The 138,637-nt window shown below is 47.1% G+C and overlaps 10 protein-coding genes and 4 pseudogenes across 16 annotated transcripts in view; 6 read left to right on the plus strand and 8 right to left on the minus strand.

Annotated features, from left to right (window-relative positions):
• Positions 1–7,424: 7,424 nt before the first annotated feature.
• Positions 7,425–13,669, plus strand: Slc46a1 (solute carrier family 46, member 1). Its single transcript, NM_026740.2, has 5 exons — positions 7,425–7,729; positions 8,075–8,927; positions 10,349–10,432; positions 12,419–12,575; positions 13,095–13,669. Exons 1-5 carry the CDS (start codon positions 7,502–7,504, stop codon positions 13,150–13,152), a joined length of 1,380 nt encoding a protein of 459 aa, NP_081016.2. The 5' UTR covers positions 7,425–7,501; the 3' UTR covers positions 13,153–13,669.
• Sarm1 (sterile alpha and HEAT/Armadillo motif containing 1) lies at positions 11,997–39,540 on the minus strand. 3 transcript variants are annotated; one of them, XR_001780001.2, is made up of 9 exons: positions 38,713–39,540; positions 32,291–32,909; positions 29,640–29,852; positions 29,288–29,379; positions 28,947–29,182; positions 25,158–25,414; positions 24,881–25,070; positions 16,931–17,052; positions 11,997–16,756 (listed from the first exon to the last, which is right to left on the minus strand). XR_001780001.2 is itself a non-coding variant. In NM_172795.3 (9 exons), the coding sequence occupies exons 1-9, from the start codon at positions 39,180–39,182 to the stop codon at positions 16,627–16,629; spliced, it is 2,175 nt and encodes a 724-aa protein (NP_766383.2). In that variant the 5' UTR covers positions 39,183–39,478; the 3' UTR covers positions 14,054–16,626. The 3 variants fall into 3 exon arrangements, 2 of the variants coding, with proteins under 2 accessions (NP_766383.2, NP_001161993.1); NM_172795.3 differs by having other exon boundaries at positions 14,054–16,756; positions 25,158–25,260; positions 38,713–39,478; NM_001168521.1 differs by having other exon boundaries at positions 14,054–16,756; positions 25,158–25,380; positions 38,713–39,478.
• A 1,303-nt stretch (positions 39,541–40,843) lies between these two features.
• Positions 40,844–44,049, plus strand: Vtn (vitronectin). Its single transcript, NM_011707.2, has 8 exons — positions 40,844–41,137; positions 41,227–41,346; positions 41,425–41,766; positions 41,846–41,985; positions 42,153–42,309; positions 42,419–42,571; positions 43,298–43,648; positions 43,862–44,049. Exons 1-8 carry the CDS (start codon positions 41,074–41,076, stop codon positions 43,969–43,971), a joined length of 1,437 nt encoding a protein of 478 aa, NP_035837.1. The 5' UTR covers positions 40,844–41,073; the 3' UTR covers positions 43,972–44,049.
• A 1,187-nt stretch (positions 44,050–45,236) lies between these two features.
• Positions 45,237–46,805, plus strand: Sebox (SEBOX homeobox). The gene is made up of 3 exons (NM_008759.2): positions 45,237–45,301; positions 45,463–45,623; positions 45,747–46,805. The coding sequence occupies exons 1-3, from the start codon at positions 45,274–45,276 to the stop codon at positions 46,128–46,130; spliced, it is 573 nt and encodes a 190-aa protein (NP_032785.1). The 5' UTR covers positions 45,237–45,273; the 3' UTR covers positions 46,131–46,805.
• A 1,973-nt stretch (positions 46,806–48,778) lies between these two features.
• On the minus strand, positions 48,779–53,892 carry Tmem199 (transmembrane protein 199). Its single transcript, NM_199199.3, has 6 exons — positions 53,621–53,892; positions 52,072–52,145; positions 51,449–51,538; positions 50,377–50,419; positions 50,043–50,155; positions 48,779–49,529 (listed from the first exon to the last, which is right to left on the minus strand). The coding sequence occupies exons 1-6, from the start codon at positions 53,829–53,831 to the stop codon at positions 49,434–49,436; spliced, it is 627 nt and encodes a 208-aa protein (NP_954669.2). The 5' UTR covers positions 53,832–53,892; the 3' UTR covers positions 48,779–49,433.
• A 127-nt stretch (positions 53,893–54,019) lies between these two features.
• Positions 54,020–64,460, plus strand: Poldip2 (polymerase (DNA-directed), delta interacting protein 2). The gene is made up of 11 exons (NM_026389.3): positions 54,020–54,196; positions 55,644–55,725; positions 56,812–56,909; positions 58,543–58,639; positions 59,277–59,352; positions 59,549–59,656; positions 59,797–59,933; positions 60,677–60,703; positions 60,904–61,029; positions 62,876–62,955; positions 63,518–64,460. Exons 1-11 carry the CDS (start codon positions 54,036–54,038, stop codon positions 63,630–63,632), a joined length of 1,107 nt encoding a protein of 368 aa, NP_080665.1. The 5' UTR covers positions 54,020–54,035; the 3' UTR covers positions 63,633–64,460.
• A 113-nt stretch (positions 64,461–64,573) lies between these two features.
• Positions 64,574–77,994, minus strand: Tnfaip1 (tumor necrosis factor, alpha-induced protein 1 (endothelial)). Of its 4 annotated transcripts, none has more exons than NM_001159392.1 (7): positions 77,810–77,984; positions 71,752–72,071; positions 70,794–70,963; positions 70,114–70,203; positions 69,975–70,027; positions 69,250–69,445; positions 64,574–67,265 (listed from the first exon to the last, which is right to left on the minus strand). In NM_001159392.1, exons 2-7 carry the CDS (start codon positions 71,954–71,956, stop codon positions 67,029–67,031), a joined length of 951 nt encoding a protein of 316 aa, NP_001152864.1. In that variant the 5' UTR covers positions 71,957–72,071; positions 77,810–77,984; the 3' UTR covers positions 64,574–67,028. The 4 variants fall into 4 exon arrangements, with proteins under 4 accessions (NP_001152864.1, NP_033421.3, XP_030101779.1 ...); NM_009395.4 differs by having other exon boundaries at positions 77,797–77,984; XM_030245919.1 differs by having other exon boundaries at positions 64,629–67,265; positions 70,794–71,034; positions 77,810–77,994.
• Positions 77,995–78,084: 90 nt separating this feature from the next.
• Ift20 (intraflagellar transport 20) lies at positions 78,085–83,456 on the plus strand. Its single transcript, NM_018854.5, has 6 exons — positions 78,085–78,300; positions 80,234–80,462; positions 80,558–80,686; positions 81,684–81,769; positions 82,619–82,722; positions 83,085–83,456. Exons 3-6 carry the CDS (start codon positions 80,560–80,562, stop codon positions 83,164–83,166), a joined length of 399 nt encoding a protein of 132 aa, NP_061342.1. The 5' UTR covers positions 78,085–78,300; positions 80,234–80,462; positions 80,558–80,559; the 3' UTR covers positions 83,167–83,456.
• Positions 83,457–83,540: 84 nt separating this feature from the next.
• Tmem97 (transmembrane protein 97) lies at positions 83,541–92,459 on the minus strand. Its single transcript, NM_133706.2, has 3 exons — positions 92,252–92,459; positions 85,210–85,354; positions 83,541–84,520 (listed from the first exon to the last, which is right to left on the minus strand). Exons 1-3 carry the CDS (start codon positions 92,375–92,377, stop codon positions 84,261–84,263), a joined length of 531 nt encoding a protein of 176 aa, NP_598467.1. The 5' UTR covers positions 92,378–92,459; the 3' UTR covers positions 83,541–84,260.
• Positions 103,035–103,324, minus strand: D11Bhm181e (DNA segment, Chr 11, Boehm 181, expressed; annotated as a pseudogene).
• Positions 103,369–103,459, minus strand: Gm22947 (annotated as a pseudogene).
• A 5,432-nt stretch (positions 103,460–108,891) lies between these two features.
• Nlk (nemo like kinase) overlaps positions 108,892–138,637 on the minus strand; it is a 130,428-nt gene continuing 100,682 nt past the window's right edge. Inside the window, exons 4-11 of one of the 2 annotated variants that reach the window (XR_001779914.1) lie at positions 132,607–132,713; positions 131,029–131,114; positions 128,593–128,802; positions 125,047–125,148; positions 116,565–116,651; positions 113,957–114,175; positions 113,195–113,288; positions 108,892–110,699 (exon numbers count right to left, since the gene is read on the minus strand). Coding sequence is in view for 1 of the 2 variants with exons in the window: in NM_008702.3 (NP_032728.3) it covers positions 110,645–110,699; positions 113,195–113,288; positions 113,957–114,155; positions 116,565–116,651; positions 125,047–125,148; positions 128,593–128,802; positions 131,029–131,114; positions 132,607–132,713 (940 nt within the window). In the remaining variant the exon portion in view is untranslated. The remainder of the gene's footprint in view (positions 110,700–113,194; positions 113,289–113,956; positions 114,176–116,564; positions 116,652–125,046; positions 125,149–128,592; positions 128,803–131,028; positions 131,115–132,606; positions 132,714–138,637) is intronic. The other variant, NM_008702.3, reaches the window with a different exon arrangement.
• Positions 117,961–119,076, plus strand: Gm17235 (predicted gene 17235; annotated as a pseudogene).
• Gm11196 (predicted gene 11196) lies at positions 126,867–127,332 on the minus strand (annotated as a pseudogene).

The following is a 138,637-nucleotide window of genomic DNA, read 5'->3' on the forward strand; positions in this document are numbered from 1 at the left end:
TCTGACTTCACAACAGTCTTTGAAGTTGTAAGCAGTTAATCACCCTTGCAGGAGGTTCCACCCCAGAACTTTTGTTACGTCACAGTATTGCAGAAGTACACACAGGGCAAGGACTAGTTTGTCTGGAAGTATGTCCCAAAAGTAGGTCGCACTCAAAGCCTGAATGGGATCTAAATAGGCCAACAAGGTACAATGTATATTTTTTAAAATATATTTATTTAATATGCATGAGTACACTGTCGCTGTCTTAAGACACACCAGAATTGGGCATCAGATTCCATTACAGATGGTTGGGAGCCACCATGTAGTTGCTGGGAATTGAACTCAGGACCTCTGGAAAAAGTCAGTGCTCTTAACTGCTGAGCCCTCTTTCCATCCTGGACTGTGTATTCTTGGTAGAGAGTCTGTAGTTTGGTTTGGTTTGGATGAGAAGACAGGGGTGGGTGGTGGTGGGGGGGGGTGGGGTGTTAAGGGGAGGCAAGGGGGAGATGTTATCGGATGGTACAGTCTAACTCGGTGGTTCTCAACGTTCCTAATTCCTCATGTTGCGGTGACTCCCAACCATAAAATTATTTTCGTTTCTATTTCATAACTGTGAGGTTGCTACTGTTACGAAACTGTTTTCTGATGGTCTTAGGTGACCCCAGAGAAAGGGCGGGTCAACCCTAAGGGGTCGCGCCCCACGGGTTGAGAATCACAGGGAGGAACCCCGTCGCTGAGGAGGTGGAGGTTCTGAGTGTGTATAGCCTCGTCCCACTTCCAGTACTCTCTCTTCTTCATGTTTGTAGTTGATGATGTAATCCCTCAGCTTCCGGATCCTGCATCTTTGCCACGTGCCGCCATGCCTGCCTGCCACGATGGACTCCTAATCCAATGTAACCTTAAGGCAAAATAAACTCTTCCATATGTTGCTTTTGGTCCAGGTACACCATCACAATAACGGAAAGGTAACCACCGCAGGGTGAGCTCACAGCACTGAGCAGGCATGGCAGGGGCCTTTCCCCCTCGTTCATCAAGTGACAGCTGTGTTTTGAGGAATACTCAAGGTCCCCACCCATGTCACAAGTCCCTCAGCACTGCTAGGCGCCACAGTAGGTTCACAGTGATATTCCCAGAATTCACTTCCGCCAGCTAAGGCAGGACAGGAAACATCAGACTTTCAAAAGTTTGGTCTTTTACAAGATAAAATTGTATTTATATCAGAAAAAAAAAAAGGAAAATCTTTTAAAACACAGAAAGTAATCTAATCAGGTGGTGGTAGTGCAAGCTTTTAATCCCAGCACTCAGAAGGCAGAGGCAGGCAGACCTCTGAGTTCAAGGCCAGCCTGGTTTACAGAGTGAGTTCAGGACAGCCAGGGCTACACAGAGGAACCCTTTTAAAGATTTATTTATTTATTTTATGTATATGAGTACACTGTAGCTGAACAGATGGTTGTGAGCCTTCATGTGGTTGTTGGAAATTGAATTTTTAGGACCTCTGCTCGCTCCAGTCAATCCCACTCGCTCCAGTCAATCCCACTCGCTCCAGTCAAATCCACTTGCTCAGTCCCTGCTCAATCCATCCCAAAGATATATTGTTATACATAAGTACACTGTAGCTGTCTTCAGATGCACCAGAAGAGGGCGTCAGATCTCATTACGGGTGGTTGTGAGCCACCATGTGGTTGCTGGGATTTGAACTCAGGACCTTTGGAAGAGCAGTCAGTGCTCTTAACAGCTGAACCATCTCACCAGCCCCTTCCTTCTTTTATCTTAAGACTTATTATTTATTTTATATATATGAGTACACTTCAAACACACCAGAAGAGGACATCAGATCCCATTACAGATGGTTGTGAGCCACCGTGTGGTTGCTGGGAATTGAACTCAGGTCTTCCGGAAGAACAGTTGTTGCTCTTAACCACTGAGCCATCTCTCCAGCCCCTGAAGAATTTCTTTCACTAGTTTCTTTGTTACCATCTGTATAGTCTCCTGCTTAGCTGGGAAAGTCTCAGTCCATCCTGAAGAGGTATCTATAAATATTAGCAAATATTTGTATTCCTGGTTTTACCTCCCTGAAGCCTATTTCCTGATAAACTGACCCTAGAGACTGATGGCGACTGGGTGACTTTTCTCCCTTTCATCCTTTATAGAGTATGAAACTCCCGACACCAGATGGGACTCACCCCTTTTAAAGTTATGTTTGGTTCACCTACTGACAGAAGTTATCACAGAGGCAGAGGATTGCTAGTTATTACACGATTCTGAGGGTGTCCAATGGTTACACAGACATGCTTGAGTTAAACTTCCTGCTTTCCATGAAGCAGGTCCACCTCCGGAGCTCCACCAACCTTAGCTCGGAGATTGGGTCCTAGTCAAGAGACACTGCCAGGGTCACCAAAGCCTTTCTGAAAGGGTCCCTGTGCTACAGAGTTACAGCATGGATCCACTGCACATCTGTTTGCAGTTGAAGAAGACCCTGGCCAGCAGGAAGAGAATTCAGCCCCAAGACTCCCTTCTGTCTCCCACCGATGGGTCCCTACCCATGCCCCAGAGACGCCACAAAGACATAGCCCTGTTAACTATTTTCATGAAGCTTCAGGAAGTCCCATGAATTCCAGTCACCAGAGAAATGGTTGTGTGTGTGGGGGGTGTGTGTGTATGAGATGCAAAAGCTTTTAAAAATTCAGACTCCACTATAGAGAGCCTGACCGAAGTTTGAACTCAGGTAAACTAACAGACCAGTACCTAGCATTAGTTTCCAAGTTACGCCCCCCTCAACAAAACATTTTTTGAGCCTAGATCCAGTCTCTAGGCTCATCCCCCAACAAGACCAGCGTCTCCAGGTTACACCCCAACAAGACCAGCGTCTCCAGGTTACACCCCCAACAAGACCAGGGTCTCCAGGTTACACCCCCCAACAAGACCAGGGTCTCCAGGTTACACCCCAACAAGACCAGGGTCTCCAGGTTACACCCCCCAACAAGACCAGGGTCTCCAGGTTACACCCCAACAAGACCAGGGTCTCCAGGTTACACCCCCAACAAGACCAGGGTCTCCAGGTTACACCCCCAACAAGACCAGGGTCTCCAGGTTACACCCCCAACAAGACCAGGGTCTCCAGGTTACACCCCCAACAAGACCAGGGTCTCCAGGTTACACCCCCAACAAGACCAGCGTCTCCAGGTTATTACCCCAGCAGATCTCTATTACAAGCCCACCCCCTGCCTAATGACCATCAATGCAGAGGGAACTAGAAATTAAGTTTATGATATGACTCCCAGCACCAGCCAATTAGCTCTCCAATTAGATGCTTAAACACATGCCCCCCCCACACACATACTGCTTGTAGCTTTCTATAAAGCCTTGCCCCAATAGACATTCAGTGTGTGTGTGTGTGTGTGTGTGTGTGTGTGTGTTATGTGGTGCTGTGTTCACATGCTGGGGTAGAACTTGTGTGTATGTGATCCAGGGTGCTGGGCAGTAACCTCTCAGGATGAGCTAGTCTTTATCCAATTACTGGATTGGGAGAAATACTTTTTTGTTCTGTTTTTTGTTTTTAGTTTTGTTTTTTTCTAGACAGGGTTTCTCTGTGTAGCCTTGACTGTCCTAGAACTCGCTCCGTAGATCAGGCTGGCCTCCAACTCAGAAAGCCCCCTGCCTCTGCATCCCAAGTACTAGGATTAAAGGCATGTGCCACCACCACCTGGCTAAAATATTTTTAATGATTTAAAAAAATTCATGTGTATTATGTGTATGTTTTGTCTGCCTGTATTTTTGTGTACCACGTGTGTGCAGTGCCAAAAGAGGCCAGAAGGGGGCAGTAGTCCCATGGGAAACTGATGTTAGTGATGGTTGTGAGTCACCATGCTGGAACTGGGAATTGAATGTAGGACCTGCAGAAGAGCAGCCAGTGCTCTTATCTGCAGAGCCATCTCTCCAGCCCTCAGAGGGAGGAACCTTAAGACTGCATTCATATATAGTTAAACACTTATCCTTCATCACACTTTAAAAACATTGCTTAGATTTGATTTTTGTGTTAGAGTATTTCCCTGTGTTTATGATTATGTAGCATGTGCATGTCTGGTGCCCTCAGAGGGCAAAACAGAGTGTCAGATCCCTGGAACTAAAGTTCCAGACAGCTGTGAGCTGCCATGTGGGTGATGGGAACCATACCTGGGTCATTTGCAAGAACAAAAAGTGCTCTTAGTTGCTAAGACAACTCTCCAGACGCCTTCATCACACTTTATTAGGAACATTTTGTGGGGCTGGGCACTTAGCTCAGTGATAATAAGGTGATTTCCTGACAAGTGCAAGGTCCCCAGTACAAAGTGCTGGGGTGGGGGGTGATGTACAGGGAAGGACATTTTTACAATGTTATGCTGTGTGCCATTTAACTATAGCTTCGAATTCTAACGGAGTCAACATGCATTTCCCCTGCCCTACCCCCGTGATCACGTCCTCCTTGCTCTGCAGATTGGAAAGGCAGGATCATTTTATTCCCCCCCCACCCCGCCCCTGACTTCCAAGTGGGTGACTGGATGACAGGTGACTTCATGTATAGATTCCAAGTATAGATTCTTGGACTCTGCCCTCCCCGCACTGTAGCTCCACACTGACAGGCCTCCACATGGCCCAGGGCTCCAGCTGGGGGAGCCCTTTCTTCTAGATGACCTGATTATAACTAAGTCTTTAGAGCATCTATTGTGTGTGTGAGGTACCATTCTGGTAGCTGGGAAACCATACTGAAGGATCCAAATTCCTTTAACTCTAGGAAAGGGAGACAGCCAACAATAAACAGAAACAAGAAAGTCCTAACAATCCCATGGTGAGGGTGTTACAGGAGAAGGGGGAAAGAGTGACTGCCATAAATCATTGGGTCAGGTGACATTTTTAGCAGAGGTGGGGCAGCCAGTGGCATGGACATCTGGAAGAACAGCATTCCAGGTAGAAGAAATGGTATGTGCAAAGAGGAGTAAGATTGACGGGTTGTTGGAAGGGGACTGAGGAGGCCAGAGAGGCCAGAGTGGAGGGAGAACAGAGTGAGGTGGGAGGACTAGGGGGAGGGTGAAGGAGGCCCAGGTACCGGTGGTTTGCAGGGTGACTTGACTTTCACTAGTAAAATGGAAACCACTGGATGGGCTGAGCAGAGGGCAACGACCCCAGCAGAGCCGAGTTCCAGGAAGCATTCAAGGAATATTGACCATCCCTCACAGAAGGAGGGAGTGGGAAGGACTTCTAGGCGTGACTGAGATTCCAGGCGCTCCCTCCCTCTGTTCCTGCAGTAGGATGCCCCTGGGGGTGCAGGAGATCACAAAGGTTTGGAGGCTAACCCTAAGGGGAACTCTAGCTATGCAGCTATAGGATGGTCATCGTCCACGCTGGGGTGACCCTTTCTGGTGATTGTCTCCATGCTCCAATAAACTTGCGTGTCTACCAAGCCGGAATCGTTATTTTGGTCTATCGTTAGCAAGCATAAACATTGGTTCACATCCTCCAGGAAAAGTGAAGTTATCAAGGAGTCAGAAGAGGCCCCTAGTTATCAGACACACAGACTGAGTCACACCCTGACTAGCTCTCAGCTGACAGACCTTGGCCTCTCCTGACCTCAGCTCCTCTCTAGGAAGTATTTACAAGGTTTTAGCTGTCTCCCTCCCTGAGCTGATCCCACTTGTAAAAGCTCTGTATGGGCGGGGTTAGAGGGGAGTGGTGGGATGCGGATGTAAAGAGGTCTGAATGTGTAACACAGAATCATCTATCTCTAGAAGCCCATGAGAAGGGTAGGCTCCAGTGCCTATTTGGCATCCACCTATTCTGAGCCTTAGACTCTTGCAGGCTCAAGGAAGAGGAGCGTCACTGTGTCTTCTCAAGTGCAGGCAGAAATGGAACTACTACTCCCCACCCCAAGAATCGGACCTGTGGGTCACACACTGGGTCCTGTTAGTTCTTGGGAACTTTGCTGGCTCTGCTCCTGGTCCCCACATGAGCATGAGACGCCTCTATTCCTACCCTCAAACCCTCTGCCATGGTCGGATTCTACACTATTTACATCCTGCTCTTTCTCTCTCCCCACCAATCTAGAAGCTGTGGTGCCTGGTGGGGGGCTTCATCTGTTTGCTTCAGTGTTGTGTTCAGATCTCCACGGCACCAAGTAAGGGCACTCCTTTTTCACAGGCAATAAAACAGAAGCCCAGACAGACAGACAGACAGACAGACAGACAGGAAGTCTGAGCTGCTCAGCAACAGTGCAGATGTCTGTTCTCCAGCTCAGTTCCTACAACAGGGGCACTGAAGAGCACAGGCCCACACCCAGGGGCCTCCAGTCTCAGGCTCCTCTTGTCTCTACTCCACCCTCTAAGAGAACTGCAGAATCAGATCCCAGTCCTTGATGTGACACTAGCTCCAGGAAAGGCTCCTAGGACAGGAACAGGGGCAAGGGACAACCTATTAGTCATTAATGATAGCCAACAGCGATTAGGTCTAATAGCAACAGCATCCAGAAGCCTGAGGCAGGGGAATCTCTATGAGTCTGAGGTTAGCCTGGTCTGAAAGTATGTATATAAAATAATACTTTCAGTGTACCAAATCTCATTGTCATTTTCCAATACTTCCTCTCTCTCTCTCTCTCTCTCTCTCTCTCTCTCTCTTTTCTTTTTTCTTTTGGTTTCTTCGAGACAGGGTTTCTCTGTGTAGCCCTGACTGTCCTGGAACTCACTTTGTAAACCAGGCTGGCCTCGAACTCAGAAATCTGCCTGCTTCTGCCTTCCAATTGCTGGGATTAAAGGCATGCATCACCATGCTCGGCATTCTTTCTTTCTTGGTTTGTTTGTTTGTTTGTTTGTTTTGGACAGAACATCAAGCCTTGGTTAGCCTAGTATTGCTTAGACCAAACTGGCCTCACCTCTGGTGTGCTGGGATTAAAAGCACATGCCACTAGGTCCTGCCTTCACTAAGATTTTCTTCCAAGTGAAGGCAAGGTCAACGGATCAGTGGCAGAGCACAAGTACTCCAGTGTGGCCCACCAGGCTCTGGCTGTTCTTACACAGATGCACATGTGCCGAGAGGCAGATGCCACGCAGCTGGCATATCCAGTCTTGTGCGCTAATCCTGCGTGCCTTTCGACCTTACTTCCACATCTCTGGATTCGGATCATTAAGTGACTAATCTATAAGGTTGCCACGAGATAATATATTCAGAATTCCTGGCCCCAGAACAAAGTTACGTTGTCAATAAATGTTAGTTATTGATATAGTGATTATTCTTTTGAGTGTTCCGACGCCCAGGAAGGAGGGCTGCAGCACGGTAGTATCTTTGCGTTGCCTGAAGTGAGGACACACCACAGGGATTGTTTGGACGACACCCAGCCCAGAGTTCAGCGGACCAAAGCTTTTGAGACTGTCTCACGCTCCGCCCCTCTAGACTTTTAACAGAAGCACCCGAAGCCGGCGCAGGCGCAGACAGCACAGACTGGTCCAGGCCTCCCGCAGCTGGTTCCGAGGTGCTAGCCCCTCCGTGTTTGCGCATGGAGGGGCGCGTGAGCTCCGTGGGCTCGCCCCACAGTTTCCTCAACGCTCCCGTGCTTTTCCGCGGCCCCGTGGAGCCCCTAGTCTTCCTGGCCAACTTTGCCCTGGTTCTGCAGGGACCGCTCACCACACAGTACCTTTGGCACCGGTTCAGCACGGAGCTCGGCTACAATGGCACCCGCCACCGGGAGAACTGTGGGAACCAAAGCGCGGATCCCCTCATGAAGGTAGCAGGGACCAGAGCAGCTGTGAATACGGAGCGCGGCACGGGGCGGGGCCTGTGGAAGACGGGGTCCCCGAGGGGACGGGACACACGTGGCGTGGTGGGCGGGTCAGACCAAAGGGGGCCTGCCCTGGCTGGCTGCCTTGTGCTGGAGGTGTACCTAGAGAAAGCCTGGCTTGGAAAGTTATCTAGTGTAGCGACGGAGGGAATGCTTCTCCAGGGCCTGTTTTTACAAGTTGAAGGAACATTCCAAGAGGCTTAGGGCTCTAAAGCAAGGCTATAGCTCCCAGGATGGTGATGGTAGCTAACCAAAGTGAGGTCCTGCGCACTAGTGATTGTGTCTTTACAGGAAGTGGAGACCCTGACATCTCACTGGACCCTCTACATGAACGTGGGAGGCTTCCTGGTGGGACTCTTCTGGTCCACCCTGCTGGGAGCCTGGAGTGACCGCGTGGGTCGCCGCCCATTGCTGGTGCTGGCCTCTCTTGGTCTGCTGCTCCAGGCCGTGGTGTCCATCTTTGTGGTGCAGCTAGAACTGCACGTCGGGTTCTTCGTGCTTGGCCGAGCTCTTTGTGCCCTTCTGGGAGACTTCAACGGCCTCCTTGCTGCTAGCTTTGCCTCTGTGGCAGATGTTAGCTCTAACCACAGTCGCACCTTCCGGATGGCTCTGCTGGAAGCATGCATTGGTGTGGCCGGGACCCTGGCAAGCCTTCTCGGGGGTCACTGGCTCCGGGCCCAGGGTTATGCCAACCCCTTCTGGCTGGCTTTGGCCCTGCTGATTGTCATGGCTCTATACGCAGCATTTTGTTTTGGTGAGACGGTGAAGGAGCCAAAGTCCACCAGGCTTTTCACGCTCCGCCATCATCGATCCATTGCCCGGCTATATGTGGTTCCAGCCCCAGAAAAGTCCAGGATGCATCTAGCCCTGTACTCTTTGGCCATATTCGTGGTGGTTACTGTGCATTTTGGGGCTCAAGATATCCTGACACTCTATGAGCTGAGCGCACCCCTCTGCTGGGACTCCAAGCTGATTGGCTATGGCTCAGCAGCCCAGCACCTACCCTACCTCACCAGCCTGCTGGGCCTAAGGCTTCTGCAATTCTGCCTGGCTGACACCTGGGTGGCTGAGATTGGCCTGGCTTTCAACATCCTGGGAATGGTGGTCTTTGCGTTTGCTACCATTACACCCCTCATGTTCACAGGTAAAGTGAAAATGGGGCCGTTCACTCATTGCCCCCCAAATGTGGTTCAAGCCTGTGGCTTTGGATCCAGAGTTATATTCTCTGCCTGTGTTCTAAGAGGATAGACACCCGAGAAACCACAGAAAAATACCATCTCTGATATACAGAAAATACAGAGCTTTAGTGGCCAAAGTAATTAATGTACATTATAGCTCATAAGCTAATTGCTTCACCCCTTGGCCTCCCAAAGTCCATGCCATTAATGTCTTGATCTTTGGCTCTCGGATAAGAACCACGAGTTAATGAGAATGTTCTGCCTTCTTTTGGGCTTGTTAAAAAAGCTAAAATTCCTGCTGCCCCGGCTTCCCTCCCTCTTCCTTCCCTACCCCTTCCCCTTGTTGCTGCCCCGCTTCTGACTCTCCTGAGAAGAGAGGAAGCTGGCAAGAGAATGAAAAAGTTAACTCCCTAAAAAAGATATGTGTATTCTGCTAGAGTCCGGAACTGCACTGTGTGCAGAGTCAGCTGTTTGATGATAGCAACTGCGTTAACTCAGCTAACTCGGTAGTGACACCAAAGGGACCGGGGACCATTTGCCAAGGCCACAGAACCTCAGAAGTGCTAAGATGAAAGATGCTGCATCACAGAGTCTCAGCAGAATCACAAACATTGCGAGCCTATAGGTAGCTAGACACCAGGGCAAAGGAACTCAAATGCTGTACCCTCAACATGCATCCCTCCTTGGCCCATTTGGTCCTTCCCCAAAGTGGCTGAAGCAAATTGCCACAGGCTGGGTAGCTTAAACAAGAGAGTTATTCTCTCGGTGTTAGAGGTCAGTATCAGTGTCACTGAAGTCAGAATGTCACAGGGCAGGAGCACAAGGAGGGAAGCTGTTTCTCATCTCCTTGAGCCTCTGCTGTGGCAGACTTCCTCTGTTCCTGGTCACGTCTTTATCAGCCTGTTAAAACGGAGAGCTTACATCAAGGTCCTTCCTGGTTAAACCTGTAAAGACTCATTTCCCATGGAAGACAGTTCATAGGCTTAGGGCCTGTCTTTCAGGCTGTGTATTCTACCTCTCACTCTGTAGAATCACCCTCCAGTACAGGCCTGTGGTCTTCCACTTACAAACTAGGAGACAGAGTGTGACCTCAGACAAGGTTTCACACACACAGCAAGCAGTGGTAACCCAACTCCAAAGCGCAGGTTCATTTTCTGGGACCTGCCATCTCCCTTCTAGAGCCAAGTAGGCACTAGAGGTGACAACGCCGTTGGTGGGGCTTAGACAAAGCAAAGTGGGGTGTAGCTCTCATTCAAAAGATTGGGCAGAAAGCTTCTGCCTTTTCCTCCTGGGTCCAACATCTGTCCCTCCTGGGTTGTATGTAGGCGCTCTGCTGATGTCAGGACACCCCTCCTTGATGGCTGTTTCGTGGCCCATGTTTCTGCAGGGTACGGATTGCTCTTCCTGTCATTGGTCACGACGCCTGTCATCCGGGCCAAGCTTTCCAAGCTGGTGAGCGAGTCGGAGCAGGGTGAGTGTCAGGATCAGTTTGTATCTGGTCCCTCGTGCCCAGTGTCACCTGAACAGGCACATGGACAGTTGTGGTCAAGGATGGCCTGCCTTCTGTCCTCACCTGGAGGAGTAAGTAACGAAAGCAGATGCACTTCTGTTGCTCAGAGCTGGCTGGAGACAGATGCTGTGGATTTTTGTCTCTAGACCTCTTCTTTCCCATCTGGAAAATGGGTGCGATGACACCAGAGTTTCCTACTTCTCTGGGGTCACACACAGAACATAGGCCCAGAGGGAACGAAACAATGTGCCTTAGGTTTTGTGGTCCCCAGTTGACAGGTGAAGAAACAGAAGCTTAGAGGGTTAAACTGAGTTCTTCAAGGTTGCTCAGTAAATAATGGCCCTGGATGGATGCATGCACAAGTGTGCACATGTGTTCACATATATGTAGGTGTGGAGAGTGACTTCAGGGTCTTGAGGAGCACAGAGTCATTGGGTAGTGATGCTTAGTGGGTCTCCTGTCCCCACCTTCTAAGCTTTTCTGTGAGTTCAGGGCATCATAACTGTGGACCTCCTGGTAGCCTGGCAACCACTGGCCCAGCTCTATAGTGCCCCAACCCCCACACCACACCCCTCTGCCCACCTCCCATTTCATTGTGTTTTTAAGAGCACTTGGCCTTGTAGCTGGGTTTCAGCCCCTGGCTCTGTTCTGGACCTGTTTCTTCACCTGTGACAAGAAATTCTTGTTCCACAGGACACTGGCAGGCCCTTCCAGTCTGACAATTGAGTCTCTGTTTCTGTCGGGTTGTTGCTCATTTTGCAAAAGCTGGGTCACAATACTGAGTTCTGGCACAGGCTTGGGTGTCTGCTAAAATGCCTTATTCACTCATTCAATACACTTTTCTTTGTTTTGGTTTATTTTGAAACAGGGTCTTGCTAAGTAGCCCAGGCTGGTCTTGAACACAAAATCTTGCCTCAGCTTCCCAAGAACTGGGATTACAGATGAGTTCCACTGCGTGTGCAGGCAGTGGACTTGTTTCACTCAACACACATCACTGTACCCTATGTGGGGAATCAGCACCCCTCATTAACCAGCCCCCTGTAGGGAGCCACCTGAGACAGGTGCTCTCCATATTACAGTTTCTGGCCATCCGTGCAATAGCTATCGTCCTTTCACAGGAGGGCCAGTGACCCTGAAAGATAAGCTCCAGAGTGAGCACACAGCTATGAGTGTTGGACCTCAGGAATAAATAACGTTTCCAAAGTGGAGATGCCGAGCAAGCTTTCGTTAGACACCACCATGTATAGAATGGGCAAAAGCACTTGCCACCAGCCTGGTGACCTAAGTTCCGTATCAAGGGACCACATGAAAGAAGAGAATCAGCTCCTGAAAGTTGTCCTCAGACCACCACACACGTGACACACACCCATGAATGAGTGTAATAAAACCTTTTTTTAAAGAACTCATCATGGTGGCACATCCTTGTAATCTTAGCACTCAAGAGGCTGAGGCAGGAGGATTGCAAGTTCAAGGGCAAATTGGAGCCACGTAGGGAGACCGTTACTCAAAACAAAACCAACCAGGCTGCAGAGAGATGGCTCAGCCTTTAATAGCACAAGCTACTCTTCCAGAGGACCTGGGCTCGATTCTTAGCAGCACTCATGTGGTGACTCATGACCATCTGTAATTCCATTTTGGGGGGGATCTGATACCCTCTTCTAGCTTCCAAGGGCACCAGGCATGCAAGTGGCACGGAGACATACATGCAGGCAAAACACACACATGCAAGTAATTTTAACAGTTAACAGCCATGTATTTAATAGCTCTTCTGCCAGGCACTTCCCGTGGATGGCCTCATTGAGCTTTTACTTCAACACTGAGATTAGGAGGCTCAGGTGAGGGAGGAGAGAGTTGGGGAGCCACCCCAGGCCGTCCAGCTGTGAGGTGGAGCTGCCCTCATTGGACCCTGGGTCTTTCCAGCTCTCAGGTGTATTTGTTCACTTGCAGGTGCTCTGTTCTCTGCTGTGGCCTGTGTGAATAGCTTGGCCATGTTGATGGCCTCCGGCATCTTCAACTCCATCTACCCGGCCACTCTGAACTTCATGAAGGGCTTCCCCTTCCTCCTGGGAGCTGGCCTCCTCTTCATTCCAGCCATTCTGATTGGGTAATGGAGGGCTCTGACCTTGCCTGCTCATCATGGAATCTGATTTTTCTAGAAGTTTCCTGTCTCTCCCACTCCTAACTGGAAAAGGAGGCCTTGTCCTTTAGGTATTCTGCCCCAGGGCTGACCCTACCCCAATGCAGATGGTTGCCTGCTTTTTCAGGAACCATCTCCAGAGAGAGGTAGAGGGACACATGGGGAGGAGTCAAGCCAACCTGACAAGGCTGTGTCCTCTCTCTCTCTCTCTCTGGCTCTCTCTCTCTCGTCCCCTCATCCTGCCCCATCCCCATGTGGCAGACAGGACCACAGTGGCAGAACTGTGGTCACAGAAAGCCCAGAGAACTTCCTTGTGGCTGAGCCCCAGGCTAGCTGACCCACTGAAGTCTTTAGAGCTCTTCTCTAGAGCCATCTGTCTATGGACAATAGACCTGGAGCTGTCTTCCCACAGTCCTGTGTCACCTCTCCAGACTGGGTTGGGGGCTCCCCATGTCATCTCTGAACCTTCTCTCTGCTCTCTCACAGGGTACTGGAAAAGGTTAATCCACACCCGGAGTTCCAGCAGTTTCCTCAGAGCCCCTGATCTGCCCGAAGCCATGAGGAGCAATGGACCCACACTGACGATGTATGCCTAAAGCCCAGCACACCAGCCACCTCGGAATCCGTCCTTGACCACAGTCTATCCACCCTTGACCTCAGCCTTGGCAGTACTCACTCTGGAAAGGGAGTTCAAGCCAGTTATGAGCAACACCTACTCTCTGACTGAGCCAATCTCTGCTAGATACAGAATCTAATCAGGAGAGGTCCACTTTAGGGCAGGCTGCAAGGAGCCATTTGTGGCAAGGGTTTCTTCCCCCCCCCCCCATGCTATTCATCACTCAGAACCTTCTAGAGTGAAGGAGATGGCATTTCAGGGACCAAGCGTGAGACCGACCTCTCCTTCTAGCCCATGGTACTAGGTCTCTGCTGTGTTCAGTGGCTTCCAGGCGATGAAGCTCTGTCTATGGTTGGGAAGCCGTCCTTGACCACAGTCTACCCACCCTTGACCTCAGCCTTGGCAATTGTCACAGTAAATTGTTTGAATCAGTCTGAAAAGTTTACTGGGCTTTGGGGCTTTCTGTCTTCATGCTCTCTGCCTATTTGGCACCATTGCCTTCTGGGCTGGACTCCCCTAGTTGCCTACCGGGTTGGTGCTGGGTATGTCTCATTCTCCAGGCTCCAGCTGGTTTCTTCCTAAGCTGCTGAGGAGTGAAGGGCTTGTGAGGCTTCATCAGGCCCATGGAGACACTTGGACCCAAGCTCTGGCTGCCCCTTGCTGATGGTCAGATCATTCATTCCCTGGCTGGCTTCATGGCTACACCAGCCCCAGAAGGATCGCCTTTGGTTGCTATTTGGCCCACCCACATAGCTCAGTGTTGAGACACTGAGACCATCATTCCTACTTCTGGGAAATGTGTGTGTGTGTGTGTGTGTGTGTGTGTGTGTGTGTGTGTGTGTGTGTATGTGTGGCGTGTTGGAAAGACCTGGGCTCAAAACTGAAAGGTAGAATCTTATCTAATGGGAAGCCACTGTCTTTGATGAAGCTATCTCTTCCTGCCCAAACTGCAAGCTAGTTTCCCAGCTGGAAACCATGCAGGTGAAAGAGATACATCCCAGGGAAAACTAAGGCCCACTGAACTGCACCAGGGCCCATCTGGCTTCCACACTTCTGCTTCACTGTCCCTCTGGAAATAGAAAAGTCTAAGCAAGAAGAGGCTTTCCACTAACCCCACTGCCCTGAGGCTGTGAGGAGGGAAAGGCTTCACTCTGGCAGCATGTGACCTTGAGCAAATCTAGAGAAAACTGGATCAGCACTCCCCCACATCTGTCTGCAAGGACCTAACTGGATGCGTTAGGAAGCACAGCTGTTGGATGCTCTGAGATCCCTCCAGCTCCATACATCCCAGGATGAGATGCTCAGTGAAGGATGAACAAACTGGCTGGATCTTTAGCCTCTTAATGTTCCTAAGCAGTTCGTAGCTCCCTAGAGACGGTGGGTGTTGAAGAGTAGGGATCTCCCTGACTAGGCCCCAATCTGGGGGCAGCAGCTATAGCTCAGCTAGGAAGAAACCCTGAACCCACAGACCATGCGAGTGTGGGCTGCTTGAAGGGCTACTGAAGAGCCTGTCTCAAGATCAGTGTGGTCAGCCATGCTTAGCAGAAGTTGAGGCCCTCTGTCACCACACAGTGTACTGTCTAGCTAGAGGAGGCTTGACACTTTTGCTATCCTGGCTGGGACATAAGGCTGTGCTCTGGTTCCCCAAGAAGACAGTAGGGGACAGATCAACAGAAGGCCAGACAGTGGAGGTAGTAGTGACTTGTGCCCCAAACAAGGAAAACCAGAAATTTCTTAAGTACTGCCCACAGGGACCACTGGAGAGTATGGGACTGAAGACAGACATTTCCTTAGGGTGAACTCATACACTGTATTGTCATTGAATTTGTCATCAAGGATACCATTCCATCTGCCTCACCTCAGAATAGGATGCGGGGGTTGTTCCTGGTGACAAAACTGCAAATAGTCACAGCCAGAGGCCAGCCATGACCCATGGAAGATGGACGGTAGGAGGAAAGTGTCCCCAGGCCTGGAGAGAAAGCCCTTTGGCTCTCTGATAATGTGGGCCGTGGGCAAGTAACCTGGCTAGCCTCAGGAGAGGTGTGACCCCATGGCCTCCAGAAGACGACAGCAGGGTGGTGCCAGCTCTCTGAGCTTGAGCCTGGGTAATGGCAAGAGCCAGCTTTCTTGCCTTTCTTGTCCAGTGGAGGGAGGGACATGGGACATTCTATATGCCCTTAGCTCCACCTTTTAGTCAAGACCCACCCTGCACTGCTCAGTTCTTTGTGGCCAGGGAGAGGCAGCTACCAAGCATGGGCCACAGCCTCTTGGATGAGTCTCAGGAGAACAGATCTGGGTACCAGGACTAAGGCAAGATCCTGAGGCTGCCACCAATAACTTGGGGACCTGATCCCATCACTCAGCCACTCAGCTCTGTAAAACTGGAGAGAGGAAAAGGCTGTTGTGATGATCAGGGACCAGGGTGGGGGTGTTTGGAATGGCTGGATTAGTGAGGGCTCTCTTTCATCAGCTCTCCTGGGAATCTGAAAAATGCAGAGGCCCAGGTGCTTCCCAGGTGGCCTGCTCTGAATTTTGATGAGATTCCCAATGGATTTGACACACTTCGGTGGGAGAAACTGCCCCAGGAATTAGCCCTTGCCTGTGGATGGCTTGCCTTTTTCCCATGGTGCAGGTTCTGCTCGGGCTACTGGTGGTGTTGGGGCTTCCCTGAGCAGGTGGGTGACAAGCTCTGTGTGGGTGAGGAGCTGGGGAAGTCAGATGGAGCAGGCTAGGTAAGAGCCTTAGGCACGCACAAAGGTTTGGGCTAGAGTGAGCTCTTATGGTCTCCTTGCATAAGCAAAGCACCCCTTCTTGCACCAGGAGGAGCAACAAGGCCAGGCAGAGGTCCAGTTCAGCCACACCCTGACTCCCAATATGCCAAAGGAGGCTGCCTAAAGGAAGTCTAGAAGGGGTACCAGGTAGTTACAGAGCAAGGCCATGAGGCAGGAGGAAGCCAGGTGAGCCCGGGTCCAGGCACAATGTGAGTAGATAGCCTTGGGGGATTCTCAGCCCCAGCTTCCTCCTGAGCACAGGTTTGGGGATCCAGGCGTTGTATTGACCCTTATGGGAGGCTGGCAACCTCACCTTACTCAAGCTGGCTGCTCTCAGGTCAGGAGATGGGGAAATGTTCTTCCCCTGTCTTGGATGTCCAGAACTAAGCAGGGACATGGTTCTGCATGGGAGCTGGGTCCTGATGGCAGGGCCTGACACAGGAGTGTCCTCTCATCTAACCTGTGCCTGGCATCTCTGGATTAGAAGTGGGCCACAGAGTGGCAGCCGGGAAAGCCATTGCCTGAGAACAGTCTGGTTTGCCTCAGTCAGGGTGGCATCTAGAGGAGCTATTCCTTTAAGGGCAGGGAACTAAATCAGGAGTCACAGTAGGGCACGGGAACTGGGGACAGGTTAAGGCAGACCCATTGGCGTAGCTCCCTCCAAACTGGTATCCGATCCGGCAGAGGAGTCCTGAGAGGGGCGGCCCTGTAGGAAGCGGATGATCTTCTCGATGGTGGCCTCCTGGTACTCATGGGACCATCTGTGCACACAGAGTACAAAATGGGTCAGAGGGTGGGTAGAGGTCTTGTGGGCCAGGGCCATTTGCTTCACCCAGGTGCCGCTGGTGGTCTGGGTCACACACACACACACACACACACACACACCACTTCCTCCTTAGCTTTCCCTTTTTCTTTTTTAAGAGCAGGGGGCTTACTTGATGCCGTTGAAGGTGAGTACAGCCTGCATATCCTCAGGCAGCGCCTGAGGCTCAGGCCACTCAAAGCCATCAATGATGGGCACAATGTTCTTGCCACAGCTTAAAGCAGTCACAATCTCCTGGAGAAAGAAGAAAGAGAAACCGTTTGTGTTTCATCTTGAATGAGCCCTGCAAAGGCCCATGCCTTGGATGTTCTATCCTCAGTGAGCTTGGGAAGTGGTGGAGACTTCAGGAAGTGGGAACTAAGTGGATAAAGGAAGTAATGTGGGGGTGGGGTGGGGTGGAGGTGGAAAGAGGAACAGCAGAGCCTTCCCTTGCCTACTCTGTGCCTCTTGCCCACTGTGAGTGGTCTGCTTCACAGCAGGACTCAACAGGGCAACGGGCCAGTGGCCATGGACCAAAAAGCTCAGAAACCACGGGCCAACACAAATCTTCCTCCATATTGATGTTCTTGGGTGTTCTGTCACATGGTGGGTATCTGATTAACACAAGACCCCACCCCCACTTCCATCCCACACGGCGGCCCTGGGACCAGGCAGGTACGAGAGGACCCTTAGCCTGAGACTGAGTTGGGGCAAGACACTGGTTTGAGGATTTACCCTGACTTCTCTCAGCTTTCACACTATAGAAACCTTTAAGCCGGGCGTGGTGGCGCACGCCTTTAATCCCAGCACTCAGGAGGCAGAGGCAGGCAGATTTCTGAGTTCGAGGCCAGCCTGGTCTACAAAGTGAGTTCCAGGACAGCCAGGGCTATACAGAGAAACCCTGTCTCGAAAAACCAAAAAAAAAAAAAAAAAGAAACCTTTAGTCTCTATCCTAGGACAGGCAGGTCTGAGTGCCTAAAACTACTGGAGTCCCCCTGAGTGAGCTTTTACTATTGCAATGATCCTAGCCAGAGGTTGGACAGGGAGAGGTGGCCCAGAGAATTTCTCATAGGCGTTGGGCACCAGACAGTCCAACCACAGTCCGAGGATTAGGACTTTGGAGGCCCATCTACTTTTTAGGAGGGGCTGCAGAATGAGTTCCGTCCCAGTGGTCACAATTTCATCAGTCGCGCCATCTAAAGCCATCTAAAGCCTCCACAAGGTCCCTCAGCAGCAAGGTCTAAGGAGCTCCCAGGGTGGTACATGGACCAGAGAGGCAGAGCCCAGGGAAGTGATGCCCAGAGAGCATCAAAACTCTACCACTGTGCCTCTCCTCTTTACATCATTTCAGAGATAGATTTGTGTGTTTGCTTGTCTGTCTGTCTGTCTAGTGTTAGAGGTGGGGAAGGGAGACAGCCAGAAAAGTGAAGCTGCTCAAACCATTTGGAGCCCAGAAAATCCTGAGCCCAAGATGTTGAACACTGTGATACTTACACTGTTGGGTTTTTTGTTTGTTTGTTTGTTTGTTTTTTGGGTTTTTTGGTTTTATTGAGACAGGGTTTCTAGATCAGGCTAGCCTCGAACTCAAAAATCCACCTGCCTCTGCCTCCCAAGTGCTGGGATTAAAGGCGTGCGCCACCACCGCCCGGTGAGTTTTTGGTTTTGCTTTGAATTTGGCTGTGAGGAGTTCTTCCCTCTTAGAGAAGGAATGTAACTTGTATCTTATTTTACAGGAGCCCTCAGGTGAGGGCTCTAGGAGACGTTGGATGTTTTCAAAGAGATTGGACTTTTAAGTTTTGATTTTTTTTTTAAGCAGAGGGGTTTTAAAAGTTGGAATGTGTTTTGTATTGTCATGTTGATATTAATAAGATCTTGAAGATAAACGAGAAAAGCTATGGTTTAATAGTGATGTGGTACTATATCAAGTTGTCAAGTGGTAAGTAGTCCCAGTTAGTTTTGGTTTGTTTGTTTTTAACTTGACACAAGTTAGAGTCACTTGGGAAAAGGAACCATAACTAAGAAAATGTGTCGGTCAGATTGGCTGTGGGCAAGTCTGCCGGGCATTTTCTTGACTAATGATTGATCTGAAAGGCTCAGACCACTGGAGGCAGTGCCACCTTGGGCAGGTGGTCCTGGGTGGTACCGGACTGCAGGCAGAGCAAGCCAGTAAGCAGCATCCTGCCATGGTCTCTGTTCCATCCCTGCATCGGTTTCCCCTGATGTGGACCTGTAAGCAAGTAAGCCCTTCCCTTCCCAAATTGCACCTGGGCATAGGACATAGGTCCCAGCACCAGACAGGAAACAATGACAGATGCCACCACCACCCCTGTTAATACAAGGTCTCTGCTATAGTTAGGATTTCTGTTGCTGTGAAGAGACACCATGACCATAGCAACTCTTATATTAAAACGAACATTTGGTTGGGGCTTGCTTACAGGTTTAGGATTTTAGTCCATTATCATTTTGGTGGGAAGCATGGAGGTGTGCAAGCAGACATGGTACTAGAGAAGGAGCTGAGAGTTCTACAACCAGACCAGCCAGCAGCAGGAGACTGTGTGCTACATTGGGCAAATGAGACATGAAAGCCTGCCCCCACAGTGACACACTTCCTCCAACAATGCCACACCTGCCACTCCCCATGGGCAAAGCATTCAAACACACAAGTCTATGGGGACAATTCCTATTCAAACTATCACAGCCTCTCCCTGGCCTGGAGGTCACCAGTACACTAGGCTGGCCAATGAGCCTCGGGGACCATTGTGTGAAAAATCTGACTTCTCATTTCTGGATTTGACATGTCTCTTAGAATAAAGTTCTATGTCCTTGCCGGGCGTGGTGGCGCATGCCTTTAATCCCAATCCCAGCACTGGGGAGGCAGAGGCAGGCGGATTTCTGAGTTTGAGGCCAGCCTGGTCTACAAACTAAGTTCCAGGACAGCCAGGGCTATACAGAGACACCCTGTCTCGAAAAACAAACAAACAAAAAAAAGTTCTATGTCCTTAACGTGGCTCACAGGCCCTGTCCTCTTAGTCAGAGCTTGGGCTCCCATGGGCTCTGCTGCTCATGAAACAGTTACAAACAAAGCCCTGCTCATAGTCAGAGCTTTCTTTTGTTTGTTTGTTTTGTTTTTGTTGTTGTTTTTTTCGAGACAGGGTTTCTCTGTGTAGCCCTAGCTGTCCTGGAACTCACTCTGTAGACCAGGCTGGCCTTGAACTCAGAAATCCGCCTGCCTCTGCCTCCCCAGTGCTGGGATTAAAGGTGTGTGCCACCACACCTGGCTATAGTCAGACCTTCTTAAACACTGACTGGACAGATGAATGAATGCAGCAATACACACAGCAGTCGGGGGCTGCATTATGAAATAAAAAGATCCAGGTTCGCAATGGTTATGAGTTCTTAATTTTGATTGTTGGCTTTATTGGGTTAAAAAACACTCAGAGGGCCAGTAAAATGTCTCAGCTGGTAAAGGTGTGCTTGCCACAGAGCTTGTCACCCTGATTTCAGTTCTTTTCACAGTGGAAAGAAAGAAGTGACTCTACAGAGACACAGAGACACACACAAGGACACACACACAGACACACAGAGACACAGACACACACACACACACACAGATAAACAGACTAACCTAGGCCATCGGGGAGGTACATACTCTTGGGTATGTCTGAGGATGTTTGCAGTGGGAAGGAGTTGAAGAGGGACAAACTGCCCTGAATGTGGCTGGCACCAGCCCATGGGCTGGGGTCCTAGACTAAATATAAGGGCCGGGGGAGAAGAAAGCCAGTTGAATGGCAGTCTCCCTACTCCTCCTCATCCAGCGATGAGCGCTAGCCCCTTCCTCCTGCTGCTGACAGGAGCTCATGAGTCACAGTAAACCTTTCCTCCCTCAAGTTTCTTTTTGTTCAGTATTTGGTTACAGCCTTGGGAAAGGTAAGGAATATGCGGAATCTCTGACACAGGCTCTGTGACCCAAGACAAAAATAATGGGCTTTCAAAGTCTGTTTTCTAATGTGTAGAACAGGGTTAATGACAGTTGATGACCTTACTGGGTTGTTGTGTGGAATAATGGCTACATTCCACAGCCAGTGATTAGAGTGGGATCTAGCACTTAAAAACTGGGTATATTTAAGGAGCAGTTTAGTGGGGTGTGGGTGGCTCAGGACTGTAACTTAGAACAAGAGAAGACTAAGGCGAGGAAGATTGTGATTAGGGGCTAGCCTGGGCTATGCACAGCTATACCTCATCTCCAACAAACAAACAAACAAATAAATTTAAAAATGAAACAATGGGCTCCTTCACTGTAAAGTGCAGAGTGCCACGCTGCCCCACAGGCTATTCTTCTGGGGACGCCACTCACTGGGAATGTTGACAGGGTAAGCACTTACTGAATGGATTTTGCCTTCCAAGGGGGACCTCAGGGATGGGACTTTTTAAAGTGCAGTTCACTTGTGGGTTTGTATATTGATTAGACATTAAACGTGGCTTCCAGGAAGGGAGTATGAAAACCAGAGACAATTAGGCACTGCAAACAACCAAAAAGGATGACGAGTTTTCGGGACAAACTCCAAGGAGCAAGCCATACCTACCACTTGCCTGAATGCTCTTCCTCAGCAGGCCCAGTGCTGGAGCCTGGGAAGAGAATGTATTCATTCACCCAGCCTGGCCTCCTGGAGCCTTGTCATCGTACAAGAAGTAATGCCAAAGAGCAGGAGGTGTTTCTTCCCAAGTCCCTCAAGCATGCAGCCCCAGAGGGCTCCAGATGAAGCCTTCAGAGTCCAAGCCCCTCCCCGGCTGTGTCATCCAAGCCGTGCTGCCTTTGCCCGGCTCCTGAGAGAGTCCTGGCCCTGCCACTTATTGAGTGGGGGGGAGTTTTGGGTATTTGTTCCACCCAGAGTTACCCAGAGACAATGCAGTTGGTCACTATGCAGACATACAGCTCGGTCAATAAACAGATAAAGTCATGGTGCAACTCAGTGATAGGAAGCTTGGCTACTAAACCAACCCAGCAGATGCATAGCAGAATCACACATACTCTGTTTACTCATTGGCTCCATTATTCCACTAACTCTTCTAAAGTCTCTTTTGTTCTATGCACAGTGTTAGGCTCCAGGGATATGGCACAAGCACAGCAGGCCTGAACTGGCCGGACACTCATAGACAATTCCCATCACCCCAGAAGGTTGCCTGTCACCTACTCAGCATCTTCAGTCACACTCCTGGAAGACATCTTCCTGGTCCCACGTGTCCTCCAGGAACCAGACTCCAGATTCAGCAACTTTTCCATAGCCTCTAGGGCTCAGCCCTCTTTCCCATGGCCAGTCTGGACGGCACTCCGCGTTTATTCTCACACACACTGCCCTAGCACCTCCCCTTGTATGGTGGCTAAAATTGATTTTCAACTTGACTGGATCTGGTGTTACCTAGGAGACAAGCCTCTGGGCACATCTGTGAGGGACTACCTAGATGACGTTAACCCTATGCCTATGATGAGGGATCATCCTGGTGGGTGTCTTAGTTAGGGTTTTACTGCTATGAACAGACACCATGACCAAGACAACCCTTATAAAGACAACATTTAATCGGGGCTGGCTTACAGCTTCAGAGGTTCAGTCCATTATCATCAAGGTGGGAGCATGGCAGCATCCAGGCAGGCATGATGCAGGCAGAGCTGAGAGTTTCACATCTTCATCTGAAGGCTGCTAGCAGAATACTGGCTTCCAGGCAGCTAGGACTAGGGCTTTAAAGCCCACACCCACAGTGACACACCTACTCCAACAAGGCCACACCTCCAAATAGTGCCACTCCCTGGGCCAAGCATACACAAACCATCGCAGTGGGTTCACTGAGGCAGGAAGATTCATCCTAAAAGTGGGTGGCACCATTCCCTAAGCTTCAATCCCAGACTGCTCAGAAAGGAGGAGGCTAGCCAAAAAGCAGAATTCAACATGCTTTGCCTCCTGACTGCAGATGGAATGTGACAGCTGCCTCAAGCTCCTACTGCCGTGCCTCCCAGCTATGATGGAGCGTGATACTCACCTGCAGGCTAAAATGCACCCTGTTGTCATTGACTCACTTCTGTCAGGATCTTATCACAGCAACAAGCCAAGAAACTATCATATCTAAAATGGACTCTCTGCCTCCTAGAGTGTTGTGTGCAGGTTTTACCTCACCTATATAACATTTTTTTCAAACATTCGTGTGTGTGTGTGTGTGTGTGTGTGTGTGGTATTGTGCACTGTGTATTTAGATGCTGATTGCTATGCACAGTGATCTGGCTGCAGTCCTGATGTTGACATTGCCAGGATATTTGGAGCATCTCCTATCTCAAAGATGTGAAAACATTACTTTTGATTGGTTAATAAAGAGCTCATTCAGTCTATGGCTGAGCAGAAGAGAATAGGGTGGGGCTTCCAGTCCCAGTGAGGGATGGCAGGGATCCCAGGCAAAAAGAGAGAGGAGAAGAAAAGAGATTGACCAGGGGGAGAAGGAGCAGGAGGATTGGCCATAAGGTCTCAATGAGAGAGCAGCCATGAGGACCCACATGAACCAGAGTAAGTCAGGGCAGGACTCAGATGCAGGTAAAGGACCAAGTGGCTGGGATGTAGCCAGGCATAGCGGGTTAGAATAGATGAGTCCAGCGTAACCCCTGCAGCTTCTTAATAAGTTTATTAGGTCTCTGTTTATTTGGGAGCTAAAATGGGCTAGAGCAGGCAAAGAAACACCCTGTCATTACTTGGGGGGGGGGAACCCAAGAATTACATTTATCTGTGTGTGTGTGTGTGTGTGTATACATGTGCACACATGCAGTAGCACATGTATGGAGGTCTGAAGGCCAATGTACAAAAGTCAGTTCTCTCCTTCCACCATGTAAGATCCAGGACTCAAACTTGTATTGCCAGGCTTGACAGCCATCGCCTTCACCTGCTGAGCCAGCTCTTGTGACTGCCCTCCTCCCTTAGACTCTCTGTACTCAGGCTGAGCCAGCTCTTGTGACTGCCCTCCTCCCTTAGACGCTCTGTACTCAGGCTCCATAGTGCTCACCCAGCAAGTGCGATCCAGGTGAACGTGGAATAATTAGCTCTCCACAGGGAGTCGAAGCAACCAACCAAACCACACAAACAAAACCCTCCCAGCCCCACTTTGTCACGCTTGCCCATTTCTTTGGGGTAAATACTACCACCATGGCCAGTTTCAAGCCACCATCATGACGCCCCTGGATGCGAAGTTCTCTCCATTATCTCTCAGGTCGGCTGAATCCCTAACCCTCTCTCCATTCTGTCACGGAACATGATAGAGGTCCCGGGAAAGAGCACGGGCTTTAAAGTCAGATTTCAAACCCCAGCCTGTCTGATCCCCACACAACAAGCATGCTGCCCCTCTGACCTTCAGCCTAAACTCAGGTCATCATGTCTGTGACATCTTTTTTTTTTTTAAAAAAAACTGTATGTATATGTGTGTGTATGGATATTTGTGGGTACCTTCAGAGGACAGAGGGGGTGTTGGATCCCCTAGAGAGGAAGTTATAGGAGGCTGTGCACAGCCTGATGTAGGTGCTTGAACTCCAGTCTTCTGTAAGAGCAGCATGTGCTTTTTAACCACCAAGCCATCTCTCCAGCCCCTAACTAGCATTCTTAAATTTCTCAAGGTTTGCCTCCTCCATGAAGCCTACCCTGATTATCTCAGCCCTGGCTTAGTGTTTACATTAGTCATTGTGGACATAATTTTACATTAGGGTTTTTTTTTCAGTTTTTTAATTTTGATTTATTGAGACAGGGTCTCACTGTAAAGCCCAGGCTGGCTTCAAACTCACAGACATCCATCTCTGCCTCCCAAGTGCTGAGATCAAACGTGTGCACCACCACTGGCCTGGCTCAAGTGTTCTTTTTCCATGCATTTTTATCCCTCCCTGACATCACTGTACAACCTTATAAATGGATAAGACAGGTCAGTCATTCCTGCTTTGTAGATGAGAAAACCAAACTGGGATTGATCACGGCCGGGTGTGCAGACTACAAGGGACGCGGGAAAGCCTCGAGCTTTCCACCCCAGGCCATGTTTCAGCACAGAGGCCCGGGCCAGCACCTACCTTGTGCACCCAGTCCTTGCAGTCATGGTCCTGCATGCACTTATCCAGCGCCCCAGCAGACAGCACCAGGACAAAATTGCGAGCCGCTATGACGCTTTGGATAAGCTTGTCCTCGAATTTGCCGGCTTCCAGCTTCTCCACGTCGATGAAGACGCTGAAGCCGTGAAGCTGCAGGTGCACCTTCAGGAGGCTGCGGGGTGGGGGTGGGGGAAGAGGGTCAACACTTTGGCGGCCTGGCCCCAAACCCCAGCCACCAAACCCGCGTGCCCCTTCTCACCTGGCCAGCTGGGACCCTGAGTTCCTCCGGTAACTGATAAAGACATCTGGGGTGTCCCCACTGAGCTTGCCTCCAGTACAGGGCAGCGGGGAATGTAGCATTTCTGGAGCCAAGGAAAGAGACATGGAGGTGAGGGTGGCTCTTCCCCACTGCTTATCACGGGGTCCATCATCGTGGAGACTTGGTCTCCTCAAGCTTCTCAGGCCAGTCTGGGCAAAGTGACCTGATTCGGAAAAGTTGTCATCTCTCAGCAAGCCCTGGGCAGGAAGGATCTGAGCTTTAGGGACACTGACGCGAATCTCTAGCTGTACCTTCCTTCTGAACTGCAAACTGCCTTAGCCAGTTGCCCACAAACACTCCAAACTGAGCCTACGTTAAGCCCCTCCCCCTGGTCCTTCTTCCTCTGTCCTACTGGAAACCCAGGCTTCTGCCTCAGTTCCTGCCTAACATTTTAGTTGGTAAATGCCGGTAAATGCCGGTACTCCTCAATTTATAGTAGTGTCCTGAGATACCCACAGTGACTGTAAACTCCTGCACGGGAAGGTGTATTGACTCCACCTCCTAGATGTCCTAGCTTAGCCTAGCCTACCTTACAGGGTTCCCAGAGCAGCTACCTTAGTCTGCAGCTAAGCAAAAACATCCAATACAAAGCCTGCTTCACAAAACTCTAGTTTTCTGATCTCTGTGATGAAAGTGAACGTGTAGCTGTGCTTCACATCACCATGAAGGGGGAAAGCTGCAGACTAGGCACAGCGGCATGTCATCCCAGCACTGGGAAGTGGGGGCAGAAAGTTCACAAGTTCAAGGCTAGTCTCAGCTCTAAAGCAAGTTTAAGACCAGACTAAACCACACAAGACCCTGTGTCACACACACACACACACACACACACACACACACACACACACACACACAGCTAAGTGAATGTAATGAAGTAGGATAACAAACTGCATGGCGAGGGAACTCAGCTCAGTGGGGCACGCTTGCTTCTCATGTGCAATATGACACACATACACACAAAAAAGGCAACAGAGCATGGAGAATGTAAAGTGTGCATGGTGGTCCTGCCTGCAACCCTAGCCCTGCAGAAGGGAGGAGGCTGGAGAAAGGGGATCTCCAGAGCCAATGGCCACCCAGCTTAGCCAGGTAAACTCTGAATTCAGTGAGACCCTGTCTCAAAACAAACAAACAAACAAACAAAACCATGTGGTTGTGTTGGCCCACACTGCAATGCAGCACTGGGAGACAGGCAAGGTCTCTGTGAGTTTGAGGCCAGCCTTGATCTGTTTAGTGAGTTTCAGGCCAGCGGGGCTATGTAGTGAGACCCTGTCTCAAAACAAAGAAACAAACAAATAAATAAAAACCCAGTGCCAAGCAATAGAGGAAGAGGACACCCCAACATTGGCCTTTGGACTCCACATGCATGAACACACATGCAGACATACAAAGGAAATACACACATAAAATAACAAAATGAAAACAAAGAAAACAAAATAGAAAAAAAGACCTAAAATAACAAAATGAAATAGTAGGCTGTGGTGGTGCACACCTTTGAACCCAGCAATCAGGAGGCAGAGGCAGGAGGATCTCTGAGTTCGAGGTCAGCCTGGTCTACAGAAGGAGTTCCAGGACAGCCAGGACTACATAGGAAAACCCTGTCTTGGAAACCCACAATTAATTAATTAATTAATTAATTAATTAAAATGTAAAAAAATAGAACAAAACAAAAATAAGGATTTCATGGTTCTTTATTTTCCAGAGTAGCAATTATTTTTGCCTTAGAACCTTATTTTTCAAAAAGAAAGAAATCATAGCCGGATGAGATGGCACACACACCATTAGTCTCAGCTCTTGAGAGGCAGAGGCAAGTGGATCTCTGAAGTTCAAGGGCAGCCTGCTCAAAGCTACACAGAGAGATTCTGTCTCAAAAGTGAATGAACACAAAGCAAAGAAAGAACAACAACAGAAGGGGTCCTGTAGCTACAGAAGCTGCAGCTTTCCTTAAAGCAGGAAGACAGTCCCTGGCGCCATGGAGGTGCGGAGTATGTTCTGGCCTAGTGGATGGATAAAATGAAGTGGACTCATCTTCTAATAATACCCACAATTAACACCCACACACTTTTGTTTGTCTAGGATGCAGAAAAAGAAAAATAGGCTCAAATCCCAGTTGTCGTTTAATGGCTTTTATAACCTCGGGAGATGTATTCAGATCCTTTCGTTTTCATTTTATTATCTCTAAAATTAAACCTAGGATGGAAACGTTCGGTCTTTTCAAAACTCTGCCAGGTTTAAATCCTAGCACTCAGGAGGTAGACAGAGGCAGGTGGATCTCTGTGAGTTCAAGGCCAGCCTGGTCTACAAATAGGACCAGGACAGACACAGAGGATCCCTGTCTTAAAACAACAACAAAAACAAAAACAACCAAAAAACCAGCCAAACTGGGGGTGGGGGGGGGCAGGGAGGAGATCTTACATTTATATATGAATACATGGGGTGAGGTGCCACACAGTGCCTGGGAAGGTCAGAGGGCACCTTGTGTGTCTTCTCTCCTATGACATGGGTCATGGAGCCTGACCTCAGGCCATCAGGCTTGCCCACAAAGCCTTTGCCCACTGAGACATCTCATCAGCGCCAAGAGCCTTGTTTTATTCTTTAAAAAGTTATTAAAGTTAATTTAAAATACTGAACTCCCACAACATAGAATAGTAATAAAATAATTGGGTTATCTGCTTTGTTTTGGTTTTTGAGACAGGATCAATTTATATAGCCCTGGATAGCCTTGTACCCATACGTATATCAAGTTCACCTTGAAGTTTTCAGCAATTCTCCTGCCTCCACCTCCCAGGTGCTGGGGTTACAGGTGCACACCTCACACTCAGTGCTGAGATTATATGTGAAAAGCTTACTACAAGGTCTTGAGAAATGACTCAGAAGGTAAGAATACTGGCTGCTCTTCTAGAGGACCCAGATCCAGTGCCAAGCATTCACATGGTGACTCACAACCATTTGTAATTCCAGTTCTAGGGGCTCTGATGCCCTCTTCTGGTTTCTATAGGCAGCAGAAGCTCATGAGGTATACATACATACATACATACATACATATATACATACATACACATGCTCATGCACACAAATTTAAAAAATCAATCTTAGCTGGGCAGTGGTGGCACACGTGATAGCCTGGGATATATGGTTACTGACCCCTAAGTGCTAAAGAGTAAATTATCCAGTGAAAATGAGTCAGGGAGAAAAAGGAGCAGCCACTGCCCTAGGTTCTGCTGGGACAGACCACCAGAACTCAGACATTGTAAGCTGTTGGATTCTAGGATAATTCTAGAATTCTTGCCCCCTTACCCCCACCTCAAACAACAAATGCTCCATCAATAGTACCCATGTATTATCCTTCCTGTCCTTGCTAAAGCTGCCCCTGCCTGCCCTTCCTGTTCTCCCTGTCCTCACACATCCCTCAAAGCCTGGACAACCCCTCCTCTCCAAGTCTGAACCTGGGCGACCAAGACAGGCAGTGATTCCTCTGGGCTACACTCGGGTCCTGGGAATGCTTCCTACTGTGGCCATCTGCCGATTGTATACCTCCTTACTCCTGTTCTGGTACCCATCTCCAGCGGAGGACTCCTTATGGACAAAAGGAAGCAAACTCGTCTTTACATCCTCGCAGCCCAGTCTAACCCAGTCAGATGCTCCTTGTCAGGGGAGGCTCTGCATCTCCAGCGTGCTCCTCCCCTCCCTTTCAGGATTGGAACTGGAGTGGGTTTCCCAGGTGTGCTCACTTACCTCTGGCTGCAGAGAGGATGCGCGTGCGGTGCACTCCCAGGCGGATGCCACAGTCCTCCAGGAGCTGCTGCTCTGACACGCGGTGCAGCAGGGAGCGGTCCAGACCGCAGCTGACCAGGCCATAGGTGTACTGGCGGAAGCGAGGATCCAGGCTGCCCAGCCAGTCCGCTAGGTTGCTGCGGTCGCAAGTAGCGTAGCTGGCGAAGGTCTTGAGCTCTGTGAGCTCCCTAAAGAACCTGCCCAGGAGATAAAAGTCGATGCAGTTCTGATGCTAAGGGTGCTAAGGATGAACAGGGCCAAGATAAGACCCAGTTGGATTAGACTGGCTGGGGCCTCCTTACCTCTTGCGGGTGATGCTTGATTTCATGCCTAGGTCTGTCTGGAGTTCTTCATCTGTGAGTCTTAGAAGCAGGTCACCATCTACCTGCTGCTCCTGGGGGAGGGGTAGGTATGAGGAAGGCTCTCCCCATGACCCCAAGATATAAGGGGAAGGAACAGGAGGTTGTAGTGAAGACTGATGGGACCCCGAAGGTGGCTGAATGGGTTTCCCACCCCTAAAAGGCCACCTTGACTCAGCTGGCGTGAGGCCTATAGGGCACCAGGACGCCTGTGCTCGGGACACCCGCAGAGGCCACGCGACCCTCGGGGATGCGCCCTTTCTGTGTAGGGGGAGGTGGCTGCCCGCAGCTCTACCCGAAAGTTCTCGCAGTACTGGGAGAAGCCGATCTGCTGTAGCCAGGTCTGGACCTCAGCTTCCTTCCAGCTGGCCACGCAGGGCAGGATGCGCCTTGGCACCTCCTCGCCCAATAGGCGCAGCGCGCGCTTGGCCAGCGCCGACGTGGTGCCATTCGTAGAGTAAGAAACCAGGCGTTTCAGGCTCTGGATAGCGCCGATGTCGCTGAACACCTTAGGAAGGAAGATGGATAAAGGCGCCTGAGGTTTCCAGCTCCCCAGCTGCCACCAAACGTGTCCAATCCCATCTCCTGCCTCTTCTCACTAAAGGCCCACCAACTGCCCTAGCCTTCATCACTAAGTCACCCCTCCCACCTCCGTCCCCACCTCTGCCATGTATTTACCCTCCTGAAACTCATCCATTCTTGATTAGGACCTCCAACTAGTCTGTAGTTCTCAATGTGACCGCGAGATGGCAGCGGACCCCCACACTCCCAGTTCCCGCATCTGTGGTGTTCTTTTAGCCTGACTGGAATCCCACTACTTCATGGGAATCCGGATTCATGACCAACCCCTCCATGCATTTCGCTTTGATTCCTCCATAGTTTGGTCCACACCTCCAGTTGGTCCTACTACCACACTCTGAATGTCCCTGTCACTATTTGACCATGGTGCTTCTGCTGGACTACCAGTTGAGGACATGTCTTAGTCACCACTAGAGCTCCATATCTATGATGGAAGATATGGAGTGGGACTCAGTATGTCTTTGTTGCTCAATTCTGTGTTCATTTAGCCTTGGTGAGAAAGAGCTGAGAAAGCTAAAGGCCAGCTTTGCTGCTTAGTGCAGAACAGGGATCCCTCTCCCTGTTCACCACTGTCACCAACTCCCAAGGGACCCCAGTGGAATGTAAAAGAGATGGACAGTGTAGTGACAGTGTTAAACCTGTCCTGTTGTAAGACTAAATCCCACAAGCTTTTTGCAATGAAACTCTCACTAATCCCATGATAAGGACAAGAGCCGGTGATGTGGTCTAACACCCTCAGTTTTCCAAAAAAGTAAAAACTGGCCCAGAGGAGGGAATCCAGCTGCCCAAGATCACACAGTAAGTCAAAGAAGTAGGAGATGCTGTGGTTTAGATCTTGGGCATGGGGACCCTCTGTGACTCAGATGACCAGTATTTAGCTGATACCCTGAGGTCCTACCCTAAGGCTCTGTCTCCAGCTGTTATGATCTCTTTTCTATACTCTAGGTGACATAACTGTCCACTGAAGCTTCCCAACTGGAAGCTTCTGCTGGGCACCCCAAATTCAACACCGCCCACTGGTCTCCCCCTTCCCTGTGATCTCTTACCCAGTTTACTCTTTATACTCATGGCCAAGGGCACCTTCAACCCCTGCTCCCTTTTCTAAGCATCAGTCCTTTATCTGCCCACACCCCTCCCTTCTTCCACGTTCTTCTTCTCTTTCTGCTTTGTTTGCCTGTTTGTTTTCGAGACAGGGTTTCTCTGTAGCTTTGATTGTGTTGGAACTCCCTCTGTAGACTAGGCTGCCTTTGAACTCACAGAGATCTGTCTACCTCTGCCTCAAGAGTGCTGGGATTAAAGGTTTGCTGTACTAACACCTGGATCCTTCCTCCACTTTCTCAGTTTGTCCCCCAATATCCACAGCAACCTAGAGGTACCCTTGTCACATCGACGTTTATAGCAGCCAGGTTGATCTTTGTAAAATTCAAGGCTCTCAGGGCTGAAGGCATGGCTCGGCAGTTTAGAGCACTGGCTACTCTTCCAGAGGACACGGGTTTAATTCCCAGAGCCCACAGGGCCACTCACGCCTGTTTATAACTCCAGTTTGAGGGCTTCTGACACCCTCACATAGGCACACATGCAGGCAAAATATCAATGAACATAAAAATCTTTTTTTTTTTTTAAATCGAGGATCAGGCTGGAGAGATGGCTCAGTGGTTAAGAGCACTGACTGCTCTTTCAGAGGGCCTGAGTTCAATTCCCAGCAACCACATGGTGGCTCAGAAACATCTATAATGGGAGCTGATGCCCTCTTCTGATCTGTCTGAAGGTAGCAACAATGTATTCACATACACGAAACAAACAAACAAATTTTTTTTTTTAAACTGAGGATCTGCAGGACAGTGGAGGCGCACCCCTTTAATCCCAGCACTCTGGAGGCAGAGGCACGCGGATCTCTGAATTCGAGGTCAGCCTGGTCTACAGAGTGAGTTCTAGGAGGGCCAAAGCTACACAGAGAAACCCTGTCTCCAACAACAACAACAACAACAACAACAGCAACAACAATAACAAATCGGGGATCTCCTACTTTAAAAGCTCTCAGTATCTTCCTCTTGTTCCCAAAGGCCAAGTACAACTTTGAGTATAACCTTCAAGGGCAAAATGACTGGTCCCTCTACCTTCTGCCTGCCCCACCTAATTTCTTGTAACTTTTTTAAAAAGCCCTGGCTGGCCTGGAAATCTATACGTAGACCAGGTAACCTCAAAGTCACAGAGGTCTGCCTGCCTCTGCAGACATACGGCCCCACCCTTGGGTATGTTTCACTCTATTCTTACAAGTACTCCAAATTCCAGTTACAGATCACTTCCTCTGAGAAACCTTCCCAGACTCTCTCTAACCCTTGAGCTTCCCTTCTCTAACATCAGTACCTTGGTCTTTCCCTGTAGGCTCTTGATGGCAGCCTCTGCGCACAGGTAGAATGCTCCTATGCACTGAGCCTCCAAACGCGACGAATCGAGCAACAGCACCAGGCTCTGCAGGTCGTCTGGTCCACGACCCTGGCTTGTGTCACTGGCATCCACCAGGCAGCGGGCGAAGCGGCCGGGGTCCAGCGATGCCACGAGCGGCTCGACAAGCGCCAATGTGCCAGAATGCTCGACCTCGCGTTCCACCTCCTTGTTGGTAGCCAACACCGCCACCGCCAGGCAGGCGTGCAGCCGCAGCAGCTCGTCCTCCTTGGAGAAAGCGAGCGGGAAGAGCCACTCGGCGGCGCGCTTCTCCACCATGCACCGCTGCACCGTCTGGCCCCCGTGCAGCGCGCAGTTCGCCAGCGCAAGAGCGCAGTGGCGCAGCAGCGCCGGGTCTGTGCGGCGGCACCAGTACAGCACCGCGTCGAGGCCTCCGGCCGCCACCAGCCGCTGGCACGTCTCCTCCGAGTGCTTGAACATGTGCTCCAAGATGCCCGCCACGCTTCGTGCCAGTTCCACAGGCTCGCGCTCCTTCGCCAGGTTCAAGATCACGCCTAGACCGATGCGCGCCACGCGGTCCCTACAGAGAGACAGAAGGAGAATCGTCATGTGGCTGCTGTCTCCAGAGCTTGGCTTTCTCACGGAGGCCTGGCCTGATCTCTGGGTCTCACGAGTGTGAGTCATGGCAGACAGAATTATTACCCTTTCTGTTCTGATCCTGACTTCTGTCGCTGGTTATCAGAAAGCACTAACCTGGCTACAGCCACCATCTCCTCTACCCTCTCTCCAAACACGGTTGAATGTTTTCAACCCTATGGTCAGACCCTGGGCCTTCCTGGGTCCTTCTCTTCTGTTTTCTAATTGCAAACTTAGGTCACCTCATTTCTCGACTTCAGTCTCCTCAACTCATGAATGGGAAAATAATACATATCTTATAAAAATATTACCAGGGCTAACACAATATTCCATAGAGGTTGGAGAGATGTTCTGCCATTCAGAGTGCTTGTTGCTCTTGGCAACGAGGTCCAGAGCTCAGCTCCCAGCATCCATATCGAGCCACATGGCTCACAACTGCCTGTGACTTTAGTTCCAGGGAACCTTTGCTCTCTTTTGGTCTTGGAGTGCACCTGAACACACAGGCACATACACATACATCCACAGATGAAAATAAATCTTTAAAAAGATAATCCATTAAAAAGTGCTTGGGACAGAGCTGTCACATAGAACCCAGCAGATGTGAATTTGTCATTTGATGTATTACTAGAAGTGTACCACTCTTAACCTTGCTTGACCAGTGTGTGCTCATTCATTCACTCGGTCGATGGTTTTTGAGGACCTACTGTGTGCCCAAGTTGGTACTAGAGAGGCTGATGATAAAGAGTGATTAAGCCTGACTGTATCTTACTCAGCCCCAGCAAATAAGGCCAACGATGAGCAAGCAAACAATGAATGCGCCAGCTCACAGTAGAAAGGCACTATGCTAGCAAACTAGATGATGTCATGGAGGAGGGACGGATGTGTCTAAGGAGATTTTTTTTTTTAAGATTTATTTATTTATTATATGTAAGTACACTGTAGCTGTCTTCAGACACTCCAGAAGAGGGCGTCAGATCTTGTTACAGATGGTTGTGAGCCACCATGTGGTTGCTGGGATTTGAACTCCAGACCTTCAGAAGAGCAGTCGGGTGCTCTTACCCACTGAGCCATCTCACCAGCCCATCTAAGGAGATTTTTATCTGGGAAATAACATTGAGAAACCTGCCTGCAAACAGTTAAAAGAAGAGCCTAACGTGTGTGTGTGTGTGTGTGTGTGTGTGTGTGTGTGTGTGTGTGAGAGAGAGAGAGAGAGAGAGAGAGAGAGAGGCAGAGGTGGAGAGAGAGGAGCCAGGGCAAAGGTTTTGACACTGTGGAGCCCCCCTGTTTGAGGAAGAGAAAGGAGGCCAGAGATAAACACAGTATCGAACATCAGCAAAGAAAAAAAGGAAATCAGGAAGGGATTTACTTAGAATATGTGTAAGTAAATATTCAAACCAACCTAATGCATGAAATTCAATAGAAAATGGGCAGAGTCTTAGACAATATAAAGGAGAAAATCTAAACTATTAGCAAACAGGAGACACTCCAACCTTCTGAGAGTCAGAGGCTGGTAGTCAGAATAAACATTGCCTAGTAGGTGGGCTAACACAGAGGGCTGGAAGGTTGTGAACTTCTTGAAGCACTGTGGGAGGGGTGGCCACTGGGTCAGTTATTCTGGAGAGCAGGTGATCCCTTCTAAAAAGAGTCCAATTGAGGGCATATCATAAAGGTGTTTAACATGGTACTATTTATGAAGAAGGAAGTTGGAGCCATTAATATTAATTCCAGGGGTTATTGGAGAGGGGCCCATTCACTGTAACAAATGATTGAGTAGGTTGTAACACGAAGGATCTTCATTTTTTTTAATTGTTATTTTTGTTTGTTTTTAGACAGGGTTTCTCTGTGTAGCCCTGGCTGTCCTAAAACTCACTAGGTAGACCAGGCTGACCTTGCAACAGTATGTAACATGAAGGATCTTATGACCCTAACACAGAGTTGGAAAAAAAAAGTACTACATAATACAGCATCATTTATGTAAATTAAAAACATCTGCACTCAAAACAAGTCTGAAGGTTTTACTAAGCTGGACACAGTAACACAAATCTATAATCTCAGCTATTCAAGAAATTGAGCCGGGCATGGTGGCACATGCCTTTAGTCCCAGAATCGGGAGGTAGAGGCAGGAGGATTTCTGAGTTCGAGGCCAGCCTGGTCTACAGATACAGAGTGAGTTCCAGAACAGGACTACACAGAAAAACCCTGTCTCAAAAAACCAAAAAAAAAAAAAAAAAAAAAAAAAAAAAAGAAAAAAAAGAAAGAAAGAAAAAGAAAAAAAAAGAAAAAAGAAATTGAGGCTACTATGGAAGTGGTGACTCAGCAGAGGTAGGTGGATCTCATGAGTTCCAGACCCTTCTATAGAGTGAGTTCCAGGACAGACAAAGCTACACAGAGAAATCCTGTCTCAAAACAAAACAAAAGAACCCCCATACACAAACAAACAAACAAACAAACAAACAAAAGAAGTTGAGAATTGAAAGCTCAAGGCCCAGACTACATAGTGAGTTGTTGTCTGGTTTAGGCAACTTACAGAACTCTTGTCTCAAATAGACAGACAGACAGACAGGCAGGCAGGCAGGCAGGCAGACAGGAAGGCAGGCAGGCAGGCAGGCAGGCAGGCAGGCAGGCAGGCAGGCAGGCAGTCAGTCTGGAGAGGATGCAGATCAATGGCAATGTTTAACATTTGTAAGGTCCTGAATTCAATCTGTAGCAGAAGGAGGAGGAGGAGGAGGAGGAGGAGGAGGAGGAGGAGGAGGAGGAGGAGAAGGAGAAGGAGAAGAAGAAGAAGAAGAAGAAGAAGAAGAAGAAGAAGAAGAAGAAGAAGAAGAAGAAGAAGAAGAAGAAGAAGAAGAAGAAAGCAAACAAAGTCTCTCTCACCAGATACATGAAACATTTGGTGGTGCTTAGGGATTCGGTCAGAAGGATGGCTGGGACATGAGCCAGGAGAAGGGGATCTTCCATTGCAGACACAAGTGCGTGCATGGGCATGCAGGTTTCAGAGAGCTGGAACCCCTGGGGAGCGAGCCACACTACAGAAGAGGGTCCAAAGAAAGGGTGGGGAGAAATAAGCCCTAACAGTCTTCTCAGCTCCCTCAGGGTATCTGTACTTTATCTTTGGAACAAGCAGGAAGCCACTCAAGAGCTTTGGGGAAGGAGTATTCAGTTCTGGTTTAGGCTTTAAGAAACTGGCTACTGTGGGAAGGATATGCCCGAGGCAATCCTGAAGGCCAGCAGAATAGCAAGCAAAGTGCCATATTCCAGATAGGGGCGAAGACTTCCTGTCTCACCTAATTCAACAAAATGGCGACTTCCCCTCGTCAGGTTACTTCCAATGACTGACTTAACCAGTGACAGAACTCTTGCTCAATGGATGCCGCAGTGACCACAGTGCCTGTAACTTTATGGACAATGCAGAGTTTGGCTAAGTCCTGGATATGGTGTTAGTTCAGCAAAGGTTTGCTGACCTCATCACTCAGCCTCTCTATAGCCAACCTCCAAATGGCCAAACGGGTCTGAACCTGCATTCCAGAACTCAGGCACTCCCTTTACCAAAGAGGAAAGCTAAGGTTAGAGAAACGTCATGGCATGGCCAAGGTCACAGAGTTTCTGAATTTAAAATCCTCCATCTTGACTTTGGACTAGGTAAACTCCTAGGCTATCCGGGTTGAATGTGCGTAAGAAATCATCTCAGGACTGGAGAGTTGGTTCTGTGGTTAAGAGCACTGGCTGCTCTTCCAGAGGACCCGGTTTCAATGTCCAGACCACACAAGGTGGCTCGTGATCCTCTATAACTCCAGTTCCATGGGTTCTAACATCCTCTTCTGACCTCTATGGGTACCGCACATACATGGTACACAGATATACATGCAGGCAACACATTCATACACATAGGAAAATGAAGCCATCTCATCTAACACATTTTCAGAAGACTAACCTAAGGTCCAGTGAAATGAAGGGCTTACTCTGGAACATGGGTTCACAGCTGGAACCTTATTCTCACCTCTAAGTCTTAGCCTTCAGGCCTCATCTTTTCCTATGCCCAGGAAGGAAGTTAAAGCTATGGATAGTTGTGAAAACTGTAAATTCACCTCTCAATTCTGTTCTCTGAGATTGGGGGTCTAATGCAATGGCCGAAATCTTTGGGGGTTCACAGGTCTAGTTTCAAATCCCAGCTGCTAAGTAAGAAACCATTTGTATACATACATATATATTTTTTCACATGCATATATGTGTGTGTATTTATGTGTGCAAATGCTTGTATATGCTCCACCCCTCTCTGGAAGGAGATACAAAAGCTTGTTCAGTGGTTTTCCTCCACAGGAGAGGATTTGTTGAGAACTTTTGTCATTATACCATTTTTTATACACCTTTGCAAGTTTTGAATTGTAATGTGTAATAGTTTTCTTTCTTTATATTAAAAATAGACTCCTCTATTATTCATTCAATATTCTAGGGGAAGCCATTTATTTTCCTCAAAGATATGTTCACTATATTCATTCTGTCCCCCTGGTGGGGTGGCCTGTGATTTTAGAGGGCTGCTAGTTAGGCAGTGCCCTCACTGGGTATTATGGGACCAGAGTTGAAGATCCCTACACTGTTGACAGTTCATGGGTGAGAGCCAGTGAGCTAGGATTCTGGGAAGTGGCTGCAGCATCACCCTGGGGAAGTCCAGAACTGCCAGAATGGGATGGCAAAAAGAGGCACCGAGGAGGCTGATGGGTGGAGAATAAACACAAAGCCCCCGTGTGTTCCCTGCTTCTCTCCCTTCCAGTCTTGTCCCCATGGATGAAAGCAGAGCCCCGGGGTTTCTGGGGAGGGAGCATGAGGGATAGCGGGACTTGTGCCCTGTCCTTGGTCCTGAAAAGGCATCCGCATGTGTTTGGGGACTTGTACACTAGATAGAGGTTACTCTCTCAGAGCTGTCAATAAGTAAGGATAGTCATTTCCATTCCTGAAAACATATCCGTATGTTTGCATCATGTTTCCTGCACCCACTTCCCACAGGTACCACCAGTTCTAACTCCCTGACCATACCAAGCCAACACCAGCCAAGCTGGGCTCCAACACACTCAGCAAGCACCTACTCCATTTTCCAGTTCTCCATACTCATGGCCTATCCCAGTCAGGACAGCGGATATTAGATGAGAGGGGTTAAGCAAGCAGAAACCTACCTTGGGTCTCCCAACCCAAATCATTCTGTTTGTGCATTTTTTGGACAGTTGTGTAATTTCCACATATCAAAGGTGATCAAAAATGCCAGAGAAAACACGTCGTGACACTTGTGAGGGCTGCGTGCTGAAAGCGACTCTTCTAAAAATTCTGAGCTGAGAGCCTGAGATTTTGGTGAAAATTAGTGTGACAGCCTGTTTTGCTCTGGCACCAGAAGACCGGGAAAGTGGGCCCTTCAAAGGCTTCATAATAGTTCAAAAGGAGGTCTCAGGAGGTAGGCAAAGGAGAAGCAGTCAAGCAGTTTCCCATAGGAAGGAAAGATACCTCAGTTTTCTCTGCCCCTACTATTTCGTCCTAGCAAAAACAAAAACAAAACAAAACAAAACAAAAACCAAAAAACTTTCTGTTCCTGATCAGACGCTGCAGAATAAGGTCATGGCTGCCCTGGTGAGAAGGTAACACAGAAAGACACCCAGATGCACGGGAGAATTATGGGCTTAGGGCAAAATCAGCAATGGGATACCGTCTCCAACCACCTTCACTGCCCTGGCAACCCCACACCTCACCCCACTCTCCCTCACCGGTTCTCAGCCACCAGGATCTGCTCCAGCAAGCGCGCGGCCTGCACACGGGTCTCTAGCTCCGGTGCCTGAAGCAGCCGCAACAGCAAGTCGAGGCCACCGTCCAGACGTATAGCATCGCATAGACCTTGGGCCACCTCGCGGCCCACGGCCGGCAGCAGCCAGGCTTCCTCTACCAGCTGGAAGACCTCGGCGAGACCCGCGCCCACAGCCCGCGCCGCGCTTGCCTGTTTCAGCTCGGACAGCGCCTGCTGCAGCTCAGGCAGCGAACGCTCCAGGGCGCCTTGCACCTCAGTGCCCACTCCGGGCGACACTTCGCGAGACCCGCGACCGCCCGCAGCCCACCATGGGCTGGCGCCACCACTCCGATCCGGTCCGGGCACTGTCAGCCGATCGGCGCCCGGCCGTGGGCCTGACATGGTGAAGAAGCGGCACAGTTTGTAGGCGGAGAAGAGCAGCGTCAGGACCATGGGCGCTGGGCAGCAGGGGACATGCCAGGCCTAGAGGGGCGGGGCCTGGCAGAGAGACCCCGGCCTTGGGAGGAGAAAGAAAAAAAAAAAAAAAAAAAAAAGCAAACAGGATCCGGTAAAGGTGCTGGGCTACAAGTGTAGAAGCAGAAGGAGGAGGGCAGCTCCGGGACTCAGCGACTTAGGAAGGGCATGAAGGGAGAGAGAAGCATGGACCAGACGCGGGAGGGTAGAGACGCCGGTGCCCGGAACAAAGCGCTGCTCCAATCTAAGCACAGCGGAGCTAAGATGCTCAACAGCAACCACGCCTCTGAGCAGCAGAGTCAAGGATTTGACGCCCCGCCTCTAGGTTTCACGGGCTCCGCCCCCGACGCAGGCGCAAGCCCTACCCCAGGTCTCCAGCCACGCCCACACCTGGCTCCGCCTCCTCTCCCCAGTCTCCCCTTGGTGGTGTGCAAGATGCTGTAGAAAGGGCTGTAAAGAGCTGTCTTCCATTTCCTACCGCTCGCTCGGCTCCCCAAAATGTGGAAGCAAGCTGGCTACATGTATCCACGTCCCCTCCGGATGGTTAAAGAATCGCAGTTGAGATTCTTAAAGCCCTTTAATGCCGGTTTCCACTTAGGCTTCACGCGTCTGTAGGGAGTAAAATTTAGTGTTTCATTTTGCCGCTGAGACTACTGCGGTCCATAGAGAAGAGACACCAAAGGCACGCTCGCCTGTGATTACAGAACAGAAAACGGAGGGGCTTCAGAAGTGTGCCAGTGCTTGGAATTTGGCCCAAAACCTGGCACTCTACCCCAGTGAGCACTTTCTTTATAGAGAAATCCCACTTAGTATGTGAGTCTAGAAAGTATGCCCAATGAGTCCATTTTTTTTTTAAAATAAATGAGGTCATTGAAGGTGTGGCCAGGGTGGTCCCCCGAGGATCAATGGATTAGTGAAAGCCTCAGGAATGGGCTCTGGGACTGGAAAGATGGCTCAGCCTTTAAGAGTACTTGTTCTTACAGAGGACCTGGGTTTGATTCTCAGCATCCACACGGCAGCTCATAACTGTTCAAAACTCCAGTTCCAGGGTATTCAAAGCCCTCTTCTGACCTCCATAGACACAAGACATGCATGTGGTGCACAGATGCACATGTGAGCAGACACTTATACACAAAACATAAAATAAATAAATCTAAAAAAAATAAAGAAAGAAGAATAGACTCTGACCCACTACTTCCTATGCTGTAACACCCAGCTTAGAGAGAACAAGGAGAGGCCAGAAATGAAGCTTTGTTCTTTTATGAGAAGAAAAGAAAACCTCCCCCAAAGTGCTTGCCAGCTCTCCCCCAACCCCCCTTCTTGCCCCAAAAATCCAGATTCGAAGCGGGGGGTAGGATGGGACAAGCACCTAGCCTGATCAAACAGTAAATCGATAACGGCTTATGGGAATGAGTTGGAAGCTACTCCAGGCACGAAACGTTTTGTCTGTTCTAGCTCACGGAATCTCTCAACACCTGATGAGGCAAGGCACCATGGTCCCACTTTATAAAAAGTAAGGCTCAGGGAGATTAACGGGACTGGCTCAGAGGGTGACAACACATGCTTTCTTTCCACCTCCCCAGCTAAGCTAAGCGTGTTATCCCTCCTGCCCGTGACCCTACTGACTTTGGTCTTGGCGAGGGTTTTCTGTTTCCCAGCTCTCCTGGGGCTGGGGTTCTGGGAATGTGACCCTTTGCTGCAGCTGTGTTTGGAGGAGGGCAATGGGGCTGGGCCAGAGGATGAGCAAATAAAGGGCAGAAACCCAGGGAACTAGGAACTCTTCTTCAGTCTGCTTCTTTTTTCAGGCAGGACAGCGAGATTCCAGAAGCTCCGCGCCCAGCTTGCCAAGGCCCTGGGCTAGAGGCCTGCCATGGCACCCCTGAGGCCCTTTTTCATACTAGCCCTGGTGGCATGGGTTTCTCTGGCTGACCAAGGTGTGGGAGGGGATTGGTGGGTACCTAGGGAAGTGCAGGTTGGGCAGGTGCCCTAGATTGGGCTGTAAACCTGATATTCCCTCCCATAGAGTCATGCAAGGGCCGCTGCACTCAGGGTTTCATGGCCAGCAAGAAGTGTCAGTGTGACGAGCTTTGCACTTACTATCAGAGCTGCTGTGCCGACTACATGGAGCAGTGCAAGCCCCAAGGTGAGTTCAGAGCCCTGGTGGGTGGGCCTGGGGCTCCCTCCACAGCCTGACACTCACTGCTCCCCGTTCTGCCTGCAGTAACGCGGGGGGACGTGTTCACTATGCCAGAGGATGATTATTGGAGCTATGACTACGTGGAGGAGCCCAAGAACAATACCAACACCGGTGTGCAACCCGAGAACACCTCTCCACCCGGTGACCTAAATCCTCGGACGGACGGCACTCTAAAGCCGACAGCCTTCCTAGATCCTGAGGAACAGCCAAGCACCCCAGCGCCTAAAGTGGAGCAACAGGAGGAGATCCTAAGGCCCGACACCACTGATCAAGGGACCCCTGAGTTTCCAGAGGAAGAACTGTGCAGTGGAAAGCCCTTTGACGCCTTCACGGATCTCAAGAATGGGTCCCTCTTTGCCTTCCGAGGTGACTCTATGGACAGGTCTGGTGGCGGTCGGATCTGCCTTAGGCTCATCTGCTTCTCACACAGTTTCCCCTGTTCTAGGGCAGTACTGCTATGAGCTAGATGAGACGGCAGTGAGGCCTGGGTACCCCAAACTTATCCAAGATGTCTGGGGCATTGAGGGCCCCATCGATGCTGCCTTCACTCGCATCAACTGTCAGGGGAAGACCTACTTGTTCAAGGTACCAGACCTAAGTCTGAGGCAAGGTAAAGGGTGCCATGGACGTGCTGGGGAGCTGTGAAGACAAAGCAGTCAGGGACTCCAGGAGCAGGTGACAGCCAGTTTAGGATATAGGACTGCTTCTGTGGCCAGCGGTATGTCCTCACCCTTCTGATCTCTGTCTTTCAGGGTAGTCAGTACTGGCGCTTTGAGGATGGGGTCCTGGACCCTGGTTATCCCCGAAACATCTCCGAAGGCTTCAGTGGCATACCAGACAATGTTGATGCAGCGTTCGCCCTTCCTGCCCACCGTTACAGTGGCCGGGAAAGGGTCTACTTCTTCAAGGGTACTCAGGGTGGAGGAGAAGGGGGCAGGTGGTGGAGTCCCTGTTCTATTCCATGATTCCTCTCTGCCTTGGTCAGATCTCTCCTGATGCCAGCTGTTCTGCTCCTCAGGGAAGCAGTACTGGGAGTACGAATTTCAGCAGCAACCCAGCCAGGAGGAGTGCGAAGGCAGCTCTCTGTCAGCCGTGTTTGAGCACTTTGCCTTGCTTCAGCGGGACAGCTGGGAGAACATTTTCGAACTCCTCTTCTGGGGCAGATCCTCTGGTATGGAGGGAGAGCAAGGCTGGCTTCTTTCTCTGGAAACTGGGCTGTGATAGTGGGGGCTTCCAGGGGAGGGGCCTGGAACTGTGACACCATCGATCAAGAGCTGTTTGCTCTGGCTAGACTTTGCTTCTGTTGACTTTTGGGGGATGAGGCTTGGCTCTATTTGGATCCCATACCTTGGACTTTGCCTAACACAGCAGAAGGAGGGGCTGCGCCGCTGAGGGGTTTCGGATGGGGCAGAGATTCAAGGGATACAGTGGAGAGAGGATGGGAAAAAGCTCTAGACAGGGAGGCTGGGGCCTGGGGACTGAGTTGTGTGTCTTAGGCAAGGCATAGCAAATGTGTTCTAAAGGTCCTACTGGAGCTGGGTGTAGTGGCACATGCTTTTAATCCCAGCACTCAGAGACACAGGCAAGTGGATCTTTGTGAGTTAAGAGGCCAGTTATGGCTTCATAGTGAGTTGCAAACCAGCCATAGGTAGGTGCTAAGATCCTGTTTCAAAGAAAACAAACAAACAAATAAATAGGTAGATAGGTAAGTAGGTAGGTAGATGATAGATAGATAGATACATAGATAGGTAAGTAGGTAGGTAGATGATAGATAGATAGATACATAGATATATAGATAGATACATAGATAAAGATAGATAAATAGATAGACAGACAACCTTGCTGGAGAAATCAAAGCCAGAATCTGCCAAGTGCATTAACCCCTTCCCTGTTACAGATGGAGCCAGAGAACCCCAATTCATCAGCCGGAACTGGCATGGTGTGCCAGGGAAAGTGGACGCTGCTATGGCCGGCCGCATCTACGTCACTGGCTCCTTATCCCACTCTGCCCAAGCCAAAAAACAGAAGTCTAAGCGTAGAAGCCGAAAGCGCTATCGTTCACGCCGAGGGCGTGGCCACAGACGCAGCCAGAGCTCGAACTCCCGTCGTTCATCACGTTCAATCTGGTTCTCTTTGTTCTCCAGCGAGGAGAGTGGGCTAGGAACCTACAACAACTATGATTATGATATGGACTGGCTTGTACCTGCCACCTGCGAGCCCATTCAGAGCGTCTATTTCTTCTCTGGAGGTGGGAGCCCCTTTCTACTCCTTAGACTGGTTTTGGCTAGGCCTTGCCTGCAGGTCTTGGTCCCTGGGTGCTGAACACAGCCTGTAGATGGTGACATTATCTGCTTGGTGGATGTTCACTTTCCCTTCTGAGAAAAAGCCTTTATCCTTCTTGGGACCAGTGGACAGGATCAGGCAGAATCTCACATAACCCTTTTTCCATTCTTTCTTTCAGACAAATACTACCGAGTCAACCTTAGAACCCGGCGAGTGGACTCTGTGAATCCTCCCTACCCACGCTCCATTGCTCAGTATTGGCTGGGCTGCCCGACCTCTGAGAAGTAGGAATCAGAGCCCACTCGGCTGAGCTTCAGGAGCCTCATCTCTTTCTCCCAGCCCAATAAAAAGTCTGTTGGCTACGAGTTTAAGACTACTGTCCTGAATAGGGTGGGCAGCCCTGTCCCCTGGATAAGGAGGGCAAGTGGGGAATTTCAGAACCGATTGAGGGACAGAGAAGACTCTCACTGGGCTCAGGTGCTCTCCCTAAATCAGAGACACTGGGGGCTTGTGGGAGCACCCTTCCTTCTGTGGCACCACACCCTCCCCGGGTGAGGCTTCTTTAACCATGAAGTTAACTAGGAAGGCCGGGGACGTGAGAAACAGGTGGGTGGAATTCAACTCAGCTTTGCTGTCCGTCATGAATCTGTGATGCAGCTAACTCCTGAGCAACAGAGGGACAGACTCCCACAACACGAACCCTAATGGGGGCTTTTCTCCTAGGCCTCTGTCCTGGGCATAGGGCAGGGAGAGAGATGGGAGGGCATGAATAGAAAGAACATGATGCCGGGCAGTGGTGGCACACACCTTTAACCCCACCACTTGGGAGGCAGAGGCAGGTGGACTTCTGAGTTCAAGGCCAGCCTGGTCTACAAAGTGAGTTCCAGAACAAGCCAGGGCTATACAGAGAAATCCTGTCTCCGGAAAACAAAACAAAACAAAAAAAAAAAAAATATATATATATATATTAAAAGAGAGAAAGAAAGCAGAAAAGAACATGACATTTAACTCCTCCCTCACAGTAAAGCAGCTCACAGAAGTTGATGCTGTAAATGCAAATGTCTTTGTGAACCCATGGTTCGCCTGTGGAACCTTCCCTGGCTCTAGGATGCTGGGCAAGCTGGTGGTGCCATCTGCTCCCTAGCCCTGCTGCCAGGAGGTGGATCCAACGGCATCTTCATCCTATCCGATCTCAGAGAGCGGGGCAGGAACCCATCTTGTTTCCCCTGAAGGAAGCCAAGAGCAGTGTACTTGGGGATTTTAGGGCACAGCTGAAGCCCTGGGTGTCTGCAGTTTGAGGGAAGAATTTCACAAAGTACAGGATTGAAAGCAGAGACTGTCAGAGGCTGAGGTTTGAGGAGGGAGGTGTGACCAGCTTCTTGGTGCACACCAATCTGGTTGAACTCAGATCTCATCAACCCCAGTCCTGCCATGTTTCCTACTTCTCAACCTCTCTTGAATGAATGCCAAGCCTCTTCCCTCCAGAGGCGGAGCCACCCACTCTGAGCGGCTTAAAACCCTAAGGCCTGAGTCTGGTGCGGGGAAACAGCCCTGGCATGGCCCTCTGGCTCCTCACCCCATGTCAGCTCCATGGCCAGTCCTGTGGAGGCATCTCCAGGTGACCTGGTGGGGAAAGGGTAGCAAGGTGGGCTGGGGAAGGGTGGAGGATAGGGAAGGGTGGAAGGGAGAGAGTAGAGGTTGCAGAGGCTGATCAAGGCTTTGGGGCTGGGTGGAGGCTCTTGCAGGGAGTCTTGGTTTGATTCCCATCCCGGCCCACAGGCTGTGCCAGTGGGTTGGGTCCCCATCGGAGGAAGAGGACCACTTTCAGTGTCGGGCAGTTGGTGGAGCTGGAGCGGGTATTTGCAGCTAGGCCCTATCCTGACATCAGCACCCGTGAGCACCTGGCTCAGGTAACTCACCTGCCTGAAGCCAAGATCCAGGTGAGTCACAAGAGCCAACTTCTGGGCTCAACAGCCTCTTCTCTCTGGGAATTCTGCTCTTGGGTTTTCTGTCCCACAAGGCTGTGCTGGTGCCAAAATCCATCCCTTCATCTTTTCTATCAGGTGTGGTTCCAGAATCGGCGAGCCAAGAGAATCAAGGACAGAAAGCCAGGAGCCCTAAACTCCAGGCTGGAGCTTCCCCCAAACTCCTGTTCTCTTCCAGACACTCCCCAGCTACCTTGGGACCCTGGAACATCAAGCCATCCTCTGCACCCTACCAGTTCAGCTCAGTATACTTCAGCATGCCCACCACAGACCTCCTGCCTAGGCCCCATTTTGGGTCCAGGGCAGAGTTGGTCAGGGGCTAAAGTGGCAGCCCCATGGGGGACAAGTGGGGCTTCAGGGATTCACTCTTCTTTAGAGCAAATTGTTCCTCAGACTTCACTGGGCAACCTGTCTGACCTTATCTATACCTCAGCCATCGTCACCAATGTAGACCACTTCTAATTTAGGTGTAGAGCTTTTAAGTCTTGGCTCTGGCCTTGTAGCCCATAGGACAGAGCACATAAGAGAACTCCTGCCTCTTTTTTTGCACAGAGTGTTTGCTAACAGTTTGGCTCAGGGACTCCCACCCCCATCCCTAGTCTCCACCAGTTTAGTTGGGGTCCTGTGACTGGAGCCTGCCTCCTAAAACTCGGCATCCTGGTCCTTTTGGGGACATGAGCATCAGGAGGTACTGTTAAAGTGAGGGACTACATTTTCCACCTTTACTGACAGGTTTGGGTCCCCAACTCCTATTATCTTAGCAGAATGATCTCCTTCCTCTAAAGGGGCAGCCACCAGTCTAAGAGGGCCCTTCAGGACCTCACATATGTGCCAGGGGCAGGGTACTGGTCTGCTGGGACCCACATTTTCAAGGTTCAGGGCCCCATTGCCTGACTTCCTGCCACCTGGACAAATTAATCAGAACTGTGGATCTGAAGAGAGAGTGATATTAAAGTTACAGAAATAGAAGCCTGGGTCTTAGCTTTATTGAATTTCCCCAAAGATCAGTTTGGCTGCCTTCTGATGTGGGCTGCGGGGACAACCTAACAGAACTGGGGGGTGGGGGTGGGGTGTGTGGTATCACTGGCATGTGTAATACCAACTAATCTCCAAATAAAACAAAACTCTTTGCTTTAATCTGGATTGTTGTGTCACAAATTAATGGGGATGAGGTCTGCCTGCCTGGGAAGTTTATCTCCCATCACCAAATCCCTAAAGAGGGCCAGGTGTCACAGACTCTGCGTTGGAATCATGTCCAGGCTTCTGTTGAGCTCAGAGCTCTCCCAGGCTCTGGGGACAGAGCAGCTTGCTTGCACTCCATGACATTCCAGTTGCTGCCACCTCTGGAGCTGCTTTGTTTTGGAGAGAGAAGCATGGGGTCTGTGCCCAGCCTTGTTGCAGGCAAACCCTAGCTCTTCTATGTAACTATGACTCTCAAATTCTGTTTGTAAAGTAAGATGGGAACACTTATTCCCTGTCTGGGGAAAAATTTAAGAGCTTCATGTGATGATATAGTTAAAAACCCACTAAATGCTAGTTCCTGCTGCTTTAAAGAGGAACTCATGGTAAGGCCCAGAATTCCTGACCCTCTGACCACGTGCCATGAGCCTCCTGGGTGTAGAGTGCTTTGAATAAAGTAGGGGGCAGAGCAAGAGAATTCCCATTCCTGTGGTCAGCTACATGTCAGCACTCTCTACCGTGTACATGGAGAGGTCCCTGAAGCGTGGGTTTTGCTTAATTACACATACAAGGAAAGAGCTAGGTCTCTTCTTTCTCCAGATGTTAGCATAGTGCCTGGCCCACAAAACTGCTGTTGCTAAGAGCTTGATACCACAGAAGCTTGCTGGCTTGTGTGGAGAGGCTGGGATCTAGTGGAAAACCCTTCCCAACAAAAGACCCCAAGTTGACTGACACACCCTAGGCTGGTCAAAGTCTGTTGGAAGAGACTCTCATGGAGTCAAAACCTCTAGCATTTGTAAGGCTTTTAACTTAAATTCAGGTACTTAAGGATATGTAAGTAGTTTGGCATACAGGGAACATAGAGTATTGAGCTACAACCCCTAACCCTGACCCCTGACAAAGCTTAAAGTGAGACTTTCTGACCCAACCTTCAACAGTCCTGGTTATCAGAAACATTGTAAAATGCTACTTATACTTTCCTACACTTGATACACTTCCTTACTTCTCCTGAGTAACACAAACTGTCTACTCATCTAGTTAATATGAGAAGCTTGGCAAACACTCCAGAGAGAGGGCTTAGGAGGTAAAAACACTGGCAGTACAAGCCTGAGAAGCAGAATCCAATGTTGGAGCCAGGCGTGGTGGTGCGCGCCTTTAGTCTGAGCACTTGGGAGGCAGAGGCAGGCAGATTTCTGAGGTCGAGGCCAGCCTGGTCTACAGAGTGAGTTCCAGGACAGCCAGGGCTATACAGAAAACCCTGTCTCGAAAAACCAAAACAACAACAAAAAAAAAGAACCCAATGTTGAATGTGATGGTGCATTATCTACAAAGGCACCCTGGAGTACACAGTGGTGCAACAGCAGAACCCAGAGACCTGCTTCAACAACGGACTCCTGAAGGTTGCCCTCTGATCTCCATGTGAAAACTCTGGCACATGTGTTCCTGTACTTATATTCACCTCAGGATGTAAAATATATTTTACAAAATGAAGAGAGAAAACAGTATGAGCGCACTTCTAAGAAACAAAGTCACAATTAGGACCAGAGGGCTTGAGGGGCTGAAGTGATGGCTCAGTGGGTAAGAGCAGTTACAACTCTTGCAGAGAATGGAGGTGCAATTCCCAGCACCCACACAATAGCTCAACTCTAGTTCCACTTCTCACCTCCTCAGGCTCCTGTACGTATACGGTATACATACATACAGTCAGACATACACAGGGAAAGCAGGCAGGTGGGCAGGCTGGCAGGACAAACAGACCCCCAAGACCAGCCATGATGGCCTATGTCTGAATCCTAGAACCCAGGAGGCAGAGGCAGAAGTCAGCCAGAACTATATAGCAAAACCCTGTCACAAACAAAAGGGCAGATATTGAGCAATTCACAGAATTATGCAAGTTTTTGTGCTTTGTGTTTTAAGACCAAAGATAAAAATACAGTGAACACGATAAATATTTATTGAATAAATAACATCTTTCAAGTGCCTTAGACAGATTCTTTAACTTATCTAAGTTCTGAACAGTGTAACGTAACAAGACAGTAGGACAATGCAGACATCTTTGGCTCCTTTTAACATGAGGGCCATACTGATCATCTGATTTCTCTCAGGCCATATAAGCTCTGGAAAATGGCCTGATACCATTTCCTTTTCTACAGAGTTAGCTGCCTGGCTTCTAGTTCCACCATCCTGTATCAACTGGTTTTTCTTCTATGGATGCCTGTCTTCTGACTATTGGGCCAGTTCAAGGCAGTAGAGTCCATTTGGGGTAAAGGCCTGGGTTCTACTTACTTTTATGAGAAAAACCAGACTCAGTAGACCCCAAAATGGACCAGCAAAGGCAGATGATGGGCACTGGATTCAGAAGTTACTGAGATCAGTCTTTTTAGTTTTACAGAAACACTGTCTGAATCTCCTCTACTCCTCCCCAAGGAAATTCACAGCAGACAGGCTCCCCAAAGAACCTGACCTGGTCCTCTGACTAACTGGAGCTGAATACAAAGAGCATTGTGGGTTGACTGAGAGTCTGTGATGGGCAATGGAGTCTGGGGCTCCCCACACTTCTTCCAGACTCTGATGGTGAAACACCAGTTACAGCTCGCCCAGTTCTCCTTCCATTGCCCTTACCATGACGTACAGTTCTGCCAGACCTACCACCGAGGCAACGATCAATGCAGCCAGCACTCTCTGCAGGTGAGAAGAATTAGGGATAAGAGATGTGGGTCAGCACTCAAATCTGCAAGCCCTTAGCACCTCTAATGAGGATTGAGATTCCCTATTCCAGCCCCTAAGTCATCAGTTCTCAACCTGTGGGTCACGACCCCTTTGAGGGTCAAATGACCCTTTCACAGTGGTCACAAATCAGATATCCTGCATATAGAGATTTACATTGTGATTTGCAATAGCAAAATTACAGCTACGAAGTAGCAAGAAAAATAATTTTATGGTTGGGGGTCACCACAACATGAAGAACTGTATTAAGGGGTCACAGCATTAGGAAGGTTGAGAACTATTGCCTTAAGTTGTAGAGGAAAGGAGGCTCTTGGGATTGCTACCCACCCCCATGATTACTGGGAACCTAAATGTGTCCATGTTGATTGCATAAATATATACAACTGATTAACCTGTGCGGTTCCACATACACCCTCCCTTTCCCATTAACCCAACAAGGGCACTCTGTCCTGCCCTGTGCCTACTCACCGAGGCCATTTCTGTGAAGACATACTGGCTTCCTAGGTAAGTGCAGACAAAGGCAGCTGCCACTGTGATAATGAAGTTGAAGATGGTGACGACCAGAGCCTTCACTGACCTCACTTTGGGAACAGTTCAGAGAGGAAGCATTTAGGCCAGCATTCTCAGGGAGGACAGATTACCTCAGAGCTGCCTCCCCTATCTGGTGTGTTCTCTTCAGAGACCAAGTCTGAACGAACGTCTTACACTTCATCTCATAATAGTGCGTGTGGTAGGAAGGATGGCCATGACCAACCCCAGGGAGAGGTTTGAGCAGCCTGGGCTCCCATTCTCAGCACCTTACCTTGCTTTCCCAGGTCACTGAGAGTCCCCCCACACTGTGCATCCTGGGAAAAAGTAAGTAAATAAACAAACAAACAAAACACAAAACAAAATAAAACAACAACAAAACAGATAATTTCAGAATGAGCAGTTCAGGTCCCCTTTACCAGTTCAGCCTCAGTCCTTTCTATTTCTCAACACATCAGCTCTCCCTTCCTTGGGTTCTTTAGCCTGGGACTTGTATGATGCCTTTTAGATCATAAAGAGGAGGATCCAGGCTCCTAGGACCCATCAACCTTCCTATGTTATCGCAAAAACATGCCAAAGAAGTCCTGTCGGGAAAGAGAGGCTACAGGCACACCTGTGATCCTAGTATTTGGGAGGCTGCCTGGGCTACAGAAACCCTTCCTTGAATAAAGAAGAAAGCTCTACGGCTCATATCCATTTCTATGACATTTAAGAATGAGTCACCAGGGGGCTGGAGACATGGCTCAGTGGTTAAGAGCACCAACTGCTCTTCCGAAGGTCCCGAGTTCAAATCCCAGCAACCACATGGTGGCTCACAACCATTCGTAATGAGGTCTGACGCCCTCTTCTGGTGTGTCTGGAGACAGATACAGTGTACTTAGATATAATAATAAATAAATCTTAAAAAAAAAAAAAAAAAAGAATGAGCCACCAGGGCTGGAGAGGTGGCTCAGAGCCATCTATAGTGGGATCTGGTGCCCTCTTCTGGCATGCAGGCATACATGCAGACAGAACACTGCATACATAACAAACAAACATTAAAAAAAAAAAAAATTCAGTCACTATCTAAGGCCAGAGTCTCAGTGAATACACTGAAGACTCGCCTTGGTCCACATGGAACATAGGCCTTACAGTTCTACAACAGTGTATAGACTAAGTTTGAATTCCCATATTTTTCTTTTCTTTTTTGAGACAGTGTCTCACTATATAGTTCTGGTTGGTCTCAAATTCATTTGCCCCTGCATCAGAAGTACTGGGATTAAAGGTGTGTGCCATTACACTACCCTCGCCGTTTTTTTCGAACATTAGGCCTTTTTCGAACATTTTTTCGAGCAGTAGGCCCTTACCTGACAAGTGACATTGCGAGTGATCCGCTTATACTCCTCATTGGCTAGCTGTATCTTAATCTTCTCTAGCCGGGCAACTAGCTCTGGATTCTAAACAAAAATAAGCACGTGAGAAGAATGATATTCTTTTACATGTTTCCAAAGACCACTGTACTCCTAATGGTGCTGGGACACCGCACACCTGTTATGCTTGCACTGCTTTGGAAAATGGTTCACTGAGTCTCAGTTTTCCAAAGCCGTCAGAGAGGTTTCTCTCCCTGATCTTAGACTCCCAACAGCTTTTGGTTTTGTTTTTTTAAATCCTTTGTACATGCACATAAACCCGAGCAGCAGTACATGTGTGCAGGGAAGAGATAACCTTTGGGAGTCAGCCTTTCCCTCCACCATGGGGGTCCTAAGGACAGAACCCAGGTTGCCTGCCATGCTTGGTAGCAAGTGCCCCCACTCATTGAGGTATTTCACTGGCCCCCAAATTTTATGTATTTATTGGTGCTAGGGCCTTGTCAAGTACTATCCCACTGAGCCACAGCTCAGCTTTTCCAAAGAATTAAAATATAAGATTTCAAACCCAAAAGCTGATTAATAAAACCTGTACCCAACTCTCACAAATTTCTGTTACATACCCGGGGAGGCTTCACAATCTCTGGAAAGTAGATGTCACTGCCTTCTAGGAGTTCATGAAGATACAGCCTGGAATCTGGAAAGAATAAGGTTCCACATAATGACACGTGCAGCTGAGGCTGGAAAGCTAAGATGACAGAAGTGGGTAGCCCTAATTTTTACCCAAATAAAACACGGCCATCCCTGTAAACTCATATATATTTCATATTTAACTCATATATTTCATATATAACTCGTATATATATATATATATATATATCATATTTCACTGAAGTTAAGATGGAAGTAGTAAACCTGGGGTTTATGAGAAGGCTTTTGGACTGGATATATGAGAACTCGGTAGGCACTGGAGAGTGATATGGGGGAAAATACGCCTCAGAAAGGATTAGATCTGAAAAGAACGCGGCGACTCTTGATTGGGGACCGCTCACTTCTTTCTCTCATATATAGATATATTGTTGAGACAAGGCTGATATATGTATATACATACACATATCATGTAGACCAGGCTGGCTCAGAACTCATTATGAAACCAGTCTAACCTTAAGTTCATTTAGATACACCTAGCTGTCTCTTGAATTCTCATGTACTTCATCTAGACAACTCACAATCTTACTGCCTCAGCCCCTTGGGTTTCAGGTACGTGCCATGCCCAACCTTGTGATCATTTTCTTTCTCTCCTTGTGTTTATTCAATTATTTTTCATTTTACTCAAGATAACTTTCAACTAGGAAAGATTTAGGACAATTCCACCTAAGTATTTTTTAGTGTCATAGAGTGGACTTTAACTGTCAGTCTTCGTTACCAACCCTACCTCACCACTACCAATGGTAGGTTATTTCTGTGAAAATAATAGATCTGTCCTAGTCAGGATTGGGTTGTGATGCTAAACACTCAGCGGACACTGTATTAGAGGATCTTTTTCTAAGATTCTCTTAAGTCTAAATAGTTGATCATCTACCCTTTGCACTTCTGGCCAGGATATGTTAACTCTGGCAAGGTAAGTTACATGCCAGTTTACCCTATTCCCTACCTTAACATAAGTAAATAGGTCTGAAAAGGAGAAATGACTTCTTTACAATGTCTAGAACTACATGCGACTCAATCCAGATCTTTCAATAGTTTTTGTTGTTGTTACCGTTTCCCTACCCTCACCCCTAAACTGGGGCTTGCACCTTTACCTTTGAGATGGAAGGAAAAAAAATCACTTTTTCCAAACACGATATGCTCACTATTGATATATGGCCCTCAAATGGAGAAACTCAACCTGTCAGATAGTACTGGGCTACAATCTCGACTTCCTAAAAAAATTCACATGGACTTAGGTGGCACTAAAAGAGGACTCAACAAAATCTGAAAATACGTTTTGTAACACACTAAGAATTTTCACGGAAGTTAAGATGGAAGTAGTAAACCTGGGGTTTATGAGAAGGCTTTTGGACTGGATATATGAGAACTCGGTAGGCACTCGAGAGTGATGGGGGGAAAATACGCCTCAGAAGGGATTAGATCTGAAAAGAACGCGGCGACTCTTGAATGGGGACCGCTCACTTCTTTCTCTCAGGTGCTGATGCAGATCTCGGATGAGACGGAATGAAACCAGGCGCCGGGGTCCCGTGGCATTATCACTGCCCGCGTGTTTCTTTCCCAGAGCAGCCTCGAGCTGGGCACGCAGCTTCCGGGGGAGCTGCTCCCGTTCCAGTTCTCCGCCAGGACCCAAAGCGCGAACCAGTCGTTCGCCGGCAAGCAAGGAAGACGCCATTTCTGCCTCACGCTCTGATCAGGTGATCCCAAACTCGGACTTCCGCTCACAGGCGCCGGATGTAGCTGGAGGAGCCCACGCGGCCGCGGGGGGCGGGCCCGAGGGGAGGGGCTTAGGCGCGGGGCAGTGTGGGGCGGGGGCGGGACGGCGCCCCGCCGCGGGTCGGGCCCTGTGTCAGCAGCCGAGCGGGCGCTCGGGCGGGACATGGCTGGTTGTGTGGCCCGACGGGCCCTAGCAGTGGGCAGCCGCTGGTGGTCTCGGTCGCTGGCCACGACCCGAGGGTCGAGGCCACTGTGTGCGGTCGGTGGAGCAGGGGGCCTTCCGCCGGTGGCCACAGCGACGACCCGAAGGCATCTGTCGTCCCGGTGAGGGACGGAGAGAGGGGGCCAGGGAGCCGGGCCCAGAATCTAGGGAGCGTTTTCTACCTAGCTACTAAGGAAGCCAGGAGGCCTGACTCTGTTTGGGCAGCCGGAGTGCCACCTGAGAAAGGGTCCCGAGGAGAGAGCCGACACGGGCTGCTTGGGACATGTGCCAAGAGCAAAGAAGGGAGCACTGCCCAGGGCCCTGGCAGTGCAGGGCAGCTCCGAGGGAGAACAAGTAACGCTTCTTAGGCGAATCCTGCCTCCCAGGCTGGGGTCCCCGGCACCTGGAGTGGGCTGCCATTTAATACAACTACAGGGATCCCCGGGCCCTTTTGGGTCAGTGACTCTCAGAAATATGCTATTCTGTGGGAAACAAGTCGATTTAAGTGTCTACCTTTGTGGGTCCTGTTTCCATGTGACCTTGGGGAGACTGATTTTGCCCATGTGACTTGGGAAATAGGGGTTGAGGCTCGGGGGGGGGGGGGCGGTGTAAACAAAGCCTTGTAGGGATCAGACAGGATTGAAAAGTTGGCTATGAAGTTAACATTTCCAAAGTAACATTACAGTGCTTTGATGGATCCATAGCAAAATTAATCCTATTTAAAAGGATAAGTTGATGGAAATGACCTGATAGTGGTTAAGGGAGGTATTTGCTATTTAAGACAAGTAAATGTGAAAAGACACTGGGTGGAGACACGGCAGTGCTAAGTGTACTGTGTGGGGTACCTTTGAGAATCTAGAAATGCTAGGTCCTGAGGTCAGGGTAAAGACTTAGAATTTACAGCACAGTTGAATGTGTAGGATTGGGAGAATCATGCTGTGTAGCCAGATGGGCCCAGAACCTGTTATTTTCCAGCCTTAGCCTTAAGAGCCCTGGGATTACCGATGTGTGGAACCATTTTTGGTTCAGAACAATTCTTCCAAGTAGCAAATGCCAGGCTTAGTGAGTATACTGCCAAGCAGCAGTGGGTAAAAGTAGAGACAGAAGAACTGCTTGCCTCAGAACAAATGCTTTTTGAGCACCTCTTACACACTAGGCATGTCTCTCAGGTCCTTAATGGACTCAAGGCATGCATACCAGGAACTGAAATGCAAAGTTGGAAGGATGGTTAACATGTGGGGGGGGGGGAAGACCCGGAGGGTGGGTGAAGGTGTGCATTGAAACAGGATATGCAAGAATAAGAATGACTTTGGAAATGCTAAGTAAAGATAGAAGGAAGTAAGTTTGGAGTAGTCACACAAAACCCTGGAAGACTGGGAGACCTTCACCATGTAGATGCCCATGGCTGGATCTTAAATGAGGAAAAGCAGCATCCTGGGCCTTGGCTGTCATTGCCCTGACCCTGCAGAGTACTAGGGGGCTTTCTTTGTTCACGTGTCTGATTTTTCCTGGCGAAGGACTGCTGTCTTCTCAGGGTCTCACTTGCTTGTTCTTTTCCTTCCCACTCAGGAACCGTGCAGAGGGCAAAGTGCTGGAGACAGTTGGTGTGTTTGAGGTGCCAAAACAAAATGGAAAATATGAGACTGGGCAGGTAGGTACTGTGCTAGGTCTCCTCTCATTTTCATGGACTATTCTGTTTCTGAATGCAGCTAAGTTTGGTCAGAATATTGAATCTCAGCGGTATTTGTATCTTTTCATTCTTCATCTCTTTGCCCACCGGTCTTAGAGACAGATGCCATCTGCTGAGCTACACCCCAAGTTTCAATCCATCTTCATTTTGACCAAGATAAATTTTGGACTTGTTTTGAGGCAGAGTCTTCTGTGTAGCTTAGTTTAGCCTTGACTCATTCTGTAACCCACGGTGACCTTGACATTGCAAACTCGTTCCCTTATGGAATACTTGTGTTACAGATGTGTGTAACCATGTTCAGCTCAGAATCACAAATTAAGAAAAAAAAGGTTGTTTTTGTTTTTTTTTTTTACATTGATTTATTTAGAATGGGTATGTGTGTACACGTGCGTGTGTGCATGCGCCCAGGCATGGAGATCAAAGAACAACTGATAGTATGTATTCTTACGTGTGAATGCATGTGCACTAGAGTCACAAAACTTGTTAAAGATGGATTTCTGGAGATATGTGTATAATAGCATCAAATCCCAGCACTCCAGAAGCAGGGGCAGAAGGATCACTTCAAGTTGGAGGTCTAGTGTAGTGATACTCTTAAAACACAGTAAGAAGCAGGCGATGTGGCTCGACTGGTCAAGGCACTTGCTGAGGAAGCCTAGAAGTAAAGGTGAGGACAGAACTGACTCCAGAGTCACATAGCCCCAGGTAACCCAATGCCTCTGACTTCCTTGGGTCCCTGCACTCAAGTGCATGGTACCCAGATACAGATCCACACATATAACTAAAGTAAAACAAATCCTTAAAGCAGACAGTTATAATCAGTGGCTCTGCGCTGCAGTAAGAGGAGGGCAGGGCAAGGAAAGTTCCCTGGAGGCCAAAGGTGATCTGAAAGGTTGGGGTCAGCCTGGTGACAGGCATGAGAATACTTCAGTAGTTTGAGGGCAAAGCTGGGGAGACTGCTGTAGTTGCTTCTACCCAGGCCGCTATGGTCGGGGCCCACTTGGATGGATCTTCGAGACAGCAGGCTCATCGAGATCTCTCTCCTCCTAGCTATTCCTCCATAGTGTTTTTGGCTACCGAGGGGTCGTCCTGTTTCCCTGGCAGGCCAGACTGTATGACCGGGATGTGGCTTCTGCAACTCCAGAAAAGTAAGTTTCTCTATCTTATCTCATGGTGTCCTCAGGTGGCCTGACTTGTGGCAGACACATGCAGTTGGGGTAAAAACAGCATCCCTTGGGCTTTAGAAATAACCCCAAGCCAGGCGTGGTACTGTACACTTTAATCCCAGCACTTGGGAGGCAGAAACAGGAGGGTCTCTGAGTTCAAAGCCAGCTTGGTTTACAGAGTGAGCTCCAGAACTGCAAAAGAGCCAGGCCTTTGTAGAGAGACCCTGTTTCAGAAAACAAAACAAACAGGAACAAAACAAAACAACCCAACCAACTAAAATAAAGGAAATAATCCCAGAGTGTTTCTTTGGCACTCATCCCCATGGAGACAAAAGTGCTATGGGGTCTCTGTGGGCCTCCCCAGAACTGTCTGTCCTTCCTTTTTATAATCTGAACCCCAGAGAATGTTTTAGGGAACAGTTTTCTTGATTTATTTTCTTACTTTTTTTTACTTCTTTTCTTTTAAAAAAGTTTGTTTTTATTTTGTGTATATGGATGTTTTGCCTGGAAGTGTCTGTGTACAGTACTCAGGGAGGCCAGAAGAGGGCGCTGGGTCCTGAGACTGGAATTAGAGATGGTGGTGAGCTGTCATGAGTGTTGGAAACCAAGCCTGGGTCCTCCATTAGAGCAGCAGTGCCCTTTAAACACAGCCATTTTTTACCCCTTCTCCTTTATGATTATTATTGAGTTTACCTTTTGATTTATTTCAATATTATTTATTACATGACTCTGGTTGCCCTAAACACATGAGATCTGTGTACCTCTGCCTCTGTCAGCCCAGTGCTGAGGAGGGCATGAGTTTCCACACCAGGCTATTCTTAATCCCTCCCTTTCTGAAGATTTTATTTTTATATAATGCATATGAATGTTATGCCTGCATGTAGCTCTGTGTCCCACATTCATGCAGTGCTCCTGGAGGCCAGAAGAGGGTGTAGATTCTTCAGAACTTGAGTTAAAGACAGTGTGAACTTCTTGTGGGTGCTGGAAACTAAACTTGGGTCCTCTGGACGAGCAGTTGGTGCTCTCAACCACTAAGCCCTCTTTCTAGCCCTGCTTTTTGGTTTCTTTTTTTTTTTTAAAAAGATTTATTTATTTATTTATTATATGTAAGTACACTGTATCTGTCTTCAGACACACCAGAAGAGGGCCTCAGATCTCATTATGGGTGGTTGTGAGCCACCATGTGGTTGCTGGGATTTGAACTCCGGACCTTTGGAAGAGCAGTCGGGTGCTCTTACCCACTGAGCCATCTCACCAGCCCTTCTTGGTTTCTTGATGCACAGTTGGACATCTTTCTGTTAATCTCACATCATCACTGGAGTACAGTAAAAGAGGGAAGGTTCCACAAATGATCACCCTGGGGTGAAAGAAGTATAAGGTCCTTGTGGTCTTGGGGTTCAGGTAACAGGTGGGCTCTTTTGTCTTCAAGGAGGTGCCCGGAGCGGTAATCGCATGGGCCCTAGAGGGAGACTGGGGAGAAGCTGGCTGGAGGTGCGTTGAGCAGAAGCCCCTTCAGATCATGAATCAGCCCATTTAGGAGAGGAGATGGCAATTAGCTGAGCCAGGCACAGCTTGTACTTCTCTGGGGTGATCTGGGCTGCTTCTCATCCCACAGAGCAGAGAACCCTGCCGGCCATGGCTCTAAGGAGGTGAAAGGCAAAACTCACACTTACTACCAAGTGCTGATTGATGCCCGTGACTGCCCACATATAGTAAGTAAGCAAAATGACTGAGAGATTTTCACTCATTTAGGGTCAAAATGGGGTCAGAGAGAGGTTAGGTCAGCTCTGGGCCTTAAGGCCTCAGGACTGGGTAGTAGCTAAAGAACCTTTGAATCTATCCAGGGATCCATCCCATAATCAGCTTCCAAACGCTGACACCATTGCATACACTAGCAAGATTTTGCTGAAAGGACCCAGATATAGCTGTCTCTTGTGAGACTATGCCGGGGCCTAGCAAACAGAAGTGGATGATCGCAGTCAGCTATTGGATGGGTCACACGGTCCCCAATGGAGGAGCTAGAGAAAGTATCCAAGGAGCTAAAGGGAACTGCAACCCTATAGGTGGAACAACAATATGAACTAACCAGTACCCTGGAGCTCTTGTCTCTAGCTGCATATGTATCAAAAGATGGCCTAGTCGGCCATCACTGCAAAGAGAGGCCCATTGGACTTGCAAACTTTATATGCCCCAGTACAGGGGAACGCCAGGGCCAAAAAGGGGGAGTGGGTGGGTAGAGGATTGTGGGGGTGGGTATGGGGGACTTTTGGGATAGCATTGGAAATGTAAACGAGGAAAATACCTAATTTAAAAAAAAAAAAAGAACCTTTGAATCACCTTTTGCTTTAGTCTCAGAGATCTCAGACAGAAGCTGTGACCTTCTTGGCTAACCATGATGACAGCCGGGCGCTCTATGCTATCCCAGGTGAGGAGTTAGCATTCAAATGGTACCTGAGGAGCAGGGGTCTGGTGTCCGAGGGAGAGGAATGTGATGTCTTGTCATTTGCTGGGAGGGATCATGGTACTGAGAACTGTGGTGCCAGGGTTGCCTACCTTGGGCAGCCCTCTGAGTCTCGTTCCTCTGCTCTGTAAGTCTTACCAGCTCTGTCTCTCTGTGCCAGGGTTGGACTATGTCAGCCATGAAGACATCCTCCCCTACACCTCCACGGATCAGGTTCCCATTCAACACGAGCTCTTTGAAAGATTTCTTCTGTATGACCAGACAAAAGGTAGTCTCTCAGGAAAGGGGAAGGCCCTTTCTTCAAGCAGAGTATCAGAAATAACTGGGAAGGAGTTTCTGGGAGGGACAGCTGGAGAGCGGGTGGTATGCCCAGGACTCTGGACTAGACTAACCCATTGTCTCTTCTAGCACCTCCTTTTGTGGCTCGAGAAACGCTGCGGGCCTGGCAAGAGAAGAATCACCCGTGGCTAGAGCTCTCTGACGTGCACAGGGAGACCACCGAGAACATCCGCGTCACAGTCATCCCTTTCTACATGGGCATGAGGGTGTGTGCTAGCCTGGGCTTCTTCCCGCAGGACTAGCCCCAGACTCAGTGTGCTATCCCCGATGGACTAAAGGCTTGGGGTGGGAGTGTATCTAAACCTAAATCATCCCCTGTGCTTCTGCTTTCAAGTGCTCTGCACATGTGCAGGGTAGGGTTGAGGTAGCCGCTTGATAATAGCCAGCACCATTTCTTAGAGCAGGAAACCCATAGCCAGGAAATAGTCCTTCATGCCAGCTCCATCTCTCCTCTGTAGAGGGAATCTATGTTGTAAGAAATATATACATACTTGCCTAAATCAGTGAGGATTGATTGTCACACTTAGTATTTAGTAGTCTTGCCTCACTCTAAGCTAGGCCTGCAGATACAAGTATAAAGGGAAGACTTCCTGCCTGTTAGCACTGAGACCCAGGGAATGTCAGCATCCATTGGAGCATAACAGGAAGGGCTGTGAGAAGGACAGGGCCCAGGTGGCAGGAGGAGGACAGGGCTGCCAGGGACACTGGAGAGAACAGAGCCCTGGAGTGGATTTCTGCTAGCATCCAGCTCTGTTGATTTTGACAGGATTGTAGAGGGGAAAGAACAGGAAGGGTGCGGGGAGGCTCTTGACCATAGTCCTATCACATTCATCATTGGCTCCAGACATTCACAGCTTAATCAGCCTCTGCCACCCTCCAGGAATACTTCACTTGAGATATGTTGATTGGAACAGACTTAAGTCTCATCCTCAAACTTTTCTCCCTCCAGGAAGCCCAGAATTCCCACGTCTACTGGGTAAGTGTCTCCCTTGGCCGGGGCTCAGGAATGGTCTGGGGGTGCTGTGGAGGCATAGCGCTTATCTCTTGGGCAGGGTGGATGCAGCCATCCACACTGTTAAGATGTAGATGTCAGCCTTTGTTGCTTTTTACTCTGGAATTCTGGGTGGGCTGGCCCAAGGATCATTCTCCCTCAAACACAAACTCTTTCCCTCACAGTGGCGCTATTGTATACGCTTGGAAAACTTGGACAGTGATGTGGTACAGCTCCGGGAGCGGCACTGGCGGATATTCAGTCTCTCAGGGACCCTGGAAACAGTTCGAGGACGAGGGGTGGTGGGCAGGGTGAGCATCCTTGGGCCACTATGGCCTCGTTGCTGGTCCTGTTAGCAGGCCTGGGAACTTCGGGTATGTTTTCTTCCTCTCTGGTATGGACAGTATGTGTTCCTGTATGTGTGTGTGTTCCTGTGTGTGGTTTGAAATCTTACAACAGCTGTGTGGGGCAGATGACGGGGAGACGTAGAAGCTAGTTAATAAGGGACTGGGGATATAGCTCGGTTGGTAGAGTGCCTGCTTTGCATCATGAATTTGACCCTAGCACTGCATTAACTGAGTAGGTTTTGGTGCCTCTATCTTAGCACTTTGGAAGTTTAGGGTCATCCTTGACTGCCTGGGCTACATGAATCTCTGTCTTGAAACAGACACCTCTGGAAAGCTGGGCCTCTGCAAAAGCTGCAAGTACTCTTAACTGCTGAGCTCTCTGTCCAGCCCATGCTACTGGCGTGGTGGCGCACGCCTTTAATCCCAGCACTCGGGGCAGAGGCAGGTGGATTTCTGAGTTCGAGGCCAGCCTGGTCTACCACTGGGACAGCCAGGGCTACACAGAGAAACCCTGTCTCAAAAAAAAAAAAAAAAACCAAAACCAAAACCAAAACAAAAAAAGAGAAGGATCAGAAATGTACAGCCATATTTGGACTACATAAAAGATTTGAAATCAGCCTGCGTTACATGATACCCTATTGTTTAAAAAAGAAGCAAAACTATGGGCTGGTAAAATGGCTCCATGGGTAAAGGTGCTGCTTGCTGCCAGGGCTGCAGACCTGAGTTTGGTCCCTGAAACTCACATGGTAGAAGGCAAGCATTGACTCCCTGAAGTTATCTTCTGTTGTCTGACTTCCATACATCAGACAAGTTGCATGTTTGTGCAGGAATGAACACACACACACACACACACACACACACACACACACACGATTAGGCACCTCCCCCAACACCTCCCCCAACAACAAACAAAAGCACTCTGATTTTGGAACATGCACCGACTGTGACATGTCTCCCTGCATTCACACATCTACTGGTCCTTGGTTTGATTTTATGTTCCCTGCCTACACTACCCTGCCTCTAGAGAGATAAGGTCACAAGTACATTAGTCTCATCCAGCATCATTGTTAGAAGAGACTTGGAAAAGTAGGGGACAAGTAAACATGGCTTGGGCTGGGTGTGTGGCACACACCCATAATCCAGTAGCATGGAAATTGAGGCATGATTATTGTTGTGAGTCTGAGCCAGCTTGGGCTACATCTTCTTTGAAAAAAACAAAAATTCTAAATACGGCTTGCCTTCAAATTCCAGCTATATATTCCATTATTTTGGACTTTTTTTTTTTTCCATTTTGTTTTGAGACAGGGTTTCTCTATGTAGCCCTGGCTGTCCTGGTAGGTACTCTGTAGACCAGGCTGCCCTGTAGATCCTCCTGCCTCTGCCTTTGTAGTACTGGGATCAAGGGTGTGTGCTTTTACACCCAGGTTGGGCAAATTATGGAACCCAATGTTTCTTATTGCTAAATTAAGGGTCACAATAGTACTTCACGGTCACCAAGAGAATAAAATCAGCAGGCAGAGGGCCTGATGTTGTGTCTGGCACTTGTTCCTCTGAGTGAATGTTGGGAAAGAGGTTTTCAAAGAAAGTCTGCTTAGCACCCATCCCTTGGTGCCCTGTTTCCTTTTCCTAGAGACGAATAAAAGCCTCAGGTCATTGGCCATGATGTGGGAGGAAGTCCTGAAAGATGGTCATTGTAGATGTGTCTGCTGTCATGGTTGCTTGGGTGAAAGGAGATCAACACATAGTGGCCCCAGGGTGCAGAGAATGGTTCTGGGGCTTGGCCTGATCCATTTTGCCTGAATTCTTTTAGGAACCAGTGTTATCCAAGGAGCAGCCTGCATTCCAGTATAGCAGCCATGTCTCTCTGCAAGCTTCCAGTGGGCACATGTGGTGAGTGTAAGCTGGAGTATATGTTGCTCAACTCCACAGAAACTGCCAGTTAGAACAGGAGAGCTGGGGCTGGGTGTGGTAGGTGTACACCTACAGTCCTAGCACTTGGGAGACTGAGGTAGGTTTGTGAATTCTAGGCCAACCTGAACTACATAGTGAGACTCTATTTTGGCTCATGCCAACAATAACAAAAACACCTGAGTAAGCTGAACTTGTGGTCAGTTCAGCAAAGGCCCTGGGATGAGCACAGATGGGTGCTATTCTTTGCTGTGTGGCACTATCTGGTTTTTATGACTCTTAGTTCCTTACAATTTGTGGCCTAAGGACTTAGGTCCCAAGACTTGAGACTGAATTGCTAGTTTAGTTGGGTTCCCCCTTAATCTTGAGTGTGGTGGGACACTTCTGTAGCCCAGTGGCCGTGCTTACTGTGTGTGGGCAGAGGTTCTTGGGTCTCTTAGATTATAACCCCAGCTCGGGCTCCATCAGAGGCCATGGGACCACACAGTTCAAGAGGCTTCAGTTCAGACCTTACTCCCTCTAAACCCGCTTCTCCAATCCTCAGGGGCACATTTCGTTTTGAGAGACCGGATGGCTCCCACTTTGATGTCCGGATCCCACCATTCTCCTTGGAAAGCAATAAAGATGAGAAGACCCCACCCTCAGGCCTTCACTGGTAGGCCAGCTGAGGCCCAGGTTGGCCCTAAGAACAACAGCTCTCAACCCATAATTGCTGCAGAACTCTAAACCTCTCCCTACTGTGAAATTCTTTTTTTGGAGGGAGATTGTAACTTTTCTTGGAAGACCCACATAAGACTCCTCCAAGGTTGGCCTTGGCCGCTGTCCAGGACACCACGTTCCAGCAAAGCTGTCAGGGAACTGTTCAGTTGTCCCATGTTTTCTGGAATGTGAGGTGTGGTCAATAAACCAGTGCTCACTTGGCCACCACGGCCATTTTTGTCTCCAGGGTCTCAGGCCCCCTTGCTGGCCCTTTAGGAACTCTTAGTTGCTTTTCATGCAAAGTTTCTTCTAGGGAGCTGCTGGCCCTGCTAGGGTGCGCCTTCCTCAGAGGCTGGACATCTTGGGGCACTGGTAACAGTGAGCAGCACTGGACTAAGTTCCGGGTCTCTCTACCCTCCGCCCAGTGTAGAGGAGGCCAGTGTAGAGTTGGACTGACCTGACTATAGACACGGATTACCCACCAGCACTTCTGGCTTCACTAGGCCTGGAGAAGAGTGAGGCAAAACCAGTCAGGTTTCTGGGAACTGTGGGCTTCTGAGCATTGAGCAAAGCCTGTCAAGCATCCAGACCACAGGGGCAGGAATTCAGCCAAGAAGCAGCTTAAGTTATGGTCAGTGACCAAGTCAAGCTGCTTTTGGAGCTTCTTTCAGGCCAACAGGAGCCAGAGAATTGGACTGCATTTTGCCCCAGGTCTTAGGATTCCTTCACCACTATAGTTACTGTTAGAGGTCCTTTCATTCTTGCATTATTAAATCTCAGTTCTAGTCCTTCTGAGTATTGTTCTTAATCTTCCACCAGGGGGAGTGTGGGTCTGTAGGATTATAGAGGAATGAGTCTCTTGACTACCTAGAACACAAGGTCATGGAGGGAACAGAAATAAAAGAACTGAGCCCACAGCTGTGAGCTGGCCAGGCTCTGCTCACTGGAAACATGGCTCAGCAGTGTAAAACAACTTTATTAGAAGTTAGTGTTTACTTCCATCACTTAAGGTAAGCAACTGAGACCGCAGGTATGTAGTAAAGGGCACATTCTTTCCTGCCAGAACCTGTGTTACCCTTCAGGCCAACCAGTCACATGTCCCAGGTTCAACAGCACACAGCTGGTGTTTGTGAGCAGCGTCCAGTCTGACCCTCATGCATGTTTTATGTTTAAGTCCCCTGGACTGCCTGTGATCAAAAAACCCATCCTGCTACAACTCCTTTAGGACAGGGCTGGTAAATCTCACGAGTCCAGATCACTTCAGTATTATTTCCTTAAACCAAGGAGAAATTTTCAGTCAAAGAAGATGAATGCCCAACCCGGGACTCCTGCTATGTTTCCTCAGCCCATGACTAGACAGCACTGAACAGCAGAGGAGATGGATGTCAAAGCGCCTCATGGAGGCTAAAGGGGGTGTGGCGGTAAAGAGACAAACTGGAAACACCGCAGGGGTCTGAGAATCTGAGTGTTAAAGGCTTCTAGGGGACAGCTGAGAAAACAGATTGGTGGCCTCATGCTGTCACATTCCAAAGTCTGTGGGAAAGACTGAAAGCCAAAGCCTCTATTTGGCCAAAAAAGTTGGATTGTCATCTTAGTTCCAGCGAGATCTGGACGAACTAATAGTTGCTCGTCACTAAGGTGCCTGACCCAAGCATCTTAGAGCTATTTATACATTCAAGATCGTGATTAACATAACATGCCTGATTATTAAGTCACATTTCCCATTTCCCCTTGCCCTGTCAGGCTAGATCCTTGTGAGAGCCCAACCCTGGGCTTGGCATCTGCCCATAGGCTCTAAGAGGTGAGCCTTTGTGTGCCCATGTGGCAATCATAAGAGTAGTCAAGGGATACAGCTGATAATCTGTGGCCCTTCTTGGGCACTGTTGATGGGTACACACTTCCTTAGGCTTACAAACAGCCCCCTCCAGTGACAACATTCCTCTGGATAGAATCCAGGTAAGAGAGCCAGTCCCAACAAAGAAAGGGAGGGAAACCAAAGCGCAAAGGAAGAATTGACACCAGGTCTAGATCTTGGTACATCCGTGGTCAGTGACCCAGAAGAAAGGTCTTTCAAAGGCTTAGGTGGTCCTAGTTACTATGTATTTGGAGATGCATCACTAGGCAGAACCAGGACATAAACTGAGACATAGTATCAGGGGCTGCAGCACATCTGTGTCTTAGAGCTGAACATACCCAAGTATGAGGCTCACACCAAAGAATCCTGTTAAGTCTGAGTCAGTGATGTGACCCTACCCTTTCCCCACAGGATGCTATTAAAACCATTTTCAACTTGGACGTCCTTTCCCTCTTGGTATTCTTTGGGTAGTCAGGCTGACAAGCCAAAGCTGGTCAGTCTACTTTTTTTTTTTTTTTTTTTTTTGAAACAAAGCCTATGTAGCCCAGGCTGGCCTGGAACTTTTAACTACATAGCACAGGCTGGTCTCAAACTTGTGATCCTCCTGTCTCAGCCTTTCCTTAAGATTGTGCAGGAGGGGATCAGTGTCAGAAAAAGCTTTGGGTCAAGGCAGAATAGATTCCCCTGAATGATAGACATACAAAGTGCTTTAAAGATGGGTCCTAGGATACTGAAAAGGGTGGAGTGAGTGTGTGAGTGTGTGCCTACTAGGTGGGGTCCTGGCACTCTGCTTAGTCCTAGCTTTCCCCCCAGACTAAAAACTAGTCATTTCGTAGATACCTAGTGAGTGTGGCAGTACTGGAGATTGAGCCCAGGGCCTCACTCTTGCTAGGTGAGCCCCCTTTTTAAAATTTTATATTGAGGGCCTTGCTATGTTGTCCAGGCTAGCCTAGAACATGTTATCCCACCTCGGCTTCTCCATAGCTGGGATTATAGGTACGGCCATGCTAACATCTAGATTTAAAAACAAACAAAAATCCAGGTTATACCAATGTTTAAACACCTTAGGAAAAAAAAAGGCCACTTTTTCTGTTCAAAATTGGGTCCTCGCAGCACCAGAAGCCTCCTTTCCCCTAGAACAAAGCTGTTCTCGTGGGCCTCAGCTGAGGAGCTAAAGGAGCTCTTCAGAAGAAAGGGGCACTCAGCCAAGGGCCAGGGGGTATTCTTGGCAGGAGGTGGGAAATCAGTGCACTCACCCTAGAGCAGAAGTAGCTCCTTATTGGCAGGAAGTGGGGTGGCATCTGGAAGTGCTGGGGGGAGGGGGGCCAGCCAAGACAATGTGGCCTTCCCTCTCTCAGCTCCCCAACCTCCCAAGCAGGGCTGTCACCTGTACATACTAGAGCAGGCTCCCAGCTAGCAGGAGCAGCATAGGGTGGCCAATGGGTACGTTCCACAGGGTGGCAGACAGGACTTCTTGTGCCCCGATTTCTTAAGGGTCTCATCAGTCACGATGAGTGGACTGATGGCCAAGTTGCCGGTCATCGTAAGTGCTATAGCGCTTGACATGAATGCGACGGACACGGTCCCGTAGTTCAAAGGTGTCTTCATCTTCACTGGGGGAAGCCTGGCTGCGGCTCCGGCTTGTGGCCTCCAGTAAGGAATTGTCAGGGACTCGAGGGGTCTCATAGAGTAGGACATTGAGTGTTTCCTCATAGATACGGGCCTCTGGGAATTCCACCTGGAGTGAACAGAAAAGACAGAATGAGGTTTCATTTAGTGAGGAAACACCTAACGTAGGAGTCAGGTGGCTGCCCGGCTAACAAGGGAAGCATGAGGGGGCATGAGAGTATAGATCGACACCTCTAGCTACCCTACAGCATCCCACAACTGAAGACTAGTATGCATGGGTATATCCAGGTATAAGCACAACTCCATGGGCTTGGTGCCAGATGAAGTCTGAGCTTTCTGGGCTGTAGTTCCTGTTTGTGTAAAGTGGTGCCAATAGCTACCTTTGGTTTTGGTTTTTTTTTTGAGACAGGGTCTCCTTATAGTTCAAGCTGCCCCAGAATCAGAATCCTACCTTAGCCTTCTAAGCACGGTGATTCCAACCAAGTACACCAACCTGAGCTAACACCTCTGAAGAGTTATCAACATAGCAGGCAAGACATACATCCTTTAGTCCAGTGACTACCCCAGCACAGTAAACAACCAAAATATGTAATAGAAAGCAGCTGCTTAGCCAGGCAGGGTGATGCCCGTCTATCATCCCTGCTACCTGGGGGGGCTGAGGTCAGGAGGATGGAGAGTTCAAAGCCAGCCCACCTAGTAAAATCCTGTCTCAGCAGAGGGGTGGAGGAGCAGAGGATAGCTCAGTGGGTAAAGGCACTTGCATCAATCCTGACAACTTGAGTTTGGTCCTAGGACAGAACTAGTAGAACCCAAATGGAGAGAATGTTCCAAGCTGTCCTGTCTTTCACTCACAGGCCATGGCAGAGCACACCCACCAACACAAATCAATGAAATAGTAACGGAGCAGCTCTGAGAAGCAGCTTCATTGTTTTTCTGACCTAGAATGGCCCCAGGTGGCCTGTCTCCTATCGGGTGTGAGGGGCTAGGGAGAGAGCATCTAGAAAGAAGACAGGCCCTGTCACTCCTGCTGCTGCTCAGGAGCTGCACTGACTCTACTGTCACAGCCCCTTGTCTAACTCCTGGTCCCTCCCCGTCCCCCGGCTCCTGCCCCTACAAAGACTGCTCCCCACTCTAAGCTGCCCTTCCGACGACCCAGTCTGCGGCCCAGCTTCTCGGGTCTCTGTGCTTGAGCCCATTACTTACCAGGTAACCTGTGTGGCACTGCACCTGTGAAACCTGAACTTAAGCAGTGTTTAAGTGGAAAGCACACCACACTGTCTGTACTGTCTCCAAGTACAGACGCTAGGGAGGACACCAGCTGGCATCTGCAGGAAGCGAGATGAGTCTATGTATATATGATATGTCCCCTATCAAGTAATTCCCGCAGTTGACTACAGTGGACTATGCCGACGACCCTAGTACTAGTGGCCTGAGGCAGGAGGAATGCCATGTATTTATAGCCAACCTAGCCTATTTAGCAAGTTCCAGCCTGAGCTTCAGAGACCCTGCTTCAAAAATAAAAAATTATATAAATAAATAAATAAAAACATTAAAAAGTTACAAAAAACTCATAAAAGGTTCATCAGGCACTGTGATCACTCCATCGGCTCAGAAAGCCAGCTGACCAGGAACACCATGCTCGCCTGGCTGCAAGAGCAGTGTTTAAGCAGAACGCACACCACACTGTTGCTTCTGAGTTGTACCTTGCCACGTATTGGCTACTCAGACTCTCATTCCCATGTCTGCAAGTAGGGACACAGACCAATGCTGTTTAAATGGCTCCCCAAAATCAGATATCTGGGGGGGAAAAAAAAAAGCTGGGACCAGAGCTGCAACCTGAGTTGTGACAACTTCAAAGACCTGGCCCTCCCACAGCCCCGAGGGGAAGTTCCCTGCTGCTCTTCCTCAGCTGCTGACCGTGTCTGACCAACCTCCAACCTCGGTCCAGGCTCTGTCCAACCTGGCACCATCATACCATATTTGGGAAAGTACATGTGGCCCTTGTGTTGCTGTGGGCAGGGTACACTGGGGCAGTACCAGCTCTCCATCTTGGAGTCCGTGTGATCTGTCCCTGGCAGGCAGCCCATACATACCTTGGTCTGCTTCTTCTCTGTGGCGTACACAATCGAGGTGCAGCACACCTCTGCCAGCTTACGGCCCTGGCCATAGAAAGACCAGCAGCAGATCTCGTCCCCAATGACATCCTTGATGAAGAGCACGCGGCCGTTGAAGCGCAGGGACAGCTTGTCAAACAGTTCAATGTTCTTTAGCAGGTGATCATCAGAGTTGCTGAAACACCAGAAGCCCAGCAGCCTGGAATGAGCTTCCAGCACAAGGGGACTGCCGGGAAGCGCTAGGGTCTCCGCTCCCTGATCCTATCATGTTGATGTGAGGATAAGGCAGAGGGACAGGGAAGCAGAGAGCAACCTGTAGGACTGGGGCCTGTGAGGGAAACGGGTGGAGCTGGCCCTCAGAGAGCAGGAGGGAAGGAGTGACCCCACCTAAGCCAGGAAGAAAAGGCCCCTCAGAGCTACTTCTGCTCCTTCTCTGCCGTGGGGTGATGCGCTGTCCACAGGGACCAGGAGAGTCTAAAAGCAAGCTGCAGCCACCTGGGCCTACCCAACCATGGCCTGTTGTGAGGGCACAGTGAGAAGCACAGGCACCAGGAGGACTCAGCTCACATCTCGACCCCGAGCTCCCTTCTACCCCTCTTCATGCCCCTCTGCCAGGCCTGCTGCACAGGGCCCACTCTGGGTGCCCAGCCCTTTAACTGCCTCTGCTGCCCTCCCCAGGGTCCCAGCAGAGACGCCTGCCGTACCTGGTGTATGAGTACTTGTTGTTGCTCCTGTTGTACAGCAGCTTCACCACAGGCTGTGAGGGAAGAGAGAGTGAGGGCCAGGCCAGGGGCCTGGTGTCCCCAGGTGTCCCCAGACCGAGACCCTCAGTGTATGCAGTACCTTTGTGGAGGATTCAATGAGCCTGTCCTCCTCCCTCAGGGACGTGATGATGGGGATGTTGCACACAGGCTGGTAGGAGTCTTTCTTGTCCTGGGTGACACACAGAGCGGAGAGCTGCCTTTAGGATTCTGTGCTAGCCAAGCATAACCAGGGACATCCCCAGGCCTCTGCCACGGTCACACACAGACACACACACACAGACACACACACACAGACACACACACACAGACACACACACACAGACACACACACACAGACACATACAGACACACACAGACACACAGACACACAGACACACACACACACAGACACACACAGACACACAGACACACACACACACACACACACACACACACACACACACACACCCCACCTGGTAAGGAGGTACCAGACAGTTCATGACATTCTTGGTAATAGATACTGCCAGCCAGGAAGCAGTTCCCCACTGCCAGAAATCTGAGGCTGATACCTAGGCACATGAACTGGAGGCACAGCCCGCTCGTGCAGCCAAGCGTGACTCCCTAGAAGCCGTGTGCTGGGCCTGGGCAGCTCCCCATCGTTCTGACTGCATTCGGACTCCTCAACCTCATTTCCAACCCAGCTTCCCAGGGGTCAACCAAGCCTCGTGTCCCCAGGGGGACAACTCTGGACCCCACCAGACCACGTGACACTTCCCATACCTGCAGGGCAGTCTGGCACGTGCTCACCAGCCCTTGAATGAGGTAATATTTTGCTTCAGCCATCAACTCCTGGATTTCTTGCCGGCTTTGAGGGAGGGTGATGGTGTCATCTCGGAGGTAATTCAAGATGGTGCCAAAGTGCTTTCCACATCGGTCTATGAGAATCCAGCCTAGGGAGTGAGAGGGGTCCCACAGGACTACCGTTTGCCTCCAAGCTGTGTCCAGCGCTGGCAAAGGCCACCTGAGAGAGGCAGGCAGGCAGCAGGATGCAAGGGAAGGAGCCACATGAGGAGAGGCCAGAGCCCAGGCCAGGGGTGGCTCCGAGACTCTAGGTCTCAGGACAGTGCTACTCTTCCCTATCCTGAGTCTGGGAACTGCTATCTTCAGGGCTCTGTGGAGGACTGGCTGTCTAATGTTGGGGCTACTCGGGCCACCCTGGTGACACAGAAACAACCAGTCTCTGCTTACCTTTTGCCCACTGCCCAGGTTCTACTGTGTTTATGACAAGCTTATCCTATTTGGATATAAATACACACGTCAGCTTTGAGACAGTTGTTCCGGTTAGCCGCAATTTGAGATTGATGTGTCTCAGCCTCCTGAGTGCTGGGATTATAAGCAGGAGCCATTACTCCGGGATTCTATTTGATAAGGTTTCATATAGCCCAGGATGGCCTCAGGTTCATTATGTAGTGGACACTGGCCTCAAATTTCTGCTCCTCCTGTCCCCACCTCTAAGTGCTAGGGTTACAGATGTAACCACACCCAGCCTAAGTATGATACACAAGCATACAGTTTTCTATGTGCAATCTCAAGGAATTCTGAGGCTCTGTTAGAACTTGTATGGGGGAGGAAAAGATATATATTCTAGATCTATTGGGTCAAGCCCAGCCTTGGAGTCAGCTCAAGATGCTCCCTTCCTCCTCTCCCTTACCCAGCATGCCCGCATGCAATGGCTCACCTTCTTTGTCAGTCAGCACCTCCATTCGCCCACTGAACATGGCCTTGAGCATGGTGTCGTGCCGGGTGAGGGCCCGCACTGTGGTGTAGTACAGGGAGCCTCCCACATTGAGCTGCACGTACTTGTTGCCCAGCCCGCCTCCCTTGAAGCCACTGATCTTGGGCTTGGCCCCCGAGGCTGGACACAGACAGGTGTCCCCTGACATCTCCCGCTGCAGGTAGATCACCACACGGCAGGAGGTAGGCTTAGAAGGTTCTGCCGTGGTGGAAGTGATCACGAGTGAGTGGCCCTCAGAGGCCAGGGCCTCATACTCTCAGTGCCTGTAAGCAAGAGGTAGAGAGAACACTAAAGTCAGCAGAGAGGTCACAGGGAGGAGGGACAGCAGAGGGAACTCTGACACAGTTTACTTTGTAGAGAAGCCCTTCCTCACTGTACGAGTTAGATTCTTGTCAACTTGACACAAGCTAACATCACCTGGGAGGAGACCCTCGCTTGAGAAAATGCCTCTATCATACTGGCCTGGAAGCAAGTCTCTGGGAGCATTCTCTTGATTAATAATTGATGAGGGGCAGAGATTGGGGGGAACCATCCCGGGGAAGGTAGTTCTGGGTGGCATACGAAGGCATTCTAGGGGCCGGAGAGATGGCTCAGCCCTTAAAGGATAGGCTCACAACCAAAAATATAACAAGTCACGCCGGCAAGCCAGTAAGCAGTACCCCTCTGTGGCCTCGGCTTCAGTCCCTACCCCCGGGTTCCTGTCGCCAGGTTCCTTTCCCCATTTCCCTTAAGGAAGAACTGTGACCTGGGAAGTCTAAGCCGAGTAAACTCTTTCCTCCCCAAGTTGCTTTTGGTCACAGTGTTTTATCACACCAGTAGAATGCAAACTCGGACAGTGGGCAACAGGAAGAATGCCCCGCACGCTGTTCTCACGGTACCAGGAGCCAGGTCTGGGATCACAGTCTCCCTGTGGTGTGGGCATCTCACCAGCTCCTCTAGGATCAGCTCTGCTTCCGGCTGCAGGGAAAAACCCTTCAAACTAGCTAAGGGTCGGATGAGCAGATCTCCCTGGGATCTACCAGAATGGCTCCAGAAAATGTTTTTCCAAGATTCCCAGGATTCCAGGCGTCCAGACTAACCAACTGGGAATCTAGCCAGCCTCGGATTTTCCCAGGAGCCAGGGGGACAGGATACACTTCCTGTCTCAGGAATAGCCCCCTCCAGGATTCAGGTTATCATTAGTCAAAGGAAGCCAGGATCCAGGAAGGAAAGTGAGTGTGGTTCTAAGAGCACGGGGAGAGCCGCTGTAGGGGCAGCCGGCCAGGGAGCTTGGCAGGAGTTACCTGAGCTGCCCCCTTCTCAGCCCCAGCCCTGCCCCAGGTTCCTGTAACTGTCACCTTTCTCAAGGCACAGCAGACAGGGCTGTTGTGCTGCTTTCCCCCAAGAGCCCTTTTTCTTCCTTCCCATCAAGAATGGGGGGAGCCGGGCGTGGTGGCGCACGCCTTTAGTCCCAGCACTCGGGAGGCAGAGGCAGGTGGATTTCTGAGTTCGAGGCCAGCCTGGTCTACAGAGTGAGTTCCAGGACAGCCAGGGCTACACAGAAAAACCCTGTCTCGAAAAAAAGAATGGGGGGAACAGACACAATGACCCTAAAAATGAGTAAGCTCAAAACTGAAAGGAAAACACTAACAGTTCAGAGACCCGAGAAATGACTAAAGGAAAAGCTGGTGCTCGTTCCTCGTTTGCTTTCAGTTATTTTTCTTTTTTGGTTTTTCAAGATACAGGTTCTCTGTGTGGCCCTGGCTGTCCTGGAACTCACTTTGTAGACCAGGCTGGCCTCGAACTCAGAAATCCGCCTGCCTCTGCCTCCCAAGTTCTGGGATTAAAGGCGTGCTCCACCACTGCCCGGCTCTTATTCTGTTTTTATTGCTGCTATTTACATTCTTAATTCTAAACCTGTAGATGGAAAGAAGTTTGAATGTAAAAAAAAACATTAAGTCCTAGCTGGGCATGGTGGTGCACACCTTTAGATCCAGCACCAGGGAGGCAGAGGCAGGCAGAACTCTGTGAGTTCTAGGCCAGCCTCATCTACAGAGGGAATTCCAAGACAGCCAGTTACATAGTGAGACCCTGTCTCAAAAAAATACAATAAATAAATAAATAAAAGCTGGGTGAGGTAGTGTAATCCTAGCACTTGGGAGACAGAGCAGGTAAATCTCTCGAGTTGAGGCCAGCCTGGTCTACAGAGGGAGTTCCTGGACAGTTAAGACTATACAGATCTCTATCAAAAATGAACAAAAGATTGAATTTTCACTGAAAGTATAGAGACTTACCGTGGTTGCCACCCCTAAACAGCACAGTATAAAAATTATTTATATCACACTTCATACATTTACAGTATTAGTATTATTAAATAAGCCAGAGATAATAGAAGGAATTCAGGAGGGTGTGTATAGATTATATGTAAATATACAGCATTTAATGTCATAAAGAACTTGAGCATTCTCAGATTTTGGTATTTGCAAAAAACCTAGAGTTGGGGCTGGAGAGATGGCTCAGAGGTTAAGAGCATTGACTGCTCTTCCGAAGGTCCTGAGTTCAAATCCCAGCAACCACATGGTGGCTCACAACCAACTGTAATGAGATTGGATGCCCTCTTCTGGAGCGTCTGACAGCTACAGTGTACTTACATATAATAAATAAATAAATAAATCTATCTTTAAAAAAGAAAACAACCTAGAGTCAATGCCACACAGACATGAAGGGATAATTGGATGATGATGGCATTTTTTTGAGATGTCTATGATGTTGCATTGGATGTTCTAGACCTTGATATATAGACTAAGCTGATCTCAAACTCAGTGATCCACCTGCCTCTGCCTCCTGAGTGCCGTGATTAAATGACAGTGCCACTGCTCCTGTCTGTAATCTTTTGGCTTATCCAAACTACCACTAACCAGGCCAAGGATGGTGGCTCACATCTATAATCCAGCACTTGGAAGTCTGAGGCAGTCTGGACTACAGAGACGCCATCACAAGGTTAAAAAAAAGGAAGAAGACTAAGCTGTACCTTAATTGGCAGAATGCTTGTCTAGCATGCATGAGGCTCTGGGTTTGATTCCCAGCAGCATATAAACTACATGTGATGGCCCATGCCTATACTCCAAGCATAGGATGATGGAGGCAGGCAGACCAGGTATCTCAGCTACCAAGAGTACAAGTGGCTCTGCCTGAAAAACCAACCAACCAACCAACCAATCCCAATTGTCATTAGGTACTATTAGGTTCTTGGTGGTGCACCTCTGTAATACCAGCAAGCACTATCAGACTAAGCCCTGCCTGGAATACAGAATGAGACAGAACCCAACCTGGTCCAGATAGCAGGATCTTTAAAACACACGCAAAAAAGAGTATGATAGTAATAAAAAGTCACATACTGAAGAGATGCCTCACCTGTTCTGAACACCAGCTGTTCTGAGAAGAGTCCTGCCCTCATGGACCCCACACTTCAGTGGAAGAAGACAGACTAGCTGAGCATGGTGGCACATGCCTTTAATCTCAGTATTGGAAGTTCCAGGCTACATAGAAAGACCCTACCTCAAACAAAAACAGACCAGAAGCCACACTATAAACGATGGGACAAAGAGGCAGACAGTTATAGAGGTGATCGACGTCACTGAGAATATAGGAATGATATGAGAATTATCAGGCTGAGGCTTGAGACCAATTGAAGATCACATTTCAGTTAAGATCTGAAAAGTATAGTCTAGACAGCAAGAGCAAAGCTCCTATCTGAACAAGTTTTAGAGGCTGAAGAGATGCTCTTCCAGAGGTCCTGAGTTCAATTCCCAGCAACCACATGGTGGCTCACAACCATCTGTAATTCGACACCTCTTCTGGTGTCTGAAGACAGTGACAATGTACTCATATAAATGAAATAAATCTTTTTAAAAAGTAAAAAAAAAAAAAAAACTGCCTTTAAAAAGTATATTCCTGGGGGCTGGTGAGATGGTTCAGTGGGTAAGAGCACCCGACTGCTCTTCCGAAGGTCTGGAGTTCAAATCCCAGCAACCACATGGTGGCTCACAACCATCCATAATGAGATCTGACTCCCTCTTCTGGAGTGTCTGAAGACAGCTACAGTGTACTTACATATAATAAATAAATTAAAAATAAAAATAAATTAAAAATAAAAGAGATTATAACTTCAAAAAAAAAAGTGTATTCCTCTTGCAGTAGACCCAGATACAGTTAGACCCAGATAGCACCCAAATCAAAAGGCTTACAATACTCTGTATCCTGTTCCAGGAGATCTGACACCCTCTTATGGGTGCTGCTGCATGCACACACATGGTACACATATATACACTCAGGCACACACACGTACAAACAAAAATGTTAAAAAGTGAAACAAGTTTTATGGGGCTAGAGAGATGGCTCAGCAGTTAGACGTACTGGATGCTCTTCTAGGACCTAGGTTCAATTCCTAGCATTCATATAGTGGCTCACAACCATCTATAACTCCAGTCGTAGGAGTTCTGATGCCCTCTTCTGGTCACTGTGGGCTCCAGGCACACATGTGGTACACAGACACACATGCAGGCAAAATCAGCACACACATAAATTGTCTAAAAGGAACACATTTTGGGGACAGTAGTGACATGGCGGCGGGTATATAGGAAGAAGAGGGAGGATGGTCTGGCAGGAAGCCAGAGAAGACAAGTGCTACATGAGAAGGAAGAGCTGGGGTTTATGGGAATTGCAACAGACTTTGGGGTCGGGGAAGGCTTTTAGCAGGGGAGTGATGTGATCCAAGGACAACTTGATGCTGTGTGGGATGCAAAAGTACATGAAAGGAAATGGGAAAATCAGAGGAAGGACTGGTCCAGGCAAGTGATGATAAAGGCTTACACCACAGAAGCAATGCTGTAAACAGAAACAACAACAACAACAACGCCCCAAAGTGGAACCAACCTCTTTAATACCGGAACACTCAGTCGTTTCCTGTTATTCCTCATGTTTTACAGGTAAAACCCACAACACTGGTCCTCAAACAAGAATTAAGTATATACATCAGCTTGCTAAACTAAAACTGACCCTGAAGAGATTTCAGTATGTCCTTGGAATGGTCGGGAGTGGGGGGCTTTCAGGAAGGTCTATATTGGTGCTATATTAAGTAGCATATCCTTTTGATGGCTTAATTGCTTTCAGTGATGGAACATGGAGGAAACGAGCTCCGGGAGTCTGACAGTAACACTACAATGCTAGACTGGTGAGCGACTGACCGCCTTACCTCAAAGCGGGAAAAAAATCAACTCCTCAACAAGTTTTAGCAAGTTCCTCACATACTTTGTGTGCAGTCCCATTTCCCCAGAATCAAGGAAGCACATAAACACGTTCTGCCAAATCAAAGAAACCCAAGTGACTAGGCTTGCCAACTGAGGAAGTCAAATCCGGAGCTAATCTATTCTTTTCCTCCTAAGAGCTACTTTGAGTCCTAGATGACGTCAGACCAGATTCCACCCAGACCAATTAGGTCCAAGAGTCCAATGGCAGGTGACGCCCTAGAAAGAAATTTCTGAGAGGATGAAGTTTCCACTGATAGTTTCAGGGCTCTTTCCTCAGGACTTCGCCTGTGGATAGAGGGGTAATCCTGGGGCTGGGGAACATACACGTGTCTCTATGGGAACCTAATGCGAAGCCAAGCAGAACAAAGCGCAAACGATCACGGTAGTTCAAAGACTTGGGGTTCTAAAGGAAGGACACGAGGTACGGCGAGGTGGGAAGGCTGATTTTGGCAAGAAAGGTCAGAAATCGTGGAAGCGGCTCTTATGTTTCACCCAAAGGCTCTCCAGTGGAAATGGAGAAACATCCCATGTCTCTCGTTGCAGTGTAGGCTGCTCTCCCGCCACACCCCTCCTCTTCTGAAAAACTGAGATCCGTGGTGCCTCCCATCCCCAGAAAAGACCTGAACTTCATCCCCGCGCGCCATCCCGTGCCTTTTGCCCAGGACTCAGCAGAGCCTGTCCTTCCCCTCTGCACCCGCACCTCTGGCTCTCACCGTCCGCGGGGACGCCTCTCCGAGTCTCAGTCAAGTAGCAAGCGGACTCGGTGCCACCTCTGGCCTGCGGCTGCCTGCAATCTCGGCTGTGAGCTCACATCCTGCGCCCGCCGACTCCGGAGTTACAGCCCAACCCTACAGATCGGGAAAGAGACTACAAGACCCGGCATGCACAGCGCGCGAGCTAGCAGTGGGTCGAAAACTTGACGTTTGACTTCCTTCTACTTCCGGGTTCGGGAACAAATCTACTTCCCGTGTCGTAGTCCCCGCCCCCTGAGCAAAGGCTTCTGGGCCTAGTGGGCAGTTATCGCGTGTTGCATCTATTTCCCAGCAAGCACCGCAGGGTGGGCGGATGCTGGTGCTTCTGGACTCGGGGGTGACGTGTGGCTCCTAGATCTTGTCTCCGTGGCAGCAGCCGGTTGCAGTTGCCGGAGAGAAGCTTCTACCGACAGTCGTCAGGGCCGCAGAGCGCTGCCGAGGCGGCTCGTCAGGTAGGTCGGGGACGTGGAGGACTTGGGACGGGAGGAGGCCGACGTGACCCAGCGCCGAGGATTGGCTGGACCGGGTGGAAAGCGGCGGTTTCCCTACCTCGGAGTTTTTAGGGATCGGGTTTACACTCAGCTCAGCCTGGCTCCCTCGATGTCACCGGTGAACCGAGGTTCGGACATTGCAGGAGTATAATTTAGTAAAGACAGCCGCGCCATTTGCCCAGTTCTTCCTGTGTCTACGCCTTCTCCAAACTCCACAGCTACAACTATTTGTTGTGCCTGCGGACCTGGGAGAGCCAGGGAGCGTAGAGCCAGGCACAGCCTTCATGCTTAGGAAACTCAATCCCACGTTCCTGGAGCATATTTGTGGTGGGAGTTAGGGGTGGGCTGGGGATCTGATAGCCCGCTATGTACCATATCTATCTTACCCATCTCTTTAAACTGTCCTTTCCAGCCATACTCTCGGTCCAATCCAGATCCATGGCAATCGTGTTTGGCTCCTTTCTTCACTTTTCTCCAAAGTGCTGCATTAAGCATTACTAAATTCTGTCAATTCAGACATCATCTGATCTCTGAACTCCCGTTCGGCTTCAAATCTTTTCTTCTGTTACAGCCTTCTGTTTCCACATGAATTCATTCATTCTGCAAACATTATCAGAGTGCCACTTACCTGCAGGCAGCCTGCTTAGAGATGCTTGGCTCACAGTGAGAAATTTGGAAAGGACGCCTCTATTCTGCTCTTCCCTGTTCCCTCTGTTTGGCCAAGGCAGTGAGTGATCTTTCCAACTCTGATCAATAAGCACTGCCGAAATCCACTGCTAGCGGTTATCATTATAAAAAATAATCCAAGTTCAGCTGGGTGTGGTGGCGCATGCCTTTAATCCCAGCACTTGGGAGGCAGAGGCAGGTGGATTTCTGAGTTCGAGGCCAGCCTGGTCTACAAAAGTGAGTTCCAGGACAGCCAGGGCTACACAGAGAAACCCTGTCTCGACAAACAAAACAAAACCCAAGTTCATTTACTCATCCAGCTATAGCCGGTTGCCAGCCTTGCTCCCTCTTGCTGTTTTGATCCCAGGACCCTTTGTGTCAAAATCTTCCAGCCTTAGGACGCCCCCATATGCTTTTCCCTATGCCCACAATGTCCCTCTCCCTTCTCTTAGAAGATTTTCTGGACGTGTTTAGGTCCCAGATTGTTTTTTCTGAAGGCTTTTGTTGACCTCTCTGCCTACTTGAGTTATGTCCTCCTGTAGAATCCTGACAGAGCACTGAGCGCTGTTCCTCATACCCTGATCACAGTTTGTGTTTATTTGCTTACTGTCTGTCTAGAGACACTATGTTCACTCTGTCCTTGGAGCTGGGATTCAATAAGGGTTTTTGTTTTTGATAAATGCATGTTAACTCAGAAGGCAGTAGGAGTTCAAACAAGTGTTTGCAGTCTCATGTCATATGAACTCTTCCATAGGACCTGGTCCAGTTAGTCCCTAGGAGCTCTTAAATACTCAAACTATCCAACTAGAACAACACAGGAAGGCAATTGTTTTTTTGTTTTTTGTTTTTTTGAGACAAGGGCTTGTGTAGCACAGGATAGCCTGGAACTCAGTATGCAGCCCAGGTTGGTCCTAAACGTGTGTCAGTCTTCTAGCAACACAGTGAGTTGCTAGAATTAGAGTCACGCATGACCATAGCTAGCTTTTAACTCTCATTTTAAAATTCATCCTTTTTGTTTTGTTTTGTTTTTCATTTCAGGGCATGCATTTGAAAAGCCTTTTTGGGACCTTAAACAGGGATTTATGACTATGCTTTTATCTCGCTCGCAGCTTAGGCCAGATACACCCAAGTGAACTGAAATTGTCTTTTCTCCTTGCTTAGTGATATTTCTGTAAAAATCACTTGATGCAATATAATCCTTCAGGTTCACGTGTCTGTTTTCCTCCAGCTAAGCTGTGCTGCTCCAGGGCAGGCACCATGTTGCATTCATCTTTACGCCCAGCATCTAGCAGTGTCGGCATGTAGTAGGCACTCAAGAAATGTATGTTGAATGAACGATGTCTGTGACAAGCAACTGGACTTTCCTCTTTCCTGACCCTTGCTCCTATGACATACCTCCTGATTGCCACTGTCACCCCTTCAAAGCAGACCTCTAGGGCTTCCTGGAAGGGAAACAGGTGAGGCTGAGAGCTGGAGGCAGAGGGATGGGTGTATGAGGAGGGCTGGGGTGGTGTCTGGGATGAAATTCAGGTCGCTGCTGGTTTCTCTGCAGCTATGGCCAAGGACATCTTGGGCGAGGCAGGGCTGCATTTTGATGAACTGAACAAGCTCCGAGTGTTGGACCCAGAGGTCACCCAGCAGACTGTGGAGCTCAAGGAGGAGTGCAAGGACTTTGTGGACAGTGAGTACCATCTGGAGACACAGTGTTGTTCTGCTTTGAGCAGTTTCCTTACCTGACCTTGGCCATTGTTCTTGGGTCTACCAGAATGAAGTTGCGTGCTCTCTGGATTGAGCCTGGTCTCTGGGTTCCCATGTGTACCCAACCTTCTCTGCTTGCCCTCTTACACTGCCATGGAGTCCCACATTTAGTGCCAAGCAATGGTTTAGATTGGGGGAGGTGTTTTTAGATGTGCTGCAATGTTTTGTTTTTTTTCTTTTAGCAACCTTAAAATTGATGATAAAGAATTACACCCTGGAGGTGGGAGATGAAATGATATACTATGTTACTTCCTGGTGGCAGGATGTGTTGTTTGGAGTTAGAGGTAGTGACTGAGGAGCAGCTCAGCACAGTGCTCAGCTCTGGGCTACTGATCTCCCAGAATCCTCCTTTCCTAGCGGCTAAGCCGACCCAGTACCAGTGGGACATTCAGATTCAGCTAGAGCAAGGGAGCTTTCTTTCCTTTTTTCGAGACAAGGCCTCACTATGTATGTTGCATGTTGGCCTCAAACTCATGATTCTAACTTAGCCTCCCTAGTGCTGGGGTTCCAGGCCTGTGTCATACACTCAGCTGTATGCCGTGGCTTTCTCTGGGCTTATTTTCATAAAATAAAACGATTCCACCAAGGGCATTGGGAAAGCAAATGGGAAATGGGGCGCCTAAATGGCACGGTTACAGGTGGGAATTCTCACACCACCTTTTACTGAAACCCAGTGTTGTCTGGCCAGTCTAGAGTCTGCACTTGGGTTCTGAGAGCCTTTTCTGAGAAAGGTAGGGTTGGGTCCACACTGCAGTCTGTGTTCTAAGTCTAGTCCTGGCGCCTCTCCTGCCACAGACCAGATAGTGGGAGGCTTAGGTTAGTGAGCATTGGACAGCCACAACACAATTTAGGTGTGGTTAGCTCCCCCCTCCCTACTTCCAAGGGATGCTAACAAGAATGTTTTGTTCTTTTCCTCAAAGAAATTGGCCAGTTTCAGAAAATTGTTGGTGGTCTAATTGAGCTTGTTGATCAGCTTGCCAAAGAAGCAGAGAACGAGAAGATGAAGGTAAGATCAGCAGTTGGTCCTGGCCAGAAACCCTGCTTATTATATGGATGGTGGGGTCATCTTTTTAAAACAGGCATTTAATAAGAGACCTGGCCAAGTTAATGTGGTGAGCTTATATGCCAATATTTTTTTAAGACTTTATTTTAGTGTGAATGTTTGTGCACATAATGAGTGCATCAGAGGCCAGGTGTTAAATCCTCTGGAACTAGAATTAGAAATGTTAGGTTGTGAGCTGCCATGTGAGTGTGGGGAATTGAACCCAGGTCCTCTGGAAATACAGTGCTTTAATGACTGAGCCATCTCTTCAGTCCTCAGTTTTTGTTTTAGATTTATATGTGTGACTATTTAGCCTCCATATATGCATGTGTACCACCTTGTGTGCCTGATGCCCATGCCCTTGGAGGTCAGAAGACGGCATTGGATCCCCTGGAACAAAGCTACAGAGTTGTGAGCTGCCATGTAGGTGCTTGCATAACTGAACCTGGCTCCTCTCCAAGCGCCACAAGTGCTCTTAACCAGAGTCATCTTTCCAGCCCCACCAGTCCATGCTTGTCATTGCTCCCTTTGATCTTCATGGTCCCACTGGTGGGTGTTTACCCTCCTTTTAAAAATGAAGACACGAAAGATTGCCTGGTAGATGACTTGGTGAGTGGCCCAAGACTAAATGATGCCTCCCAATAGAGCACTGCATACACTTGTGGGCCTGACTGCTCGTGCTGCCATTTCGTACCAGGTACTTTCAGGAGAAGAGGAGGTTAATAGTCATGACTAACCAGTAAAACCAGGTCCTCCTCTCTTGGAGGACTTTGGGGACTTTAAAACCTCGCCTTCTTTGGTAACGTCTCTTAGGCCATTGGTGCTCGGAACTTGCTGAAGTCCATAGCGAAGCAGAGAGAAGCCCAGCAGCAGCAGCTGCAGGCCCTGATAGCAGAAAAGAAGACGCAGCTAGAAAGGTAAGCGGCCATGGCCACTGCAAACGCCTTTTCCTTCTCTGCCACCTTGGCTTCCCTCACCATTTCCCAGGTAGAGCATCTCACTTTAAAAATTGATAGAAGAAAGTGGGGACTTGGTTAATTCCAAATTGCCTCCATGGTGTGAGCACTGGTTCTTATAACAAGGACTGAGGCCACCTCCCGTGCCTTCCCTGGGGTAGAGTGTTCTCCCAGGTGGCTCTAAACAGGGCTTTGCTTATCTGACACTCTGGCCCTGCCTTCTCAATTCATGGTTTCTTGCATCTGTTTTAAAGCTCTATACACTCAAAGAATTATGTTTTTATTTCATTCTTTTCAGGGCTTCTAACAATTTTGTTTTTCAGGTATCGGGTTGAATATGAAGCTTTGTGTAAAGTAGAAGCAGAACAAAATGAATTTATTGACCAATTTATTTTTCAGAAATGAACTGAAAATTTCAGTTTTATAGCAGGAAGGCAAAAAAAAAAAAAAAAAAAAAAAAAAAAGCACCCCAACCAAAAAAACAAACCTCTGTACCATTCCAGTGATGTCACTGATGTGCGCATGCAGTGTTACGGGGGCAGCTGATAAACAGTGCACAGCCTCTGCTAGTGGCCAGGCAGCACAGGGCTTCAGCTCGACTTCTCAGCACAAACTCAGTGTCTGTAAACTTTGGTACATTCACAAAGCTCTCAAGGAAAAGCAATAAATACCATTTGCAAGTGGCTTGGTCTTTCTTCTATGGTGCTGTGTGCATTATTTCCAGTCCCTCTGAGAACAGAGTTGTTCTACCCCCCCCCCATCCACACAACAAACCAGGCTAACAACAAATCAGCAGCTGCCTTTATTTGGACCAGACACATAAGTAACAACCACAGCAACATGGCTTGCAAGCAGAGCCAGCACTGTCTAGCACCCACCGGGTTTTGTTTCTGTAGAGTCAGTGGAACAAGCAGCAGACATACACTGGACAGTCCAGTCACCCTCACAAGCCTGCGTACTAGGAAGCCCAGTGGGGTGAGGTGCCAGAGTAGGGACATGAGAGCCGTTCATAGAACCAGCACCAGAATAACCCAGAGCAGGCTATCTGTTCAAGATAGAAATGGAGGCACCTTCCTTCCCTGTAACCCATTTCTGGCTTGGACTCATGTGAGGCTATAATATATTTTTCTCCCAGAGGTGGAGGTGTGGGCAGGAAACCATGTTAAAAAGTGCTAAAGAGACAAAATACTGCTCATTTGTTGACTATCAAGGTCGAGGTGAGGACTTGGTCAGGTGTGTGCATTCCAGGTCAGGAGCTAACCGGCTTCCCACCTGGCCTTTTTAGCAGTGCTGTGGTAGCGCTTTGGCACCATTTTGCTGTAACTTGGTCACACCCCTGCTGAAAGGTGAAGGCCTGGCACGTCTCCCACCACTGTCTTGTTTGTATGCACTGCTGTTGGTGTTTCAAATGCTGCTGAAACATGTTTGGGGCAGTTTTCCTGTGTTGTCCAAAAGGCAACTGTGCTGTGGGGTCTTCCCCACCAGGCTGGTGGCCGTCCCTATTTTTTCTTTCTTTTCTCCTCATACTTGTAGTACGGGTTCCGAAGCATGAACAGGAGGAGTATGAGGGGGATTATTAAATAGGGGGCGTAGACACCTACGAGGGTCAGTCGTTCACGGAAACTCTCGGGTCTTTGTCCCTTGAAAGCAACGGCTTTAGAGAAATCCTCAAACAGGAGTGTGTAGAGGATTGGAATTAAAGTCGTTATGGTGTGAGCTGCATAGATGATTGCAGGGATTCGGATCCACCGGCAGCTTCCTGAAGCAGAGGAGGAGAAAAGGGTAATCAGGTTAAGGCGACTCCAGGGGCGTCTGGGACCTGCTCTGCCTCATCACCCGTTTGTCTGCCTCTGAGTGGAACCTCAGACTATACACATGGAAACCAGGTGTTGCGCTGCTCAACAGGTAAGCTTACAGGACCCAAACAGCTCAGCCAGTCTGATCTAAAACAGGGGAAGGGACCCTGTCCCAGCACCCGTAGTGATTCACGTGCAGAATCCCAGTGAGAAATAAACTTTTCCACTCTATAAGCTTAGTTTCCAAGGGCAGGCATGGCTACTTCATAAATAAATAAATAGGCATACTTTTTTTTTGAGTTTTGCCTACATGTATTTAGTGTCCTGAGGCCAGAAGAGGGTGTTGGATCCTGGACCTGGAGTTCTAGAATGGTTATGAGCTGCCATGTGGGTGCTGGACACCAAACTGAGGTCCTTCAGAAGAGCAGAGCTGGGAGGAAGCTAGGCTTACAACCAACACGTAAGAGCGGCCAGTGTTCTTAATTGCTGAGCCCCAGCCCCAGAAATAATTTTTAAATGAGAAGTTAAGCTCTTCAGGGATTAGCTCGATACTTCCTGCTCATAAGGCAATATACTAACCTAAGGGGAAAGTAAGGCCAAGGATAAATAAATAAATCCTGAGCCAAACTAGGATTTTGTGCACTGTACCAACCTTTGAAGAAGGCATATGCCGCAATGGGAAAGAAAGGCAGCTGGAACACAAGCTCACAGAGCAGGAAGGACTTGAACCACACTGGGGGCTCCTGCATCAGAGGGTCTTTGAACTCCTTTGAGTACCACCGCAACAGGTTGCTGAACTGCAAAGAGACAGGGTCACAGTGAGCATGGCCTTGCGGCTTGCATGGCTCAGTGGCTCCAGTGCACCAATATCCTCTGCTAAGAGTCCCTTGTGCAGCCCTGGTGGCAGCAGTCACATGCTCCAACTGGCTCTTGCATCTGCAGCACTGACTCTCCCTTTAATACAGTCCTCATGTTGAGTTACCTCCAACCATAAAAGTACTTGTGTTGTTACTTCATAGTAGTAATTTGGCTACTGTTATGAATCGTAATGTAAATATCTGTTTTCCCATGGTCTTAGGTGACCCCCATGAAATAGTCATTAGACATCTAAAAGGGTTACCACCACAGGTTGAGAACCATTGGCCTAGATGGTCACTAATAAAAACTTACTAGCCATAATTCAAATGTTACCCTCTCTGCACAGTAAGTTTTCCTTTCCCATCCCATCTTAGTAGAACTGCACATCTGTTCCTCACTCTGTGATAGCACAAACCGAGGCATGTTACTGTACATGCTACTGTAGAGCTGCAGTGCCAGCTGCTTACGAGATTTTCAGGATGCTATTCCTCTACCAGGTTTTGGTAAGAAAATTAAAAACCCATCCTGACATTTTCCCTTTCACAAATGCATATCCAAGTCCCAAAGCTAGATACTTCGAATGCAGAAACCAGTTGACTTTTCTAGGGGGGAGGGTAGAAGGAAGTAAATCTAACCTCTGTGGAGACATGGACATTTTAATCCCAATATTACAAATAAGTTTATTTTCATTTATCTTTTAAAAGACCAGCTGAAGCCAGGCGTGGTGGCGCACGCCTTTAATCCCAGCACTGGAGGCAGAGGCAGGCAGATTTCTGAGTTCGAGGCCTGGTCTACAGAGTGAGTTCCAGGACAGCCAGGGCTATACAGAGAAACCCTGTCTAGAAAAACCAAAAAAAAAAAACCAAAAAAAAAAAAAAAAAAGGACCAGCTGATATTTGTGGAAGTAGTAGTAGTAGTACACAGCATCTAGGTTCGCAGGGCTGGAGTTATTGTCTGGTTCCAGCTCCAGCCTCACCCTTGCCATTAACCAATCACAGCTGCAGGTGCACGCTGACGCGCTTACAGGGGAGACTGCAGCTGCAACCCTGTGCTTTACAGGAGCCAGACAGAGGCTAGAGCCTGGCCAACTTAGCATCCTGAATCCCAGGCCATCCTCAGCTACATACTTGGTCTACGGCTAACCTGGGCTATATGAAGTCTTGTCTCAAAAACAAATTAACATTACAAAAATAGCCTGGAGGTGGCACTCTTACACCTTCAAAGCCAACTAAGTATTGGGATATGGTGGATAAAGGCAGCTTCCTTGTGTTTATTTTACAATGGAAAATCTAGGGATATGTTTTATGTTAATTTTTAATCAAAAGGTAAAGGCTGTTAGGGGTGGTGGCACATAGTAACCCCAGCACTTGGGAGATGGAGCTGGAGGGGCGGAGTTCAGGCCTCTTTGGAGGCTAAGTCTGAGATACAGGAGACCTATCTCAAAATCAACAAAACCAAGTAACACCAAAAAAGGCTGGCCATTGTGAAACAAAAGCTCGTTACCACGAGGGCTTTGAAGCATCCAGATGCTGCTGGGGTCACAGGCATCAGAACACACAGCTTTGATTCTTGGCAATGCCGCCTGCCTCCTGAACACTCTTCAGGGCAGTAAGGTTGGGACAGTAAAGGTTAAGTCAGCCCTCCCGAGACTCCACTTCCTCATCTGTAAATTCAGCAGGTTAGACGGTTTTTTTCCCTTTGCATTGTGGTTTTTGAGAACAGGTCTCTAGCTGAGATGGGCCTTGAACTCCTGACCCTCCACTTCGTGGGTTCAGGGAATAGAGCTGTGCATCACAGCTTCACTTTACAATGACATCACTGTAAACAATGTCTGAGGTCTGCCTCTTCCACAGGTCCGCACAGACACGTGCTGAAGGGCTGCAAAGTAAGATCAGCAAAGCTGACTGCCCAGTCCCAATCAGTTGGAGCCCATAGGGGTCTACCACACATATCTGCTGCCAGAACAGCCTAGACAGTGAGTGGAAGACAAAGACAAGGTCCCCAGCAGGGTGGCAGGACTGCTGGAGCTGGAGGCCAAGGGCCTGGCTCTGACAAGACCCTTAACAGCATCACACATAATGCCGATGACCATCCTATGGTGTTCCGATGCAATGACTTAATACAGTGGCCTGTAGACCAGCAGATAGCACAGATGAAGGAAGCTTATTTGTCCAGACCTGGAGATGCTCCAGCTTAACACTACCCAATGGAAGCAGGCAACTGCTCATTATCACTTAAGCCCAAACCCCAAGGTTTAAAAGAAAACACTTTCCATTTACACCACACCCCTACCTGGAACACATCTCTCTGAACTCATGGGCTACTGCATCCTGCGGACCTACAGACTCACACCCCTTTCTTATTTTAACAGAATGGATTCACTCAGCTGCAAAAGATACTACAAAATCTTTCCAGTTTAAACTCAAACTCAAGTCTTTTAACTGTTTCATAATGGTTTTTAGTTCTTGTGATTTGATTGAAACAGCAGCAAAAATTTAGCTTGCAAAATTCAGCCCAACTGCTGAGGCCTTCTACATTGTTAGGAAAAAACTCTAGATCATAAGTTTTAGCTATCTATTGTTTTGGGGGGAGGGTGTAAATTTCAGCTTTGCTATTTTATAGAGATGGTCTTGCAGTTCTAAGTTCAAGTATCATTCACGACAATCTGAGGCTGACTCAAGTCACAGACTATTATTTTCTTCGTGGAGAAACAATAAAATCATTACTCCCTCATCCAAAAGCAGCAAGAGGGGAACAGGGGATGGCCTTCCAAGGCAGGATGCTGCAGGTTCATGCTTTCAGTAGTCAACAGCAGAGATGCAGTTTTGGGCCAGTACATTAAAAAGGCAGGGCCAGCAAGCTGGTTCTGTGCTTGGTAAAGTGCTTGGTACACAAACTCAATAACTGGAGTTCAATGCCCAGAACAACCTCAAAGGTAGAAGACCTGGCCCACAGGTTGTCGTGATCTCCGACAATGCAGCATGCACTCCCTAACAGTAATAAAGTGTCAAAGGCAAAAAGGGGACAGAGTAAAGGGCTAGCCAGGAAACCTAGCACCAGGTGCATGAGACACATGAATAATGCTACATCCCTAACCTGGAAGCTGTTGTAGAATATTCGATCACACTGTGATTTCCGAGGTTGTGTTATTTACTGGGGGAAAAAAAACCCACCACAAACCCAAAATCCAACTTTCTTTTCTTTTTTATTAGATTTTCCTTTTTTTTTTTTGAGACAAGGTTTCTCTGTGTAGCCCTGGCTGTCCTGGAACTCACTTTGTAGACCAGGCTGGCCTCGAACTTCTGCCTCTGCCTCCCGAGGGCTGGGATTAAAGGTGTGTGACACCACGCCCGGCTCAGATATTTTCTTTATATACATTTCAAATGCTATCCCTAAAGTTCCCTATACCCTCCCTCTGCCCTGCTCCCCTTCCCACCCACTCCCACTTCTTGGTCCTGGCGTTCCCCTGTACTGAGGCATATAAAGTTTATAAGACCAAGGGGCCTCTCTTCCCAGTGATGGCCGACTAGGCCATCTTCTGATACATATGCAGCTAGAGACACGAGCTCTGGGGTTACTGGTTAGTTCATATTGTTGTTCCAAATATAGGGTTGCAGACCCCTTCAGCTCCTTGGGTGCTTTCTCTAGCTCCTCCATTGGGGGCCCTGTGTTCCATCTTATAGATGACTGTGAGCATCCACTTCTGTATTTGCCAGGCACTGGCATAGCCTCATATGAGACAGCTATAACAGGGTCCCTTCAGCAAAATCAATCTGGCATTGTGCAATAGTGTCTGGGTTTGGTGGCTGATTATGGGATGGATCCCCGGGTGGGGTAGTCTCTGAATAGTCCATCCTTTTGTCTTAGCTCCAAACGTTGTCTCTGTAACTCCTTCCATGGGTATTTTGTTCCCTCTTCTAAGGAGGAGTGAAGTATCCACCCATTAAAACCCAACTTTTTACTTGTGGTGTAGCTCAGCACTTAGCACACAACTTTAATCCCTCTGGCTAGAACACAGACACGTTCTTAGAATTCACCTCTCATTTCATCCCAAACAATTAAGGTAAAGTTAGTTTGTAGAAGGAAGCACCTGTGTTTGAAAGTGATTTCTAATTGAGTGGCAAAGTGATGAATCAGAGAAAGATTTGACAGGATAGCATATGCCCAATTCTCATGGGGAAGAAAGGGAAGCTACTTGAGATAGAGCAGAGAGAGAAAAAAAAGAGGGAGGAGAAAGGCAGTTTTACAGGAAGAAACTGGTTCCAGACAGAACAAACTAGATATAGATGAAGACAGAACAAGCCAGAGGATGAGAAGGCGCCAGATTAGAACAGATTGCCAGTATGAGTTTGAGGCCAAGCAGATTAATTCAGGAGAGGCCCAGACAGAAGTCTGGTTGAGAGAGGAGTTTGAGCCAGAACAGCTAAGTTGAACCAGCCAGCCAGAGTTCAGGGAAAAAAAGAACAGATGAGCTTATTCAGCAGTAAGTTTCAGAGGCAGAAAACACTCTAGGTCTAGTTAAGACTGTACAGAGGCCAGAAGCTTCCAGGACTAGGCCTAGCTAAGTTAACAGATGGTGGCAGCAAATGTTTACTCTGAGATGACAATTACAAGAGGAGAATAAAAGTGATGTAACAGGAAGCTAATAAAAGTCCACCAGATCAAACAGAGATTGGGCATGGTGAAGTGAGCTTTCCGTATTTGGGGGGTAGAAACAGGAGTTCTGTGAGTTTGAGACCCACCAGGTCTAGATACTGAGTTACAGGACACCTGGAGCTACACAGTGAGACACCATCTTGAAAAACAAACAAAAATAAAATGTTTAAGTGGTGGTCTGCATGATGCTGGTCACATCTAGTTGTTTCAGGAGTGGTGAGCAAGGATGGGTGCAAGCAGTCAGAAGGTAAACCAGGAATTGCCAGGGAAACAGGCTGGGTTTTCAAAGTTGTGAGGCCCTATTTCAAAAAACCTGTCACTCAAGCCAGGTGATGCCTGTAAACCCAGTGCAGCTCAATTGGTGAATTCAATTTTTAAACAAACCAAACCCAACCCAACCAAACAACAAAAACAAACCTCAAACACAATACCAAAGGAAAAACAAGGGCTATGGGTAGCTCAGTATGCAAAGCCCTGGGTTTTATCTCCACTGCTACCAAACCCCAAAGAAACAGTGACTCCCCTTCTTCATGGCTATAGCTAGTGCAAAGTTTTGATGGCCTCTTTGTAGTTGTCAGGCCCTTCCGTGGCAGCAGGCTGACAGCACTCAAAGGTATCATGTCCTAATCCATGTCCAATAGGACCACAGGTGTACAGAAGGATGTTCAAAGGGGAGGTTTTCCTGGGTTACATGGTGGGCCCTCGTGAATTACAAGTGACCTTATAAAAGGCAGAGAGAGATGTGAATACAGATGAAGTGGCAATATGACGGATGACCTGCAGAGATTGCAGTGAAAGGGCCACAGCCAAAGAAAGGTCAGTGGGTAGACTGTGCGGCCTGAGTGTGATCCGCAGCTCTGCAAACCCAGCCACCTGGAAGAGGCAAGGAGTGTAGTCTACCTTTGAGCCTGAGACCGAACATTCTAAATTTCTAACCTCCGAGCAGCTTAAGCATAACGTTGGGGGTAAAGTAAGCCACTGCGTTTGTGACAATGTCTTAGAGGAGTGAAACAAATCAACTTAACTTGATAACACACTGGTTTTGGTGCTGGGATTTGAATCCAGGGCCTCGTGCATGCTGGCCAATGTTTTTACTACGGAGCCACAGCCTCAATCCCACAATCTTTTGAGTTTACAATCTAAAGCTGTAGCTACATGTCAGTTACAGCCTGGCCTGAGGTCCTCTTGCAATGGATTCAAATGAACTATTATTTTAAGGGGAAAAAAAAGTAGGATCCATAGGGCCCTCAACATGTCCACAGGCAGCCAGTCCTTGGGAAAGCAGCACCACAGACCGGTGCTCTTGCCACATGCTACCTACGGGTTTCCCCTGTAGATCAAAGGTCTTTGCAATCCCGTGGTTCCACAAACAAACCAAAAAGACTTAAGGGAGTGGGGGGTGACACTGCTGATGGTGTCACTCCTTAACTTTGTTGAGTAGGTGACAATTCCTGTGTCATGTCCTCTCAGAGAACACAAGGCACATGTCATTTTGCAGCCACCATTGAGAATTTACGGATTTAAGATTAAGAACTGCCCTGCAAAGAAGAAACATTTAAAGAGCATTTCAGCCATTTCAAACATTTAGGTGGATAAGTCCGTCAGTAGATTGGAGAGGCATGCTTAATCTTGACCTTAAAATCGGGTCAAAGAATGCTCTCCAAAGCGCAGGGAACGGTAGCTCATCTTCAAACAATTCAAAACTGACTTGGAAAAGCGACATTTCCTCAACTGCTCCTCAAGCTAGATCCAGACCCAGAAGGAGTGTATGAATGCCACGAGCACTAACCAAGGGCTAACCCTTCAGTCATTTTATTCTACTACGCAGGACTTTTTTTTCTTTCTCGGCTTACACTGGACTTTTAAAGTCCATCCAAACGCAATAGATTCAACACGTGACAGACACTGGTTCACCCAGGCAACTTCCCTCAGCCAACTGCCGTAGTTAAAACCATGGGAGCGAAACACACCCAGGCAAAGGTTTTGCAAAGGATTGGCGAGTACATGGGGCTCAAACCCAGGACCTCCTAGGCATGCGCCCTACCATTGGGTTGCACCCTCAGTTCCGCTCTGAAAAAAACAAAGCGGTGGTCAACGGCTGGGGACAGCCGGCTGGGGCCGAAGTCAGGCACGGAGCCAACAGAAATCAGGACGGCCACGTGGGGACCCCTGAGCCTCACCTCCTGCGGGTATAGTTCGGGCGGCAGCACCGCCTGCAGGTCGATGAACAGCGTGATGGGGATGTGCGAGACGAAGTAGAGGCCCAAGAGCCACTCGACACAGCGCCTAGCTGCCAGGGCCCCCATGTTCCCTCCTGTCCGTTGGGCTACGACTGGCAAGCCGGTGATAGAAGCCTGCTACGTGGTTAGAAGCCCCGCGCCCGAGCTGTGCCGTCCCGCCCCCGGCTCACACAGGCCGTACCTATTGGTCGAAGGGGAAAAACAGAAGCGGCTCGTGAGTGGGTGGAGGCCCTCGTGGCCCGCCCATATAGCGGGGCTATAGTTTGAATGATGGCCTACCTGTTGTTTCCATTGGCTGCTGGGAGTACCGCGTGAGGGGGCGTGGCTCTGAGCGGTCCACGTCGGCGGGTGCGCGTGTGCAGCCTCGGGCTGCGTGCGCTGGTCTTCCCTGTGCCACGAGTGTTTTATTCGCTGGGTTCTGTTCCGTATTGGGACCCCGGGCCAGTAAAACCAGAACCCGCAGTGGCAGTTTAGGAGCGCTGCGAGCCGGACTTTCCTGCTGGCTCCAAAATCACTGCTCAGCCCACAAATAATGATTTTATATGATGGACCCTGATAGGCCTGGGACAAGATGGGGGCTGCCATTCGATGAGAATAGGGAACACAGGACTTGGGTTCAAGGGAAAGGAAATTAAGTTTGTGCTTTGTATACACTGAGCAGGGTTAGGGCTTGGGTACTGCTAAGTATAGAGCATTTACTTAGCACTCAAGAAGGCCCGACTTCCATCTCTTGCACCATTTGAACCAGAGCCCCAAAGGGCCGGGTGTGGACAGAAATCTGTAAGGTCTAGGCCAGCCTGGTCTACAGGCAAGCTAGGGATACATAGAGCCTGTCTCAGACCAAACCAACCAACCAAAGAGACCTTGAGCAGGCAGGCGGGCAGTTGGATGAACTTGGTTTAGATTTGTGAGAGCATTTGAAGGTTAGAGAGCGAAGGGCATTAAGAGATCCTACAGAATCATAAGGGTCATGGGAGGAGATGACCAAGCGAATGATGGTCACAGGGAAGAATGGAGTAGCTGTGTCACGGTTGACACTGAGTGCTGTCCACCAGTACCAATGAGAAGTCCTATGGCTGGAGAGCAGTGTATTGGGAGGTAGGGAAATGGAGACAGAGTGTAGACAACTGGTCGGGAAGAGGTAGAGAAATGGACCCCACGTGTCCTTCTCTTTCTTTTGTATTCACTTTTTGAGACAGCCTCTCACTATGTAACCCTGTGACTGGCTGTGTAGACAAGGCTAGCCTGAACCTCACAGAGATTCACCCTGCCTCTGCCTTCCAAGTGCTGGAATTAAAGTCATAGGCACCATGCTTGCTCCAGTGTGCCCATTTCAGCAAAGGAGACTGGGATGTCTAAATGGGTTTGAAGTTTCTGCCCAGAGAAGTGAAGGAAAGTATAGCTAAGGGAAAGCAAAAATTAGGGTTAGGTAGGGTAGTCTGTGTGCCCAGTGGTAGCTACCATAGTACTAAGACAGAGGGGTTGGCGTTGCTGAGGTAGATGGCTCTCAGTGTTGGGTCTGCTCAGGAAAGCATTTTGGATGCATCAGGGAGAGGGTGGTCAGGAAGATAAAGGTGAGCCGAAGAAGGTGGACAAGTGGTTGACATAATAGACTGTGGGACCCAAGGACGACAGGGACAGATGAGGCAACAGGCACTGATAACTAGAAAGTAGAGAGGTAAATGACTTAGGCCCTGCTGAGCATGTCAGTGGGCCAGGAGTTTGGGGGTGTACTGTAAGATTTCTGGTGTCAGGATATTCTGCCTTCCAGGCCTGGCTGCAATGCTCTAGTGGGAGGATCTCTAGAGATGTGGTCAATGCCCAGAGAACCCAGTGCACTAAGGAAACAACAGAGGAAGGTGGGTGAGGGCAGAGCCAGGCATTACCTTCAGATGTGGCCTTGGAGAGCTGGGAGGCAGGTGACCTGGTTTCAAGGAATGTGGGAAATCAAACAGCTGTGGTAAGCTAAGCCCTAGACAAAGCCAGGTGCCAGTTTCTGAGGTGACTGCTGAGGGTGAGGAGAGCAGTGAGCAGGGTGGAGAGAGACACAGCAGCACAGCAGGGGCAAAGTCTGAGTAGATGCCATTTGAAAACATAGGTCTGCTTGCAGGTGGCTTGCTCAGGAGCTCAGGGACAAAGGACAAGTGTTCAGTGTCCAAAACTTTTTAGACATACTCCAAATCCCTCCTCCTTTCCCTCCCTCCCTCCCTTCCTTCTTTCCTTCCTTTATTTTATTTTCCCCATTAGTTTTTCAAGACAGGATTTCTCTGTGTAATCCTGGCTGTCCTGGAACTCTGTAGATCAGGCTGGCTCTGCTGAGTCCTGAATGGCCTAGGAAGGGACAGTATGACATGGTTTCCTGCCCCTGGAGCAGAGCCAGCAGAATGTGGCCTCCATGAGTATTGACAGTTGTTGGGTGTGAGGCTTGTTCATATATATATATATATATATATATATATATATATATATATAAAATCTTCATATTGCTCTTTGGAGAAATACTCTCCCTGCCAAGGTTATTGGTGAATGTCCTTTCTACCAAGGTTAATGATTCCATGATAATCAGAGACTATAAGTCTGTGTGACTCAGTGTGAGGGTAAGTCTATGTCCTTAGTAAAAATGGTAAGGCTGTGACCTTCAGGACAGTCCTAAGGCTGTGGAAAAGAACTCTGAAAACATGAGATCAAAAATTATATAATTTTGAAACTATGAAAACTATAAGGCTGTGATATGAATTATATGAGGGGCTTCACAGACCTAAAAGAACAGAGGCATCTGCACTGTGAGCCAGCGTGTCAGAAAGATACAAAGGCAGGCAGATTCCTGAGTTCAAGGTCAGCCTGGGACAGAGCAAATTGAAGCCCAGGTGTGCTGATCTCAGAGATGGATCCCACCCAGCTAGCTTATTGTCTGTGCTTACAAAGGCAGACAGATCTCTGAATTCCTTTGCAATGTTAAGACAAATGCGCTTGCTTTTTCCTAGGGGTCAAGGGGCTAAAGTCAAAAAATGCTGATTGGTGGTATAATCACAAGGGAACATGGGGTGGATGACTGAATTGATCTATAAATGAAAGACTGGGTCTGAGAGAGCTGAGATCTCTGGAGATCTTCAGAAAGCTTTCTGGAACAGAACACAGGCTGTCAGCTTGTACCCCATGGTTGACTTTGAGCTGTTCTTTGGCTGCTTTCAAACACCCCTTCTCTCAGGAACCCCTCTGCCCGAGCTGAGGGTCGTCCTTGGCAGGATGGTGCTAGGAACAGGGATTGAGACAAGGGAAGGTGAATATTTTGGGCAAGTTTGATTTAGGACAGATTTCACTTACGGTGTTTTCAAACCTCCCAGTGTGAGATAGAGCTGGGTAAAGGAATGAAGATTTGGTTAAAAAAAAATTGGGCCAAGCAAATTTAATAAGCAGAGAAATGTATGTTAAGGTTTTTGAAAGAAGTCATTTGTAAGAAAGGTGTCAAGATGCAGGCAGACAAGGCTTTTGCAATATTTCTTGGAGTTCATACAGAAAGTTAGTTCATTGTTCCCTGAAAAGGGGTATTGAGCCATGATACATGGCATAAGATTGGTAAACATTTGCAAGCAAGTGGGTACAGATACATGAAGGTGAAGAAACCCTGAGCTCACTCTCTTCTTGTGGGACACGATTAAGTAAACCTGTTTTTTTTTTTAAGATTTATTATTTTATGTATATTGGCACACTAGCTGTGTAGCCTTCATGTGAAGGTTGTGAGTCTTCGTGTGGTTGTTGGGAATTGAATTTTAGAACCTCTACTCTCTCTGGTTGGTCCTGCTCACTCAGGCCCAAAGATTTATTTATTATACATAAGTACACTGTAGCTGACTTCAGACGCACCAGAAGAGGGCATCAGCTCTCATTACAGGTGGTTGGTTGTGAGCCACCATGTAGCTGCTATAGCTGCTGTGAATTGAGCTCAGGACCTTCAGAAGAGCAGTCAGTGCTCTTACCCTCTGAGCCATCTTGGCTGTCCGTACGCAAACCTTAAAGGCAGAAACAGTTGATGATCTGCCTCATTCTAGCTCGGCTTTGGTAAACTCAACGTGCTCCAATTTGATTAGTTTGGTGGAAATCACGCCTTTGTTAAGGTTACCAACATCAGCCCTGCCCAGTCTGACCGAAGGCATTACAGGCAAATCTTGCTGTTCCTGAAAATGAAACTAAATGGGAAGAAAAGCCACCCTGTCCTGGTGGTGCTTGCAATTTGGAAGAGGTGGCAGGTATATTGTTGAGACAATTAGGTTATGAAAATACCAATAAAACCTGCAGAGATCTGCTTGGGCCTGCAAGACATTCTGGAAATATTAGAGGTTTTGTCTGCCTCTGTGCTGCTGACTTTACACCCTCTATGGTGCAAGGGCCTGCAATGGTGGCAGCTTTCCAGGGTTTTTTTCCCCATTTCAAAATGGGGGCCCATCGTTGACTTTGAGCTATTCTTTGGCTGCTCTCAAACACCCCTTCTCTCAGAAACCCCTCTCCAAGCTGAAACTGGTCCTTTGCAGGCCTTGAACTCATAGAGTGAGGGCTCTGACTCCTGAGTGCTGAAGTTGAAGGTGTGCACCACCACCTCCCAGCCAAAGTAATTTCTCTAAAAAACAAACAAACAAACAAACAAACAACAAACAAAAGGCATTTACCAGAGGAACTTAGGCTACCTGAGGGGAGCCTAGTTGAAGTAAGGCTTGAAAGGAAACTTGACCCCCTTGCCCTCAGCTCAGTCCTCCAATTCTATGTGTACAACTTCCATCTTTCCCATTTCTGTACCATTCATGTGAATGTGAAGTCCTTGGAGGGCCCAAAACTCTTTAGGAAACAGACTCAGTATTTGTCCAGATCATGAAATAACAAGGCAAGAGTACCATGCTGTTGTAACATCTAGCCTTGGATCTTAATAAGGGTGTGAGTGGTGCTTAGTTCAGGCCTTCCTCCATTCCTGTGTCAAGACAGTGTCCTTCCTCATAAGGTTTGTAGTCCCCTCCAGACCAGGCCCAGGGCCCTGGGAAGCCTGGCCAGCTGGGGTCACTGTACCCAGCTACATTCAGAAAAGGACCTGGCACACTGTACCATCTAGCACTGGGAATAGCTCTAAGGAGAGGCAGTGCCATACAAATGTATGGCGTGCAGACCTTGTACAACACCTAACTGTGGCTTCCAAACCTGTGGGCCCCAGCAGGGATCTGCCCTGGGAGCATGGCAAGTGTGCAGCTGTCAGTGTAACTGCAATGTTCCCAGCCAAGTTTGTTATCTGCAGATAAAGATTTCAAGGCCAAATGCTTCCAGTAGAAGGTCTTTCAGTTTAACCTCTACAGCTGCAGTCTTGTTTACAGTTCCTTTAGTAGGCCCGAAGTTCTTTTGTCTTGATTTTTAATTTTTGTTTGATTTTCGAAACAGGGCCTTTCTATGTAGTCCTGGCTGTCTTAATTGCATGCCCACTAAAGTAAAAAGAGAATGTTACATGTCCAGGAGCCACAGTTACAGGTGGCTGTGAGCTGCTCAGTGTGGATGCTGGGAAATGAACCCAGGTCCTCTTCAAAAGCAGTGTGCATGGTGCAATGGCGATGGTGAGCCCCCTCTCCGACCCCAGAACTGAAATTATTAATTTGAGGAAGTCATTGCATCTTACAGCACACGTGGTCTTGGAGAAGGCGTGATGGGTGGGGAGAGGGAAGGGATTCATCTCCCAAAGCCAGGCCTTAGTGACTTCCTGTCTTCCTGGGAAGAGACTGTGCTTAAGGCCTTCTGTAAATTATTTGAATATCAGGACTTTTACATTAAAAAAATGAAACAAAACAACAGAAGCCCAGCTCACCCACTGTGTGGAATCAGTTAGCTTATTCAAGTAGACCCAAGGGTTGCGATAGACACACTGTACAGTGATGTCATCACTCCCCAGTTGTCACTAACATGGGGCTCAACACAAACACAGCTTCAGCTTTCTGAAAACCTGGGTCAGTGAGTGTACGGCCGAAATACTGGACTTCCGAAGGCTAGTGGAGAAGCAAGTGAGACTCACAGCCTTACACCTAGTGAAACCACGTGCGAATGCTGCTTCTTTCTACTAAATATACCAGAAACAAAGGTTCCCGAAAAGAAGTATTTGCTGGCCGAGCATGGTGGTACACGTCTAATCACAACTCATGAGACACAGAGGCAGGAGGACAAGGGATTCATTTGGCTACATGGCAGGTTCAAGACCCCTCTCAATTACATGCAACTCTCCCTTTAAAAAGGGGGACAGTGGGGCTGGTGAGATGGCTCAGTGGTTAAGAGCGCTGACTGCTCTTCCAAAGGTGCTGAGTTCAGATCCCAGCAACCACATGGTGGCTCACAGCCATTCGTAACGAAATCTGATGCCATCCTCTGGAGTGTCTGAAGACAGCTACAGTGTACTTACATATAATAAATAAATTAATTTAAAAAGGGGGGCAGTGGGATCTATTTGTGAGACAAACACCATTAGCCCCTCAGTACTCCTGATGGTGGCAAGGGAATTCTGGCATTGTAAGTGCCCTCGGTGCAAGGGTAAGGGGAAGCTCTGGCCAGGTTGGCTGCTTTGCTCATTGACAGCATTTGCACAGAAGTCCCCTTTGCTCACCACTTAACCCACACCACCCTTCTTACCACACCCAGCCTGCCTACGACACCCTTCGTGTTTTAAGGCTTAGTTGATGGTCACCTTTGTTTTGCCTCTCTTTGATGGCACTGCCTCGTGACTGCCTGTGATACTCTGGCCCCAAGAGCTTGTCCTTTTCCACATTGTACATGTCCCTGGGGATATTTTCACTGGACCTTAGGTTCCTTAAAACCAGGCTGTGTGAAGGGCAAAGTCCCTCCTCTGCCACATGCAGACTGTCCCCTAGCGTCACCGAGAAGGAATGCAGGTGTGAGGTGAGATTTGACTTCCAGTGCTTTAGGAAACGGTGAGATCTGAACACTCCTGTGACTCACGGACAGACAGATTCATACTTCAGAGTGAAACCACCAGGCGGGCACTCACCAATACCAAGGGACTGCCATCAAAGCAATGCTAGGATCCTGCCAGTGTTGGAGATTCAGCTCCAGGGAGGCAGGGAGACTTAGAACCGAACCGTCTTTGGAGCTGCAGGGTTTTGCCAGGATTGTGGGCCTGGTCTGCCTTGTCAAAGAACCAGTGTTATGTGGGCAGATGGGCAGAGCACGGGCTCTGCAGGGGCTAATTATGAATGACACCACCAGTCTTTTCTCAGCTCTCCTGAGTTAGGTTTTGAAAGTTGTGTTAGCCAGGGCCTGGTGGTGTGTACTTTTAATCCCAGTTCTAGTAGCCCCAGTCCTGGGGAGGCAGATGAGGCCTCTGACTGCCAAACAAGAGCTCCATTGTCTAAGGCAACTTTCTTTTTCCTTTCCGCTGGGTCCCACTGTGTAGCTCTGGCTGCCCTGGAACTCAGTATGTAGAGACCCGCTGTTTGAACTCATAGGGGTCCTGCTGCCTTCTGAGTACTTGGATTAAAGATGTGTTTTAACACGCCCAGTTTCCAGCATTAGACATTTTCTTTCTTTTTGGGGTGTGTGTGTGTGGGGGGGGGGAGTTTGAGACAGGGTTTCTCAGTGTAGCCCTGGCTGTCCTGGAACTTACTCTGTAGACCAGATTGACCTTGAACTCCGAGAGACCCATCTGCCTCTGCCTCTGCCCCTGCCTCCCTGGTGCTGGGATTTGAAGTGTGTGCTCCCACAACCTTGCTAGGCATTTTCAAGGTACGTGCATTTCAAGTATGGTGGTGGAGGTAAACTTAGGAGCCTATTCCTTTACAGTCAATCTGCCCTATTTCCTCCCTGCTTCAAGGCCCCCTTTTTATAGCTCACTGGTTCTAATTTGTGCTTTGTGGAGTGTATTTGTGTGTGTGCATTCACACCTACCAGGAGTCACTATTATAGAAACCTGGCTTTCATTCTCCCAGAAGCCACCAGCTGACAATGACTCCTCAGTGAGGGATGGGGCCTCAAGTCACTTCCCACTCCATGCTTGGTATTGACTGACTTCATCATGTACAGGAACTACAGCTGCTGTGAGTTCAAGAGTGCAGAAGTCTTGTCATAACCAGAAGATAGATTCTCTCTGGTCCACCCCAACCTCTGGCTTTTACAATATTTCAGCCACCAGTCCTCAAGATAACTGAGCTTAAAGGTGATATGGGTGGGGAGGGAAGAATAATGGAGAGGGAAGTTTCATTGGGGAGGGAAATGGGAGGGTAGTGCAGAGGAGGTGATTGGGAGAGAGATAACTAGCACTAAGGATGTTTGAAAAAGACACATGGAAGCCTACTATTTTATAAACTTTTTGTTTGTTTGTTTGTTTCGAGACAGGGTTTCTCTGTATAGCCCTGGCTGTCTGGGAACTCACTCTGTAGACCAGGCTGGCCTCGAACTCAGAAATCCACCTGCCTCTGCCTCCCAAGTGCTGGGACTAAAGGCGTGCGCCACAACTGCCCGGTATAAACTTATTTTTTTAAGGATTTATTTATTTATTATATGTAAGTACACTGTAGCTGTCTTCAGACACCCCAGAAGAGGGCATCAGATCTCATTATGGATGATTGTGAGCCACCATGTGGTTGCTGGGATTTGAACTCAGGACCTTCGGAAGAGCAGTCAGTGTTCTTAACTGCTGAGCCATCTCTCCAGCCCATAAGCTTCTTAATTAGATAAGCATATATATTAGACATGGCATGGTGCCATATGCTTTTAATCCCACCACTTGGGAGGCAAAGGCGGGCAGACCTCTGTGAGAGCAACCTGGTCTACTTAGTGAATTTCAGGCTAGCCAGAGCTACAAAGTAAGACTCTGTCTCAAAACAAACAAACAAACAACAAAGCAAAACAACAATATCACATCATCATGAAAGAGTTTAATTGGAGTTTACACAGGGGATAAGAAGCCATAGGTTACCAAATAAAAAGTCCATTGCCAGGTTTGGGATGCTTTCCCTTGAGGTATACCTTCAGGGGTGTCCTGAGACCACCCCCAAACAATATAGGCTATTCCCACTGTTCTTGGTAGCCTATCAGAACTTGATGGTAAGACTATTGCTGAAGACACCACACACTTTGGCCATAGATATGGAGAAATCAAGCTGTTACTGACCAGGATGCTAGTCCTCACTGGCTAGCTGTTATATTACCAGGTGATAGGAAGGCTGCAAAGGGAGTGAAGGTGGGTCGTCATTAACATTCTCACCCAGCCCTGAGCCCTGTGAGCTACAATAATGACCAGTGTGGCAAGATACGTCAACGATACAAGAGTGTCATGCATGCCCGGGGTCACCAGCCACTTTCTGATTAGATTTAAGGCCTGCTCTACAGGAAAAAGCACATGCTGGTTACTGTAAATTTATCCAAGAAATATGGTTGGTGAGCTCAGGGGCCCTAATGGTGAATCTAGTTCTATTGTTCTGCTAAATAGACACAGCATCACACTGCCTTCTGATTGTATCTCAGTGCGGCTCTCAGACCTCATCAGAGAGCATGTCAGTGGACATGGAGATTCTCAGGACTCTGCATGAACCACCACACCCAGCTTTTATATATTCATTTTGTGTGTGTGTGGGGGGGGGGGCGTCGTCAATGCTTTCTTCCACTCTGTGGATCCCAGGGCTCCAACTCAGATTGTCAGGCTGGGTGGTGGGCATTGTCACCCACCTAGCCACACCACTGTCCCCATTAACTTCTGTAAACATGCAGACTATAAGCAGGCTTTGCTGGACAGCCTCTATCTAAGCTACTCTTCTGCCCTGTGTGAATGCAGGCACAGAGCAGCTAGTGAGTAAATATGGTCAAGTTCTCATTAAGCTTGATCAAAACAGTGGTCAACTTCACCTATGGTAGCCATGTGCTCTTCAGGGACAAACCCAAGTGGCCACGAGGTTAAGAAAAAAGAGAGCACAGAGGTGTCACATCCTAGTTCTAAGGCTTCACCTGGAATTGGCAACACAGCACATAATAGCATCTAGTCCCATTCCCTCGGTTTATTTAGATACTTGCCCACACTTTGCCACTAGGGGGCATGGAAGTCCAGACTAGCTACATGGTAGCAGCCCACAAGCTCCTGGTATGGGAGGTTTCCCATGCAGAAATCGAGGTGACTCTCACTGTGTCTGAATTTGCTAGAGTCTTAGAAAAAGGTGTGCAGAATGAATGACGTTAATAAATTACTCCCCAACTAGTAGCAAATAATGTGGCAAAGACTATCAATAGATGCCACTGTATGTCATTTGCTGAAGAGTAAGATGTGATCTCAAATTCTTTTCTTTATGTGGGTTTGGTACCCACATCTGTAATCCTAATCTTGGGAGGTAGAGGCAGGAAGTTCACCAGTTCAAAGACAGATTCCATTGCACAGCCAAGTTTAAGTCCAGCCTGGACATGTGAGCCACTGCTTCAGAAAAGCCAAAACAAACTCTCCACAGGTTAGTTACTACAGGGCTCTGGTAGAGTGGAGATCTCTGGTAATCAATGCAATGCTGATCACATAATCATACCATTTATCCCCCCAAAATAAGACAAGCTGTTTGTGCCTCCCGATGGGATGGGATAGGAGCAGACCACTCATATTACCTTATAAAAGATCATCACAGGCGCACACGTGTACACACACACACACACACACACACACACGAAGAAAGATGTGGGATTTATTACTGAACATGAGGTTTGGACAGGCCAGTGAGGCCTTCAGGAGTGGAGGAACTGCCACTTATCTAGGGGACCACAATGGGGAATTTATTTCATTCCACAGCCATCAGCTACTGTATCTTTAAATTCACCTGCATTAAACACGAGGAAGCTCCACGTCTTTGAGATCTGGGTCTTCTAGTGGTCAAGGAACTTGAACTTGGCTACATGCAGGACTTCGACCACAAGTTCACTCTCCTGTAGTTTGCTGTGGATATACATGATGCGTTGGCCACTGTGCCCTGGGGCCTCCCAAAAGCACCCCACATACCCGTGGAGCCTAGCCTGGGGAAAACACTGAGATCAGACATGAATAGCCACCAGAAAATTGTCTCCCAGGTCTCTTAGGGTAACCCATGTAGGGAACAGGCTGTGCACATCCCCAAGGAGGCTGCTATTTGTGGCCACATAAGGCTGAGAGTTTCTCCAAATGTTTAACAGGTACCTAAATCTGAGGAAACAAACTGATTACATAAATCTTCTCCCATGACAGCTGGCTCTGCCTGCTCTCCTGCCTCCTCCTTTCTCCCCCTTCTTCTTTTTAAAAAAGATTTGTTTATTCATTTATGTATGTATGGGTATTTTGTCTGCATACATGTCTGCACACCAGAAGGTGGCACTGGATTCCATTGGACTAGTTACAGATGGTTGTAGCTGCCATCTGGGTGCTGGGGACTAAATTAAGGACTTCTCCAAAAGAGCAGCCAGTACCCTTAACGGCTGAGCCTTCATCTCTCCAGCCCTACTCTCTACCTTTTCTACCAGCATTAAAAAGAAAACCAATATAAGGAAAACACCCCTGATCCTGAATGGGAGGAAATACCACATAGTAAAATCTGGAGGATAACTGGAGAATCTGAATAGAGAAGGTACTCAGGTGACATATCATTTGTTAAATTTCTTAACATCTTGGGCTAACACAGGCTGGAGAGAGAGCTCACCAGGCTAAGTGTCTGCATGCAACCCCGATGATCTAGTTCAATTCCTGGAAGCCATTCTTCCCACCAGATGGGAAAGACAGGAAAAATAGCTCAGGAATAGGAGCCAGGTGTGATAGTGCACACCTCGAATCGCAGCACTCAGGAGGGCCAAACTGGTCTACATAGTGAAATCCTGCCTCAGACAACTAAAAAAGAAGTAAGGGTGAGGTTGGAGAGACAGTTCAGTGGTTAAGAGCCCAGACTGCTCTTGCAGAGGACCTGGCTTATGGACCTGGCTCATGCATGCATACAAAACACCCATCACATTTAAAGGCTGGGAAGAGGGCTAGAGAGGGGGTTAGATGCTTGAGTTCTTGCCTAACACCTGGGAAGCCCTGAATGTAATCCTTAACACTGTGTGTGTGAGAGAGAGAGGTGGGGTGGGGGAAATGTCCGTGTTCAGACTAACTGCCACCAGCTCAGTCTCCTGTGTCAGCTTCCCAAGCAGAATGACAGGTGCCACCCCGACTCATCCAAGTCTCCTTATATGGACTGTAAATCTTTACTCCTCCTTTTCTTCACTAAAGATTTTGTTTTGTGTTTTGGGGACAAGGTCTTCTAGCCCACCCTGGTCCTGAACTCATACTATAGCTTATTTCACTTAGGGTGAAGTCTGGTTCAGCCACTTCATCACCTAACAGATTTTTTTTTTCCACTTTAAGCGTGAATAATACTCCTTTATATGGATATACTGTAGCTTATTCCTGGAGGGACCTGTGGGTTTCTACCTTTCTGTCACTGTAGGTAATGTTATGAACACTGGAGTGCACATATTAGAGTCACTGTTTTCTTTTTAAAAAGGATTTATCAGTTTTCACTATGTGTAGTGTAGGTGTGTGTGTGTGTGTTGGGGGGTGGAAGTATGTGTCCGTGTGCAGGTACCCTGGGAGGTTAGAAGTGTTGGATCCCTTTTGAGCTGGGTTACTGGTAGTGTGAGTTGACTGATGTGGGTGCTGAGAATTGAACTCAGGTCCCCTGTGAGAGCAGCAGTAGTTCTTAAGCAGAGCCACCTCTCTAGCCTTAATTCTTACAATGATGAAGCCAGAGATAAGCCCCGTGCTTACTCAGTTTCTGGAGGAACCAACCAACATACTGCTTCTCAAACTCCGCACCATTTACATTCCCATCAGCCATGCCCTGGGCTTCCAACTTCTCCATATCCTTGCCAACATTGGTGCAACATTTTTTTCAACATGTTTTAATCTTTTACTTTAAATATATATTGCTAGAACTTTGAGGCTACAGATTCAGGCTATTTATAATTATGGAAAATGTATACCAGATAAACTGTAAAATCTTCAGTGGCCAAGCAGGCAATCAAAACAGATTTTCCTTCTGTTGGAGAAAGTCAAACTTCATTTTATGTTCACACACACACACCCCCCACACATACACACACAAAATCACTTCTCAGACTTTAAGATAGATTTAAGTAGTGCTTCTGTAGGATCTTCTGTCTTTAGGGCTGTGTCATAGTTGAAATGCTGATTTAAGCACAGGGGTGCATGACTATAAGCCCAGGACTTGGGAAGTGGAGGAGGAGGAGGAGCAGCAGCAGCAGCAGCAGCACAAGGCTGCCTGGGATATGTGAGGCTCTATTACAAAAAGATAAATAAGTGCAGAGGAGAAGGTGCTGGAGGAACATCTCAGCTGGTAAGAGCACTGGTACTCCGGGTTTGGATCCCAGCCTCAATATGGTAGCTCACAGACAGTCATCTGCAATTTCACTTTCAAGGGCATCTAATGCCCTCTTCTGATCTCCATGGGAGAACCAGACCCACGTGGTGCACAAGCATATATGCAGAACACTCGCATACATAAAATAAATCTATCTTTAAAATAAGATAAAATAAGGACCAGCGAGATGGCTCAATGGGTAAAGGCATGTGACACTGAATGTGACATCAGAACATGATGTCCAGGACTCACACAGTAGAGGGAGGGAACAGATTCCTGCAGGTGCTCCTCTGACCTCCACCTGTGTGCATACACATTAAAACTAGTAAAAAAAAAATGCTGTCATAGGTCAGGTGTGGTGGCACATGCCTCTAATTCCAGCATTTGAGAGACAGAGGCAGGTGGTGTGGGTTTGAGGTCAGCCTGGCCTACATTGAGCTCCAGTCTAGCCAGGGCTACATAATAAGACCCAGTCTCAAAATACTCAAAAGATCAATGTGCTGCTTGCTGTAACTTATCCTACCCTCCCATCAGCCATTATACCATTATACTGTCCTATGCAGTTTGTTTTCACCACTTTCCTTGTTTTCCGCGCGCCTCCCCCCCCCGCCCCCCCCCAGTGTTTCTCTGTGTAGCTCTGATTGTCTTGGAACTTGCTCTGTAGATCATGCTGGCCTTGAACTAAAGCGATCTGCCGGCCTCTGCTTCACAGGTACTGGGATTAAAGGTGTAGGCCACCACCCCTGGCTTGCTTCCAGTTCTTGTCTACATTGCTGGGCATCTAACCTATGGCCTTCTACCTGCTAAACAAGCACTCTACCATTGAGCCACACCAACAGGCCTCTGTTGTACTCATGCTTTTTTTTGGGGGGGGGGGTTCGAGACAGGGTTTCTCTGTGTAGCTCTGGCTGTCCTGGAACTCACTTTGTAGACCAGACTGGCCTTGAACTCAGAAATCCGCCTGCTTCTGCCTCCCATGTGCTGGGATTAAAAGTATATGCCACCACTGCACAGCTAGCACCCCCCCCCCTTTTCTAGATGTAAAGATTGGTTTATTTTTATTTAATGTGTATGGGTCTTTTGCCTGCATATATGTGTGTGCTCTTTGTGTGTGAGTGCCTTGGGAGGCAGATGAGGGCACTGGATCCTCTGGAACTGGAGCTATGGATGATTGTGAACTATCATGTGGGTGCCAGGAATCAGACTTAGATCCTCTTCACCGGCAAGCATTCCTAACCACTGAGCCATCTCTCCAGCCCCAGGGATTTATTATTATTATTTATTTATTTATTTATTTATTTATTTATTTATTATATGTAAGTACACTGTAGCTGTCTTCAGACGCACCAGAAGAGGGCATCAGATCTCATTACGGGTGGTTGTGAGCCACCATGTGGTTGCTGGGATTTGAACTTCGGACCTTCGGAAGAGCAGTCGGGTGCTCTTACCAACTGAGCCATCTCTCCAGCCCCGGATTTATTATTTTTAGTTATGGATGTGTGGGTAGGTCTGTGCACGTAAGTGCAGGTGCCCATTGAGGTTAGAATGGTCTGATCCCCAGCGAGGACTGGAGTTACAGGTATTTGAATTGCCCCATGTGGGACCTAGGAATTGAACTCTGGTCTTCTTGAAGAGCAAGAGATGTTCTTAACCACTAGACCATTTGTAGCCCCTGATGTTTTTAGTATAAAAGCAATATTTTGAGTGATATACTACAAAAAACAAAACAAAAAAACCCCACTCCAAACGAGAGATCATCTCCAGGGGTTTAACCTGCCAGTAAGTGCAGCTGATTAAGGAGCCAACTCACCTGTCCATTCTCACGCTTCTCAAAGCCTTAGCAATTCCCAGTTATGTTAGACAAACACCCAAAGCACAACTCTCTCGGATCAAGAAGCAGGTTCCAGTACAAAGAGATCAACAGGGTCTCGCCCTCTATGTATCTGTGAAAAACTTTAGTTTCAAAGTTAAATGTGCACTTTAAAATGCTCTTGTGTAGCTGTGCACGGTGGTTCATGCCAGTTCTCTCAACACTGGAGGCAGAGGCATGCTCAGGGCAAGGCTGGTCTAAGTGGTGAATTTCAAGTGGGCCAGAGAGGGCTGATCTCAAACCAAAACAAAATACCAAACTGGGCTGGAGAGATGGCTCAGAGGTTAAGAGCACCAACTGCTCTTCCGAAGGTCCTGAGTTCAAATCCCAGCAACCACATGGTGGCTCACAACCATCTGTAATGAGACCTGATGCCCTCTTCTGGTCAGCTTCTGAAGACAGCTACAGTGTACTTAGATATAATGATAAATAAATCGTTGAAAAAAAAAAAAACAAACTAGCAACAAAATATGAAGTCAACTTTCCCATATCTGGAGGAAATAAACCCAGTTGTTTTGTTTGAGCTGGGCCTGGCTGCCCAAGTCTTTAATCCAATCTACTGGGAAAGCCAAGGCAGGAAGGTCCTAAATTCAAGGCTAGGCTAGGAACGAACACGGCCCTGCCTCAAAATGGATGAGGATGCACTACTATAAGTTTGAGCCTCAGTAGCGCAATAAAAGAGGGATGCAAATACCACTTGCAGATTCAAGAGTGCATAACAGCATGATCTGGAAGTGTAGCTCACTTGTCAGTTTTTAGTATGTACAAAATCCTGGATTGCATCCCCATTATAAAGCAATCCTTGGCTGTGTACTGAGCTCAAGGCCAGCATGGGCAAAAAGAACAATATAATATTATTTTGTCCAAGCTCAGGACAAGAAGTTAGGCGGTGTAGTTTCTGGTCTGAATTAAACTGCAACAAGTCCCTGACTTCCTCCTCAGCTGAAGCAGCTAGGGCTTCTAGGGCCGTGAAGCAGAAAGCGGGAGGGAGGGTCACATGACTCATCTAGCCTGCTTTAGCCACAGCAACCCCCTCATTTACTCTCTTTGAATCCCATATACTAGGGTTAGATCCCACCAGAGGACAAGATGTCCTCCTGGATATGTTTAGATCAACTGCCTCTGATGCCGGTTTAACCGAGCTTCTGACACATTCTTGGCAATCTTAACTTCCTGGGAAGAACTAAAAACAAACAAGTAATTTCCTCAAAGATAAGAGTAGAAACATCAGCATGTGTCTCCAGACTTTGCAAAGTCAGGACAGGACAGAGGCTGTACTGAAGAGCAAGCCATGGGAGGAGTGGAAATAAGACAGCGACGTATTGTTTTCAAATGTCACGTTTAATGTTCTCACCACTGTACTTCAAATCTACATTGTACAAAGTGACCAGGAAGTGTGCCACGGTAACTGACCGACCTCTGAGATTGTACCTTTCACACCAACCTTTCACACCAGTGTCTTCTCGGGCTCTTTTGATGCTCAGTCAAGGGGACTGAAATGCTTCGGTTGGGTAGCTTCTCAGGAGCCTCATAAAAACAACAACAACAACAACGACAACAAAGATATTGCACCATCTTTGTTTAGTAATTCAATGTTTGTTTCTTTCACAGCAAATAATTACTTCATTGAAGTTAAAACTTCCAAATATAACTTAATAGTCTTCAAATTCAGCTCAGATCACTCAAGATGAAAATACTCTGCTAAATACAGATAACTTACAGTAACTTTAACAGTTAATTGTCCGTAACACACACACCAAGCTTTTTCCTAGACCAGTTTTAAGACGATCCGTTAGTACTCCTCGTACAGGTGAAAAACGCTCTTCAATTTTCTTGTCTTTTTATTTTTAATATAAAAGTTGGAAGGGACATTCAAGTTTCAAGTCTCCACATTGAACTTAAAAAAAAAAAAAAAGAGTCATCATCAGCGTGTGGAGGTAACAAGCCAAGTTGTGTAACTCCAGGAGGTAGAGGCCTTCGATTGGTGCTCATATTTACATATGCACAGAGTTCAGTGTTCCAGCAGGAAAAAGAATTTGTCAAAAAAGTAATAAGTTATTTACTACTGTGACATCTCAAGACTCCCACAGCTTTGCCTAAGGACACAAACACATTTGACATGATTCCCTATGTGCCTTTGTGGCTGTAATTTTTTTTAAAATTTCTTTTTGTCTTTTATTTATTATTTTTCACTGTCCAGTGCAGGAAAAGTCTCACAGAATTTCACAGACCTAAAATGTGCAAGCTAGTTCTCTATACAGCAGTGTTGGGATTCTTTTGAAATTAGCCCAGAAATGAATTATTTACATACATGAAAGATGCATGCTTGGGTCTTTTTTTTTTTTTATGTAAGAAAGAGCAGAAAAACTTCTAATAAAAATAGATTAAATATATATATGTATATATATATTTATACCGGGTAAGGGAAACAGAGGGTTAGTTTCTCCTAGCCACAAACTCATTCTTTCTACGCACAGCATTGGAGGTTAGACCGCACACACCACCAGCACGGCTCTAATGAGAAGCCAATCACTGGCTTCATCATTAGGTGGCCCCTCCTGCCCATGCCCCAGGCGCGGCCACAGTTAGCTCACGAGGCTCCATGATTGGTCACTGGCAAGCTTTCTAGATTCTTTAGTTTTAGAAAACCCTTAATCTTTAGGAATGGCTCAAATATCAAAATGTATGACTGTCCTCTGTGTCTGAGTGTATACATGTGAACAATCTTACTTCATTAAAAAAAATAATAATAAAATAAAAACATAAACCCCAAATGCCCAAATTTGGTTCAATTTTCATTTGTTCTGAGGTGAGCCGCAACAGCTGCACTGAATTCTTTAACCATGTGCAACTCTGGGTAAAATATTTTTTTTTCTTCTAAAAGCACAACCACTTTACAAGATTAAAAGTCTAGTAACATTTCTAAATATTATTCATATCATACAAGTAGTGGTTGTTAATTTAAAACTTCATTAGTAAAATTACAGTACAAGCATGATTAACCCTCCAGAATTGCAAATCCCAGACTCCAGTGAAAGCTACATTACATCTTCAGTAGTACAGTGTCTTCCACAGTCACTCCCACACCAGAGGAGACGGCGGCATCTCAGACGGCTGAGCGACGGTGGAACTGGAAGGAAAGGGAGACTGGGAGTCAGTGCGACAGGGCACTCCACTACCACCTGGCAACCCTCCCCGCTTAGGAGGGGCCTGTGCAGAGCATTTCTGTGCTTTTGTATCTACACTGAGTTGGTTGCAAACCGTTCACTTAGGGATCTGTTACCCAGAGCGAGGCAGTGAGCTTCAGGGATGGGAGAGGGCCACGATATTGAGTGGGAGTGGGAAGGATCCTGTGGCCTACCTCAGAGTGGTGTGGAAAATAACTGAGGTAATATATGTACAGTGCCATCCATGGAGCCTACTTCATGATGTTAAGTGATGGGGAGCTGTTATAAATAAGGTTTCTCATATTCAATCAGAAAATGCCCTTAAGAAACGGCCCCTCAAACTAGTATTGGTGGGTGGGGACCTATCTGAAGGGGCCGTGCGAGCATTACTGGTGCAGTATGAGCCAGGGTCCAGCAGCTGTTACCACAGATCTGGCAGGGTCTAGGGTCGCTAGTTAGAAAGGGATGGCAAGCACTCTCCTCCCAGGCCCGGGAGAACAATGACTAGCACCTGGAAGGGAGGCGCTAAACACATCACCTGGATCACTGAGTGCTCTGGGAAAACACTGAAGTAATTTAAAACAGATAAGTCAAAATGCAAGTTAACAACATCTTTCTACATGAAGAAAACGGAAGAAAAGGAAGACAACTGCTCTTACTAATCTCATAGACAGTTTGGTCCGACAGCAGCTTCAACACAGGGAAGGCCCTACCTATCTCGCTGTGGGGAAAGGAAAGAGTAGGGAGTTGGGGAAAGGAAAGGGAGACAGATAAGGGGTCGGGTGTCCTTCAACAAGAAAATGGAGTCAGATCTGCTTGTGGTTCTTTGCTGCCTGGCTTCAAGTTCACATTTGCCAACAGAGAGTGCAGGAGGGCACTGCAGACCGGAACATCAGGCTACAGCTTCCCTTCCTGCTTCTGGACCATCTTTGTCCCCAAGTTCCTCTGTAGCCCAGCACGACTTACTGATGGGCACACTTCCTGCCACCTCATGCTGTATGCTCCTGCAGATACAGGCACTCTCCAAAGAGGCCCCTGGGGACGGGACCTCTGAGGTCACTTTCTGGCTTGGTTTTTGTTTTTGTTTTTAAATCTATTGGTCCACAAGGGGTTACACATTTGTCCAGTTGTTATTGCAAGACTCCCTCCCCTAAAGGGCACTTTTTTGCTCTTTAGAAGTTAGACATCTTCTCTTGACTGGCAATCCCTATTATTAAAATCTCCCCACATTGTTGAAGTGGTTTCTGTCTCCCCACTGGACTCCAGTAAGGAGAAACAAGGGAAACAGAGAGACAAACAGAATGAAGCTTGCTAGAATCCAGGTTAGAATCACAGTCCCTTGGCTGTTCCTCCCACTTATCCAGGCTTACTCAGAGAGCTGAGGCAGGAAGAGGGAAAGGAGAATAGCCTGGGCTACAAGGTGAGACCCTGTCTTAAAGAAACAAAACAAAACATGCAAACATATGGCAAAGAGGGAGTCAGACAGGAGTACGCGCCTGGGCCACAGTGCTGAGACCAAGGCTGGAGGAGCTCAGAACCAAGGCTCGTTAGGGTTTATCCAGTGAAAACCCAAATGAATAAACAATAACAACCCTGAAGCCCACTGCCAGTGTTCTTGCTGTATTATCAAGAGGGCGAGCAGATGGAAGCACCGAGATCACACTCCTAACTGCTGTCTGCCGCAGTCAAGGCCCCACACATACCACCGTATATGCTCTGGGAAAAACCTAACTGCTAAACTCACCATGGGAGCTGGGCTCCAGACACTGACAGCAACAACTTCTTATTGAACGTTTTTGTTTGTTTGTTTGTTTGTTTGTTTGTTTGTTTGTTGAGATGAGGTCTCATGTAACCTAGGATTAAACTCACTCTGTAGCCCAGGCTAACCTCGAACTCCCTTCTTGCCTCTACTTTTTTTTTTTTTAAAGATTGATTTATTTAATATATATGAGTACACTGTAGCTGTCTTCAGACACACCAGAAGAGGCCATCAGATCCCATTACAGATGGTTGTGAGCCACCACGTGGTTGCTGGGAATTGAACTCAGGACCTCTGGAAGAGCAGTCAGTGCTCTTAACTGCTGAGCCACCTCTCCAGCCCCACCTCCACTTCTTAAATGCTAGGATGACAGGCATGTGATACCATGCCCAGCTTCTGTTGAACTTTAAAAATCTGTATTAATTTAAAAAACTGAACAAACAAATGAAAGCAGAATCAGGGAAGATGGCTCAGCAAGAAAGGGTGCTAACCACCAACTCTGACTGATGACCTAGGTTTGATCCCCAGAATACACGTGGTGCAGGCAGAGAACTGACTTCTGAGCATCCACACATATACATACATGCAAAATGAATAAAACAAAACAAAACAAAACAAAACAGAAATATGCTGAATATCAAAATCACACCAGCCTTTCTTTACTTCCAAGTGGTGAGAGCTACATACAGACGTAGTTACCTAATAAAGCTCTTAAAGGCAGCGGACTGCGGGTTGATGCAGAGAGGCACTCTGTTTCCTTTCTGCTGTTCCAGAATGAACTGGTGGATAATTTCTGTGGAGAAAACAAACACCATCCACTCCACTGCCAACGCGCAGGCTGGCAGTGTAGATTCCCAGCTAACACAGCCAGCGTCTGAACACGGCGGCCTGCTGGGATAGTTAAATCACACACATACCCTCTATCAGTCCAAATCAAGTTCTACTTTTTCTGAAGCCAAAATGATGGGTGTTGCTAAAAACAGACAAGAACTCCCCCAGAGGCACTACACAGGCTGGAAGTTCCACTGGTGGGGAGAGCCTCCTAAACCCAAGATGCCCTCAAAACTCCACCCCAGGGAGTGAGCCTTTTTCATCTTCAGGGTAAGTTATCAGAGTTCCCCTTTTCTCATCACCATTCTCTCTAGTGACTTTGAGGTTCTTTGAAAAATGTCACGTGTTATATAAAGAATGACATTCAGTGAATGCAGATACAGTATATTATGAGTCATACTCATACAACTTGGAATAGGAATGAAGTATTCATTCCTCTGGCTAATCTTCCCCTGGATATAATGCTAAATCATCATTCTCTTAACATGCACACATGCTCTGCACAGATAGCTACGTGCAAAGCTGAAATAAGACGTTGGGCAACTCTGGCGAGCCTCTGACTCGATCCCTGGCTATGTAATCAAAGATGTCACTAGTTACCTTGTCTAACTGGGTGTCAAAGGTGCTCACCTTTAACCTGTCGGACAGAGCTGAGGTTCTTCTCAAAGGTGTCATCAAATTTGGGGTTGGTGACAGGCTCAAAGTCACTGGTGTAGACTCTCCCCGTTGAGGTGGAAAAGCAGCACTTGCACATACACGTATGGTATCTCAGCCGCCCTTCATCTAGGTAGGGGTGGGCTAAGGCATCCTTAGCGGATATTCTTTTTGACTGAAATCAAATTTAGAGACCAGCACATCAACACTACAGATAAGCATGGCTGTCCATGTAGAATCTTCCACAAGACAGTTACATAATACACAGGTAATACTTCACATATAAGGGGGTAAAGGGGCCAAGTGAATTTAGGGGTAGGTGGCTGGAGAGTGAGTAGACTTAGGATAGCTGCCACTTTGAAATGCTCTTCAACTAAAAATCTGCAGAGTTCCTACCTTGAAATAGATGAACATAGGGCCCCAAATACAAATATCATGACATTTAAATATGGAACGCATTGCATTTTAGACAACAGGCTACACTCTCTGGAAGTGTCAGCATTTAGAGGGGATGTGTTTACATTGTCAACTTTAGAAGGCTGCTTAGAACTTTCATTCTCTCTGAACATACACTGACAGCGCAAAGTATACCCAAAAGCCACAGGAGTTAGTGGAGGGAGCAGTCTGAATGCCAGGCTGAGACCAGAAGTGGCTGCCTATCTTCTGGCTTTGGAGGCCTTTTGATCAGAACAGTTAATACACCAGAGTGTCTTGCTTACTGACCCAGGAACTTTACACTCCAGCAAAAAATTCAAGGAAAATCATTCTTCCTCGGTGCTCAGTGGATGATGAAGGGAAAGTGGATCTTAGAGGACTTAGGGTGGGTTCAACAGGAACAATGACAATGACACTCAGCCCTGCTTCCAGGATGTGTGGCACTAGCCTAAGGTCTCATGTAGCCAGAGTGGCCTCAAACTCACATGTGGCTCAAGAGGACCTTGAAACCCCATCTTTACCCTGAAAGCCAAATTGGGTTTATTTGTATTTATCATCACTCCTGGTTCAAACTCAACAAGTTTTGTACCTAATTTCTCTGTATGTTTCTCTGACAGGGTCTTTCTAAAAAGCCCTGGATGTTCTGGACTTCATAGCAGGCTGGCCTTGAACTCACAGAGCCTGCCAAGTTATGGGATTAAAGGCATGTGCAACCACACCCAGCTCTCATAATTTTCCTATGGTCCTGTCTAAAGACAATTATGTGGATCTGATTAATATATAAGAAAGATGTTGGGCTGGTGAGATGGCTCAGTGGTTAAGAGCACCAACTGCTCTCCCGAAGGTCCTGAGTTCAAATCCCAGCAACCACATGTTGGCTCACAACCATCCGTAACAAGATCTGACGCCCTCTTCTGGAGTGTCTGAAGACAGCTACAGTGTACTCACATATAATAACATAAAATAAATAAATCTTTTAAAAAAAAAGAAAGATGTTGTATTATTATCAGAGATCAAGGTAGCTTTACTGTCTATAATTGTGTGGGTTTTTAAAAAAATTCTTTAAATACCTATGTTTTATATTTAGAGATTTCTTTATATCTTATCAAGTACATTTCCCTTTTGAAAGGTTTCTGTTTAAATCTTCTTTGACAATAATTACTGGAACACATATGAATAATAAATGATCTTTGGACGAATAAACAAATAAATAGCAGACATCATGATGCAGTTTGTGTACAAGTCCAGAACAATCAAGTCCAGAAAGAGGTTCAGAGAAGCTACACTCTCAGTCCAGAGAGGAGACATCCCATACGCCACACAATGATTTTCAAACAATAAAAAAAATTTCCTCTTGGTTTAACTTGTTGTCAAACCCTTTTACAGATAACAAGATTATAAGAATGGCAATGTCTCCTAGCTCTTCATATAAGCTCTGCTTAAGTCTAAAATGTCAAAACTCAAACATCCACAGGATGAGATAACATGGGAACACAAATAAGAGCTGCAATCTGTTATTTCCAGTCACTACTGACTCTGCTAGTCTAGTTAAAGCCAGAATGCTTGGGCTGGTGAGATGGCTCAGTGGGTAAGAGCACCCGACTGCTCTTCCGAAGGTCCGAAGTTCAAATCCCAGCAACCACATGGTGGCTCACAACCACCCGTAATGAGATCTGATGCCCTCTTCTGGAGTGTCTGAAGACAGCTACAGTGTACTTACATATAATAAATAAATAATAAAAAAAAAAAAAAGAAAAAAAAAAAGATTTATTAAAAAAAAGAAAAAAAAAAAAAAGAAGCCAGAATGCTTCTCTTAGAGTAGTATTTTAAAATTTATTTAATAAACATAAAAATATTTTCTGTTTTTTAAACATAACACTGTAGCACTGGCTTGGCAGTGCAGAATTCTTGTGGCTCTAGCAGAGGACCAAGATTTAGATTCTGGCACCAACATGGTGGCTCACACCATCTGTAACTCCAATTCAACTGTAAAAATCCTATGCAGTGCTTTGCCTGCCCGAATCTGATGCCCTCGTCTGACCTTTGAGAGCACCAGGCACACATGCGGTACACAGATAAACAGGCAGGCACAATATTCAAACACACAAAGTAACAGAAATAACAACACATAAAAGTTAGCAGTACTTACTGGATCAAAGACCAACATCCTGCAAAGCAGGTGAACAGCTTCATGTGTGGCCTGGCTGGAGAGGGTGTAGAGCACAGGAAGAGATGGCTGTAAGAGAGCAGAAAATTCAGATAGTTAAGCCTTATGTATTATATATGTAATACAGTTAATTTGTAGCAAGCCAGTTCAAAAAGATGTGAGCTGGGTGTGGTGTGGCATGACTTAATCTCAGCATTCAGGAGAGAGAGGCAGGTAGATCTCTGTGAATTCAAGGCTAGCTTGGTTTACTTAGTGTCAGGCCAATCAGGGCTACACCGTAAGACTGTGTCTCACACCAGCTCCAAAAACAAACAAACAAAAACCTCAAAGGGAATGAGTTTCGCCACACTCATCAAGCTTCAAAAGGGAACTCTCACTGACTTTATCTGGCCAGAGTACATCAACAGCACAGTAGGGCAGAGGACAAAAAGTCTTGACAAATGAAAAGTGATCCAATAAATCAGATGGCTTTGATAAGAAGGGAAGAACAAACATGCTTAAAGATGGAAAAAAGACACTAAAAATTTGACCTCATGCAGAGTTATGGACATCAAATGTAGGAAGTAAGTTGGGTGTGAGGTTCTAAGTGCTAAGTCATGAGTGCTCTCTCTAGGTGGCCGTGCCTGGCTGAAGGAGCGTCTTGGGAGGGTGTTCCTTTAGTTCCCATCCAACTATCAAGAGGTTTAGATTTTAGCTGGCAGCAAAGGGCATGTGGTTTAGCCAGTGCATTAGCTGCACACTGGGTAGATAGCAGGATGCACTCTGGGGTCACACAAAGGAAAACTCTTCCTGAACAAACTCTCAATTACCCTGAGTCTGCTGAAGGTCAGACACGGTCCCTGCAGGAGACAGGACTGCTTTACTAAGCTAAGCTTTCCTACAGCTAAGAGTCTAAGTTATAAAAAACACAATATAATAAAAATACTATGCAGAGCTTTGCCTGCCCGGAACCCCTGACTTACAGTGAACCATTCTTCCACTCTCAAGCCTTGTGGTTTGCTTGGCTGGATTTTCTTCTACCAGTTTCACAGACAGGCACCTCACTCATACTTAGCCAACTGAGTAACATTATTTTTTGAGGACCAAGCCTGGCCCCAGGATAGATTCATAGTTTAAACCCCACCAGAGACAGGCAATAGAATGACCAGGCCAACACAGCCAACCCTTTCCCCCTCTTTCCTGACTTTATTATTTAGAATAAGAAAGCTGGCCATTCATTAATGTTTAGCCTGTTGTGTCTACAAACTCTCCTGCCTCTGTCTCTGGAGTGCTGAGATTACAGATGAGCATCTCTACGCTTGGCCAAGAAACTTCATTTTGTTTCTGGAGTCAACTCTCAGTGCTAGGTGCCTGGGCCAGATTTTACTTTATTTTTTTAATGTCTATTGTTCAGAGAACCCTGTGCAAGCTCAGCTTAGAGGGTGATCACTCCATACCCACAAGTGCCTGTGGGTCAGTTAAAGCCTACACCAAATTTGATGCCAAGAGGGATGCTCTGAACCTTGAGATGGTGTCAAGACCAAACGAATGGTTGAGGTCAGCATCGTCAACATTCTGACTAACCACAGCAATGTGCAGGAACAGGACATTGCCTTCACCTATCCGTGCTGAAGTCAGTCTTATCTGGCTACCTGGAGACAGATTTCAGGCCTATTGAAGACACCTGCCCAGTACGATGCTTTTGCACTGAAAGCCTCTGGGAAGGGCCTGGGGACAGATTGAGGGCTTCCTCATCGAGACCATCTGCTCAAGAACCAACCAGGGGCTGCTGGAGAGTAACAGATTGTATTAGGAGACATACAAGACCAATCTGGAGAAGGATGCCATTTCCAACACACCTGGAGGCTTCTGCAAGCTGAGGGCTGCCTTTGCCAAGGGAAGAAGAGCAGAGGATGGTTCAGTCAGTGATTACAACCTGACTGACCAGGATGCCTGAGAGCTCTCTGACACTGGGTTGAAGACCAATGGAACCGATGTCACCAAGTGGATAAGCAGCTTGACCAAGACCACTGTGTGCCATCTCTATGACATGCTGGAGACCATCAAGAAGTAGGTCAAGGGCTGGAGAGATGGCTCAGCAGTTAAGAGCACTGACTGCTCTTCCAGAGGTCCTGAGTTCAATTCCCACCAACCACATGGTGGCTTACAACCATCTAATGCCCTTTTCTGGTATGTCTGAAAACAGTGTACTCACATGCATATAATAAATAAATCTTAAAAAAATTTTAAAAAAAGAAGTAGGTTAAAGGAGACCTGGAAAATGCATTCCTGAACCTGGTCCAGTACATACAGAACAAGCCGCTGTACTTTGCTGACTGGCTGTATGACTCATCAAGGGCAAGAGGAATCAAGAAAAGATCCTGATTAGAAGTATGGCCTCCTAAAGTGAGGTGGACATGTTGAAAATCAGACCTGAATTCAAGAGGAAGTACTACATCCAGCAGGATACCAAGGGTGACTGTGGGTGCTGCTGTGCCTGTGCAGTGGACACAACTGAAGGGCTTGGCACAGTGCAGCACCCAGAAGTGGCCTTACCTGTGCTCGACCTAACAATCTAGAGAACCAGCCTGGCACTAATGGACCTGAGTTTCTCCCTGAGGGGAGGATGATGAAGACCCTTAGCACTGCCTGGCTTTCCCTGTATTCCCTCCTTTATATCAGGGAAATGAACACTCCTGGGAGCTGGACATGTCATCTGAGATATCAGACACTTGGCTCTCGTGTACTATTATGAATAAAACATTTTTACTTTAGACACAAGGGGAAAAAAAGAAACTTAGTTTTGCAGATTGGGCTTATAACCTAAAGCATATTATCAATTAATCTATGCAATCCTCCTTCTTACATGGACAAAAAGGAATACTAGTAGTAATAACAGTATTTTTATGAGTAGAATATAAGAAGTATTTATGACAAGTCTCAGAACACATTCATAGCAAACTTCTAATTACTGTTAGCAATTATTACTAACAGTTTTCATCTAACTTGGAGTAGTTGGTTAAAAGAAGCCTAACTAAGAACTAAAGAGACTAATGGGATGGCTAATGTTGGTTGTCAACACGACACACCTGAGAATAAGGAAGCTCATCTGAGGGACTGCCTTCAGACTGGCCTGTGAGCCTGTGTGCAGCAATTTCTTGATTGTTGACTAATGTGGGAGGGCCCAGCACACTGTGTGTGGTACCGCTCCTGGGCAGGTTCTGGGTGGCATAAGAAAGATGGGTAAAGGGAGCATGGAGCAGGGCAGTAAGCAGCGTTCCTCCTTGGCACTTGCTTCAGTTCCTGCCCCGCCCTCCCTCAGAGAAGGACCGTGTGACCTGGGAGCTGTAAGATGAAATGATTCCTTTCTTCAAGTTGCCTTTGGTCCTGGTATCTATCACAGCAACAGAAAAATCAAACCGAAACACAGTTTTCCTCCTTATACTTCAAACTAAAGCCCATCTGTTGATTTACCTCTTCTCTGAGAAGTCCACATCCATGTTCTCTGATGTGTTTTGTCTTGTGACCCTCATGCTTAAAGTTTATATTAAAGATTTTTCTTCGGTAACTCCCAACTCTACTTAAAATTGAAACAACTTGTGTTGAGTTTTTAGGCCTGTCCCCCAGAAGGCTAGCATGAAGTGCCAGCCTTGCAAGCATGAGATTATGAGCTCAAACTCCAGAAAGCTGGGTAGGGTCGTATTCTGTGCTCTCTTAATGCCAGCACCATAGAGGTGGAGACGGAAGAACCCCAATGGCACAATGGCCAGTCAGACTAGTCTAGACTAAGTGCTGAGTTCTAGTCAATGGGAAATGTTCTCTCAAATGAGGTAGGCAAGAGTTTCTAATGATGACATATGAGGTTGTCTTCTGGCCTCTATATGCACTCATACATATGCATATATGTATATCCACCCAAACATACAGCACATGTATGAACATGCACAGGCATATGTACATTAAAAAAAAAAAAAAAAAGGATCCTTGGGGCTGGAGAGATGGCTCAGGAGGTAAGAGCACTGGCTGTACTTCCAGAGGTCCTGAGTTCAATTCCCAGCACTCACATAATGGCTCATGACCATCTCTGTAAAGGGATCTGATGCTCTCTTCTAGCATGCAGATGTACATACAGCAGGGCACTCATAAAGAAATAAATTACCCTAAAAGTCTAAATATATTCTTCTATTAAATAACCTAGAGTAGATGCACTAAGATGGGGCTTCAAGACCTCCAATATGCATAAGCACCTTCACTAAGTGTGAGTCTTTCAGAACACTCAGCAGTGTGCATGCAATCGACTTTATGCGACTCCTGCTGTGTTCTATCTCATTCTGTCTTGTTTATTATCTTAAGAGAATTCACTTAAAACTTCTCAGTAGATTTTTATAAAGATTCTTTATTATGCTAAGTAAAAAAAAAGAGATTGAAACAAAGGCTGTTTCTATATCAATTGAGATAATACAATTTTCTTGTTTAAAATGCTGGACATAATAGATTCTCTGTAAATGGACCATCTTTGTGTTTCTAGTGATAAACTTCAGTTGCTCACTTTATTCCCCCAAGACGGAGTCACATTAAATACTCTTGGCTGGCCTGGAACTTGCCATGTTAAAGGTGCCTGCCTATATATCCAGCATAACACAATTGTTATTTTTTTAAAATGCATTTTTCACAGGGTCTTGATACACATCTCATACTGGCCTTGAGCTCTCTTGAAGCTCCTTCCTCAACCTCCACAGTGTGGGGATTATAAGCAGGCCTAATTTTTAAAAGAATAGTCCCCCTCCCAAACTATTTTAGTGCTAATCTTTGTTGTGTTTTGTTTTGTTTTTTAAGACTGTGTTTTTCTGTATAGCCCTGGCTGGCATTGAACCAAAGAGATTTGCCTGCCTCTGCCTCGCAAGTACTGGGATTAAAGGCATGAGCCAACATGCTTGGCTTTAGTGTTAATCTTTTTTTTTAAGATTGATTTATTTAAGTTATGTATATGAGTACACTGTAGCTGTACATATGGTTGTGAGCCTTCATGTGGTTGTTGGGAATTGAATTGAATTTTAGGACCTCTGCTTGCTCTAGTCAACCCTGATTGCTCAGTCCTTGCTCACTCTGACCCAAAGATTTATTTATTATTATATCTAAGTACACTGTTTCTGATTTCAGACATACCAGAAGAGGGCATCAGATCTCATTATGGGTGGTTGTGAGCCACCATGTGGTTGCTGGGATTTGAACTCAGGACCTCTGGAAGAGCAGTCAGTGATCTTACCTGCTGAGCCATCTCGCCAGCCCTAGTGTTAATCTTAATAGCTATTTATAAGTGCTTCATTTGTTACAGACACTATCCCATGTTCTCCTTAAATTATTCTTATTATTATTTAATTATTGTAATAATATAAAAAGATTATTTTACTTTACTTTATTGAGACAGGCTCTCCCTACATAACTCTGGCTATGACTTTGAGGCCAGCCTTGTTTACATAGTAAGTTCTAGACCAGCCACAGGGCACTGGATTCCCTGGAGCTGGAGGTACAGGTGGCTGTGAGCTGTCTGACATGGGTGCTAGGAATTAAAGTCAGGCCCTCCCTATGCCAGACTGATATGTGCTCTTAACCACTGAGCTATCTCTTTAGCTAAGCCAATTATAATAATTTAATGATAGTAAGACTATGTTTTTTGAATGGCAAACAAGGAAAGTTTATCGAGAGTAAAGCAACAGTTCCCTGCAGCCAGGAAGGGATCCCCAAAACTTAAGTGGCTCATGGGCACTCATTTTTATTATTTTGTGCATGTATGTATGTGGGTGGGTGGGAGCTGCCGCCAAAGCACATGTGTAGATGTCAGAGGACAACTACTGGGAGGGAATTTTCTCTTATTACCATATGGGTTCTGGGGACTGAGAGCAGGCCAGAACTCAGCGGTGGCATGTAGATCACCTAGCAAATGCAGATCAACACCAGCTCCTGAAATGGAGGGGAAAAGTGGAAGTCCGTATACTATAGTCAATTGCCTGTGGCAGATCCTCATACACAGGGACAGCATACACCAGGCAAACCAGTGGCCTGGGGGATTGCTCCCGAAGCCGAGGCTCCAGAATGAGAAAGCTCAAGCTTTGTGGGCAGCATCACCTACCAACTTTCTCTCCAATAGCAAATATTCTGATAGCAAGACCAATGTTTACTGTGGTACTCCTCTCAGCCGACCCAACAATCAACCTGGTAAGCAAAACCTTAAACTTCAGGAGGTACCCACCACTCACTAAGAGGCCAGCCATGTAAAAATGTATAAGAAAGGATTCCAATAGAATTGATTAACTTAAGCTTATTTGACTTAAAAACGAACTTTTAAGTTTTTCTTACCCCCTTCTTTTGCAAAAATAATATCCCTCCCTCCTTTCCTTTCCTTTCCTTTCCTTTCCTTTCCTTTCCTTTCCTTTCCTTTCCTTTCCTTTCCTTTGAAAAATCTAGGCTTTTGAAGTCTCTTTTTGAGCCTGTGGATGGGTATCCAACCTGGCTTCCACTCACAATCCTCTTTTCCACTTCCTGCATGCTGGAGCACAGGACAGTGCTGCAGACAAAGCCGAGGGCTCTAGACTTCCACAGCTGCTGTGCTCTTTTTTTTTTTTCTAAATGAGAAAGCCAGCTCATTCTGAGCCCAGAGTGCTCAAAGGAGCACACAGTGACTTTGGTGCAGTAAGACACTGTCAAGCTGTTTTAAACATGTCAGGAACATCTTGGATCCTGCCTTCTAGACTGTCATCCTGCTATGTAGAAGACCTGCCCTCTAGACTGTTGTTTAGTCACATTAACACTTTGACAGAGAATTAATTAGCTGATAACTACTAGCAATTGCTAAAATCTTTATAGAGAAATGATACCAGGGTGTCTGATCTTCACAGTTCATTACTGGTTATCTTTGACCAGGTAGATTTATTAAATTGATGAGGTCAATAAAGGAGGAAAATTACTCTATTTTCAAGGACACATTTACTATAAGATACTAACAAGTGAGACTAATGTTCCTGAAAATAAATAGCATAGCAGATCTCGTTAGCTTCACCTATAATAGAGCCCCCTCTTGGTTAATAGTTACTGAATTCCTGAGAGCTTGAGAGATGGTTAAGGGTGGTTAAGAGTAAGTACTGCTTGGGGCTGGAGAGATGGCTCAGCAGTTAAGAGCACTGACTGCTCTTCCAGAGGTCCTGAGTTCAATTCCCAGCAACCATGTGGTAGCTCACAGCCATCTGTAATGGGATCTGATGCCTTCTCCTGGTGTCTCTAAAGACAGCTTCATTCATACAATAAAATCTTGAGATAGATAGATAGATAGAGAGAGAGAGAGAGAGAGAGAGAGAGAGAAAGTACTGCTCTTGCAGGGGACCTGAGTTCAGTTCCTGAAACCTAGGATGGGTAGGTAGTTCATAAATTTCAGTAACTTGAGCTTCAGGGGTATCTGCTTCCAGCTTCCTACAAACCTGTGCACACATCCACAGACACGTACACATAGTTTAACATAATTTTTTTTTTAAATTACTGCATTCTTCTAAGGATGTCAGGGTCTCAAACTATTTCATACTTTGAACAAAATACAACTGAAGGATATACCCACAAGGAGGCTCTTTAAATATAAGCTTAACCAGGTGGGCTGCTGTGAATTTGATCCAACTTGCTCTACACAGTGAGTTAAAGATAACCAGAGCCCTGTCTCAAAAATAAGCAAACAAATATGAATAAAAACCCACAAGCATCTGTCTCTCCTCCCTGGCCTGAGCCAGTGTCTGAGAACCTTCCTTCCTGCCTCCTGTGTAGCCTTGGCTGAGGAGGCCGGCCTTGCTAGTCCTGCTCAAGCCTTCCTGGTTCTGCTTGTTTCTTGTGTCTAGGAAAAGCATTCTCCTCCCTCACTCACTCTTCACATCATTAACTTTCCTCTAAAGGGGGTTAGGATAGTGCTTGCAGGGAACACTGCTTAATCAAGAGAGCAGATAAAAAGCACCCCAGCTTTCTCAGCAGTGATCTGGCAGGTTGCAAGTCATATTGATTAGTAAGAATCGGGCAGCCCTTCTTTATACTGCTGACCACAATGGGGTCTAATGTGACGCTAGTGCTAAGAGTAACAGCAACTGCTTTGCATCCTTGCAAGGCAAAGAGACACCGACCGTTATTTGGGCTTAGTGTTTGGAGCTGGTATCTTGACTCACATGCACTTAAGTCAGAGCTTCCTCCCACATACTGGTAACACCAAGAGGTCACCTGTCACTGATAAGCAATGGCGCTATAAAAACACGCATTTCTCCTATAGTACTGGGCATGGCCACATGCCATTTACTATTTATGGTCATATACACATAACAGTGATCTTACTTGTAGGATATCTGTTTGTGTCTATGTGTCCATGAATATATATATATCTAAAACCTGTAAGCAACATCTCTGGGATAGAAATTCTTCCCTTGGGGCCAGCTGCCAGAGACAGACTTCCCCTCTTTACCTGTTTATGAGGACCCCTGAGTATGTGTGCCTTAGCACCTTCACAAGCTGTCCTCATTGCTTCCAGTGATGGTGTGCCCAACAGATCTGTGATCAAATCCAACTGCAAGAGAACATGAAATACAGGTTGACAGGAGATCACAGAATGGCGTTTTCATTAGACTTAAGTTGCAGCCTTAGAAATGAAAATGAATGCCACTTTTTTTTTTTTTAACCTTAGAACAACTACAACATCTTCAAGGAAGCTCTGATAAGAACTCTTTCTTTTACTTTCTGGCCTATTTTTTTTAAAAATCAGGTTAGGTGGTACATACCTGTTATTCTACCACTTAGGAGGCTAAGACGGGATTGTGAGTTTATGGCCAGTTGGGCTCCATTTCACGGAGATCATAGAGCTCTTACACTAGAGTAACTCTGGCGTTACATCTCTAGACCCCACTGCTTCAAAACCACAGCATTTATAATCTTGCAGGTAGTGTCTAAAGACTATTCTTTTCAAACAGTAAACGAATCAATTTTAATGCTTCAAATGGATCCAAGCTCTTCAAGGGGCTAATCTACACATCAGATACATGTAGTGCAATAAATACCCAAAGCATTCACTCTTGAAATAAAAGGTAAGCACTCAGTGTTTAGACCAGCACATATCTTTTACATTCTAGAAATCTCTTACACTGACAGAAAACTGTGGAACTTAGAAATCCATGATGCCACATGAGGCCACATTTATCGAGCTGGGCATGATAAGGAGACTGATAGAATGGTCTTCCTATGAACAAGTCTTTGTAGGTAGCAAACCACTTCACCAATTTTTTGGTGCTCAAACTGTTCTGACTCTATAACCTAATTAACAGCAACATTTCATTTGGATCTCCCTAGGATGGGAAATTCATGCTCAGAGGACACCACTTCCTGGCCTTATCTAACTACGGGGCAGCTCTCAGCACTGGTGTTCCAGTGATGGGAGCGCCTGAGAAACTGGCTTTCCCCTGAGGTTCAGATCTCTGGACCCTTTCTGAGGGAAGTGTGGCTAAGACACTGTCAGGGCTCTAACAACCACCCTGAAAGCAGAAGAACTTGAGTACTCAGTGGACACCTGTAGACTAACACGGGACCGATCTATGGAAGAGGAACACTTTGAGAGAGTCTGCTGCAGTTCAGTGCCAGCTCACTCATTTCTCAAAGACAGAAAATGCAAGCGAAAATAACTACATCCACATAGAAGTTAGACTATCTCCATATAAAACATGTTTCCTGTGACAATTATTACCCCACACTGATGATAAATAGATGAGTTCCTAGTGGTTATGTAAAGCTGGAAAGCTCAGACTTGTAGACTTTGTTAGAACCTGTTACAAAGATCCCCTACTTTCTCAAGTGCTGAGATACCACACTTAGCTCCACATGTTTTTTTTCTCTAAAACTTATTATCTAAAAGTTATTCTAAGAGTTATTTTTATGAGTATTTTTGTCTGCATGTATGTCTGTGCAACAAGTGCATGCAGTCAGTGTACTGCCTGAAGACCAGAAGAGAGTGTCAGAACTCCCTTGGACAGTTGTCAATTGTCACATAGCTGCAATCAGTGCTCTTAACACTAAGATGCCACCTTAAAAAAAAAAATAAAAAGTATATTTTATGGAGAAAAAAAATATATGGTTTCACTATACAGCCCTGGCTATCCTTCCTGGACATTTTTATGTAGACCAGGTTAGCTTCAAACTCATAAAGATCCACTGCCTCTGCCTCCCAAGTACAAGGACTCAAGGCATATGCCACCAATGCTCACTTTGTTTTTAAACCTAAAAATTATTATTATTTTTTCAGTCTTTCATGTGATTTTATTTTCTCCCTTCAACCATAATAATATGATATCCAAATTTTGTCTTAACTGGTGGGTCTGTAAACACAGGCTTATCCATCCCACTTACAGGCAAGGCAAACGCTGCTTCTTGAAATGGCCCCACCATGGATCCTCTGGTCATCCAACCCAAGTCACCCCTTGTCTGGCTTTATCTTCACTATATTGTGTGGCCACTTCACTGAATCTCATCCCAGACTTTAACTTTTCCATGGCTTCCATGATTTTCCCATGTTTTTCACACAGACTGTGTCTGACCTTTACTGCATTGCCACCACCTTTAGGACCCTGAGACTTCTTGTCAGCACTGTCACTCCCAGAGGCTGCACCTCCTTTCCCTCCTTTTCCAGAACTACTTTTCCCCTTCGGTGGCATCTTTTAAGCTGGCGGTTGAACTCTCCAGCAACTGTTCTGGTGCTAGCAAAAGGACCCCTCAGGCCCCACCTAAAAATTATTTTTAACTGTCTGTGTGTAGTCTGTGTGTGTGCACTTGAATGCAAGACTCCTTAAGGTCAGTGCAGTTAGATTCCTCAGAGCTTAAGTCATAGGCAACTATGAACCATCAGACATGGATGCTAGAAACCAAATTCAGGTCTTCTGGAAGAATAGCAAGTCGTATTAACACTAATAAGCTATCTCCATCGCTGCAGCTCTCCCAACCCCTTTCTCCTTCTTCCTCCTCTTCCTTCCTTTCTTTTCTTTTCTCTCTCTCTCTCTCTCTCTCTCTCTCTCTCTCTCTCTCTCTCTCTCTCTTTTTTTGGAGACAGGGTTTCTCTGTGTCGTCCTGGCTGTTCATTTTGTAAACTAGGCTGGCCCCATACTCAGAGATGTGCTTGCCTCTTCCTTTCAAGTGTTGGAATTAAAGGTGTGAACCTTTAATTCCACCTTATCCTCTTTTTATTTGAGGCAGGGTTTTACTATAGTTCTAGAGTTCCTGAAACTTTGGAACTTGATATGTAGATTAGAATGGCCTAGAATTCACAGAAATCCTAATGGCCTCTGCCTCAGGAGTGCTAGGATTAAAGGTGTGTGCCAGAATAGCTGGCTTCAAATGATTTCTAAAAAAATTTATTTATTGTCTGAGTAGTCTGCTACATATACATCCACCTGCCTGAAGGGGGCATCAGATCCCTTTATAGATGGTTGTGAGCCATCATGTGGTTGCTGGGAATTGAATTTAGGGCCAGCCCCCAAATGATTTCTTGAAACTCTATTTTAATTATCTTCTGGTGTTCTTTACCATATCTAAATACTTTAGCCCAATAATAAAGATAAGAATTTTTCTAAATGTTCAGATTTGAAGAAATCAACACAAAAAGTATATAGTCTACACACAAAGGAGAAGTATGCTAAGTCATCAAAACATTTTAAAGTCATAGCTACTCAGCTGGAAGAAACAGATGTCCTCTGACAACTCAAAACTATATCCATGCAATTGTAGAGCGAAGTCTGCTGCTATGCACCAGTGCATGTAATCAAGTCAACGCTTTCTCTAATAGGCTCCTAACTTGCAGAATGAACCTCTGCAATCTCCAACTTTATAACTTTCTGGCTCTTGAGTGAACTTGAATTTGCTAAAACTCAATTAAGACAGTACAATGAATAAACTCAAGATGCATGCTAGATGGCTTTGCCGTCACATCTATAGCTGAGTGAAAAGCAAATAGAGCCGTAAAGCAAAGTCACACCTGCTGAATGGGACTCTGCGCCTGAAACAATATTCTTCGGCCCAGTAGCTCTGCAAAGATGCACCCGACAGACCAGATGTCGATAGCATTGCTGTAATGACGGCTGCCCATCAGGATCTCCGGAGCCCGGTAATACTGAGTAACTACTTCCTGAGTCATATGACGGGATTCATCCAATTCCTCCACTCTGGCCAATCCAAAATCACAAATCTAAGTAGAAAGGACAGTTAAGACATTATCAAATAGACACCTACCTTCTTCTGTTTACCTTGGAGACAGTGTAGTTTTAAAACTGCTGTATAGCTGAGGATGACCTTCAACACCTGAGCCTCTCGTGTACTTCCAAAGAGCTAGGATCACAGGCATGTGCCACCATGCCATGCCCAGTGTTTGCTTAGGTTTTTGTCAACCTGACAAACATAGACATATTGGAGAATAGGGAAAACTCAGTTGAGGAAATACTCCTGTAAGATTGGCCTATGGGCTTTGTGTGTGTTGATGACAGATGTGGAAGGGTGTAGCCCACTGAGGGCCATACCATCCCTGAGCAGGTGGCTCTGGTTGGTTTAAAAAAAAGCAGGCTGAGCAAGCCAGGAAGAGCAAGCCAGCCAGCACTCCTCCAAGGCTTCTGCTTCAGTTCCTACCTGGAGACTCTGACTTGGTGTCCCTTAAGAGACTGTGACCCTGGACATGCAAAGCCAAATAAACCCCATCTCCCAAGTTCTTTGTCACAGTCTTTTTTAAAATTTTATTTTAAATTTAAAAAATATATATTTTCTTTTTTTAAGATGTAGTTATTGTTGGGCAGTGGTGGCACACGCCTTTAATCCCAGCACTTGGGAGGCAGAGGCAGGTGGATTTCTGAGTTTGAGGCCAGCCTGGTCTACAAAGTGAGTTCCAGGACAGCCAAGGCTATACAGAGAAACCCTGTCTCAAAACAAAACAAAACAAAATTTATTTATTTTATGTATATGAGTACATTGTTGCTATCTTCAGACACACCAGAAGATGGCATCAGATCCCATTACAAATGATTGTAAGCCACCATGTGGTTGGTGGGAATTGAACTCAGGACCTCTGGAAGAGCAGTCAGTGCTTTTAAATACTGAGCCATCTCTTCAGCCCCTGTTATAGTCTTTATTATATCATAATAATGAAAATAAAACTAGGAGACTCAGCTAGACAAACACATTTATACCTGGAAAAACAGTAGCAGCAATAAAGAAATCTCATTACACATACATGATCAAAACCTTGCTAGGCTACTACTGAACGTTAAAAAGTCTTAAGTGATATAGGCATAGGATATTCCTATCACTATAAAAACATGGTCTTATTTGGATAAAAGAAATTCTAGCTTCAATGTTTCTATATAAAATTATGCATCTTTTAAATTTTGTATTATTTTATGCACATCAAAATTTTGCTTGTATGTATATCTGTCCACCACACGTGTGCCTGGTGTCCACAGAGGCCAGAAGAAGGTATCAGAGCCCCCGGGACTAGAGTTACAGATCATTATGATCTGCTCCCTTTAAAATTATTCTTTTTTTCTCTCCAGGCTGGAAATGTGGCTCAGTAGAAGAGCACTTGCCTTTATGTGCAAGGGCCTGGGTTCAATGCCCAGCAACAGGAAAACAAATACTTTAGCCTATTCTAAACCAATAATTAAACAAAAATCAAAACCAATGAGCTCCAAACATAGCTCAGCGCATACTTCAGCTTAACTAAGCCATTTCCAGGATGGACTCATGGAAGAAATTAGAATAAAAGAGGCATATTTTGTTCGGCTTGGCACAAATGCCATCTTCTATTTTTCTTCCTTTTTTTTTTGAGACAGGGTTTCTCTGTATAGTCCTGGCTGTCCTGGAACTCACTTTATAGAACAGGCTGGTGTAAGCTACATCAATCCAGTCAACAGAAGAGGGCTTCATGAGGATGGACACTCAGAAAGGACATTTTCCTTCAGTTCCCTATTCTACAGCTACAAGTTACCAGAGCACTAAAGATGATCTGGACAATGGACTTCAGCTAATTAATATAACAGCCATGACAGAATCAACATAAAATTTCCCTTGAAGGTTGATTTACATGGTGAATTTCAGACCTGCCAGGGCTACATAGTGAGACCTCTTCTCTAAGATAGATAGATAGATAGATAGATAGATAGATAGATAGATAGATAGATAGATAGATAGATAAAGTTATAAATCACAAGCCTTGATCTGGCAGAAAGAAAGACTCAAACATGAAGAAGGAACATGGGAGAAGATTCTGGGGCAAAAAAAAGAGCCAGGACCACAAACTAGTTCCAATGGCCCCGATGAGAGATGGGGCTGAAGAAAACTGCTTTCTATACTTCCCATGAAGTAGGGAAAAGTTGCTCTTGAGCCGGACATTTTATTTTTCCCGGATATTAAATAACTGAAAAGCTACCTTTAGAACACAATTGCTGTTCACAAGGAGGTTCCCTGGCTTAATGTCTCGATGCAAAATGCCAGCTGAATGGAGATATTTCAAACCTGAAACAAACAAACAAACAAACACAATTTTAATTGCAGATATTTAATTCCTTTTACTTAACCAGTGATCACCAAAAAAAAAAAAAAAAAAAAAAAACCACACACCTTAAACAGAAACAAACTAAAAAGATTTAAAATCACTCCCTAAACAAAAACTAAAGAATACTACTAAAAGCTTGGCTTAGTCCCTTTCAAAGCACTGTAATTTTCTTGCAGTAAAATGTCACACAGTTTGCACATGCCAGAGACAATGTCTATAATTTAAAAGATTACATGGCTTGAAGCACAGGTAAGTCTGTCAGGCCCTACAGTTAAAGCTGGACATGCCAATATCTGACCTGCTCCTCAGCGTGGCTACTGGATCGAGTTCTGCTATTGATACTCCCAACCTGTGACTCTGAACCTGCTCCAACACAGAAGTCTCCATTAACCTACAGGAGGCCTTTCTTAGGATAAGCATTTCAGTGACAGGACAAAATGCAGGGACCTGCCCAGATCTGTCAGTAGCACTAGCCACTACTGACAACCAGGAGGGCACTTAATCATCTCAAAATAATTTGACATCTTAAAAGACTGGTTGGTCTTCAGTAGCAGTGTAAGTTACAATCTTACACTGATTCCTTTTTGAAATAAAATGTAGTAAAATGTATTCTCTACAACTGTAGACAGACCAAGAATTTTTCCCATTTCCCCCTACAGAATATCTACAGATTTATCACAGGTGAACTTTTTTGTTGTTGTAATATTGCTTAGAAGACCTTGATTTTCTATTTCTTTCTAGAATATAATTCTATGAATATTGGGAAAAATGTATTTCACCAGACAAGAAAGTGGTTTCAGTTTTAAGTAATTCTCCATTTGTCACCGTAGAACTGTGTACACAGCTGATGGCTAGAGGAGGAACCAGTCATTTGCTTTTCAGCCAAGCCTGTGCTCTTATGGGCAGTCAGAAGTTACTTAGCGGCCATGTCCACTGGCTTCTCCATCTGCTTTGGGCTTTAAGGGTCATGGTGAGTTGAGTGGGACTTGGCTATGGAAGGCATCGCTCAGACAACCCCACCAGTAATTGGCTTGAAGGATGGATGTCTTCCATTGAGAACAGTCACTTTTTAGTTATCTGATGCATACTCTGTGAAGAGCTAAAGGCAGCCAGTGGGATTTGTGACAAACTGTTGGTTACCTGCCTTCCTAGATAAATCTACTTGCCTGCCTTCTCTGCCCTGATGAAAATAAAAATAAGAAATACAAGGCCACCTTAAAAGCCTCTTGTTGACAGGAATATGGCTAGCATGCTCAAGGATTTGAGTTTAATACCTAGCACTTCTAACCCCCACACCACTTAACAGCAAACACAAAAACATCAAAACAATTTTGGTTAAAACAAAAATGTCTTTGGGGAAGAAGGCTTGGATGCCAGGATAAAGTTCAAACAAAGAACAGAATGTCTCATTTATACCACCACACTGTCTTCCTTGATAAATGGAAATCTTACCTCGCAAAATCTGATAAAGAAAAACTTTGACATGATCCGAGCTGAGTGGCTGAGGAGAGACGATAATTTTATGTAGATCACTCTGCATCAATTCTGTGACAACATATCTTCATATTGTTAAGTTAAGGAGATGCCAGAGAACTGACCCCCAACCCCCTCATTGTCATCATCAGATTTAAAGGGTAACATCCATTCTTAAGGCTGGGAAGTTTGAAGACAGCTAGCTTCTAGACAGGCCAATAAAGATGAGAATTCCATTGACTACAGGATTAAACAGTGCCTAAATTTAAAAGGATGTACAAGTTTAAGAACTGAAGTAAGCAACCAAATGATCTCCTTACAATTATTACACAAGAGAAAATTAAAAGTAAATACTTTTAAACAATAATCAGGCCAAGGCAAAGTGTAAAGATCTGTTAGTCTCAAGGTTTTGGCTAATAATGGGAATGCCCTTTAAATTTTAAAAGTGGTCCATTTTAAACCACCAGCAAAAAAGTTCACAATCCATCCATCAACGGCAGCTGTGTTACTTTATTAAGCATGGTACTGCCCAAAGCACATGCAATGGGTAATTCAAATCCAAGACTCCCCCCATCAGAGCAATGTAACCTTCCATTTGGTTAATTCTGCATGTTTATGAAAACCTGGTACTTTGTTCAAATGACAAAAAGCTGGAGACTGGATAGCCATGGGAAGGTGGAATTCAGAATTTTTACAAGACACTTAAATGTTACAGAAATTAAGAAATCCCCCCCTTTTTGCTATATTTATATTAGAATAATAGACATGCTTTGTCCTGGTTGGGGTTAAAAACTCATTAAAAGTTTGCACGACGTCATGATTTAACTGGAATGTTTCTTTAGGTAATCTTCAATTCACAGCTTTTAAAGTGATCAGGAAAAGACAGGACAGAAGCAGGGTAGAATCTGTGCTAACCTGTAGTACATGGTTGAAAACTGCTGCTTTCAGATGTGTGTGGGGGTGGGGTGGGGGTGGGGGAGTAGGGATACGGGACACTTGGGAGGCTTTCTGCTCTCTCACTGGTTGGTATTTCTGGCTCTTCTGTCCCTTCTCCTTTCCTCCCCTCTGGATGCAGGAACATCCCAGGCTTGGTCCTCAGCCCTTTCCTTCTGCACATTCACCCTCTGGAATACTCAAGTCCAGACACTCCTTTCCTTTCACACCACCAATCACAAACCTTTAGTCATCTTTGCTAGTTCTCTCCATCTTTCCATGGGAAAGCCCTGCTGGCTTTATCTTCAGAGCTTAGCTACCATTAGACCTCTTCTCATCAAGCATGCTGCTGTCTCTCTGAATAATATAGCTCTAGATCCCTAAAACACAGCAGCCAGCACACAATGTTTTGTTTTTATGTCTATATTGCCATTTAATTTATTGTTTACAAAATAATGTTTAAGGTTTCTGTTAGAGAACTCAAGCGCTCTAAATAACCAGAGAGGTTAAGCAGAGAGGGCTGCAAACAGGCTGGGGACACCCCCATCCCCAGTGCTGCCCAGGTAGGAGGCAGTGAGCAGTTATGGCTTAAAAAAATGTTTTGTTTTGTTTTGTCTTTTAAAGACAGAGTCTGTGTAGCTCCGGCTGGCTTTGAACTCAAAGAGATCTGCTTGTCTCTGCTTCCAGAATGGTGGGATTAATTGGCACTGGTCACTCTTGACGATCACACACTAACCAAGCCCTACTCCCCTTCCCAGAGACCCAGCACCGTCATGTAGCCTAACTAACATACGCTCTCTTACCTGCCTCCTGGAAAAGTGAATTGAGGGAAGGCAGGAAGGAATGCTTGGGATAGAAGAGGAGCAAGTGACTTAACCAAGTACAAATATGTGGAAACCTGCTTCAAAGAGAGACGTTGGAGGCAATCGAGGACTGTAGGAGGAGTAAACTGATGTTGTCAGATGCTACAATGCCACACTCATTATGTTCTGATGAGGTACTTAGCAGAAACACATAGTTAAGCATTTATAAGTTAAGCAATGTGATTCTTGGAATCTATTTTAAAACACTCCAGCTCCCTCCAAGGGGTTGGGGGTAAGAATAGAGAAGTCTGGGAAAAAAATGATTATTTGTTGAAGCTGAACAATCTAAGAATTATGTTTTTATCTTTACTTTTGGTATTTTTGAAGTTTTCAAGAATTTTTTTTCTCCTGAAAAACAAAAGCAAAGCAAAATAAAAAAGGTTGTTAAAAAAAAAAGTAAGTAAATAAAAGATAAGACCTACCCAGGACCCTGCCTCTTTGAGCTAAGTCAGTTTTTCTTTTAAGAGCCTTTCTCTCTCATTTCCTATTTCTGCCACACCCCTCCTGCCCCCACCTTGTCTCTCAGTCTGCATGGCGATTTTCCTGGATCCATTCCTTAGGATCAGTGAACCAGCCCAAGAGTTGCCCCCCCCCCCCAAATAAACTTGCTTTTATACTTAAAAAAAAAAAAAAAAAGGGACAAGTCTCATGTAGCTCAGGCTGGCCTTGGATCCAGTATGCAGCAGATGGCCTTATATTTCTTATCCTCCCTCTACCTTCTAAGTAACGGGAGTACAGGTTTATGCTACTGCACTCATTTCCAGAATTTTCATTTAATTAATCCATCTTGTTGAAAGTCTAAGATTTTTTTTTAATTTTAAACAACCTTGAAACAAACATTATATACAGCTTTATGTAAATCGGATTGATTTTTCGAAGTACAATTATAGGACATTTTAGGTTTAAAATGTAGTGAGCAATTTCTCATGCTATTCAAATCTTTAATATTAAATGCTTATTTAATATTCCTCTTTTAATTGTGTCATGCGTCTCTCCTGAAGCTTTATGTTACCACTATCCAAAGGCATATCAGTTAAGTGTGGATCCTCTCGGGTGAACGCATCTTCCCAGAAAAGAGCGCTACTAGAAACACAGACTGTGTGAGTGAGGCGAGGAGTCCGAGACGAGACGTCATGGATGAGCATGCTGTGTTCAGGAAAACAGCCCTGTACTCTCTTGCAGGCTGCAGGATGATGCAGTGCCTTGCTGCTTCCTCCCAGGCGTGTCATCAGTCCTCTGTGGTTCATCTGCACCCCTGCTTTCTGAGGAGACACCTGGTGCCTCCAATTCTTAGCCTTTTAAAACATCCTCTAAGAATCTACCTGTTTTCCATTCTCATTACAGTCAGCTAAGGATTCCGCTTTTGAAGTCTGAACGTTTAATCACTTACTAACATTTTAGGATAGCTGTAGTAAGGGATGACAGACAGTTTCAGGCTGAAGACCACTGACAAGTTTACTGAGCACCTGTTAGGTGTGAGCAGGAGCCAGAGACAAGAACATGGTAGTGAGAGCCAATCTTGTCCATCTTTCTTTTCTCACAGGATTTCACCTAACAAAGGCTGACCGTGTTCCACAGTCGACGGTCACCTTGGGTTCTCGGCCCCAGAACTCAGATCCTCTTACTTATAATAAGCACTCCTGTTCTTCTTGCTGACACTTCCTTAGTGCTGGAATTACAGATGAGTACCACGCCTTGTTCATGGGATGCAACCTAGGGGCTTAGACATGCTAGTGTGCTAGCTGCTTTATATCAACTTGACACAAGCTTCTGATAAGAGGGAGCCTCAACTGAGAAAATGTAAGACTGGGATGCTGCCAAGCCAGCCTGTAGGGCGTTTTCTTAATTAGTAACTATATGGGAGAACCCATACCATGGTGCATGGGGGCAGCTTACACTGGTGGTATTGAGTTCTATAAGAAACCAGGCTGAGCAGGCCATGGGGACCAAGCCAGTAAGCAGCACTCCGCCTACTGCATCTGTTCCTGCCTCCAGGTTCCTTGCCTGTTTGAGTTCATGTTATGACATCATGAACAGTGACATCAGAACAGCTTGTTTCTGGTCCTGTTGTTTCACCCTAAGATAGCAGACAAGCATTCCTACAGCTGAGTCACATGCTCTACCCCTTTGCTGTGTTTTCTACTGGAATGCATTTTCACTTGTAAACCTGACTTCCATAATGAAGGATATTAACCCTTCTGAATATACTAATTTTTTCCCTAAGAAATACTAATCACAGGACAGAAATAGAAAAACACTACAATTTTCACCAAGTTAGGCTGGCATACACGCAGAATTTTTGAGACTAGGTCTCACTATATGCATGTAGTCAAGGCTTCCTCCAACTTTCATCTTGCTTCAGGCTTCTTAGTGCTGGGATTACAAGTGCATGCTCCTGGCTTCAATCCTTGAGTTGTGTTGGCTCTCTAAGTTTCAGAGACCAAGTAAAGGAACATTACATAGAGGAAAACCAAGTGAAACAGAAGAACCTGCACAGATGCCATTATTGTGTTCCATGGATTTGGATGTTGGTGTTCCCAAGTCTCTCATGCTGAAATCCTAACTACAGGATACTGGGAGGGAGGGCCTTTGGGAGGTGATTAGGGCAGAGCCCTCATGCATGGGATTAGTTCCCCATAAAGAGGCCTTGGGGAGCTCGTTAGCTGCACAGTCCCACTGTTGCAGGTTAGTGAAGGCCTTTGACAGGCACCAAATCCATCAGGTGTCTCAACACTGAACTTGCCATCTCCAGAACAAATTTCTGCTGCTTATAAGCTATGCTGTTTTCAGTACATCTTTGTAGTGCCCCAAGGGAGTAGGACAGTTGTCATGCTGAGGCTTTATTCCAAGAAAACAAGTCCTAAAGAAAGGACACACTGAAGCACTTATCTTTGTGGGATGTTTGTCCTGTCTACCGACTTTACCTATAGCTCTCTTCCCCAGCACTCAGTGTTCTTTTCTTGCCTTCCATACTACAGGACTGGCAGCCCAGCTGGGACACCAGAAACTTCAGTGTTAGTGTGACAGCTGGTGTGCCAGTGAGCAGAAGGGCAACTAGCACTTGGTGAATCTACCTTAAACTGAGGAAGGAACAAACAGGTACAAGAGCCAGCCACAGAGATCATTTGGAAGGGCACTGTGTGCTTTCTACTAAGGGTGACTGCATTTTCAAGAAAGTGGCCGTTGTAAATTATCAGATGTGGGTGCTATAAACTGAATCTCAGTAAGCTCTGAGAGCAGGAAGCACTCTTACCTGCTGTTATCTGGCCGCAACAGATACTTTGTAACTAAATGTTCCTTTCAGAAGTAGTAGTAGTAGTAGCAGCAGCAGTAGCAGCAGTAGCAGCAGTAGTAGAACAAGAAACCAAAACCAACCAACCAAAAAAACCAAAAACAATACAAAACCTTCCTGAAAAAAATGAAACTTATATAGCATTACAGACACCAAGACAAGATGAAGTTCACACCTGAGCTGCAATATTGACAAAAATTAAATACCACTAAATAGAGGATGACTTGAAACAAGCTGGGTGTTCCAAACTAACTAAACAAATTCATGTGCACATGTCCTCACAAAACGAAAGCATCAGGCATTTCTTCTGCTAAATCCAAGTAGCTATATCGCTCTGTCACTGTCTTCAGGACCCTGGGACTTGAAGACCCTTCCAGCCAGACTTCTAGGAAAGCGCTTACAGAGAAGTTAAAATGAATGCTTATTACTTACTTTGTTCATGTCTTGTTCCTAAGAGGATGATAGACTGGGTGAAAGTTCTAGCTAAGCCAGACGTGCAGGCAAAATAATAGACCTGCCAACCTCTCTGCTCTTCGCTCACCTCTGTGAAGAGACATCCTCACTCCCTTTAATTGGTTCTGAACATGCAACATTGAAAAGTTTAAGATATGAGGTTTTAAAAAAATTATTAAAACAGCAGGAAGTTGAGGTTTTTCATGCTTTAAGTTTAGCACAGTATAAAGAGAAACACATCTTTAGCCCATGAATGGAGCATAAAAATAAAAATAATCACACAAACAATCCAACCACCAGGACATTTAAAATTTTCTCAGAAAACACAATTCCCAAATTTGAAAATCAAGCACTGTATCTGCAGAAACCCAGAGGTAATACATACTGCATTATAAGGTTTCTGCTTTGCTCTAGCAAAATCCTCTCAAGTCTCAATCCCCAGCATAATGTTTCCCAGATGTCTAAACTA

This window comes from Mus musculus, chromosome 11, assembly GCF_000001635.26.
Source record: "Mus musculus strain C57BL/6J chromosome 11, GRCm38.p6 C57BL/6J".
Classification (NCBI taxonomy): Eukaryota; Metazoa; Chordata; class Mammalia; order Rodentia; family Muridae; genus Mus; species Mus musculus.

Coding starts and splice junctions, on each gene's coding strand:
- Sarm1 (NM_001168521.1), bottom strand. CDS start 39,182: ATGGTCCTGACGCTGCTCTTCTCCGCCTACAAACTGTGCCGCTTCTTC. Junction 17,053..24,880: donor GCAAGGACTGGGTGCACAAG/GTAGGTGCTGGC, acceptor TTCTTTCTCCAG/GAGATTGTGACTGCTTTAAG. Junction 16,757..16,930: donor CTCACCTTCAACGGCATCAA/GTAAGCCCCCTG, acceptor CTGTGTGCACAG/ATGGTCCCATGAGTACCAGG.
- Sebox (NM_008759.2), top strand. CDS start 45,274: ATGGCCAGTCCTGTGGAGGCATCTCCAG. Junction 45,302..45,462: donor TCCTGTGGAGGCATCTCCAG/GTGACCTGGTGG, acceptor CCCGGCCCACAG/GCTGTGCCAGTGGGTTGGGT. Junction 45,624..45,746: donor TGCCTGAAGCCAAGATCCAG/GTGAGTCACAAG, acceptor CTTTTCTATCAG/GTGTGGTTCCAGAATCGGCG.
- Tmem199 (NM_199199.3), bottom strand. CDS start 53,831: ATGGCGTCTTCCTTGCTTGCCGGCGAACGACTGGTTCGCGCTTTGGGT. Junction 50,156..50,376: donor CAGTGACCTGGGAAAGCAAG/GTAAGGTGCTGA, acceptor CTGTTCCCAAAG/TGAGGTCAGTGAAGGCTCTG. Junction 49,530..50,042: donor TCTTCACAGAAATGGCCTCG/GTGAGTAGGCAC, acceptor TCTCACCTGCAG/AGAGTGCTGGCTGCATTGAT.
- Tmem97 (NM_133706.2), bottom strand. CDS start 92,377: ATGGGGGCCCTGGCAGCTAGGCGCTGTGTCGAGTGGCTCTTGGGCCTC. Junction 85,355..92,251: donor CCGAACTATACCCGCAGGAG/GTGAGGCTCAGG, acceptor GTCTCTTTGCAG/TTCAGCAACCTGTTGCGGTG. Junction 84,521..85,209: donor GGCATATGCCTTCTTCAAAG/GTTGGTACAGTG, acceptor CCTCTGCTTCAG/GAAGCTGCCGGTGGATCCGA.
- Poldip2 (NM_026389.3), top strand. CDS start 54,036: ATGGCTGGTTGTGTGGCCCGACGGGCCCTAGCAGTGGGCAGCCGCTGG. Junction 59,353..59,548: donor GGCGCTCTATGCTATCCCAG/GTGAGGAGTTAG, acceptor TCTCTGTGCCAG/GGTTGGACTATGTCAGCCAT. Junction 61,030..62,875: donor GACGAGGGGTGGTGGGCAGG/GTGAGCATCCTT, acceptor GAATTCTTTTAG/GAACCAGTGTTATCCAAGGA.
- Tnfaip1 (NM_001159392.1), bottom strand. CDS start 71,956: ATGTCAGGGGACACCTGTCTGTGTCCAGCCTCGGGGGCCAAGCCCAAG. Junction 70,964..71,751: donor GGTGCTGACTGACAAAGAAG/GTGAGCCATTGC, acceptor CTCACTCCCTAG/GCTGGATTCTCATAGACCGA. Junction 69,446..69,974: donor AACAAGTACTCATACACCAG/GTACGGCAGGCG, acceptor CTGGTGTTTCAG/CAACTCTGATGATCACCTGC.
- Slc46a1 (NM_026740.2), top strand. CDS start 7,502: ATGGAGGGGCGCGTGAGCTCCGTGGGCTCGCCCCACAGTTTCCTCAAC. Junction 8,928..10,348: donor TACACCCCTCATGTTCACAG/GTAAAGTGAAAA, acceptor ATGTTTCTGCAG/GGTACGGATTGCTCTTCCTG. Junction 12,576..13,094: donor ATTCCAGCCATTCTGATTGG/GTAATGGAGGGC, acceptor GCTCTCTCACAG/GGTACTGGAAAAGGTTAATC.
- Ift20 (NM_018854.5), top strand. CDS start 80,560: ATGGCCAAGGACATCTTGGGCGAGGCAGGGCTGCATTTTGATGAACTG. Junction 81,770..82,618: donor CAGAGAACGAGAAGATGAAG/GTAAGATCAGCA, acceptor AACGTCTCTTAG/GCCATTGGTGCTCGGAACTT. Junction 82,723..83,084: donor AAGAAGACGCAGCTAGAAAG/GTAAGCGGCCAT, acceptor TTTGTTTTTCAG/GTATCGGGTTGAATATGAAG.
- Vtn (NM_011707.2), top strand. CDS start 41,074: ATGGCACCCCTGAGGCCCTTTTTCATACTAGCCCTGGTGGCATGGGTT. Junction 41,986..42,152: donor GGAAGACCTACTTGTTCAAG/GTACCAGACCTA, acceptor TCTGTCTTTCAG/GGTAGTCAGTACTGGCGCTT. Junction 42,572..43,297: donor CTTCTGGGGCAGATCCTCTG/GTATGGAGGGAG, acceptor TCCCTGTTACAG/ATGGAGCCAGAGAACCCCAA.